This window comes from Camellia sinensis, chromosome 12 (genome assembly GCF_055761805.1).
Source record: "Camellia sinensis isolate YWXY chromosome 12, ASM5576180v1, whole genome shotgun sequence".
NCBI classification, from domain to species: Eukaryota; Viridiplantae; Streptophyta; class Magnoliopsida; order Ericales; family Theaceae; genus Camellia; species Camellia sinensis.
The window spans coordinates 111,269,570-111,413,748 of record NC_138972.1 but is presented as its reverse complement, the minus strand read 5'-3'; the positions used below and the strand labels follow the sequence as shown (position 1 = coordinate 111,413,748).

At 36.0% G+C, this 144,179-nt stretch overlaps 6 protein-coding genes across 12 annotated transcripts in view; 4 read left to right on the top strand and 2 right to left on the bottom strand.

Annotated features, from left to right (window-relative positions):
- Positions 1–5,122, bottom strand: part of LOC114290699 (endo-1,3;1,4-beta-D-glucanase) — a 5,142-nt gene extending 20 nt beyond the window's left edge. The window contains exons 1-8 of one of the 5 annotated variants that reach the window (XM_082899579.1): positions 4,810–5,122; positions 4,642–4,698; positions 3,992–4,013; positions 3,124–3,445; positions 2,278–2,368; positions 2,047–2,136; positions 889–989; positions 1–361 (exon numbers count right to left, since the gene is read on the bottom strand). The exon at positions 1–361 is cut by the window's left edge and continues 20 nt beyond it. In XM_082899579.1, coding sequence (XP_082755705.1) covers positions 203–361; positions 889–989; positions 2,047–2,136; positions 2,278–2,368; positions 3,124–3,445; positions 3,992–4,013; positions 4,642–4,698; positions 4,810–4,963 — 996 coding nt within the window. In that variant the 5' untranslated portion in view covers positions 4,964–5,122 and the 3' untranslated portion in view covers positions 1–202. The remainder of the gene's footprint in view (positions 362–888; positions 990–2,046; positions 2,137–2,277; positions 2,369–3,123; positions 3,446–3,991; positions 4,014–4,641; positions 4,699–4,809) is intronic. The other 4 variants (XM_082899581.1, XM_028234641.2, XM_082899580.1 and 1 more) reach the window with 4 other exon arrangements.
- Positions 5,123–24,693: 19,571 nt separating this feature from the next.
- Positions 24,694–38,459, top strand: LOC114290697 (uncharacterized). Its single transcript, XM_028234640.2, has 7 exons — positions 24,694–24,891; positions 30,618–30,769; positions 30,876–31,009; positions 31,177–31,400; positions 31,515–31,721; positions 37,259–37,339; positions 37,884–38,459. The coding sequence occupies exons 1-7, from the start codon at positions 24,845–24,847 to the stop codon at positions 38,155–38,157; spliced, it is 1,119 nt and encodes a 372-aa protein (XP_028090441.2). The 5' UTR covers positions 24,694–24,844; the 3' UTR covers positions 38,158–38,459.
- Positions 38,460–49,922: 11,463 nt separating this feature from the next.
- On the top strand, positions 49,923–76,580 carry LOC114290696 (mediator of RNA polymerase II transcription subunit 33B). Its single transcript, XM_028234639.2, has 12 exons — positions 49,923–50,395; positions 59,687–59,797; positions 68,507–68,854; positions 69,056–69,372; positions 69,477–69,568; positions 70,184–70,544; positions 71,602–71,812; positions 72,534–72,648; positions 72,783–72,944; positions 73,364–74,027; positions 74,567–74,773; positions 75,152–76,580. Exons 1-12 carry the CDS (start codon positions 50,121–50,123, stop codon positions 76,270–76,272), a joined length of 3,984 nt encoding a protein of 1,327 aa, XP_028090440.1. The 5' UTR covers positions 49,923–50,120; the 3' UTR covers positions 76,273–76,580.
- A 1,164-nt stretch (positions 76,581–77,744) lies between these two features.
- DBE1 (debranching enzyme 1) lies at positions 77,745–82,472 on the bottom strand. The gene is made up of 2 exons (XM_028234637.2): positions 82,148–82,472; positions 77,745–80,687 (listed from the first exon to the last, which is right to left on the bottom strand). The coding sequence occupies exon 2, from the start codon at positions 80,597–80,599 to the stop codon at positions 78,002–78,004; it is 2,598 nt and encodes an 865-aa protein (XP_028090438.2). The 5' UTR covers positions 80,600–80,687; positions 82,148–82,472; the 3' UTR covers positions 77,745–78,001.
- A 9,658-nt stretch (positions 82,473–92,130) lies between these two features.
- On the top strand, positions 92,131–107,594 carry LOC114290694 (protein HUA2-LIKE 2). 3 transcript variants are annotated; one of them, XM_028234635.2, is made up of 13 exons: positions 92,131–92,660; positions 92,951–93,027; positions 93,678–93,784; positions 100,543–102,552; positions 102,719–103,187; positions 104,422–104,530; positions 104,871–104,983; positions 105,063–105,250; positions 105,478–105,943; positions 106,075–106,522; positions 106,619–106,792; positions 106,962–107,014; positions 107,106–107,594. In XM_028234635.2, exons 4-12 carry the CDS (start codon positions 100,721–100,723, stop codon positions 106,985–106,987), a joined length of 3,825 nt encoding a protein of 1,274 aa, XP_028090436.2. In that variant the 5' UTR covers positions 92,131–92,660; positions 92,951–93,027; positions 93,678–93,784; positions 100,543–100,720; the 3' UTR covers positions 106,988–107,014; positions 107,106–107,594. The 3 variants fall into 3 exon arrangements, with proteins under 3 accessions (XP_028090436.2, XP_028090435.2, XP_082755703.1); XM_028234634.2 differs by having other exon boundaries at positions 92,143–92,660; positions 93,678–93,790; XM_082899577.1 differs by lacking the exon at positions 93,678–93,784 and having other exon boundaries at positions 92,176–92,660; positions 106,962–107,015.
- On the top strand, positions 106,997–118,359 carry LOC114309123 (putative glutathione peroxidase 5). Its single transcript, XM_082897173.1, has 8 exons — positions 106,997–107,014; positions 107,106–107,189; positions 107,641–107,757; positions 115,357–115,433; positions 115,576–115,637; positions 116,393–116,511; positions 117,658–117,837; positions 117,938–118,359. The coding sequence occupies exons 1-8, from the start codon at positions 106,997–106,999 to the stop codon at positions 117,968–117,970; spliced, it is 690 nt and encodes a 229-aa protein (XP_082753299.1). The 3' UTR covers positions 117,971–118,359.
- Positions 118,360–144,179: the final 25,820 nt, after the last annotated feature.

Below are 144,179 nucleotides of genomic sequence, written 5' to 3'. Positions count from 1 at the left end.
GAATTATTCGTTATGTTGAGTGAAATAAGTCTACATACATATGAGTATATCTCATTTGCATTCAGGATACAACCACACTGACTTTAAAGGCACACGGAAAACATCTTTCAAACTAGAAGCCTACATGAGTTTGTTCTCACATTCCAGACTCATTATTACTACTAGTAATAATAGTACGATAATTGGATACCTGAGCGGGCAACTATAAGGATCCTTTTCTTTGTTTGACATACTCAATAAACCAATCTAACATATTTTGATGGGCTTCTTCTGCAAATTTGACAGCCTTTTCATCATCGACTTTGTACCTGACTGTCCATCCATGTGCAACACCGGGAAAGATCTTCACATAACCATTTATCTGTAGAACAACCATTAATCGGTCTCCAAAATTTGGGACTTTTTTGGGTGAATACAAAATTTGGGACTCATCAATAGTAATCAGGGAAAAACAGCTAACAAATCAACAAATTGGGTCCAAAAATATTTCGTGACAAATTTCACAATGTAAATAATGCAGTTTTGGGGGGCAGGGATTGGTGCTTGTTTATAAAAAAAAATAAAAAGCAGAAGGGAAATCAAATTTAAAAAAAAAATAAATTGAAACAACAAGTGGTTGTAATCACTTCTTAAGTGGGAAGTTCAAAAATAAAATAAAATGAATTAGTTGAAACATGGAGTTAATGGTGCATGAATTTTCATATTTACCCATATAACAAGGTCATTTAAATGATCAAAACATAATAGTCTTTGAAAAATAAAAGTCCACACAACTTCAAGAACACCAAATTGTGTTCTCACTTCATATATTAGTATAGATAATTCACAGACAAAGGTGATGGCTAACTAGAGCCGGCACCAAGTACTCAAAATTTGGGGACCTCATACCTCACGTTTAGATGATAAAACTTCCTCAAACTGTTTGAGAAGCTCCGGTGGAGAGATTTTGTCAATCTCAGCTCCCAATATAGCAATTGGAACCTTCAGTTCTGAAAAACAAATGACGATTTGCATTTGTTAAATCAATCAAGTAGATGTGATGAATTATAGACTTATTATCTCTCTTAAACCAGACATTTGAACAATTGGCTGGTTCAGAAAACCCAATTAATAGTGTTTCAGGACAACAGATTAGAGGTTATTTAGGTTGACTCTGAAAGTATATGCAATTTTGGAGTACTAGTGTGGTTTTCTTATGAACTTCACTGAAGAGGAAGCCATGTAAGAATAAAAAACGTAGTTTCCAATTTCCCGTAATAAGCCTAATGGAGAATCCAATGAAGTGGCATCACAGATTCACATGTAAATTATAATCTAGAGGGCATGAAAGAGAAGTGCCTATCTGAATTTTGTTATATATGTACTGAGTGGCATTGTCTGAATTCAATTACTTCGTGTATGCCACTTCCACCCTTAGCCCACCGATTTTGCTTCTGATACAATTAATTGACAAGTTTTTGTCATATTTTTTAACTTTAAGTAGCTAACTAATGACCCTACATATGGCCTAAAGGCCCTTTACTTCATCCTGAATAGATCTTCGAATTGGAGTCAAAATATTATTGAATCATCAGAACTACTTTGATATCTTCTATCCATAGAGTCTTTGTGAATCCCTATAACTTTTGTTCTTCCATTTCTTTGTTCCGAACCGTTCTTTGAATTCTTTGATCTTTTCGTGATTTTATCTTTTTATTCATTCAACTTACAGTCACAAACGAGACAGAAGGATTCCTATTGGAATCTCCATCAAAATTCACAATGGAGCAAATTAGATATATCTTTGGTTCATATATCTAACTAGTCAAGTCAATAACTAATATCACATATACATGTCTTTTTTCCATAACGTAAACCAACTATTTATTCCTATCAAAATCTGAACCAAGCAATTTGATGTAAATCCTAATCCCACTGATAGAAACCCCAGCATCTAATCTCTAAAATAAGGCAACGCATGTACTAATCAAGAAAATAAAAAATATGACAAACTAAGGAAAGGCACACTAAGCTTCTAGCAAAAGAGTATGTCGTGGAAGTAGGTACCCTTAATATCATCCACAGTGACGAGGGAAGGGTGTAACAGTACCGCAGCTTGAAGGTAATCAGACTTTGATAGTTCCACGACCACCTTGGCTGATAACATATCAAGAAGTCAGAATGAAGGTTCACTGTATTAATTGGTAATTTCGATGTATTCACAAAGGGTCGAGCCAAAAGTGCTCGATAATATGAAATATTCTAGCTATTAGAGAGGCTAGTAAAAGCAAAACTCACCACCCCAGCAAAATCCTGCAGCTCCAATCGCAGAGATTCCTTTATTTTTCAGAGCTGCAATGACTGGTTTTGCATCTTCAAATCCTTTATCCTGAGAGGAACAATGAACAAAATGATCATCGTAACTTTTAGCATATTTGTGTGACCATATATTGCTGAAAAATGATTTGATTGCATAATCATATAAAGGGGAATACTAACTTTTTTTACATTAATTAAAATATATGAAAATATATAAGAGAGTGTACGGGAATACATTACATGTATTTTGGAATCCTAAGGCTCTGTTTGGTGGATGTGGACGTAAAATACGTATATGTATTTTACATTAATTATTCAAGGAGAATAACTCAAATTTAGTTTTTGTAATTTACCTATGAATTTCAAGATTGAATTAAATAGCTTTATTATGATGGATTTGAAATAACTACACATAATAAAAGTAGTTATTTGAAATCATGCTAAGAATTCTCTTCTAACAACAAGGATCTTACTAAAGTACATCTCTTTTACCTCAACTTATCTTTTATATTTTCTCTCTCGACCTATCATAGTTAATTCACCAATATTTTTAATCTCAAATCCCTTGATTTGAAATTCACCACCATCCAAATGGAGCCTAACCTTTTTGACATTATTCGATTCTTAACAAACAACCAGGCCCAGTGGGCAGTCATTAGCAATGATCCTTATATAAATGCAATAAATCGAGCCATGACAATGAAACAGCAAGAGAGACAGAGAGGGGGGCCACAATTTTCATTCAACTGTCAATAGTAAGATCAGTGAAAAATTTAATAAAAGCTATGACATTTCCACTTTAATTGCATAAAGTCAGGGACAAACTGTTCCATGAGATTGTATCCAGACTGGCAGAGGCTTCTCAGTGTTCTCTGGTTTATAGGGATCTCCGTAAAAAAAGTCTGGAACCACCACATAGAACCCAGCAGCTGCAACCTTGTCAGCAAGCTTCCTTCGAATCAATAGTTGACAAAATCTGATTTTAGTCTTAGAAACAAATATCCAAAATGCATATAAATCTATCAAACTTAGTGCACAGAAGTAACAATTTTGTGTCGTAATCCTGATGTTTGGAAATAAACAACAACGTAAAAGGCAACCACAGTAGCAGCAGCAACAATGACAATAATGCTGAAAAGCAGAATCACTGCAAAAAAAACAAATACTACATTTATTCTTCTTTCTGGTTTTGTTCTACGAGTAATGCTAAGATCAAAAAGTAAGAAAATTTATTGGTAAAGATAACAAAAGTAGCCTAAATCAATAATGGGTGCATGGAGCACAGTCATGCTCAAAGATCAGGCGTGACTCGTGGAAGAAATTGGCAGTACTTTAGCTATTTTTCAATTGAAAATTCTGAATCAGTCCATTACAGCTTAATAGAAAAAATGATAAATATAGCAAAGCTTGAAAACATAAATGTGCATCTCGTATTCTGGAATGAGCCTGACAAACAGCCGTTCTTATGTCCAAACAACACGATGGCGTAGAACCAAAAGACAAAAATGACACAAGAACCACGACTAGGGTTTATGGAAATAAAATCCTATTCCTAATAATTCATATATTCTTCATTTTATTGTCATCCAATACCTTTCCAATCCCCATCACACGAGTTGGATAAATGAGGAAATCATGTGTTCTATGTCATCAATATAAATTCCGAAGGTAAATGGTTGATAAGAAGACATACCTAAGGTTCGGTGCTTCATAACCTGCAAAAAACAAGTCAATAACTGTAAGCAAATACGCAACAAAACAATAAAAATAAAATAAAATGCTAGAAAGTATAAATGATTTACTGGAACATATTTTTATGTATAATATAATCCATGTTTATCTTAGATGCTAGTTGGATTTTAAAAAAAGGCTGGAATTTGTCCAGTATGAATATATGTAACAAGTCCATAAAGAGATGCACTCGGATATGGCTTCTTTTTCAGCTTAAATTTTGCAATTTCTTCAATTTATGTACCTCGGAATATCAATAACATATCTCTTTTGCTGATTCAATCATCCATCATATTAGGGAAAACCTTAATGTAAGTTCCATAACTTTCTTGAGAGACTGTTTGAGAAACAAAGTACAAATACAGTCATAGTGGTCTCAGTCAAATATATATAATATTAGTTTATAAATAGTATCAGATTTTAAAATTAAAAAATATAGTATATAAGCACTGACAAAACATTTGTAGAAAAGAGTAAAAACTCTTTAAAGGAATATAATGGAATCACTGCCATAAATAGGTAAATATATCACTACTTAGTAAAGGGGATTCCTGTAAAATTTTGCCCAAATTTGGTTTGGGTGATTTCACACAAGCAAGTAAATAAAAACACCTTCAAGCACCAAATAATAGTTGTTGTGACTGCGAGGATGAGGATGATTCCCAAAATCTACTTAGCAAAACCCAAATTGGGCAAAACCCATATGAAAAAAATGAACAAAAGTGAGATTGAAACACAGGAATTATGGATTGGAAGAGGAATGGAGAAGTGGGTGATTACCAAAAACGTCTGAAATTAGAAGGATTGCAAAGTTGGAGTCTGGTGAACCAGTAGCGTAGACCTTGAGGCCTGCAAGTTCCACAAGGGACCCTGATCCTCCGCAGCTTGCACTCAGGGCTGCTGGTGGGTTCTCGCAGCACTGAGACCCAGACATTTCTTTCTTTTTCTTCTAGAACACACACACACACACACACACACACGGAGAGTATGAGAGTGAAAGAGTTCCCAAAATGTGGAATGCTTTGCAAATTACATACGAAACATTTGTTCTTACTTGATATTTGTTTATGATTTCAAAAATTATAAATAACTCATTTTATAAATTCTGTTAGAATTTCCCACATTACCTTCACCTACTCCACTACACACTCCACTTCACCTAACCCACTATCACCTCCACTACACCTACTACCACATTTTCTTCTATATATAGATTGTATAGGAATTGTAATTAATGCATCTTGTAATCTATCAATCAAGACATCAATCAATAATACATAAATTGTTACATGGTATCAGAGCAAGGTTAAGAATTTAATATTTTTTCGCTTCACCGGCGGGCGGCAACCTCGCCTTGGCCGCCCGCCGGACCTCAACCTAGTCCGCTAGAATTGTCTACTACATACCTACCTCCTCATCATATCTTCATAACATCTCATTCTCTCTCGGCATCATAGTAGCCGTGATACTGCTCATACTTCTGGACAGCGGAGAGAACATCGTCTTTCTCGATCTTTCCGCCGACGCCGGTGGCGAGATCCAAGGCTCCGGCTTTCGACATCACTCTCCCCAAATAGTCCATAGCAGCTTCTCCACCGGAAAGATACTCCTAACAGCAGCGGAAAAAAGGTGTTTCCCTCAGCCAAACAAGGCTCAATAGCTGTGGTCCTCATCAAAATACGTGTAATTGCTACTCCTGAACTTGGTTTCCCTATCCTTGCTAACAAGCTTCTCAAATGCTTCCGGGCCATGTTCTTCTATGTACTTCTCAGCAGCAGTTAGAATGTCATCTGGCTTACTGAAGATGTCCTTCTTCCTTGGGACATACTAGACGTTAACAGTCTGCTGTGGGTTAAGAAAGAAAGGCCTCAAATAATGCTCATAAACATATGCAGCACCACTGATACTCTTTATGATGGTGGATATTTCAATGCCATTACAACACAGCACCTTGAAATTTATTTTATTTTATTTTCTTATCTCTCTTTCTGACCATTACAACACAGCACCAGCACACTTGTTCCCACCTTTCATCATGGTCTCCACTTTCTTTTTCTTTTTTTATATTTATTTTAATCCATCTTTTTTGAAAACAAAACCAATATCACTTTTTTTAATTCCTTAATTTATTTTAATAACATGAGTGGCCTCTCTTTTCCACCATCTCCCTCTTTTTCTACACAATATTTTTGTACCACCGCCCACTCCATGATTTCCATATTAATATTATTATTATTATTATTATTATTATTATTATTATTTTCACAAAAAAAAAAAAAAAAAAAAAAAATTCATTCCAGTTGATTTTTCTGCCTTACCACACCTACCATTCGAGTTTGCCAAACACACTTATTTTATTCATGTCAGGATCAACCCCGATCATAATTTTACACGAGAAAAAAAAAAAAAAAAAAAAAAAAAAAAAAAAAAACCACCATAACACACCCAACACCCACAGTGGGATTTTTCTTCTCTACTCTGCTGCAGATCTCTTCTTCTTTCCTCCGTCCTGGGCGGCCCTTGACGGTGCTGCCTCCGTGTTTCCTACGCCGCCGAGCACGTTCACTCCTCCATACTCCTCCACTGCAGCATACGGCGGACCTCCAAATCGGAACATCACAGTGGCCTTCCGCTTCAGCTCCTTATTTTCTGCTTTCAGCACACTTATCTCTGCTCGCGCATCCTTATACATGCGTTGGAGCAGAGCCAGCTGGGAATTTAAATGCTGCACCTCATTTGTCCTACTCTGCAGCCGGTTCGACAAATTTGTGACCGCCGTCATGGTTTCCACGCATGACTTCAGAGTATACTGATTAGCCTCAATATCAGTTTGCACCGCCATTTTTTGCTCCACCGACCGCATCGGAAAGTTCAATGGAGCAAAACCAGAGGTGTTTGGTTGAGGTTCACAGGCCACCGCACCAGTTATCTCTCTTGTTGACTCGTTGAGGTCGGGAAAGAGAGTGAGCAGACCACGGGAAGAAGAGGCTATGTTCTGGGTAGCTGAACGGGAAGAAGAAGCCATGTTTTTGGGTTGCTCAGTGTTTCAGAGAAGGGTTGGTTACAGAATGTTACAGAGAACGAAGAGGTTTCAACTGGTTTGTTATGCTTCCAAGCCTCAGACTTCGCTTTGGTTTATAAAGACAGAGACGACGAGGCCGACACGCGCTCTGTCAATCACGTGCATCGCCGCGTGTCAGGCGCCCCTTTTGATGGCTCGACGCTTTCTGTCGGGCACGTCTTTTGATGAAGTGGGCGCGCCTTTTGATGGCACGCCTTTTGATGGCACATCTTTTTATGAATTGGGCACGCCTTTTGATGGCACGCCTTTTTATGGATTGGGCACACCTTTTGAGGGTGCGACTTTTTAAGGGTCCGACAAGACTCTGTAAACTGTCCCGACATTGATTCCGGTTAGCTCCTTCATGGGTCCGACAAGACTCGGTAAACTGTCCCGACATTGATTCCGGTTAGCTCCTTCATGGGTCCGACAAGACTCTGTAAACTATCCCGACATTGATTCCGGTTAGCTCCTTTATGGGTCCGACAAGACTCTGTAAACTGTCCCGACATTGATTCCGGTTAGTTTCTACAAGGGTCCAGCAAGACTCCGTAAACTGTCACAACAACTGTCACAGCATTATCTGCTACAACGGTCCGACATGACCCCATAAACTGTCTTCTACATCGGTCTGACACCGCCATCCAGTGTCCTCTACACCGTTATGACACCACCATACAGTGTCCTCTACAACGTTATGACACCCCATACAGTGTCTTCACCAACGGTCTGACACGACATACAGTGTCTCCTATCCTTTTTTATTTTTATGTATTTTCTTGTTTTATTACTCTCTCCAAACTCAAGTTGGTTAGTTTCTCTCCTCCTTGAGTTTGCGGGGGGCTGTTAGAATTTCCCACATTACCTTCACCTACTCCACTACACACTCCACTTCACCTACCTCCACTACACACTCCACTTCACCTAACCCACTATCACCTCCACTACACCTACTACCACATTTTCTTCTATATATAGATTGTATAGGAATTGTAATTAATGCATCTTGTAATCTATCAATCAAGACATCAATCAATAATACATAAATTGTTACAAATTCTTTATTGGGATTTTTATTGATGGATTCATTTTAGGGTTGTTCTAACCTATTAGGTCTACAAATGATTAATATAGTCTGATTAATCCCGTGTATTTATCTTTTTATTGTATGAGATCCTTTCTCCTCATTTTATTATTTTTAATGAACTATTATACCTTTATATATATTGTGGATATACATAACAGATATAGACGTTCCCTTGTTCTTTGTTAATTCTGTTTTGGTAGGTTGTCGTATTCACGCTTTTCGTTATGATTCTGATTCAGTTGGATACATTTCAATTTTGCTGACTCATTTGAAGGTTGGTGTGTGCTGGGGTTACATTGGGGTTACATTGTTGTTGTTGTGGCTCGTTCAAATGGTGTTTGGCTGTGACATTGTTTGGAGTATAACTGGTTCAAATCAGTCATTTTCGAGGAAGATGATGAGTGCAGGATTCAATGATCAATGTTAGTATCATTTTGATGTTAAATGCATATTCAGTTTATGTTTTGATTTATGTGATGAATTAGATGATATGGTGTTTGAAGTGCGTAGATCAGATGCTCTGTTTTTTTTATTCATATGCATTTTGCATGGCTCTGCAATGGGGAAGTAATTCGGATTAAGTGAACAATGTGGATGTTCACATCTTATTGGTAATGATGATGGTGATATTTTGAGTTTGGATTTAGCAGTATAAAATGTACATATAGGCATATACATTGTGTATGAATGTATATTCGTTTTATGTTATGTTTTGATGTATGTGGTAATGCAAGTGTTTTTTTGATGAGTTTTTTATGCTTGCTCAATGTGGATGTTCACATCTTATTAATATGAGGTTATGGAGGGTTGTATGCATATTGTGTACTATGACATCATTCTTGTGGTGTGATTTTGAACTTGTAAAATGTTTTATGTTGGGCAAGGATAATGGTGGTAATTTTCATTATGGATTTAGTAGTGAAACTGTACACATAGGCATGTAGTTTATATAATGTGAATGTTCATATAATATTGATTATTATATGTATTGTTGTTCGTATGGTTGTTACGTGGTTGTTGAGTTTTGTTTTGTTTTGTTTTGTTTTGTTTTGTTTTTACAAGAGATTGATACCTCTATGATGTTGGTGTGAACATATGGTTGTAGTTCAATTGTAATAAATGCGGTTCGCGCATTGTGTTATTCGCGCTTGGTAGAGTGTTTGTGTGAGAAATTGGACGAGTTGTCTGCTTGTTCTGTTTCATTGTTCTGTCGATTACCTGGGATTAAAAAGTGTGATTTTGACAACAACGAAGAATTTCAGAACATGTTATTGCTTGCCAAATCAATAGGGATACACCATGTAGAGGTTGTCGTTGATTTGAAAAGTGATATTGGTCAGTCGAGTAGCTCTGGGTCGCTGCGTGTGGGAGATAAGGAAAAAATTGATGCACTTCGGAGATTTTGCCACCAGAAGGAGAAGGTCTTATTGTCAACCCCTTGGGCAAATGGTATTACATATGTGGGACAACGCTCTGTAGGAGGTGCACAAAAATTTCGTGATGTTTTATGTAAGTATGCAATCCAATACGGATTTCAGTTTACGTATGTCGAGAACAATACAACAAGGGTTATTGTGGTATGTGCAATACGCGAGGAGAGAGAAGGCTATACATTATAGAACATAATGAGCAAATGGTTTTTTCTACATCAAAAGGTTCAGTGATGTGCATAATTATGGTACGGATGTCTGAACATCGAAGAATCCGAGAGTTAGTTCTGATTTGGTGTCGAGAACTATATTAGAAATTGTGAGGGACAAGCCGTTGACTCAGCCGTATGAGGTGGTGACTATTTTGAAGAGAGGTTATGGGCTAGATGTGAGTTACCACGTGGTATGGTTGGGCGTGGTGAAAGCAAAGGTTGTTATTCATGGAGATCACTCATTATCATTTGACCAGTTGCAGTGGTATTCGGATGCTGTGATGCGTTACAATCCGGGGATTATGTCAATATTGACTATGACGCGAGTAGTCAACAGTTTTGTCGTTTCTTTGTATAATTCGCTGCGTGTATTTCTGGGTACAATTCTTGTCGGTCTTTATTATTCCTTGATGGAACATTCCTCAAAGGAAAGTACAAAGGTCAGTTACTTGCGGCAATAGCAAAAGATGGAAACAATGGTTGGTATTTTTTTAGCTGTGTATCTATGTAAATATTCACATTGAGCGGCATAGTGTAGATATATGACTGATAATTGCACAATGTGAACATTCACATGCCCTTTTTACTTTATAGTGTTTTTGTACACTACTTGTGTTCATATTCACATTGGAATATTGTGATCAGTTGTTTAATAGTGTTGTGTTGTAGGTCTATTCCATGTTGCATTTGTGATTATTGATTCAAAGACCACAACCAATTGGTCATGGTTCTTGCACGAACTTAGGAAGTTTGTTGATGGTAAGCATCAAATTACTTTTATTTCGTACCGTAATCTTGGTCTGTTAGAAGCGATGCCGAAGGTGTTCTCATTTGCTCATAAAGGTTATTACTTACAACACTTGAAGAACAATTTAAGAGACTGGATGAAGGGAATTGATAATGGATTTAGGGACCACCTGGTTAGTAGTTTGGGTGACTGTGCTTACGAGCCAACTGTGGTAGGGTTCCATGAAAAGCTTGAGAAATAAAAAAATGAGGGTAAGCAATGAGCACATAATTTTTTTAAGGAGTTGGCACCTAAGCACTGGGCGAATTCATACTTCAGGTAATAGTAGTTCTCTAATGTATTCAATTTGTCAAGTTTAGAATGGTAGCAATGTGGAATTTTAGTTATGTTTTGTGGCGATGTGAAATTTCATATTCAGTTTTGAAGAAAATAAATTTAGTATTGTACAATGTTTGTGATGTTGTGCAGAGGCATGCGTTATGGGGAGACACTACAGGAAATTACATTTTCTGCTACTAACGTTTTGGTCGCGAAAAGTACCAGATTTGGTCGCTAAAATCTTTTCACAGCCAAAATGTGTTGGTTGCAAGTTGGTCACTAAAGCCTCGTCACAGATAGTTTTCTGCGACCAAAGTTATAGTTGGTCGCTAAAAGAGACCATTGGCGACCAAATAATTGGTCGCGGAAAGTCCAATTCATATTAGCCAAAAGGTAACTTTTAGTGACCAAAGTTATAATTGGTCACCAAAAGTCAGCGCCTTCACCCAAAGAAAAATATTCTTTTGCGCTGCCTGGAAATTAAACTCTTGACCAAGGAGTCACTCTCCATGCGCCCAATCCACTCTGCCAATAACATGTTTGTTGTTCACATTTGGCAAAGAAAATATATAACCCATAAAATTTGCTTTATATATTATTTCATAAAACCTTCAATGCCTAAACAGAAAATTGAATGTATTTACAGTAGTACCCTTCTTTTTTTTTTTTAATCCCACCATAACTTTTCACGACCAAATTTGTAGTTGGTCACCAATAATTAAGTCATTCGCGACCAACTTATTTTTTTGTCGCCAAAAGGTGATCTTCCGCGACCAAATTTGTACTTGGTTACCAATAGTTAAGTCATTCGCAGCCAACTTAATTTTTTGGTCGCCAAAAGACGACCTTCTGCGACCAAATTTGTATTTGGTCGCCAAAATTTAGCTATTAGCCACCAAAAAATTGTGGGTCGCGAAAATATACCCATCAGCGACCAAAAAAATTTTGTCGTTGAAAGTAGACTATTTGCGACCAACTCAAAATAGGTGGTCGCCAAAAGTGTTTTTTCTTGTAATGAGATGGCATCCAATGTGACAGAGTCATTTAATGATTGGATTAAAGAAGCACGCAATCTTCCTATCACTCGGATGATGGACACAATTCGTATTCAGTTGTTGCAGCAAATGTCTGCGCGGCGTGACCAAGCAAACAAGTGGAATGAGCTTATTTGTCCTATATTCGAAACAATGCTTCTTGATTCACTCAACGACAGCAGGTCTTGGCAAGTTAGCAAAGCCAATGAGGATGTGTTTGAGGTTCATTCGATACCATCTGTTACAATTGATATTGCAAGGCGTACGTGTTCTTGCTTCAATTGGCAAATCAATGAATTCCCATATAATCATGTTGTTATTGCTATTCTGTCACGACCCAAACCTGCCCCTGTAGGTTTAGCACCGTAACCGGCCAGTAATCCGTGGATTACCAAAGGCCTCTGAACAGATTAACAAATAATAAGGGGCTGCGAAAGCAATAATACAAAATAGACAAGGTCCAATGAGCTGTGATAACGTACATGGGACGGAACATTTTAAAACTTATATATAGATATATAAACATGCCAGTCCAGATACACAATATTTACAGAATATTTACAGAAGTGAACTTCTCAAGATCTAACTTTACAAACAGTTACAGAGACTAGCATGAAAAGAAAAACAGCCTTGGAATTAAACTTCGATCGGAACCTCCTCATGAGGCACAAGGGTTGGCTGACAAAACGGTACAGAGGGCCATTAACTCTGGCCCTGGTCATGTGCTGGCTCACCTACATACACAATATAAACTATGAGCGAAAGCCCAGTGAATAATAACAGAGTAAAGGGGTTATATAAATGATGTCTAGCACAAGTTAGAATCCAGCATTTAAATTAGAGCATAATCAGACTTTAAAACAGAAACAGATTCATATACACTTTCATATTCAGATTTTGCATAAAATCATACGTGGTACACCCATTAGCTATCAGAACAGATTGGTCAAGAGACCCACATACATAGTTGGTACCAACGACCACAAAGGTCCATAAATTGCGTGCAAGTAGCTATGGTATTGTTGCCCCCAGGCAAGGGCCACGTGCAGATTGGCCGCGGTATTGTTACCCCTGGGCGAGGGCCACGTGAACTAAGGGTGCCATAAATACTTTTCAGAAAATTGGACATTCATTTATTATTAGTAAGATAGCATTTTAGAAAACAGATTATACCATACCAGTTAGAAAATACTTAGGTTAAACATAACTTTACAGAGTTATTACTCACAGTGGGCTTGGAGACAGACAAACAGCAGCAAATCGATCAGACAGGACGTGGCATGTGACCTACACGACACATAACAGATAAACACTTGAAACACACGTTCTAATTGTACAAAACTTATTTCATTAGCTCTTAGTGTGTTTCTAATTTCTTACCCTCACTATATAGTCTAAAACATGGCCTAGGAATGCCTATGATGGAATGAGGATGCAAAGATGCGCTTTAAAACACTTTTCAGAATTTTGCTGAAACAGGGGTCTCGCTCGAGCGTGGCCTTCTACGCTCGAGCGGACATGCAGACAAAAAGAATCTGCTCGAGCATGTATTACTCCGCTCGAGTGGACTGCAAGCTACAGTAAAAGTACTAGATGCAAGAAATTCACGCTCGATGGGCGCTCGATACCCGCTCGAGCGTGAGATACAAGTTCTCACTTGAGCGTGCATTACCCCGCTCAAGCGGCCTGTAAATGCAGGCAAAGTACTGGATACACGAAATTTCCGCTCGAGCGTCATTTTCCCCACTCAAGCGTACTGCATGAACTCAGTATGTATGCTCGAGCAGGGAGTTTTTCCGCTTGAGCGTGAGTCCAAAATCTGGAATTTCCATATTTGAACCTCAAGCTCAAAACTCAACTATAATGCATCAAATTCGATCATTTTGGGCTAATTTTCTGGAAAACACTTGTAAACTCATAATATGACATGTTTCAAAGATTAATTTGAGAAATCAAAGCTCAAAGGTAGTTCAATTAAACACAATTTTCAAATAAACTTCAAGAACATGAAGAATATGTAACATGCATGAATTTAATCAACCTCAAGGCTTCCAATTCATGCTCCTAAGAGCCAATTCTTTAAAAAAAACAAGATGAAATCATGGACTTCAACCAAAATGTAAACATGCATGCAAGAATTTCCATGAAAACAACTTAAAACTTCAAGATATGCACATGCATGCGTGATTTAGCTCTAAATTCAACATTTTAAGCCACAACTAGACTTCTATCACTAATATCACCATGGACCATGCTAGAACAACTCAGATACATAAGTGAGAGGATGAGTCTCCTACCTTAAGTCTTGAATTATAGGTGAGGAAGCTCAATTTTTGCAAATCTTCTACCAATTCCTCAAGTCTCTAAGCCAAATCTCAATGGAAGGTAAGTTTTCTCTTCTCTCACTCTTTCCTACGTTTTTTGGTCACAAAAAAATGGCTGAGGAAATGTTATGAAGTGTATGCAATTGAGTTCTAAGCAATGGTACCTAAATGGCCCACTAATGGCAATGTTGTAAATAATTGAACTAATGTAATTTAATGTTATCTAATCTAATTCGATCGCTCCAAACCAAATTTTAATTAAACCTACCATAAAATTCAATAAATCCTAACTAGCACATAAATTAAGTCGATTTTTGATTCGGACGCCAATAAGGCTTTCAATTCGCAATTTAAAGTCAAAGACATGAACAGATCATTTTATCGCAAACAGATAGAAACACATAAATAATGCAATACACATGCAAATAAATCCCAAATCCTTCCTAAATTACTAGTAAGCATAATTAATCATGAATTAGCATTAATCAGAGGTCGGGGTCATTACATATTCAAAAGAGCCGCTACAATCTCAATGATTGTGTGGAACATTACTTTCGTGTAGAGACGTATCATGCAGCCTATTCAGATGCCATATTCCCTATACCGTTGGTGGAAAAGTCACATTTTGATCCCACGAACTTCACAACACACCCATCAATTGTGAAAATACCACCCGATATGCCAAAATAGAATAGAATCCCATCAAGGGGTGAGACACTGAAGCAAATAAGGTGCAGAAGATGTAATAAGTTGGAAAGCCACAATTGAAAATCATGCAAAGAGTCGATATAGGGTGTACATTTTTCATTTCAATATTTTGTTTTACATGAGATTCTTATATTGATTTTTGAAATAAGATTGTATTGTGTAGGCAAACATTATGTTGCAATAAGATTACGTTGTGTTGGCAAACTTAGTATTTGATTTGTATTTTGTTTTTAAATAGCAAACTGATACGTTGTTAGTGTTTTAATGATGAATACATGATGTGAACATTCACACTTCTGTAAAATAATCACATTATGTGAATACTCGCATATTGGTTGAACTTTTTACATTATTGTTGTCAATGTTGACATGAATATAAACTGAGATGTAAACTCTCACATGCATACAGATTGACATGGTGTGAATATTCACAGCTGTTGTGAATAATAACAAATGTGAATATTTATACTCGTGTATGTCCTCCGTAATGATGTCATGTAGACAATGTGAACATTCCTGCACAAAATATGTGTATTATAGAACAATCTGGTTCAACTAAGTATATAAATTAACATAACAACACCAAATGTAGATAAAAATGCACAAGTGGCATATTGGAACATTAATAGATGTTGTATCGCTGATTTACAATCAATTGTTGTTTGTCAAAATATCAAAACAATTGATATTAACATTCACATTGAGTGTTAGTTAGTTTGTAAGTAGACACCCCCCACCTATAGGTTTTAATGACGCGCTGTTTTCTTATAATTCAAAAAATTGTGTACTAATAAGTCTCGTAGTCTACACCATTCAGAACTAGTGAGGCTGCCAACAATTTATTCATGGTATATGTGCGCTCGTATGATGTAACATACGGCAGGCCCGTAGTCCCTATAAATTTAAAATGGTTGTGATTAGTACTTGACATGTATGTTTGCATAATGGTTATGGAGGATTTATATAAAATGTTGTAAAGCTTATGAGGTGTCGCCCTACCAAGGACAAACATCAACTGATATGATTGGTTGTGACGAATCTTGGCCTGTGAACTGAGTCCATAGCGGTAATGCCTTGCCAATAACGTGCACAACGTTCTCGATGTGCTCCCTCTGTGTAGGGAATTTCACATTAGGCACCAACGAACATATGTGTGTGTGTGTTTATTTTAGAATTTAACACATGACAACAATTCATATTTGTGTACAATAAAAGCCACTTACAACTTCTTGTGCTTGGTCGACATGCGGGTCATGTTTGCCGAGCCTTAGTCGCAATGAGTTATAATGTTTCCACAAATTGTCTTTAGCATCATACACAACAATCGTCCAGTAGAAGTCATGGTGCAACGGGAATAATAGGTATCTCTCTTCTTGGTAGTTTTTCACATGTGCATCAATGTGTTTAATTCTTTTACAATGAGGGCACTCTTGTATCACTTTCTGCACACATTGGACAAATAATTAATGGACTGTGAAGTTTCATATTTACATTAGTAAAAATGAAATGTTAGAGCTTTTACCGAACACATGCTCATGAAGATGAATGAGGCTTTATCTAAAGTTAGGTTGACCACCTCTTGTTGTTTATGTAATAGTTTGGCATATGCATCTATCAGCTACACAAACATAAGGTTGTATTATATTATTTGTGGTGGGTGAACGATGTGTGTGTGTGTATGTATGTATGTGTCTGTGTGTATATGCATGAACAGTTAATCATTTTGGTAATGGCATACATTGCTGTGTATCGATTCCTCCTTGATAAGGTACACGATGTCATCAAAATACACGTATGTAGACTTCGAGTCTCCTGTCATCAAAATACCTGTGCATTTTTAGTAAACCCATGTAAATATTAACATTGCACGTAATTGAACAAATCAAATCAATAAGCACATATGTGAATATTCACAATTATGGAATGTGAATATTCATATTAGATGTCCATACGGTCACTTACTCATCGCCCCCACTCTTTTGTAAAGTTTGGACCTCTTGCTTGTCTTGTTTGGACATCATGCTCCAGACTTTGAACTTATTGGTCAATGTCAATAATTTTTTTTGGGTGCTTCACCAGTGGATGTTTGTCAACATCTTCAACTATGTAGACTATACGGGGCTGGTTTGGACATCATGCTCTGTTTTTTGGCCAAGTAAGTTTGGGTATTGGAAGTCAGGCAAGCGATTCTCTTTTCGATATTTCTCCTTGATACGCTTTACCCTAGAAGGTGGGCTGAGATAGTGTTGCATTGGGATGGAGGGTTACTTTTGCGCCTCGGTCTGTGTGACAATGTGGACTTACTGATCATCGTAAAGGTCCTGAATAACTGTTTTCTCGCATTCTAAGTCGATGACCAGCTACATTAAGCGCTTAATTTCTGCTTCATTCTGCTACATGCACTTTTTTATTTATGTGTTTATGTTGGGTGAGCTTGACTGGTTGAACAGTTTATCTTCAAGATCAGCTATCACTCTTGCCCTTAACTCCCATAAGAATTCAAGGTGTTTGTATTTTGCTTCCCACTGCCTTATAATGTCCCAAGCCTCCCGATTTTCTTTGACAAACATACTGATGGTGTCGGGTTGGTTTGTGATTGCTGTGACAATAGCTCTCTCATCGGATGGGCTGCTAAAGGGAATGTGAATGTTCTCATTACTGTCATTTATGTCAACTCCCTCATCAGGAAATTCAGAATTGCTGCCACTATGTTGTTCTTTCTTAATGTTAGAGAGGTCGGAAGATGTGATGGTTGGTTCATGACATTCGGGCTCCACCTTCAATGTTGTACGCCTGAACTTTTAGAATTCTGTTGGGGTTGCAAAGAGTTCACCGACGTTAACCTGAAATGAAAAAGTTATGTTAGTTAACGTACATATTTGGGTGGCGTCATGATGTGAATGTTTTGAACAATAGTTGAAGGTTATACCTCATTAAAGCCAATATCAGCTAAAGAAGTGGATTTTATCTTGTTCTGTAAAGCAATCAGGTCCCACTTGACACGACGAGGAATAACATTGAGCTTGTGGGGTTGTAGGATGGTTGTGTGTTCACACAACCAGTACATCAACAAAACAACAAAGACATATGTTATTTAGCCTTTGTAGAGCAATATCAACAGATGTGAATATTCATAACAGTGGCACAGTTGTGAATATTCACAGCAGTAGAGCATAAATGGATATGAACATTCATATTAGTGGTACAGATGTGAACATTCACAATAGTGAAGCAGAAATGAATATGAACATTCACACCATTGAGACAGATGTGAATGTTCACATTTGGCAGAGATGGGCAAAAGTCAAGAAGATGTGAATGTTATTATTTGAGAACATGGGTACTTACTATCAATAACATGACATAGCCAGTGACTTTTGCCCATTTTTTTGTCGTTTTGGGAAAATGGAGGATGTCAGCATTGTTATAATTTGTTTGGTCCAATCATATTCTTGCATACTTTCCAATAGAACCATATGTGCGTAGTAGCCCCATCCTATTGTCTTGCTGTTTGTTGAGAAAAAAAATTTCTAGCAAGCATACATGTAGACTAGTTAAGCGACTTCTTCGTTGTCATCTTTCTTTTTGCCTTTCAATGCCTCGGTCAAAAGGGTGCGTATCCATTTTGAAATTAACCGGTTGACATTTTTGCACCTTATAATGCCAGTCTTTGGTTTCGCACCATATGATATGTCCATTGGTTTGGTGCCACAGTCCACACCAAAAATCAGCTTAATGTCGCTGTCGTATATGTTCATATTCTTTTCTACAATGTAGAAGGCATTTTTTGAAGCCTTGTACATTTATAGGACATGCATAATAACATCATTGTACTTCATACATTTGTCAAAGTCGATCTCGCCGTTTCTCAATGCATCTAATAAATACCAGAAAGGTGTTTGTCACAGGCAGCCGAGCTGTACTTGTGTGAATTTGGTGCTTTTCATTAATTTCACCAGTTCGGTCATGTTGGATCTATAGTTGACACGCCGCATGTCAACATTGTTGCTAGTATTTGCATATGGGCTTTCTTCATTGACATGATACTCGTCTCTTTTTCGCTTTGAGGTTTTCTTCTATGCAATATTTGCAAAATAGAGCATAAAAAAATTAAGATAATGCTCATGTGATTAACATAGTGGCACAGATGTGAACATTCACAGCATTGGCATAAATATGAATGTTCACGGTTGTGTGCATGGGTGTGAATGTCCACAATTTTGTGCATGGATGTGAATATCCACATCTGTCAAAGGATGTAGATATTCACTGTGCCAGCAAAAAACACAATGTGCATAGTGTGTATATAAAAATCAATGTATGTTTATAATTATGCTGTGAACATTCACAGTTCTAATTTGGATGACAATGCACACACTTACTACAATCATGCAATGCTAATTTTATAGTACAATCTCAAAATTAAAATACAATTTCAAACATGGGATAACAAAAGTGATATTTTTCCTCTAAACACAGTGGTGAATGTTCACAAAGTGTCTAATTAATTTACACATGCAATGAATGTTCACAACATAATTATTTATCACAACAACATCTGATACAAGGAATTTTCATGTGAATGTTCACTACGGTTAATAATAACAATTTGATTGACCAAACATTTTTAATCCATATGAATGTTCACAGCTTTTAACAACAACAATAATAACATCTAAAACAATTTGATGACACAAACATTTTTCAATTCATGTGAATGTTCACATCTGTCAACAATAACAACTGAACCAATTTACTTGGCACAATATTTTTCAATCCATATGAATGTTCATATCTTTCAACAACAAACAAGGGAGACAAAAACTGAAACAACAACAACTGAAACAATTTGCTTGCCTAACAATTTTCAATTTCATGTGAATGTTCACATCTTTCAACAACAACAACTGAAACAATTTGCTTTGCCCAACATTCTTTCAATCCATTTGAATGTTTACAGATTTGAACACAACATAAACGGCAACTGTAATGTTTTGGGTGAAAAAAACCCATATAATTGGGGATTAGGGTTGAGGGGTTCAGATTAACGATTGGGGCATGAACAATAACAATATGAAGATCCATATATTGTATGAATAGAAATAGGGGATATTTGTGAAAGTTCACAACGTTGTTTGTTGAAGAAGAGATTTAGGGTTTACATACAAGAATGATTAGAGTACTTATGTTTTTCTGCCTATTTTGACGATTAAATTGTCACAAATGGTCGTCGAAGGTGATTTTGATGAAAATGGAACTTACGGATGTTCAACAATGGTGATTTGCACGATTTCGACGACCGACGACGTAGGGATGACGAAGAAGACGATGAGACGGTGCGACGATGTGATGATAAGAGTCTTCTGGGCTTCGAGACGATATGAAATACGATTTTGGATTTTTGGAATGGTGGAGATACTGTGCATGATTTTCTGCAAGAAGAAAATGGAAGAGAGGGACAGTAATTTGATTCAAAGGATAGGTACGTGTTTGTTTGAGGGTTTTTCGGTCTTTTAGTATGAAATGTGACCTAATGGAATATTACAAAACACTATGGGTCTTATGGAATAGGATTCTTAGATAGTGGATTTACTAAAAAAGCTCACTTTTTTATTTAATAAAATTAACTAAAAAATAAAATTCATGGTTATTCTTCTATACAATAATAAAATTACTTAAATTATTAATAAAAATATATTTTTAGCATTATTAAAATTATTAATTAATTTAATTATTTAGCAATAAAATATATCATTTGTTATAAAATTAATAAACTTTAAAGAGCGAAAATATAATTTTCTAAATTACAGTAGTCATTCATATTTTAAATAAATTTCAGAAACTGTATTTGTAATTTATCATTTTATCTTATGGCATGGTTAATATATTATAATTTTATTTTAATTTACAAAAAAATTAAAAATGTAAACATAAATATGTTTGGTGCTTATTTTATTTGGGATAATTAGTCTAAGATCCCTCTCCCATTTTTAGTAATGGAAGAGATTCACAATATTATTTTATGCTGTTTAAGGTCCCTCAACTCCACACCCATGTATCACAGAGAAATTTGATATATCTCACGGCTTCAAACCCTCACATCTCTCTCTCTTTCTCTTTCTTTCTCTCTCTCTCTCTCTTAGACTCACGCCTCATCTCTTCTCTCTCCTTGCTGCTCTTCTCTTTTTCCTTCTTGTCGATCTCAACGACGAGATCACCTTCGCCTTCTCTATTGATCTTTACCAGATTTATCTCTATCTACAGTTCAAAACCCTAGATCTCTCTCTCATTTCCTAGATTTATGTCTCTCATCTTCGGCTTTTCACCACTATCGCCATCTCCATCATCGCCTCAGATTAGGGAAAAATTCATGTAAATGCGTGCAATTTGAATGTGGAATTGTTGATTTTGTAAACGGAGATCGAATTTATTTATTAATGGCTTCGTTGATTGTTGAATCGTTCTGAATTGGATGTTCTAGGTTATAAGTATCTAATGGACTTGATCTGGACCAACAATGGCGTCCCAAGCCTTTGTCATTTCATGTGCGCGCTTTACTTCGCTTTTGGTTTCATCGCCGCCAAGTTCTTCCTCGACTGATTCATTTTTCGTGTAAGATTTTTTTCTTTCTATTTATGCTGCCTTCACCATTATCTCTTTATTATCTTCTATTTTAATTTTGAAAATTGAAGATTTTCTTCAATGTAGCTATCTATGAAGTCCCTTTTCTGCATTTTAATCTCTTGAAATGTAGATTGAATTGTAGACATCAATTATTTCTTTGGATTCAAGCCAGAGAAAATTCAAATTTCTCTGAGTTCAAATCAAAGAAAATTGAACAACACAGAGAAAATTACCCAGATAAATTGAAATTTCGCTGAGTTCAAACTAGATTCAATGCTTTGAATTTTCTCTAGTTTGAACGCAAAGAAATTCTTTGGGAAGTCCATAATTTCTCTAGAGATAATTTCTCTAATTGAAATTTCTATGGATCAATATTAAGGGACCTTAGACATCATAAAAATATTGAATGTCCTATATGTTATAAAATCTTAATATCAGGGACCCAAAAAAAACCCCGCCATTAATCGCCACCATCAACCACCTTCAATTACCACTTCCCATCAACGACAACCATCTTTAGTTATTATCTCTTATCGAAAATCACATTCAACTACGACTTTCATTCGTTTATCACCATTTTCAATCGTCAATAATCACCTTCAATTGGCTATTGGGAAAAAAAATAAAATTTAATCGCCTTTAGTCACTACTGGAAACGATTGACAAGTATTTCCAATTACTACTGAACAAAATTACCTTTATACTCACATCTTTTTTCTTTTTTTTTTACCCAAAACCTTATTTTCTTGCTCTTCCCAACAACACTTACCTATCTTCAACCATCCAAGCACCATAGACGGCCACCTCTCCTTCTAGCCACTTTTAACCGTAATCTCAACATTTTATTTTTTCAGTTTCTTATCTTCAACCACCATTAAAAGCCACTAACGCTGCCCCTACATCCAACCACCGTTATTCCTACACCATCTTTCATTACTTCCATTGCCTTTTTCCTTCACCTCCAACCACCATCAACAAGCACTCTCACCCATATTATGGCCTTGTTTGGCAAGGGCTATTTTAGCCTATTTTAGGTTAAAATTCACAAAAATACAAAATAGGATAAAATAGCTAATAAGACAAAATGCCACATCAAATTCATAATCATTTCACTTTTTTTCTCGCAAATATCAAAAAAAAAAAAATCCAACAATCTTCCCAACACACAAAAATTTTAACCTACTAAAATAGTCAAATATTAAAATAACCAACTTCCCAAACAAGGCCTATATTTCCCTTGCCACCTCCCAACCCTCCCCTACTTCCAGCCATTTTCTAGAATCATTTCCCACCATCGACATCCACTCCCTAAAGCTTGTTACCCTAAATTGTTCATCAAATTTTATTATTTCATCAATTGTTTATTAAATTAAAATTATTATTTTTTTCATCAAATTAAAAACTCGTCAAAATTAAATTTGATAAAAAATAAAATATTTGAGATAAATTTTTCCCTATCCAATTTAATGAACAATGAAATTTGCAATAAGAGGATTTTTTTTTTAAAAATTTATTTATGAAAATGTGATGAAAAGATTGAAATAGTTTATTTGAAATCATTTTTCTTTTTATATATACTTAAATTTAAAATCAAAGTAGATTAAAATTAAGAAGTAGGGAAGGATTAGAAAAAAAATTATAAAAATATGTGGGAGTGCAAGTGAAATGTTTAAGAAATGCAAGTGTGATTTACACTTCTCCATATTTATGTAAAAAGAAAAAAAGAAAAAAGATCAACCCACTGATGTAATTCGATTTTTTTATTAATACTCTAAAAAATTTTTTTAGAGAATTGGCCTATTTTTCAAACTATTTAGAAATCTAACATGCTTTTTGAAATCACATTTTAAAAATATGATTTTGAAAAATTGTAATTTTACCTTGGAATCGCATGTTGAAAATACAATTTCAAAAAGTGAAGTTCATGTCATCATAAATTGCATTTTCAATATGCGATTTTAAGGTAAAATTACATGTTAAAAATACAGTTTCAATTTAAAGTTGCATTTTCAAAATGTGATTTTAAAAAGCAGGTTAGCTTATCAAATAATTTGAAAAATGAGTTAATTCTCTAAATTATTATTATTTTTAAATATTTAAAAAAAAACACGATGTAATTCCCCCTTGGAAATATTTTTGTCCAAATAAATAAATAAATCTATACTATATATTAAGCAAAAGGGAGTTTAACCCCAAGTCTTGTGAGAGCTCCAATCTCCTAATATAAATTTCTTGATTTTTTGATTTAAAAAAAAAACTTTAGCATTTATTAACTTCTCCCAACTCTCAAGTCTTACCCTCATAATAACACTTTAATGCATTAAGAACAAGTATAAAAAAAAATTATTTGAAATCCAACATATGAATTCCTTGAAAGTCCCAACGCATATGATTATTATCCCTCATAATAACACTTTAATACATTAAGAACAAGTATAAAAAAAATTCTTAAAAAATCTAACACATATGATTATTATCAAAATATTAAACTTTAATATAATATAATAAAAAAAAACATTTAATTCCTTGAAAAGCCTAACACATATGATTATTATCAAAATATTAAACTTTAATATAATATAAAAAAGGAAAAAAATAAGATATTTTAAAAAAAAGAAGAAAACATTTAAAAATTGCAATTCAAAAAAAAAACCTTAACATTTATTAATTTCTCCCAATCCCCAAGTCTTACACTTATAATAACACTTTAATGCATTAAGAACAAATATAAAAAAATTCTTTGAAATCCAACACATAAATTCCTTAAAAAGTCTCAACACATATGATTATTATTTATCATAATAACACTTTAATGTATTAAGAATAAGCATAAAAAAAATTATTGAAAAGTCCAACACATATGATTATTATCAAATATTAACTTTAATATAATATAATAAAAAAAGACATTTAATTACTTAAAAAATCTAACACATATGATTATTATCAAAATATTGAACTTTAATATAATACAAAAAAAGAAAAAAAGAAGATATTTAAAAAAAAAAGATATTTAAAAATTACAATTCACATATACAGATAATTATAAACACAATTCGTGCATAGTACGGGTGATATGTCAGTAAATAAATAAATAAATAAATAAATGTGAGGATGACACAACCCACAGAGCAATAAAGGGTTTTAGCTTTCATACGTTTCAATTCAACGAAACCCACACAGCACTAAACCCTAATTCCTCATTCTCAGTCATCACATATATACATTCATATTCATTTTTGCTCCACCATTTCCAGCTCCATCATTGCATGGATTCCTCAGCAGAAGACCCTCCTCCTAAAACCCTAACAACAAGGTCACTCCTCTCTCTCTGTCTCCTTGCATTCCTTGTTTACATATTTTCAGAGAGAATTTGTTTGGTTGCTTCGAAAATGTTAACGATGTGTTTGGATTTGTGGACTCACAAAAGGGAAAAAGGACCCGAGAAACCCATTCCACTGACTTAAAAACTAAAATGCAACTATTTCACTACCTTGATTGAGTTTGTTTGCGTATTTTCCTTCCCTTTTTGGCCCTTTTTTTGTTTTTTTTTTGTTTTGTTTTTTCCATTCATTTTCTCAGCAACCAAACAAAGGATAATTTGTGGATCTTCTAATTCAGTATGAATGTTTTGCTTCCGGAATTCAGTTTCCATTGTGTTGCCTCTTGCTCTACTACCTATTTTTGGTTGGTGTAGCATTAGTCTGTCCACAGTTTTTTATTTGGTCCATTTTTTGGGGTTTGAATATCGATGCAAATGTGAGAGATCATGTTGTACTGTCTGTATATGATCCATAACAAGCGGTTGACACATGTGATGCATGAGTGATTGAAGTTAGAAAAAATAAATGATAAAGAAATTCATATCAATAATACGCGAGTGTTGCTCAAATGGTAAGAGCTTTCTTTCCTAAATCCTAAATTCAAGGTTAAAGTTTCAAGTCTCGTGCACGTCTCTATATAACCTTTTTTTTTATTATTTTTTTTAAATAGAGAAATGAGGGACACGCGGTATAAGGAGAAGTAAGCAAAGGCTTGGACACCTAGTCCAGCCTTTATTTAATATAATAGTATAGATAGTATAGATGTCTTGGTGTCTAATATACATGTCTTGTCCGGAATAATCATGTTTGGGTTGCACATTTTTAATAGCATTCCAAGAAAGAGGGGGGCACGTGGCACAAAGGGATTAAAAGAAAAGAATTACAGTGGTTAAGAGTACATGCATCAATCACGAGAACATGGGCCGATGAGCAATTATTGGGTGTTATTTTTTTATCGTATATCATTTATTGTAGATGTTCCTTCTTGTAGTATCTTTAGTTTTTAACAACTCTGTCAGTCTCTTTATCTTTAATTTTTCATATGTTAATTTAGTTGCCTTTCCATACCCAATTTATTGTTATTGTTAGTGTCGTTTGAACCGCCCCCACCATAACCTCAGAATCTTCTGCAATCCCAAAAATCGAAGGGAACAACTGCTCTAAAGAAGTATCCCCACACCACCTATCACGTCAGAAACGGATTCTATCTCCTAACCCTACCTTCAGCTGAATCCTTTGCCAAAACTCCTCCTAGCCTAACCCAACCCAATTCCTTTCCAGACACCACAACCGTGAGGCTATCCCACCTTACCCGAACACCACCCCTCTCTTTCCAAACCAAACTTTGCCACAACCACCTTCCTCCATAAATGCTTCCTTCCCCCCCTCCCCCCCTCAAAACGCCACAACCACTTACCCAGTAATGCTCCGCCTAACCTCCAAACCCCCATTCTCCTTAGAACGACAAACTCGATCCCAAGCCACCAAATGAGAATAAGAACCCTCCCCCTCATCTCCCTATAAAAAATCCCGTTGCATCTTCTCAATCCTCTTCGCAATTGCCATCGGAATCACATGAACCGACATAAAATAAGTTGGGATACTCGACAAGACACTCTTGACCAAAGTAACCCTCCTTTAGATAAATATTGACGCTTCCACCGTGCCAACCGCCGTTGCACACGCTCCACCACCCTATCCAACACCCCAAGGGCCTTCCCAAAGGTAGACTAAGATACGAGACTGGCAGAGACGCCACCTTGCACCCCAAAATCTTTGCCAAAACAGGAATGCGAGCCACCTTACCTACTGGAATTAATTCAGACTTTGAGAGATTAACCCAAAGACCAGACACGGCCTCAAAACACAGTAACACACATCGAAGATGTCCAATCTGACCAGCGTCCACAGCACAAAATACAAGAGCATCATCTGCATAAAAAAGATAGGATACGACCAAATAAGTAGGTCCAGAACCCACCTTAAAACCTTGCAAAGCAACCGCCCCAAAGCCTCCATAACCAGAAGAAACAATAGCGGGGGCAAGGGATCACCCTGCCGTAGGCCATTATACGTAGGGAAAAAACCTGCTAGAGAACCATTGACCAACACAGACATCTGTATAGTAGATATGCAAAAATGTATCTACCGCCTCCATGTAGCCCCAAAACCCATCCTCTCTAGTATATATAATAGAAACTTCCAACTAATATTTTCATATGTCTTCTCAATATCTAGTTTGCAAATAATCCCCGCATTCCTCTGCCTCAACCTCGAGTCCACACATTCATTGGCCACCAAAACCACATCCAGAATGTGCCTCCCACCCACAAAGGCATTTTGAGACTCAGACACCACCCCCCCAACACCCCTCGAAGGCGATTCGTCAAAACCTTGGCCAACAACTTATGCACACTACCCAAAAGATTGATAGGTTGAAAGTCCCTAATATCCTCCGTCCCACCTTTCTTGGGAATCAACACAATAAAAGTGGCATTCAAGCTCCTCTCAAACTGTCCCGTCCAATGAAACTGCTCAAACATAGCCATCACATCCTCCTTCACCACTCCTCAACAGTGCTAGAGAAAAGCAATGGAAAAACCGTTAGGCTCAGGCGCCTTATCCCCAGGCATACTCCGCAGTGCCTCAAATACCTCTTCTTCTGTAAATGCCCTCTCCAACAAAGGACACTCCGCCTCTGGAATAACATCAAACGAAACCACATCCAGCGTCGGCCTCCAAACTCCCCCATCATACTGAAATAAATACTCATAAAACCCACTATGGCCCCCGTAATCTCCTCCATAGATGATAACTCCACCCTTTTCACCCGCAATCTCCCTATCTTATTCACACGCCGATGCGCATTTGCCATACGGTGAAAGAAGCTCGTGTTCCAAACCCATCCTTCAACCACAGACATCTAGATTTCTGGCGAAAACTAATCTCCTCCATATGAGCTACCTTTCCAAATTCCTTTTGAGCCGCATCCCGACAAGCCATATCCTCCTCAAACAAAGTGCCCTTGTCCTCTTTCTCATCCAGTTCCTACAAAACTGTTAAAATGTTCGCCTTCTGAGCTTGCAACCACCCAAACACCACCCTATTCCACTGTTTCAAATCCGACTTGAGAAGCTTCAATTTCTGGGAACGACAACTAGGATTCCCAAGCACAGTATAACTTCCCCACCACCCCCTCACTTACTCCCCAAAGCCTTCAAACAAAAGCCACATTCTCAAATCGAAATGGCGATGGTCCCCTTCTGATCCCCCCACTGTCCAATAAAACTAGCCAATGATCTGATAAAGGATGAGGCAACTTTAGTTGAGTCACCTGTGAAAAATGCCCCTCTCAATCTCCAATCACTAGAAACCTATCAATACAGGACATCGCCCTGCCCCCAGACCAAGTATAACCACCCCCCTAAAGCGGCAAGTCCACCAATTCCATCTTATCAATAAACGAAGAAAAAGCACACATAGATCTTGATACTGAGGTCACCCCCTGCTTCTCCTCCATGCACTGCACCACATTGAAGTCACCACCCACACACCATGGAACCCTCTAGCGAAAAGTAATACACTGGAGCTCTTCCCAAAACGTAGCCCATTCTGACCATCCAACAGGGCCATAAAGCTCAGTGAAGGCCTAACGATAATCATCTGCAACACAACGAAACAAACAAGATAGCGAAAAAGTCACCACCTTCACATCCTCCTGCTCTATCACCCATCGGTCCCAACACAGAAGGACACCGCCTGCCACCCCCAATGCTGGTAAGAAAGTCTAATCCACAAAGCGCGCCCCCCCTCCCCCCAAAAAAAAAAAAAAGAAAAAAAAAAGAAGCTCCCTAACGGTCTCCTCTCTAATGCACTCCATCTTTGTTTATTGAAGACACACTACATCCGCCCTGGCACTTCTCAACAGAGATCGAACCAAGACCCTTTTCCCCCTATCATTCAATCCACGCACATTCTATGACAAGATTTTTAACTGCATGGCAACAATAATTGAGTTCCACAATCCTTTCTACCTCCCCTCCCCTCCTTGGGACAAGGCATGCACATTGTACACAACTAAATGAATAAAGAACAGATGTTGTAGCTCAAAATAATGAATTACCCTATTAAAATCATCAGAGTATACTTATACGCAACAATATATTGATTCCTTAGCGGTGATTGAAGTGCTGGCATTCATGGACCAAATTTGGTCCGAGAGGAGGAACTTTGACTTCTAATCAAGAAGATTGAGTGTAGTGTAAGAGACCCAACATTGGCTCTTTTCTTGCATTGGATACCATGACTTTACAATTTTCCCATATGATGATATAAGGAAATATGACAATTCAAGATAGGAAAAAATTCTAGAACACATGATGAAATGTGTTGGGATTAACTTGCAATTAAAACAAGATAGTGGAGTTGTTGGGTTTCTTATACGGGTTGCAAGCTGGGGGTGCAGGGGAGGATTTTATGGTTTGGGGCTGTCCAGGCTCTAAGGGGCTTTTTTCTATGTCTTCGTATTATGATGCGGTTGTTCATGTTGATGTGGTTTTGTTTCCTTAGAAATGTGTCTGGGTGTCGGGTACGCCATCCAAGGTAACTTTCTTTGTGTGGACGGTGACCTTAGGACGTATTCTAATGATTGATAATTTGATTCGCCGTGGGCATATACTGGTGAATTGGTGTTGTTTGTGTTGTGGTGATGCTGAGTCGGTGGACCATTTATTCATTCATTGCCCATTTACATCTCGGCTTTGGATGCTTATTGTGGCAACTTTTGCTTTGGTATGGTTTGGGTGCAGCCAGGTTCGGTGTTGGCAGGTCTTATAAAGTTGGGCTAGGAGGAGGGTTGGAAGGAGATGTCGAAAGACATGGATGATTGTTTCTCACTGTTTAATGTGACTTATTTGGTTGGAGTGTAACAGGCGTGTCTTCCAAGGGGTGTCTCATTTGATTTCTTGGCTGGAGAGGCGGCTGTTTATGGTGTTATATAATTGGGTTACGGGGTTGGTTGATCCAGATGTTTTAGCTAATGTAGATTTTGTGGAGGATATTTGATAGCTTAGCATTTTTTTTTCCCTTGGGGGTTTGAATTTTGTATTTTTTGCATCATCTTGATGCTTTTCTAATAAATTTGCCTATTTATCCACAAAAAAAAAAAAAAAAATGTGCATGCCTTGTCCCATATAGTAAGAGTGTTGCTGTTGAATTTAATAGACTAAAAGGTGTACAAAGTAATTAGACAAGGAACAACATAATGCCATAGACTCACATTGAAGATAAAAATTGTTCATCAGACTCTCTCAATCTATAGCAAGATATATTGTCCATTGCAGATGCCTTTTTTTCATATATTTTTATAAATGGAACATAGATCACAAGTTTTCATGTTTCTGTTGCCTTATTGTTTGATGTATTGCTATTGATTGTCTCACTGAATATTGATTAGTATTTGCTCAGGTTTTAGATTAGTGATATTAGGTCTACTGAGTAACTCACATACTTCAAGATTTCTACTAAATTTGAGCTAATATTATTTCCTATATCGTAGCATGCTCGTATAATCTGATATGGTAACATGTTGTACCATTACATATTCTTGCAATCTTCTCACTACATTTATCAAATTTTTTTATTCCAGATATATCATTTACTACACTAATCTATCCTTCTTGTTTCTTGAGTAATAACTAACGATTTTGTTTGTTTACAGGCACAAGTGCACAGCATGCTTCAAGCAGTATAAGAAAAAGGAGCATCTTGTTGGACACATGAGGGCCTCATATCACTCAGTTCATCAGCCTAAGTGCGGGGTTTGTCAAAAGCATTGCAAAACCTTTGAATCGTTGAGAGAGCATCTTACTGGTGATTTTTTTATTTTTTCCCATAGTTAATGTAATCCGTATATTATCCATTGATAAATTTATTGTCTTGGTTCTTGTCGTTTTACAATTCCTCTCTAATTGTTTAGGTCCATTGTCCAAAGCAAATTGTTCAAGGATCTTTGCTGACAAAGGTTGCAGCCTTTGCATGAAAATTTTTGACAGCCCAGCTAGCCTTAGTGAACACAAAGAACTGTGTCGACTGCCTGCCCCCGTTCCTCTTGCAAGTTGATCAGATAATTTTTTAAGTATTATATATGCAAATGGAGGAATCTCTAATGAACTATCATGTTTGCCCACAGGGAAAAACAGAAAACCATGATAGCTACATTTGTTAAACATTTGTGTAGGTTTTTCTTATTATGGAGTATTTTTATTTGTCTGATGCAGGCAACACTGATAATGCCCTGTACAGAACCTCAAGTTGATAGGCCATTCCCAAACAATGGAGCCCACAACAGAGGTCTTGAAGCAGTTGCTATAGATTGTGAAATGGTTGGTGGTGGAAGTGATGGGACACTTGACCTTTGTGCGAGGGTATGCCTGATTGATGAAGATGAGAAATTGATTTTCCATACATATGTGGAACCTCAAATTCCTGTCACTGATTACAGGTATCTATGTACTGTTATTGCTCGTTCGTCCCTGGATATTTTAAAAGACAGCTGTGGAAGGATTTGCTTATCAGTTTGATGCTTACATATATTTACTTTTTTTCCTTTGTCCAGATATGAAATTACTGGTATAGGAGAAGAGCATCTAAGGGATGCCATGCCGCTCAAGGAAGTGCAAGCAAGACTCTTGGAAATCTTGTACAATGGAGAGTCCATTGGAAGAGTACGGTTGGATGGTGGAAAAGCTAGGCTTCTTGTGGGTCATGACATAGAGCATGATCTGGATTGCTTAAAAATGAATTATCCTGATCACTTGCATAGGTAATCTTTTTCCTGATGATGCTGTATTCCAATTAGAAAAATATAATGAAAATGACCTACGAAAGTAATAGATATGTGATGAAAATTATGGTTGTTATTATGGAGAACACTATATTGATTCTCCAGATGTGACCTACACACTGTGTTCATCCATTTGTTACAGTTCAGCTAACACACTTCTATTTTCTAAACATAATATATCTTCAAAATTATGATCACCGTACTATATATAGGGGTTGGTTGGGGGAATAAAGTCATTGTTTTTTGTACTTTGCATAGCATTTAAGAAGTATATTTTTCTCTGATGGACTTTAGTCTTTTTTTGCCTCCATAGCGCTTACACTGATGCATCTTTTGTGTATCATATACGTATGTATGATACACCAAAAAACATTTGAAATTTGATTGAGATTATCAGCAGATTTGAGAAAGTAAAAAAATAAGGAGAGATAAATAGGCTGTGGTTGAGTCATTATTCTTTCTCATTTTTTATTACAACTACCTTTTTCTTTTTTCTATTCCCTATTACTTCTGTATAGAATCGGTAAAGGCCCTACTCTATTCCTTCCCAAGGTCAGGAACAAGGTAAGGAAGTGGTGACAACTAACCAGGATGCAGCTTTTGGTATGAAAAACTATGAGGCCGATAATCTCAGTCAGATCATGAGGGGTATAAATTAAAAATTATGATGGGATACTGCAGTCTTTGTTACTACAAGAATCTATCCTTTCTAACCTTTTTCTCCTACTATGGCAAACCGTACTCCTCAATCCAACTTCTTAAACCAATGTTTATTATCTTCTGATAATTCTCGATAATGTTATTCTTAATCTTATTGAAAGTCTCTTTTGATCTTGCTACCAAAAAAACCCTGTCTATTCCTTGGAACCCTTTGACTTTTGTTTACTACTAATTCGCGTTATCATTACTTCCTATATATTTTTTAACCTTGTTTGGTAGGAACCTTGCGCACATTTAGATTCATAAACAGTAGTGTTTGGTAATTTGTTTATTTAATTTAATGATTTTCGGTTTGTATTTCACATGTAGTACCAAATTATACACTAGTACCCTTTATGTAATAGAATAATAGACCTTAAACATGTTTAATTATTTACTTATTAGGTTTTCAAACACTTCATGTTTCCAAATTTTTGAGTGGTTTCTCTTATGTTTCCAAAATGTTTCCAAGAAGTTTCCATTTCCAAACTAACCGAAACAACACGTGAAAACTGTAAAAAATAATGTATAGAGAAAGAGAGAGAATAAATTGTATGTATTATTATTGATTGATATATTGATTTCTATTACAATGATTCATGATTCCTATATATAGAAGAGGGTGAGTGTGTAGTAGGTAAGGAGTAGGTGAAGTGGAGGTGGTAGTGGTGTAGTGGGTTAGGTTTAGTGGAGTAGGTGAGGTGGTAGTGGTGTAGTGGGTTAGGTTTAGTGGAGTAGGTGAGGTGGTAGTGGTGTAGTGGGTTAGGTTTAGTGGAGTAGGTTTAAGTGGGTGAAGTAGGTGGAGAGTAGGTGGATTTTAACAGCCCCCCGCAAACTCAAGGGGGATAGGAACTAACCAACTTGAGTTTGGAGAGAGTAACAAAACAAGAAAATACATAAAAATAAAAGAGGATAAGAGACACTGTATGGTCGTGTCAGACCATTGGTGAAGACACTGGATGGTGGTGTCATAACGTTGTAGAGGACACTGTATGGGGGTGTCATAACCATGTAGAGGACACTGTATGGTGGTGTCATAACGGTGTAGAGGACACTGGATGGCGGTGTCAGACCGATGTAGAAGACAGTTTATGGGGTCATGTCGGACCGTTGTAGCAGACAGTTTACGGGGTCATGTCGGACCGTTGTAGTAGACACTGTGTGGTCGTGTCAGACCGTTGTAGAAGACAGTTTATGGGGTCATGTCGGACCGTTGTAGCAGGACAGTTTACGGGGTCTTGCTGGACCCTTGTAGAAACTAACCGAAATCAATGTCGGGACAGTTTACAGAGTCTTGTCGGACCCATGAAGGAGCTAACCGGAATCAATGTCGGGACAGTTTACAGAGTCTTGTCGGACCCTTGTAAAAACTAACCGGAATCAATGTCGGGACAGTTTACAGAGTCTTGTCGGACCCTTGAAAAAGCTAACCGGTATCAAATGTCGGGACAGTTTATAGAGTCTTGTCGGACCCCTGTAGAAACTAACCGGAATCTATGTCGGGACAGTTTACAGAGTCTTGTCGGACCCATAAAGGAGCTAACCGAAATTAATGTCGGGACAGTTTATAGGGTCATGTCGGACCGTTGTAGAAGTTGCATCCTCAAAAGGTGTGCCCAATTTTGTCAAAAGGCGTGCCATCAAAAGGCGTGCCCAATTCATCAAAAGGTGTGCCAGACATGATGGCGAGGCACGTGGGCACCTTGGCTTGCGCGCCCGTTTTGTCGTCTGGTGGCAAGAGGCACGCGATACGCGTGGCTGCCTCGCTATTTAACCAAGGTTGATGCTGAGGCTGAGGCAGACAAAAAAACTTCTGAAAATCCTCTGAAAACAACTCTTCCTTTGCTGAGAAAGAAACTCTGTAATACTCTGTAACCAACCCGTCTCTGAAACACTCAGCAACATGGCCTCTTCTTCCCGTCCAGCTACCCAGAACATGGCCTCCTCTTCCCGTGGTCTGCTCACGCTCTTTCCAGAACTGAACGAGTCCACAAGAGAAATAATTGGTGCGGTGGCCAGTGAACCTCAACCAAACACCTCTGGTTTTGCTCCGTTGAACTTTCCGATGCGGTCGGTGGAGCAAAAAATGGCGGTGCAGTCGGATGTGGAGGCCAATCAGTATACCTTGAAGTCATGTGTGGAAACCATGACTGCGGTTACAAATTTGTCGAACCGGCTGCAGAGTAGGACAAATGAGGTGCAGCAGTTAAACGCCCAACTGGCTCTGCTCCAACGCATGTATAAGGATGCGCGAGCAGAGATAAGTGTGCTAAAGGCGGAAAACAAGGAGCTGAAGCGGAAGGCCAGTTTTATGTTCCGATTTGGAGGGCCGCCATATGCTGCAGTGGAGGAGCAGAGAGTAGTGATCATGCCCAGTGGAGTGGGAAACACGGAGGCAAGACCGGCAAGGGCCGCCCAAGATGGTGGCAAGAAGAAAAGACCGGCAGAATAGGCGAGAAGAAAAATCCCACTGTTCCGATTTGTGTTGGTTGTGTTTTGTTTTGTTTTGTGTTTTTTTTATTTTTATTTTTTTTATTTTTTTTTATTTTTTTTTTTATGGTGTAAAATGCTGATCGGGGTTGATCCCCGGCATGAAGAAATGACAAGTTTGTAAAATGTTGTTGTTGTTTTTTTTTTTTTTTTTTTTTTTTTTTTTTTTTTTTGGGAGTGTTTTGTTGAAAAAATAAAAATAAAATGAAAGAAAACAAGGGAGAAAGAAAATAGATAAAAAATATTTATAGATGGATTATATGAAAAACATCAGTGCGATTGTTTCAAAATAAAGTGGGGTATTTAAAAAAGAGGAAAAGTGACTTGGAAAAAATAAATAAAAATAAGTGATTTTTGAAATCAAATGGAGGAGAGAGAGGGACAAACCCATGTGATAAAGTGGAGAGAGAGTCGGTGAGTGGGGTGCAAAAGGTGAAGGAGAAATGATGGATTGAAAATGGTTTGGGTCAAAAGTGGACACTGTTAGTGGGGAACATGAGTGCATTGATTATTTGATATAATAATAATAATAATAAAAATAAAAAGTTAGAACAGTTGGAGAGAATGAGTGGAGTATGGTAAGGGTTTTATCCAAAGCCAAAATTCCTGCAGCGAATCACTTCGCAAATCCTAGCATGAGCTTTTTCTCTTTCCAGGCTTATTCATGAATTTCCTGGTGATTTCAAGAGCCTCTGGTGGCATTGTGGCAGAGAACACCCCAACCTGGATTTTGGGTGGCAGCAACTGAGAACACCCCAACCTGGATTTTGGGTGGCAGCAACTGGAAAATATCATAGATCTGATTTTTAAAAAACCTCGTGACAGCATTTCATCAGCTTCATCCAAGACAAACATTTTGATGTAAACAGGGCGAAGTGATTGTCTCCGCAACATGTCAAACACACGACCAGGAGTACCAACAACAACATGAACCCCACTGGAGAGAATGCGCTGATCTTCGCGCACACTAGTCCCTCCAACACAAGCATGAACCTTCACACTTTGCTGGGCAAGTTCAAGAGTGGGTGGAAGAACCAAAGCTTGGCACTCAACCAAGCTATAATCTAGCTGCTGCAGAATTCCAGAGCAGAATGTTACAGTGTTTCCAGTTCCAGACTGTCTCGTCATATGAGGTGAAGAATTCTTCTCCATCAGCCTCACACATGACTACAGTTGCACAAATCTTTGTTGATTTTATCAGCGGAATAGGTTGAGGTCCGGCGGGCGGCTAAGGTGAGGTTGCCGCCCGCCGGGGAAGCGAAAATACTAGGTTTTAAACCAGCTCTGATACCATGTAAAAAATAATGTATAGAGAAAGAGAGAGAATAAATTGTATGTATTATTATTGATTGATATATTGATTTCTATTACAATGATTCATGATTCCTATATATAGAAGAGGGTGAGTGTGTAGTAGGTAAGGAGTAGGTGAAGTGGAGGTGGTAGTGGTGTAGTGGGTTAGGTTTAGTGGAGTAGGTGAGGTGGTAGTGGTGTAGTGGGTTAGGTTTAGTGGAGTAGGTGAGGTGGTAGTGGTGTAGTGGGTTAGGTTTAGTGGAGTAGGTTTAAGTGGGTGAAGTAGGTGGAGAGTAGGTGGATTTTAACAAAAACAAAATTTTAATCCTTGAATGTCATGATTTTATTTTATTTTTAAATGTTTATGAATCCATTCTGTGGATATATATGTGAACTGAAATGCTGCATAAAACAATATGGGCTCTCCCCCTCACATAGTGGCATCCATGTACACCTTGATTTGCATAGAGAATGTGGATGGAGTCATTATAGTGTAGAAGTTAATATTGTTTGTTTGCCTTGTTGGCTATCTTTTTGTTCCACCCTTTCTCAAATTGGCCTTCCTTGTTGGATAGCTGAAGTGTTGGGTTATCTTTTTGGTAATACCATTTCTTATTTTACGTTTGGAAAATGCTTGATACCCCTAAACATCACCTCAATGACATGGGCAATTGCATGTTAGTTGTTGATTTGTTTAGAAATCAACCAACTACCACTCAACTCCATGCCACGTCAGTGTAGGTAAATTTAGGGTTGATGTTTTAGAGGTTTCTAGCATTACTCTTTTACTTTTAAACCATTACTTTGTGAAATTATTTTTTGTTCTGCCCAATATTGAATAGAGTAATTTTCATTGTAGTGGCATTTAACACTGATTTAAAATTATTATTTCCTTGATCGTAGTAATCTTGCCTTCCTCAATTGTAGAGTTGAGTGAGAAGAACAAAATTTTTGAAACTTTGCTTTCTACTTGCTGCTTATTGAGTTTAGAATTCCCATTTTTGTTGCTTACAGTTATTTCTCTCTCCATGCAGGGATACAGCAAAATATCGTCCATATTTGAAAACAAATCTGGTCAGCCACTCACTCAAGTACCTCACCCGGACATATCTAGGGCAAGTTAATTGACTTTCTGGTTGCTTTATTGCTTCTTGTCTAAGATTTTTTATGTTGCTTGGTCATGCAAATCCTATTTTCAGTTTTGTTGGTCCCATTTGATATAGGCTTAGTATTTTTTTGTTTTTGTTTTTGCAAAACAAGTGCGTGCATTTCCAAACTAAATTTCTGTTACATGATCTGATAAGAACCTGTAGATTTGGGACGACTTGTTTTTGCAAAACAAGTGCGTGCATTTCCCTACAGTTTATTCCAAACCTTTCTGTTTATCTATTTTCAACGTTGTTGGGACGACTTGATTGTTTACGAACTGACTCTGTTTGCAGAAGTTGATAAATATCATATTTCTTCTTCTTCTAGAATTTTAGAACCTACCATTTTCTAGTTAACAAAAAAGAGGAGAGAAAAAATTTTAAAAAAATTTGTGGTGGTGATCTCTATTGCTCAACCTTGCATAATAAAATCAAATAATATAATAGCTTGTGAAGCTATTTTTGCTATTAATTTTCCAGTTTGATTATCAAAAAGTTTCTGGCTTTGCAGGTATGATATCCAGTCAGGGGTACACGATCCATTTGTAGATTGTGTCTCTGCAATGAGGTTGTACAAGAGGATGCGAGCTCAGGATCATCATGTTGTCGAAGCGGGGTTGGGAACTTCTTTTGCAGCTCAACATGTGCAAAATTCGAGTACCAACGTTTTTGATTCTTGGAAATCCAAGGAACTTGAGAGTATGACCCCAGATGAACTTTTTCAAATTTCAAAACCAAACTATAAGTGTTGGTGTTTGGATTCAAGGCAAGAATTGCATGTTTGATGGCCAAAATTCCTGTCATCTGTAAATTCTTTGTTTTTTTTTCCGTCTTCAGAGCATGGTGATGTTGGTTTCTCTCTTTAGATTTTTCATGGGAGCTGGATGCTAATATTGTTAGAAATGGCCTTTTGAGTTGGAAGGTTTCCGTAAATGGAGTTTTAAAATTTAAGGGTTAGTCATTAGCGGTTGTTTCATTTGGTCGCTATGGTTTCAAAATACAGAAACAGCTTTTTTGCATGTTGGAGTGAAGAGCCTTATGTACTAGTTTTTATTTTTCGTTTTAAATTAAAATATCTTCTAAGTTCTATTGAGGTTTGAAAAAATGCACTAAGCTTTACTAGTTTGATATAATTATACTATAATTTCTTAAGATTTTAATTTAAATCATATTTGCTCTCTTTTTATGTATCAATCCTTAGTTGTAGGATTTTGCTAACAAGTGCTTAAGAGGCATAAAAAAGAGAGGTGTTATTAGCACCTCATGAATTATTTTGGAACTCTCATTTCTTTGAGCCCTCACTTATAAATTTTGAAACTCTGAAAATTTCTTTTTTCACTTCAAATAATACCAAAATTATTATTGTGAAAACATTACCCCTCTTTCAAAAAATCCTAACAAAATTCACCAAGAAGAAAAATAGTCAATGTGATTACTGTTTTTATTGTCTTATCCATCATTGTCACAGTTGATATGTTCTCTCTCTCTGTCTCTCGCGCTCTCTCTATATATACATACATAATTTCTTATTTTTCTTGCAGGAAAAGAATTATAATAATTGGTTTGATTGGTTTTGTTGGTAGAAATTATAAAATTGTGAATTCAGCAGAGAATTACACATCAATATTATCAAAATTATGTGACGAAGGAATAACTTTTGAACTTGGAGTTGAGCTACTTCTGATAACTTCTGCAAGTATTACAAATTTTGACCATTTAATGCGTTAATAAATTTTTATGTTCGGACCTGCATTCTTGAACATTATTTATTTGTTTGGGAATGCTTTTTCGAACAAATAAGTAATGTTCGGGCCTGTATTCCAAAACTTAAAAAAATGAAAACTTCTGTAAACGTTAACAATTTTGACCATTCAATGTGTTAGGAAATTTTCATGGTCAAACTTGTATTCCCGAACATTACTTATTTGTTCGGGAATAATTCCCGAACAAATAAGTAATGTTCGGCCCTATATTCCCGAACTTGAAAATATAAGGGTGTGTTTGGTTAAGTTTTGGGGAGATAGTTTTTTTTTTTTTTTTTTTTTTTTAAATTTGGGAAAAGAGTTTAGAATTTTTTTTTGTTTGTTTAGTTGTATATTTTGGAAATTGTTTTGCGGTGTGAGAGTTTAGGAAGATTTGTGTGAGAGAAAAAGTGATTGACAAAGAGAGAGGAGAGATAAAAAGTGATTGATTGATGAGTAGGAAATAGAAAGTGATTTTGGAATTTTTTTTTCCAAAATCACTAAACTAAACAAAACTAAATTTTAGAAAATTTTTCTCCAAAACTTGTTTCTCAAAAACGAACCAAACAAGGCCGAAAACTTTTGCAAGCGTTAACAATTTTGACCGTTCAATGTGTTAAGAAATTTTCATGTACGAATCTGCATTCTCGAACATTACTTATTTGTTCAGGCACGTCATCCCGAACAAATAAGTAATGTTCGGGCCTGTATTTTCAACCTTGACAAATGAAAACTTCTGCGAGCGTTTATAATTTTAACCATTCAAAGTGTTAACAATTTTTCATGTTCGAACCCGCATTCCTGAACAAATAAGCTATGTTGTCGCCGAAGGGTTTTGAGGGTAGGTATGTTTTGAAGGTAGGATTTGGAAAAGATGGATGGGTGGTGATGGAGATGGGTACTCTCATAAATCCTAATTTATGATGTAGTGGGTGTATAGGATGGGTGGTGATGGAGATGGGTACTCTCATAAATCCTAATTTATGATGTAGTGGGTGTATAGGTTTTATTGTGAGATGGGGTGTCTCAAAATTAATGATATCTTTTTTAATAATTTTATTTGAGGTTATTATTGCAATAAAAAAATTTAAAAATTAGAAGGTTTAAAATAATTTATAGAGTGGTAATAGCAACACATAAAAAATAATTAAAAAAACAAAATTCAAAACACTTTTTATTTATTTTAAACTATTTTTTAAGCTTTTCACCATTTTAATAACACTTTTTATACATTTCATTATATTAAATTTATAATATTTGTTGGGTTTTTTTTTAATTTTTAACTTCAAGAATATTATATTAAATTTATAATATTTGTTGGTTTTTTTTTTAAATTTTTAACTTCAAGAATGATTAATGTAATTAATCCATACTTTTACTATTATTATTATTATTTATTTAAGCCTTGTTTAAAATTTAAATTCAAAAATTACTAAATTTTTTATTTTATTTTTACGCGTCTTTTTATAATCCATTTTTAAAAACCCTATTTTTTAATGATATTTCGGAGGAGATATGATAGGTGATGTTTGCTTATTTAAAACATCCAGTTGAAATAGATGGACAGACCATGATTATTAAACAATTACCATTTCGTTTCAAAATATTAGTTTGTTATTTTATTTTTTATTATTTTAAAATAAAAATAAAATAATATAAATTTACTATTTTGTGTTTTTTTTTAATTTATTAATAACATAAAAATTTTAATTATGATAATTGATATTTTCAAAAAAATACTATCAAAAGATAATTTTAAAAAATTAACATTTTTAAAATACAATAATTGTATTATAAAAAAAAGTTAGATTCTCTAAAAAAAAATCATTATTTTGAGACGGAAGTAATATATATTGGCATTGTTGGAAAGTTAGTTATTTTAATAAATTATTTTAATTTTTGACTATTTTAATAAATAAAAATAGTTGTGTTTGAAAAGAGAGTTAAATTTTGTTATAGTTAAATGTGATATTTATGAAAAAAAAATTAAAAAATTATAAATTTAATATGACATTTTATTTTATTGACTATTTTAATCTATTTTAACTTATTTTATTTCTTTATAAATTTTAATATAAAAAAAAAAATCTAAATTCAACTTGCCAAACACTCCCATCGTGTGTGGACCTAAACGGACTACTTTTTCTGCGTGACGGCATCGATCATCAATATTTTTCGTACTTTGCCATGGCCCACATGATTTTACCTACAAACGTCCTTTGACCAAGCAAACATTTTCTCATCTATGGAAATAATATATACCATTCAATTTTTTGTGTTTGATTTTTTTTTTTTAATAGATGGTTGTGCTGGATTTGAAATTTCAACTAGGAAAATTCTACGATACATGTTTGAAAAAAATATGGATCGTACGACTCGCTATACTTTGGTTATAATTTGATGTTTCAAAAAAATATGGATCATATGGCCCGATATAATTTGATTATAACTTATTATGGTGATATTAATTATGACTTAAGCCTTGTTTTGTATATATTTAAAAAGTTAAAAAGTCATTATTCTATTTAATTCATATTATCTTATTTAAATCACATCATTTCTCTACCACATCACTTCAAACTCAATCCATACTCAACTCATATTTCATAAAAAATTAAAAAGTGCACTTATTTAGAACATGCCAGACCACTCCTTAATTATGATTCATTTTAGTTATTATTTTGATTATGATTCAATAAATTTTTAAAGTTGTTTTGAGTGCCCTAAATAAGTGCATTTTTTTTACTTTTTTGACTAAAAAATTTAGGAAAAAAATATGATTGTTTGGATTAACTTTTTACAAACAAAATTGTGTTTGATTTGGGGATAAGGGGGGACTATTTACTGTGCGGATTGTAATCCAAAGGAAGCATCTAATCCGCCGTTTGTTTTTTTTTGGTTCGCCGGACATGGAGTCTGGCCGGACTCCTTATCCCCCATATGGGGGACTATTGTGTCTGGGGGGTGTGGGACAATTTTGGGGGAACAATCCACGGTTGGGATTAGGTGGTAAAATGACTATTTTGACCTTCTACTATTTAATTATGTATTATATTTAGTAAAATTCAATAAAATTTAAATGTTTTAATTTAAAAATAAAATATTTTTATTTAACTTTTTATTGATGTTTTATTTATTTAATTTTTTATAGATATTTTGTTGATGTTTTATTTTAAAATTTTGTTTATATTTTATTTAATTTCATTATTTAAATTTTAATAAATGTTTTATTTAATTTTCATTGTTTAATTATTATTATTTAAAAATAAAATTATTTAAAATTTTAATTAAAAAATAACATATATTTTTATTGATATTTTATTTATTTAATTTTTTAAAAATAAATTTATTTAATTGCGTAAAAAATAAAATAAAATAACTTTTTATTTAATCTAGATAAAAATAATTAAAATATTAAAGATATGTTTAATATTGCTATTATTTAATAAACTATTGAAAAATGGTAAAATAGTCTTTTGATCATTTATTCTATCTAGTCCATCCAACCAAACGCTGGATTCACTAAAAATAGTCATTTTCAGACATCTAATCCCATAAAAAAAACACAGGATACATATCCAATCCAATCCAACCATATAGTCCGGGGGATTCACAGTCCCATGACTCAAATTTGATGGATTTTAATCCCTCCTTATCCAGCCTGTCCAATCAAACACAATTAAGGCCTTGTTTGGGAAGCAGTCCATTTAGTAAAAAAGTCAAAAAGTTAGTAAAAAAATCAAAAAGTTATTAAAAAAAAAACAAAAAGCCATCAACCCATATCAAAAAGTCAAAGACTCTCTTTTCTCTTTACTTTTTGCACAACTTTTTCGTAAAAAGCCAAAAAGTCATAAAAAACATATTAGTTTTTTTTAGCTCATATTTTAGTCAAATAGTCAAAAAGTTAATAAATTAGCCTGTTCCCAAACGAGGCCTAAAAAATTATATAAATTAGTGTGTAGGAGAAGATAAGGAAAGTAGGCAGTACGACCGTACCGTTTGGGCAGAGTGAATTGATGATAAGAAATGGTTGCCTACTCTTCAAGTATTACATTAGAAGGTATTGTTCGGCCCGTAGGGGCCATCATGGGTCCCATCTTGATAATCTGAACCGTTCAATGTGTAGAACTCCTCGAGTAATATATGCCTGTAAAAAAACACGTTGATCGGATATCGATAGTTATCTGATCGAATTAGTTTTTTTTCAACCGTTAACTATAACACCATCCATTTTTTATACAAAACAGATTTGATCATATAGTTAGCGATATCTGATCAACATGATTTTTTACAAACATATAGTACTCGAGAAGTTCTACAAATTGAACGGTTCAAATTATCAAAACAAGGCCCGTGACGGGCTTCCATGGGCTGAACAACACCGTGTTGTTTGTGCACCCGGCCTGTATAATTTTTTCAAAAAACACAACTATGTGTCTGTGGGACGTCAGAGTTGTTTGTTTTGTTGTTTGTGTAAAATTAATTTTTTTATTTTTTTTTTGTAAATAGTGATAATTTTTTAACTTTTTTAGTAACTTTTTAATTTTTTTTTTTAATTTTTTTTTTTAAGTATCCCAAATCAGACCTTTGATTATGACTCATTTTAATTACAACTAAAATTATTTAGTTATGACATTTATAATATCAACCTAACAAATTGTCATAACTTGTATATATTTTGGGGTGCATACTCAACACGTAATTATGCATAATAAAATAAAATAAATAAATAAAACATGTGAATGAATTAAGTTTTACAATATTTGGCCCTTTTAAAAAAAAAAAAAAATGTGTGTCGTGTTTCAAAACTTTTTAAACCAAATTAGTAAGAACTTAGCTACTTAGCACTCGGCTAACATGGTAGGAAGTATTTATGGTTAATTATACTTACTATTTTTGTATTTTTATTAAAAAATTTTTACTTTAGTTTCTCTATTTTCAATTGTGAAGCCACCTTTTTATTTTCTATTTTTACTTGACATTAACAAGGTTGATAGATCCTGTCGTGTGAGCTATATAAGTGATAATTTTCTTATCTGATTAAGATCGTCACACTTTAATTTTATAAAAATTAAGAGTATAATAGCATTTATAAGTACTTTAAAAAAGAATAAATTACATTGACACTCCTGAAATTTATGTTTATTACAGTTTCTCCTCATCTTTTGGAAATTACATCCCCCTCTCTGAGATTTAAAGTTTCATTACAGATTGATCCCTCTAGCAATTTAATTTTTTTGAATACCAATTTTGTCCTTACTGGGTAAATTACATTGACACCACTCGCATTTTAGAAATTACAATCCCTTCCTCAAGGTTTAAAATAACATTAGCAATTGCCCCCTCGATTGCTATTAGTTGAAAAAAAAATTATTTGAAAAAAAAATTAATTAGAAAAACAATTGTTAGTCAAATTTTTAAATTTTTGTTTAAAAACCAACGTAAGATAAAAATTACACTGATACCCCTTAAGTTTTGTGTTTATTACACTTGAAAGATAAAAATTATATAAAAACAATAATTATTTTTCATTTTTTATTTCTTAAGCAAATTAATTTTTAATTTTTTAAAAAAATTTCTAAAAATCAAACCATACATAGCCTAAGAATCTTTTGATAAGTTATTTCTTACGTTGGTAACTTATTTAATTATTTGTTAATTTTACGACATTTTTACCATCTGAGGCCTGTTTGGTAACCATTTCGTTTTCAGTTTTCAATTTATATTTACAAAAAATTTTAAAAGCTGTCATAAGAACTTATTTGATGTTTTTTTTGGTTTATAAATGGTTGTCTCAGTTTGTAAATTTGAGAAAAAAACATAAATTCAAAAAATGAGTTTGCGTTGGTTTTTAAACAGAAATTTAAAATTTTGACTAACAAATTTTTTTAAAATTAAATTCTTTTTCCAAATATTTTTTTTAATTAATTTTTTTCAACTAATACTAACCAGCCTATGTTTGGCAAGTTGGTTTTCAAGTTTTTTTGGCTATTTTAGTCACAAAAAACAAAATAGACTATTTTAGCCATAACAAACAAAACATCACATCCAACCTATAATCATTACATTATTCTCTCACAAAAAAAGTCAAAAAAGCCAAAAAGCCAAAAAGCCCTTCCCAAACCAAGCTTTTTAGCCCAGGCTAAAATAGCCAAAAAAGCCAAAAAGCCAAAAAGCCAACCTACTTCCCAAACCAAGCCCCAAGGGGGTAATTAGTAATGCTACTTTAAACTTCGGGGAGGGAATTGTAATTTCTAAAATTTGAGGAGTGTCAATGTAATTTACCCAGTGAGGGCAAAATTGGTATTTAAAAAAATTAAATTGTTGAAGGGAGCAATTTATAATAAAATTTTAAACCTCATGGAGAGAATGTAAATTTCAAAAGGTGAGGAGGGAACTATAATAAACATAAATCTTTGAAGGTGTTAATGTAATTTACCCTTAAAAAAAATCTCAACTATGCAAAAAAATATTCAAATATCAATCTACAAAGACTCACTCTAGAAGATTTGGATTATTCATCAGAATCTTACTGTGATATATCCGTTTTTATTTCCGTTATCCACATTATTGATAAATGAATAGAATAATATTATAACTTGACTTGAAAACATAATATGTTGATTGTCACAATTGAAAATTGAGAGGCTAAATTAAGATTTTGATAAAAATATATAGAGTCTGATTACATTCCCTTAATTGAGGCCTCTCAATTCTATTCCAATAACGTGGCTAAAACCCATGCGAAACTCACGTTTGACATAGGCTAAAATGAGGTTTTTTAGTTAAAGTAGTCATAAAAAATTAAAACAAACTAAAAAGTTAATAGGATAAAATATCATATCTAAATAATAATTATTTCATTTTTTTATTTCACGAAAGTTAAAAAAGTCAAAAAAACCAACCTAAATCGACTTTTTTGCCTAGACTAAAATAACTAAAAATCAAAAAATCAACTCACATCTCAAACAAAGCCGAAGTAGTTTCACACCCCCTCTCATATTTCCTAATTCCATATTATTGATGGTGAAATTATAAATACTAAATTAGGGAATGAATCATTTTATAATTATATAATGCCAAGTATAATAAACTAAAATATTTATTTCAAATGTGATTTATGTCACATATGGTACAACGGAAAAGAAAAACAGACAAAGGAAAATAAAAAGAACAAACAGACCCGAGCAACAGTTGGAGAACACAGGGCCTGGGATAGCCCCGTATTTGCTATCACTAACCCTCTAATTTCATCGAAAACCTCCTTCCAACTTGACAAGACCACCCTCAACTTCACAGCTTCACGGTTATAGTTGAAAGTGAAAAAATCAAAAGTATAGATACTTAGGTAGCATTTGATAAAGTTACGTGTTTTTTTTTTTTTTTTTTTTTTTTTTTTTTTATGTTTATAAAATTTTATAAATTGATTTTTGTTTATTTTTAGAAAAATATAAATTACAAACGTGTTTGGCTTGAATAAAATATTTAAATTTTTTTAAAAACATTAATTAAAAAATATGTTTGTTTAGGCCTAAAATATTTGTATATTTTTTTTTATTATTTATGACAATGGGATCACACGCATTATAATTGAAAAAAAAAATTAATTTGGGAAAAAAATTAATTGGGAAAAAATTATTTGAAAAAAAAAATGTTAATCAAAATTTTAAATTTCTCTTTAAAAACCAACGTAAACTCATTTTTTGAGTTTATGCTTTTTCCTCAAATTTATAAACTGAGACGCTCATTTATAAATCAAAAAAATTATCAAACAAGTTTTTATGACAATTTTTAAAATTTTTATAAATATAAACTGAAAATTAAAAACAGAATAGTTACCAAACATACACTTAATAATTAACTCAAACATTTATTCTTTGATGTGATACATGCCACGCCAAACATGAAGGATGAAATGAATTGCGAATCCTATTCTTTCCCGTTCACATAGTCAAGCGGATTGGATTATGTTATTTAGGTTTTTGAGAGTTATCACAAATTCTATTTCGATATTTTGGACCATTGAATGTATAAAATTCGTCAAGTATTTTATTTTTATAAAAAATCATGTTGATCAGATATCAATAACTACTTGATTTAATTATATTTCTATCAACAAATATTTTTTAAATCATATTTACTGTTTACAGCAATATAATTTGATAAAGTGTCTATTGATATTCGATTAACGTGATTTTTTTATAAAAATTAAGTAGCCGATGATTTTTACACATCGAATAATTCAAAATATTAAAAAATAATTGTGATAAATCCTAACAAATCCAACAACATCTTTAATCCGTTCTCAAACTAAAGAGGAACCTGTCCCAAAGAATTGTATTCTTTCACGGATAATGTTATATCAGCAACAGCAAGTTTATTTATTAGTGTATGATTGGTCATTGTAGAGTATATAATCCTGGGGAAACACTATGGTACACCTCTTCTAAATATACGTATCATATGTATTTTATAATTATAAAATAAAATAAAATAATTTTATATTTTTAAATTATAATTAAAAAAATATAACTAAAAAATTCATAAATTAAAATTAAAATAATATCATAATTAATTTTTTTTATCATGACTAAAGAATAAAATAAAATAATTAAAAAATATATGATTCACTATTTTCAAGAGTGCATATGTTAGAATTTCCATCATCTTGAACCGATATCAACAATTATATATTTATTTAATTAGTGCATGATTGATAGATTATAATAGTGATTAATATGCTTGCGCATTGTTTCCATAATTCAAAATTATTTCAACAATAGCAATCGTTCTCATTGATTTCATAATTTTTTAAAATAATTATTGAATTTTGAATTTATATTTGTTGGCTTTTAGCCAAATTTTTAAATATTTTAATTAATTTTTAAGAAAAATGACATTATTAAAAAAATAAGAATTTAAACCTTAAGTGGTTAGCTTAGTGGGTATAATTGAGTGTGCGAGTGTGCTCTCTTGATATCTCAAGTTTAATTCTTACTGTGTGCTATCAACATTTGCGTGTTCGATCGACGCGAAGGGAGCGTTTTTGTATGAATCTTGGAATTAGTCGAGATATGCAGGGATGAAAGAAAAATCAATAAAACTGATTTGACCGATAGAAATCGATCGAAATCTTAATTTTTTGTCTGTTTTTCATAACATATGGTCTGTTTAAATTTTGAAACTTTTTATACTGATCCAAACCGAATCGACAGGATATTATATTTAAAAATTTTATATTATAATTTATTGAATATTATATGAGAAACAAATAATATAATACACTTGTGTGATAAAAATTATGAAGAAAAATATTTACAGAGCAATTTTCATATATTTTCTTCAATTATTTTCAATGTAAAATTCTATAGTCTACTATAAGACCTTTTAAAATTTCATGTAAATTTATCTTCTATATCAAACCGACAAAACTGATAAAATTGTAGCATACGGTCTGTATTGGTTTCTCAATCATAAAAAACGAAAAAATCGGTTCGGTACTAAATATACTTTCAATACCAACCGAATTGAACCATTTATACCCTTAGAGGTTTGCGTAAATTAATCCAGACATTTAATCATAATTTTTTTATTTTATTTTTAAGTATTAATTTGACAAGCAAAATGATATTTTGCTTAATAATCAACGTGTTTGGTTTTAATTTTCTAAATTTAGTTTTCTTGGAAATTCAGTTTTTTTATTTTTCGTATAATTTTTTTTAGTGAATATTTTTAAAATTTTAAGTAATTTTTTTACTTTTTTAGATATACCTTATTTAGATGTATCTAAATAGTAAAATATTTGTGAAAAATATTTTTAAAAATTAATAAATACCCATAACTATGAAAAATGTACTGAATTTTTATATTTTTGGTATTTAGTGAATTTTTAAAATTTTTATATTATACTTTTTAAATGTGTTTAAAATTTTTAAAATATTATTGAAAATATTAAAAAAAATCAATAAAAACAAAAAAAAAATGAAAAACAAAAAAATTTGAATAATAAATTTTAAAAACTAAAATCAGACAGAGCGAATATAATTTATTCATTTTGCGCGTGCATGTGAGTGGAAGATTCCGACGACACAGTTCAAGGGAGATTGGCAAAACGCTACGGCGACTGCGACTAGTGCCATCTTTTTCATTCTCAAAATCTTATCAAATCCTTACCCATTACTCAATTAATTAATAATTAATTCACATTATTGCTTTTAATAACTTATATTATCTTTTAAATATATTCAAAATCAAAATAAAATATGGTTCCAATATATACCCCCACCTTTTGCAAGAATTTTTTATTTTATTTTTAGATTAGACTGTCTCCCGTATGTAATTGGACATAATTGTCTAGCTTGGCTCAATAAATTTAATTTTTAAGTTCATTTTAGACTTGGTTTGGGAAGTGGGTTAGCTTTTTAGCTTTTTGACTTTTTTAGCTATTTTAGTCATGGACTAAAAAGCTTAGTTTGGGAAGGATTTTTTGGTTTTTTAACTTTTTTTGTGAGAGAAAGTGTAATAATTATGAGTTAGATGTGATGTTTTATTTATTGTGACTAAAATAATCTATTTTATTTTTTATGGTTAAAATAACAAAAAAAAACTTCAAATCTTGCTTCCCAAACAGTGCCTTAATAATTTAAATCGTTCGTATTTAACAATTCATTAAATATATAATTTTTACAAAAAAATTAAATTAATGAAATAATATAAATTACGTGTTCAAATCAATTTTATATAAATCATTAATCTTCTCCTCGTCAATTTTATTTCCTATAAAACTAATACAAACATATACTGTAATTAATGTTACTCAATTAACTTAATTTTTTTCATAAATAATAACGAGGCCTCCAGCCTGATGGGGAGGACTCTGTGTTTTTTTTTTTTTTGAGTCAAAAAGCAGAGACACTGGAAAAAGGTGAGCCCGTCCTCTCAAATCCCTCTCTCTCTCTCTCTCTGAGAATGAAAGATTCGTAGAAATCTGATCGGAGATTGTTGCGATGGCGGTGATCGTAGAGAAGAGTGTATGGGACGGTGTTTTGGAACTGACGAAGTCGGCTCAGGACAAGGGCAGCGATCCCTCGAATTGGGCGATTCAGCTCTCCACCATCCTTAACTCCGCCGGAGTTTCCATGCCCTCCACCGACCTCGCCAGCTTTCTCGTTTCTCACATTTGTTGGGACAATAACGCTCCGATTACCTGGAAGTTTCTCGACAAGGCCTTGACCATGAAAATCGTGCCTCCGATGCTCGTTCTCGCTCTTCTTTCTACTAGGTATTCGTTCTTATTTTCTCTTTATCAGTTAATTTATATCTAATGATTTCTATTTATATACACATTCTTCTTTGATTTTTGAAGGAATGACATACACTAGTTTTGTTGTCCAATTAATTTGGTTTTATCTAGGAAAAAAAAACTTTCCAAAAAAAAAAAGCTAACAGCTAATTTGGTGTAAAAAACCTACTAACAAAAAATCATAATTTTCGTTTGGTTTTATCTTTTTTGAGGTGGAAATAATTAAAAAATATATATTTTTTTGCGTGTGTTTATTTTTGTCAGATTAATTTTTTTTTTTTTATTTTCAAAAAGATTTGGAAAACAGATTGAAAATGAAACCAAACAGAGATATTTGAACCTTTTTGTTGTTGTTGTCGTCGTCGTCGTCTTTAACATGTGTTACATGGAATCATCTACTATTAATGCTATTTTAGATCTGTTCAGAGAGAAAGGGAAAGGAAGAGGAAATGGAAATAAAACTACTTGGTACTTATTATTATTTTTATGGGTGACCTGTCACGCCCTTACCCAATTAGGGTTTGGTATTTGACAACGGCACACACATGGGGGCTTAGCCCCACTAGTGTGCAAGGCTTTTGGGAAGGTATGTGCTCAATCTCATTTTCACAATAATCAAGACAATTAAGAGAAAATATGAACATATATATATATATTTTTTTATAACTTAGTGTCCAGCTCAATGGACTGACTAATCTGAGGACTAATCTCACCGTCCATTAGTGGGGGCTAATTAAAGCCGGGACAAAGTCCGGTATGGACTGCCTTAATCCTGAGACCATGGAGGGAGTACACACCCTCAAGCCCAGGCCTTGACCACTAAGCCAACCCCTTGGGATAACTAAAGTCTCAAACAACAGTTCATAAATTCAAATTAGGTGAGTGAGTGTAATATGCCAGATCATTCTATATTTAAAGTTCACAATTATCAAAAAAATTCATTTGTCACCATCGAAATAAATTAGAGTTCTCCAGTTTCATAATAACTAATTTCTCGACAAGGTAATTCAAATTAAAGTTTACTCTTAGCACTCCACCTTGAGAATAACTCCCGCAACTACTATTTCTATTCATCTGTAAAATAGAAGATGAAATTGGCTGCACAGCTCTGTCAGTAACTATCTACAACCACAACTAGTCATATCAACTATAGAAAGAGATTTCAATATGTAAGGTTTAATGGTGGAGATTTTTTATTTTATTTTATTTTATCGGCAACACCATGAATTTTATTGAAGAAAAGAAAATAAAATACAATAAAGGACAAGGAGTCGTCAAAGATCAAACATGAAGAACTGAAGTCACATCAAACAAAACTAAACAAAGATAAGAAACTATGTGTCACAAACGGCCATCCAATCTCTAGTGACCAAAAAATGCAGAGCGCCTTTAAATGGAGGGGACATAGATGGCCAAAAAGATGGCAAACTACGAACTTTATCCCACGTAGAATCCAAGTCCCCAAATTTGTCTTCAAAATTCCTTGCTTTTCTTTCCAGTCAAATGACGCAAAAAAATTGCATATACCACGCTAAGCCACAACGCTTTTGCCCTTTTCTTGCCACTAAAACCCCATAAATCAATTCCTAATAAAAAAATACCTAGAAATCAATTAAAAGCATGTGAATACTGGACATGGGAGCCACCCACAATAACTCTACCAAAAGAAAGAGATGGTGCCACAAACTCAACGCGATGGACAATGTAAGAAAAGGTGATTCAAAGATTCCTCATCTCTCTTACACATGATGCTCCATTGATGACAAAGACAATGATTGGGCCATCTTTTTTGAAAGGTATTGTTAGTCATAATACTCCCATGAGCCAACGACCACATAATAGAAATTTAATTTTGAGAGGCATAAACAATTTCCCCATTTTTTTTAGTGAGGGAGAAAGAAGGCACACTCGGTTTATCAATAATTTTGTCAACAAATGACTTACATGTAAATTCTCCTGAAGGATGAATGATCCAACCTGGTTAAGAAAATAGTAGTGATTTTTATAAACCGTTCTGAAAGAAGTAATTATTCGTTCAAGAGTTAAACATTTTGATCATAACCACATATAAGAAATTCATGCACTTATGTTGTCATTTTATGTAAAAAACAATCTAAATAAAACTAGTTTGATAACCATACAAGTTAAAGCTTTAGGGATTTGTTGTATGATAACTCAATAAACATGATAATTTTATGGTGGCTGGCTAGTTGATTCGATAAATTCAATTAATTCGATAATCCAATCAATTCAATACTCAATGGTTTGATACACACAGTCAAAACCACATTTAACTTTGTGGCCGAAGCCCAAAATAAATTACTTTTTGTGGACATATTTATCCCCATTTGTTTGCTCTTGATAAAATAAATGAATGTGCTATGAGCTTATATAAACTTTTCAATAGCAATGAAACAAGAATTCACAATAAATTTCAATTCTCGTACTTGATCCATATTAATATGAAACACATGAGAGTAACATGGCATCCATAAACACGGGCAACTATGTTACAATGACTGCGGTACAACTATCAGAAGCAGGTGCATTTTGGAGGTTGGACCCATACATATACTTGGAAAAAAAAGGTGGGGTTATATATATATATATATATTTTGATAACTCAGTATCTAGCTCATTGGATCGACTAATTTGGAGAACCAATCTCACTGCCTATTAGCGGGGGACCCAATTAAAGCCGGGGTATAGGCTCGTATGGACTAGCTCTAAGAAATTGTTTGTACCTAGGAAGCTTCGAACCTAAGATCTTCGAGGGAGTACACCCTGGGGCTCCAGGCCTTGACCACTAGGCCAACCCCTTGGGATTTATATTTTTATATATTTAATCCACTATGTGAGATAAAATGGTATTATAGGTAACATATAGTGTCCAAAGATTATTTTACTCATTTTATAGAAATTATACAACAATATATACATAAAATAATAACTCCAAGGGATTGACCGAGCAGTGAAGACTTGGGGATAAGATTCAAGGTCTCGAGTTTGAGTCTCCCAAGGGGCCATTGGAGGTTTGCTCGGTTATCTACTCCAGGGCTTCTAGGGATTAGTTCTTGGTTGTCCAAATGCAAGTTAACTCGGGTCCAATTGGACTGCGCTAGGCTAGGCAGGAGATACCTTGGATTATCCACACACACACAATTTTATTTTATTTTATATATATATACATATAATAATAGTGTGAAAATAAATATATAAGAATTATTTGATGAGAAGTATTGGATGTATATCTCACACCCTTGTTCAAGCGTTGGGTCCGATACGGGTGTTTGATTTATCTTGAAGAGTCCATATAACACAAAAGGTCAATATCATTTATTCGATGTTCTTATTATTCCTTTTTATTTTTTCTAAAGATGTTTTCATGCGAAGCATTTGATTAAAATACTACAGAAGTCCAAATCCGAGAGGCCAATGAGAAAAGAAAGTGTTTCCACTATGGCAAGATAGGACATCGGAAGAAGAAAGAAAGAGTTTCTTGCTTACTTTAGAGATAAGACTTTAGAAGGTTATTCGATATGTTCTTTACATAAACTAAATTGCTAGGTAATTCTGCGTAGAGATACAAATGACCGAGTAAAGGAAAAGTCACTGTAAGAAATAATGTATAGAGAAAGAGAGAATAAATTGTATGTATTATTATTGATTGATGTAATGTTATATCAATTACAATGATTCATGATTCCTATATATAGAAGAGGGTGAGTGTGTAGTAGGTAAGGAGTAGGTGAAGTGGAGGTGGTAGTGGTGTAGTGGGTTAGGTTTAGTGGAGTAGGTGAGGTGGTAGTGGTGTAGTGGGTTAGGTTTAGTGGAGTAGGTGAGGTGGTAGTGGTGGTAGGTTTATGGTAAATTCTAACAGCCCCCCGCAAACTCAAGGGGGATAGGAACTAACCAACTTGAGTTTGGAGAGAGTAACAAAACAAGAAAATACATAAAAATAAAAGAGGATAAGAGACACTGTATGGTCGTGTCAGACCATTGGTGAAGACACTGGATGGTGTCATAACGTTGTAGAGGACACTGTATGGGGGTGTCATAACGGTGTAGAGGACACTGGATGGCGGTGTCAGACCGATGTAGAAGACAGTTTATGGGGTCATGTCGGACCGTTGTAGCAGATAATGCTGTGACAGTTGTTGTGACAGTTTACGGAGTCTTGCTGGACCCTTGTAGAAACTAACCGGAATCAATGTCGGGACAGTTTACAGAGTCTTGTCGGACCCATAAAGGAGCTAACCGGAATCAATGTCGGGACAGTTTACAGAGTCTTGTCGGACCCATAAAGGAGCTAACCGGAATCAATGTCGGGACAGTTTACAGAGTCTTGTCGGACCCATGAAGGAGCTAACCGGAATCAATGTCGGGACAGTTTACAGAGTCTTGTCGGACCCTTAAAAAGTCGCACCCTCAAAAGGTGTGCCCAATCCATAAAAAGGCGTGCCATCAAAAAGCGTGCCCAATTCATAAAAAGATGTGCCATCAAAAGGCGTGCCATCAAAAGGCGCGCCCACTTCATCAAAAGACGTGCCCGACAGGAAGCGTCGAGCCATCAAAAGGGGCGCCTGACACGCGGCGATGCACGTGATTGACAGAGCGCGTGTCGGCCTCGTCGTCTCTGTCTTTATAAACCAAAGCGAAGTCTGAGGCTTGGAAGCATAACAAACCAGTTGAAACCTCTTCGTTCTCTGTAACATTCTGTAACCAACCCTTCTCTGAAACACTCAGCAACCCAAAAACATGGCTTCTTCTTCCCGTTCAGCTACCCAGAACATAGCCTCTTCTTCCCGTGGTCTGCTCACTCTCTTTCCCGACCTCAACGAGTCAACAAGAGAGATAACTGGTGCGGTGGCCTGTGAACCTCAACCAAACACCTCTGGTTTTGCTCCGTTGAACTTTCCGATGCGGTCGGTGGAGCAAAAAATGGCAGTGCAAACGGATATTGAAGCTAATCAGTATACATTGAAGTCCTGTGTTGAAACTATGACTGCGGTGACAAACTTGTCGAACCGGCTGCAGAGTAGGGCAAATGAGGTGCAGCAGTTAAACTCCCAGCTGGCTCTGCTCCAACGCATGTATAAGGATGCGCGAGCAGAGATAAGTGTGCTAAAGGCGGAAAATAAGGAGCTGAAGCGGAAGGCCACCGTTATGTTCCGATTTGGAGGTCCGCCATATGCTGTAGTGGAGGAGCAGGGTGGAGTGATCGTGCCCAGTGGAGTGGGAAACACGGAGGCAACACCGTCAAGGGCCGCCCAGGACGGAGGCAAGAAGAAAAGACCGGCGGAATAGGCGAAAAAGTGAGATCGGTGGGTGGCCGTCTGCAGAAAAGAAAACAAATCTTGTGGTTGTTTTTTTTTTTTTTTTTTTTTTTTTGGGTGTAAAATGGTGATCGGGGTGAGCCCCAACATGAATAAAATAAGGGAAGGTTTGGTGTGCAAATTTGTATTGTTTTTTTTTTTTTTTTTTTTTTTTATAAATATATATATATATATTCTATATATTCTAGTGGGATGAATGATGAGTTGTATGAAACGATGGGAACAAGTCCATGTGGGTTAGGGAATGACGATGATAATGTGTTGTGGGTGGTGGAAAAAGTAAAGTGAGAGAGAGACACACTGTAACATATTAACATAGTTTATCTTAGGTTTACCGGCACATTCCTTTTCTGAAGATATGCATTCCAGCTCAAACCACTTCAAATAATTCACAAATCTCATCATCACCTCACGTGATAAGAAGACAAATTTGCAGCTGTAACGCTGCCCAACGTGGGTGAACAGTTGGTTGATAAAAGTCCTTTGGTGAAGTGATGGCGAATCATCCTCACTCTTGAGCCCCTCCATTACACCAACTTTGGTACCGTTTACCTTGGAAGGGGCTTGTGCATTGGCCTTAACCTGCAAACCCCCAGTGGCAGCAGATTTTGATTTAATCCCTCGTGCATCCACATTTGCTGGAGGTCCTCCAAGCTTGCTGGATGTCTTGGCACCAGAATCGGGTGGAGGAGATGCAACTGGAAAAAATGCAGAAGTAGCGGCGGTAGCAACCATTATGAAAAATCTATCACCAAGCTGAGAAGAATCTGGAAGAGCACGGTAGAAAACGTCAGAAATTGGATGTTTTGGTGGCAGATTCGAAGCTGTCTGAGTGCGGAAAAGCAGTTGAGAATTGCGTGATTAGTGACGGTCGTTTGGTGGAGAACGGTGAATCAGAGACAACGTCTGCGAAACAGTGTGCATCTCCGACTTCAAATGTGACAAACGAGCCTGAGGTGGCTCAGAAATGCCCTAAGTTAGGCATGACTTCTGTGCGTGGAAGGAGGAGAGATATGGAAGACGCTGTGGCCATTCACCCCTTGCTTTGCCGCCGGAGTAGTCAGAATCCGGCGGATTTGCACTTTTTCGGCGTTTACGACGGCCACGGTTGCTCACATGTGGCGATGAAGTGCAAAGATCGATTGCACGAGATAGTGAGAGACGAGCTCGAAAGCCACGAAGAAGATTCGTGGAAGAAAATGATGGAGCGAAGTTTCTCTTCTTGCAGAGTTACGGCTGTGGAGAGTGGAAGGTATGTGTAGAAAATTCCAGCGGGCAGCAAAGGCAAAGGTGTCGGCCGGCTGCCCGCCGGTGAGAAAGAAATACAGGCTTAAATCTTATCGCTCTGATACCATGTAAGAAATAATGTATAGAGAAAGAGAGAATAAATTGTATGTATTATTATTGATTGATGTAATGTTATATCAATTACAATGATTCATGATTCCTATATATAGAAGAGGGTGAGTGTGTAGTAGGTAAGGAGTAGGTGAAGTGGAGGTGGTAGTGGTGTAGTGGGTTAGGTTTAGTGGAGTAGGTGAGGTGGTAGTGGTGTAGTGGGTTAGGTTTAGTGGAGTAGGTGAGGTGGTAGTGGTGGTAGGTTTATGGTAAATTCTAACAGTCACCCTATGCGTGTGAAATGGAACAAGTGTTGCTACATTAGATTGTTATTTGACATTTATGTGACAGTTGTAGTTAGGAACATTGTTTTTATCTCTTCATTATGCAATGGAAGATTTGATTAGTATTTGAGAAAGTCATTGGCTCCTTAGGCCTCGTTTGGGAATAGGCTAATTTAGTAACTCTTTGGCTATTTGGCTAAAATATGAGCTAAAAAAAATTAGTATGTTTGGGCTGACTTTTTAACTTTTTACGAAAAGATGTGCAAAAAGTAAAGAGAAAAGAGAATCTTTGACTTTTTGGTATGGATGGTTGGTTTTTTGGCTAATTTAGTAATTTTTTGACTTTTTGGCTAAAATGGAAGGTTCCCAAACGAGGCCTTACTATTAAACGCTTGCTTAATTAATTCTAGCATATTATTTGTTAAACTTGAATGTCAATATTAATCGTATTTGGGCATGGTGTGAATTCATGAATACCCAAAAGACTTCAAAATGATGAAAGTTCTTCTTACTTGTGACCATAATTGTCAAACTGGGGATTTGAATTGTGAATTGAAATGGCCTTATATCAAACATGAATTGGATTGAATCATGAATTGTATAGATTCGGTCACTTTTTCTAAATTACGTAGAAAAATATATTTGCAGACTTAAATATTAAATATTTAGACTTAAATCAATGAAAATTTGTTTTGAATGTTGAGCACGCGGTCTAATAGGTAAGAATTTAACACCGTTCCCTTGTAAGATCACCAACTTACCTTTCCCCTTTGGATATTACTTATCAATCATTCTTAATATAGAAAGAAATAAAGACAAACACTCGCCTCAAAGGGGGTTAAGAAACCTAAATCTCCAAACCTTTTAAAAAATATTACTTGATGCCTTAAAAAAAATGCATTTTATAAATGTAAGCAAGAAGGTTCGTCTCTCTCTCTCTCTCTCTCTCTCTCTCTCTCTCGGGTTTGTGCCTTTGAGGGTAATTAGGAGGGAGAAAGTGAAAGAATGTCATATAGTAACCTGAAATGCTGTAAAAAAGTTGTGTGATTCATTTTCTGACCATAAAAAATCAGAAAAAGAGGCTAAAAATCAATTTTGGTGAATTGATCAATTCACGATTCACCGATTTGGTTCATCAATTCACCAATTCAGCATTGATTGATAGCTATTTGTGATTCATGCGACTTGTTTCTATCGATTACCTATTGAATTGAATCGTACGATTCTAATATCAGAGCATGTGACAACTTAGACCTGGTCATATATGTGGGAATAGGATTTATAAGTTGGTTAAGGATAGACAATTAGTGTATTGGTTATAGAACCCTTTTTGACTTGTGAATCTTCTCTAGTGAGTAGGACCAAGCCACCTTTTGTTGGACATGGCGAAAGAGCTGTTGATCTATTAAGATTGATACACAGTGATGTATGCTGCCCATTGAATTCAGTTTGTAAGTCTGAAGTATTTGAAAAGTTGAATGAATTCTAAAATGAAGTAGAGAATTAGATCGGCAAAAGTATCAAAGATCTTCTATCAGATCGGATAGATGAATATTTGAACACTGAATTCCTAGATCATCTAAAAGAGAGTGATATTATATCTCGGTGATTGGTGTGTCCAAAAGGAGGAACTGATTATTGGATATGGTTTGATCAATGATGAGTTACCAGTGGTTCTCATCCGCCTATCAGGTGTGAGTGGGCTTGGCAGGTCCGGTATTCTGCACAAAGAATTTCAAATTGAGATGGTTGTGATGCTGACTTCCGACGCTCATAACTTCCATTCTGGTCAGTGGTCACCAATTTTTGGAGTATGTTGCCTTAATGTGTGTCATATATGGTAAGACTCTAAATTACCATGGTGCCTTGATATATAATTAGGTAGGACATGAATTGCAATGCTACTACTATTTGTATATCAAAATTATTTGGACGTCATACCATCTCACCAATCGTATGAAAAGCACAACCATGAGTTATATGATTCACTCGTGTAGATCTACTCGGCATGTATTCACCGAGGGTTGATGTTAAATCGAGAACCGGTCATCAATTACATCCAGACCTTGTTGGATTATAATGTGATCTGCAAAGCTGACCCAAAGTTTGGGATTGAAGTCTGGGTTCTGGTTCTTGTTCTTTTTCTGTTTGGGTCCAACTTGGTATGTCAACTAAGAGTTCACTTGTTTCTGTTTAACCTTGGAGTTTGTAGAGAATTAGTTCATATTTGCATTTCCCCTATAGTGCTTTCCACAAAGAATGAAATTGCTTTGCATATTGCCTATGATTGACAATTTCTTTGCTTGTTACAGGGTAATTCCAAGTCGACGGTCCCATCCTGCGGCTTACAGACTTTATTTGGAGCTCCTTAAGAGACATGCTTTTTCACTTGCATTTCAAATTAATTGTCCAAATTATGAAAAGTAAGTTCAATTTGAGTGTTGAATTTTAGTTTATTTGTTTCTGTTGACATTTACATCTCAAATTTTGTTTCAATTTTTTGTTCTTTATTTTACTATTTTCTGGAAGAACCTATTCATTGTGAGCAAGCACTGCTTAGCAGTAACTTTTAAATGATCTTGTGCATTATGTTGTATCTATAATCGCCATGAAGGCCTTATTGAATTGTATTATGGTTGGATTTGATCTTTTGCCATCCATTTCAGTTGTAACAAAGTCCAAGTGTGGAATGCTTTCTAAATATTGTATCACATTAAGTAATTCGAGATGATATTAAAAGGGCGTAGCAAAGGCATGTAGTCTGTCAGTATTTGAGAATCATCATATCCGAATCACCTACCTTTCTAAGGTGTTTTGTGCTTCCAGGAATTGTTGTAGAAAGCTAAGGGAGTGGAAGAACATAAAAACATTCCAGAATAACTTGCATTGGGCTGGAAGTTTGGGTGAGAATGAATTAGAGGGGACTGTTTGGACAATGGAACATCTGGGTGGGGTTATGGAGATTTTCCTTTTGAGTCCTGACTTGGGCCCAGTCTGCTGTTAGATTTGAATAGTAATGAAGGAGATAAACCATGCTGGGTAAGATGAAAAGCATGGTGTCCATACAGGAGCATGTGAAAAGATTGTGGAGTGAGTAGCTTGAACATTATGAAATTTTTTTTGAATAGATATTATGCGAAATGAGATGGAGATAGAAGAGAAGGAGATGTCATAAAGGCCTAGGGAGAAGATAGGATTGGATATTAAACAAAAAAAGAAAGATTAAACCAAGGTTCTGAAAAGCGGTTGCGGTCGCCGTAACGATGGCGGTGGCACGGTTGCGGTTGCGGAGTGTAAAGGCCGTAACGTAACGGTTGCGGTAACCGGAACCGTGAATTTTTTATTTTTTGCACAATTTGAAAAAAACTTATCGATACGCATATTTTTTTCCATGATCATATTTATTGGATTTAAAATAAATATTGATCAACTTTTGTAAATTTTTAAGTATGATCCAATATATTTCATATTTTTAAATCACTATAAACTGAGTTTTTTACATTTTATTTTAATAATTAATGACTTTATATTATACAAAAAATCAATCACTATTATATATAAGATAAACAATGACAAAAGTAAGAGAATAAATAAAAGCCGAATTATATATATATATATATATATATTTTAACCAAACAACCAAATAGATAATGACCACACTTATTATAATTATTATTATTATTTTTTTTTCAAATAATATATAGATAGACACATTTATTTTTTTTTCAAATAATATATAGATAGACACACACAAACAAAATGGTTGAGTGATAGCAGTTGAATAGAATAGCATAGGTCTTACAGTTTCAACAAATCAATAACATGTTCTTCATCTTCCCTCTTCTCTCTCTCTCTATCTCTTACTGCTCCATCTTTTCTCTTTATCTTCTCTCTTCTCCCTATCCCTCTTCCCCCATTTTCAGTTTTTTTTTTTGTGTGTTTTTTCGAAGAAGCAGTTTGAAACCGTTACGTAACGGTGCATAATAGGCTGTTACAGCTGTTACGGCTGTTACGGCACCGTTACGATTGCTACGGCAGTCGCTACGGCCAACACACCTGTGAATCTCAATCACACTGCAAAAGCGGCCGTAACGGGTGGCGGTAACTACCACAACCGTTACGTAACGGTTGCGGCCGCTTTTTAAAACCTTGGATTAAACAAACAAGAGGGAATTGCATATCATGCATTAAATGCACTTAGTTGCAAGAAACAGGGGCAAGGATGATTTTGGTGTGAGAATATTATGTTACTTATGGAAATATTAAATTGATTGTATTTCCTTATTAGTCGATTGATTGTGTAGATTGACAGTATTTCCTATTTCAGATTAGGGTTAGGATTGCTAGTTATATTGGCTGTAAGCTTTGTATTAAATACAATGGAATATACAGAAAACATTTCGAAATCTTATGTGGTATCAGAGCCGTGTATGAAACCCTAGCGTTGTTGATTGTTGGTTCTTGCCGGAATTAGGCTCATCTAGCATTGGAATCATTGTACCTCAGCCTTTGGTTGGTCCATCTGATTCGCGCATTTGGGTCGCACCTCTTTATCGCATGTGTGACTTGCGTGAGTGACCCATTTGGTTTGAACCTCTTCGTCACTCCTCTGACTCACGTGGGTGACCCATCGTGATTAACTCTGCTTCTCTGGTTCTCTGTGTTGGAACTTCTAGTTCTCTGGAAGCTCTGTTACTGGTTGTTTCGTCTCTCTCGTTCGACCCATTTGACTATTTCATCTGGATCAACTAGGTTGAAAGAACGAAGATTCAGTTGCGATGCTTCTCTGTAACGATTTCACTCTCTTCTTGGTTCTCTAATTTCGTGGGTCTCAATCTCTCTCTCTCTCTCTCTGAGGTTGGGTCTCGACTTCTCTGGTAGTTGACCCATTTGATATTAGTTTACTGATATGATACTTTAGACCCAAAACTCTTCTGGTTATTACATTGTGGTTTTGGATTTAGGGTTTATTACACTTGAACCCTTAGTTTTCTGGTTATTATGATGTCTCTGGTCTCTGATGAGTGTGCCTTCTGCCATCAGAGGGGCCATTGGAAGTATCACTATCCCAAGAAGGGACGTTTGCTTGCCTCTTTTTTTCAGCAGTCTCAGAACTAATTCTAGGCTCCTCCCACTACTTGTATTGCATCTGCTTCGGCTCCGGATCCTGACCTGGCTTCCTTGAGTGCTCAAATTAGTCAGCTTCAGCATATACTGTCTACCTCCCAACCATCCCCATCCGCCTCTATTGTCTCTTCTCTTCATTCAGATTTGTTTGGGTCTTCTTCAGATATTTCTTCGTCTGTTTGGAATTTTTTACTCTGATGTCTCTCATCATATGACTCCTTATCTCTCCTTACTTCAAATTGTACTACTCCTTCCTTTCCTATTACTGTTAATGCTGCTAATGGGTCTGGTATGTCTGTTTTATCTGTTGGGTCTGTCCTACCATCTGCTATGTTTGTTGTGTCTATTCCATCTATCCTTTATGTTCCTCAGTTATCTGTCAGTTTATTATCTATCAGTCAGCTTGATGCATCTGGTGTTGATGTTATCTTTTCTTCTTCTATCTGTTCTGTGTAGAATCGGATGTCTAAACAACAGATTGGGACCGACCATAAAGTTGGAGACCTCTATGTGGTGGAGAGCTTGCATCTGCCTATGGCAACCTCTCTGACTGTCTTTTCCTCTTTTCAGTTAGATTCTATGTCTAGTCCTTTCTACTTGTGGCATTCTAGATTAGGCATTTGTCTGCTGATCGCTCACGGTCTTTAGCTCAGTCTGGTATATTGGGTAAAGTTTCTCCTAGTAAACTTAGTGAATGTTAGGGGTGTAAACTTGCCAAAATGGCAGTCTTACCTTTTCATAAAATTACTTTTATATCTGATACACCATTTTCTTTAGTTCATACTGATGTTTAGGGCCCTTATCCTGTTCTCACCAAACAGGGTTTTGCATACTATGTGTCATTTGTTAATGACTACACCCGTTATACTTGGGTTTATCTTATGACTCATAAGTCTGACTTCTACCAGATATACCGTACTTTCTAGTCTATGGTTACTACACAGTTTGGGTCTACTATTAAATTGTTGCGGTCTGACTTAGGCGGGGAATACTTTAAAATTGAATTCTGTGAATATTTGGCCAAATTAGATACCATTCACCAAACTTCTTGTACTGATACACCTGCCCAAAATGGTCGAGCTGAACGTAAACACTGTCATCTCCTTGAGACAGCTAGGTGTCTCCTTTTCTCTTGCCTCCGTTCCGGCTCCGTTTTGGGGTGTTCTCAACCGTATGCCTACACTCCTTTCTGGTCGATCTCCTTATGAGGCTCTGTTTTCTCAACTTCCTAATTATTCCCTCTTTCGTGTATTTGGGTTTATTTGTTTTGTCCTTTTACCTCATAAAGATAGGACCAAACTTAGTGCCCGGTCTGTCCTATGTGTCTTTTTGGGTTATAGTCTTACTCAGAAAGGTTATCGTTGTTATGACTCTGTTTCCTGTCGCCTTTATATCTCCCTCCATATTGCCTTTCTCAAACGTCTACCTTACTTTCAGCTTCCTTCTCTCACCGCCCCAGTTTCCAAAGAGGATTTGGTTCATATTGATCCGTTTCCTTCTGAGGTTCGTCTGATGAGTACATTTCCATAGTCCCTTCTGAGGTTGTTCTATTTTCTCCTCCTGTTTCACCTCTAGCAGTTTCTCCTTCGATTTTTTCTCCTCTTCCGTTAGTTTATTCTTGTTGCAAGGCTCCTCCTCCACCGGTTGTCTTTGCCCTTGCTGCTTATCCTCCTGCTTTTGACGACTCTGATCGTGCTACACACCGATATCCTACTTTAGCGCGTCATCCTCCAAATAGATTGGGTTGGTCTAATATTTATTTTTTTGCTTCTTATTGTACTTTTTTGTCTGCTATTCATTCTTTTTCAGAACCTCAGTCTTATAAGGAGGCATGTCAGGATCCTCATTAGGTTCAAGCTATGGAGGATGAGTTGTCTGCTTTACAAAAAACTAGTACTTGAGAGTTGGTTCCTTTGCTTGTTGGTAAGAATCTGGTTGGTTGCAAATGGGTCTACAAAGTCAAGATTTATTCTGATGGTTCTCTTGAGCGCTACAAAGCTTGTCTGGTTGCCAAAGGTTTCTCACAGGAGTATGGTATTGATTTTGTGGAGACCTTTACTCCTGTTGCCAAGATGACTATTGTCCGTATTTTAATCTTTGTTGCTGCTGTTCATTCTTGGCCTTTTTATCAGGTGGACGTTAAGAACGCTTTTCTTAATGGCCATCTCACAGAGAAGGTTTACATGCGTCCTCCCTTTGGCCTTCACCATTCCTCTAGACAGATTTGTCGCCTTCGGCATGCTCTGTATGGTCTGAAGTAGTCTCATCGTGCTTGGTATGATCGCTTTCAGATTGTTGTTATTGTGCTTGGGTTTCATCCTTGTGCTTAGGACTCTGCTTTATTTCTTCTGCACACCTCTGTTGGATTTGTTGCCTTATTACTGTATATGGATGATATGATCGTCATTGGCTCTGACTTTTTTGTTATCTCTGAGATCAAGCGGCATCTTTTCTGCACCTTTGGAATGAAGGATCTGGGTACCTTACGATATTTTCTTGGTATTGAGGTAGCTTTTTGTTCCAAGGGCTATTTTCTATCTCAGGCCAAGTATACCAATGAGGTTATTCATCGTGCCGATCTTACTGACACTAAGATTTCTGATACCCCCATTGAGCTTAATGTGAAGCTCACAACTACTGATTGTGTTCTTCTAGATGATCCTACTTTATATTGAGAGCTCGTAGGTTGCTTAGTCTATCTGACGGTTATTCGCCTTGATCTTGCTTATGTTGTTTATGTGGTTAGTCAGTTCGTTTTTGTTCCTCGTTCTACCCATTGGGCTCTTTTGGTTCGGATTCTTCGCTATCTCTGGTGTACTATATTTTAGGGTTTACTGTTGTCTTCAACTTCCACTTTGGACTTGGTGGCTTATGCGGATTCGATTGGGCTGGTGATGTCATTGATCGCAAGTCCACTTCTAGCTTCTGCATGTTTCTTGGTGATTCCTTGATTTCTTGGAAGAGCAAGAAACAGACTGTTGTTACGGGTTCCACTGTCGAGGCTGAGTACCGTACTATGGCTCATGCCACTGCTGAGATTGTTTGGCTATATTGTCTCTTGACTGATTTGAGTGTGCCTCAGTCTTCTCCCACCTCCCTTTACTGTGACAACTGCATTGCTATTCAGATTACACATGACACTGTCTTTCATGAGCGGATGAAGCACATTGAGATTGATTGTTATTTTATTTACCAGCATCTGCAGTCTGGCTCCATTTTGCTTCCTTTCATCTCTTCGGTCTTGCAACTTGTTGATTTCTTTACGAAGACTCACACTATTGCTCGCTTTTAGTTTCTTCTTAACAAACTCTCAGTGTTTTTTGCTAAAACATCTTGAGTTTGAGTGGGAGTGTGAGAACATTATGTTACTTATGGAAATATTAGATTGATTGTGTAGATTGATTGTGTTTCGTTATTAGTCGATTGATTGTGTAGATTGACAGTATTTTCTATTTCAGATTAGGGTTAGGATTGCTATATATATTGGCTGTAAGCTTTGCATTAAATACAATTGAATATACATAAAACATTTAGAAATCTTACATCTGGAACAGAAACGTCATCCCCAGTGGTGATTCTTGCAACCAAGGAATGACATTTAAAGTATGTTCCTTTTTTTTTTCCCTACCCAACAAGGGTTTGATGATGTGAACCCTGGCATTGCTTCAACATAATGCAAAAACGTGCAGTCGGCCATAGTTAAAATCTCTGCTTGTTTTACCCAGCAAATTGTTGATGTAAATGCTTAGGGTTGCTTTATCTTTGTAGTTGATCTTAGTTTATTTTGAGATGGTGCTGTTCATTCAACTTGTTCATAATTCATGTGTTCCATGTTTAAGGAAAGAAAAGTGATGAGCTATTTCTTGCCAAGCAAACGTATATGTGTTGCAGAAAATATGATTTTCATGTCTTTAATTAAAGAATAGTATCAAAAGAAATATCAGTTGACATTCATGTAGTACATGGTCTTAAATGGGCTGTGTGATTGATCTGTGTATACTTGGTAAAAAAATGGATTAGAGCTCTGTTGTCAGGGAAGACTGCTACAACGGATTTTGAGTCTACCTGGAAAAATGACATGTAATAATCTAAAGGTTGGGCCTAATTTGTCTCAAATAGAAAACTCAGTGAAAGTCCGAATCATCTTTCTGTTGGCCCTGCTATCATCATGGAAGGCATCTCTTGTTACGCTGAAGGATTGAGTTTATTCTTTGTCATTTCTAATCAGTTGAGTCAGGTTAGGTTAGGGGCCAGGTTAACCTTTCAGACCATTACGCATTGGTTTTCATCTCATTTCCCCATGCCCGAAGGGCAGGCACACATTAGGACAAGTGGGGGACGGACTATAGGAAAATTATTGTTTTGACCTTTGATTTGACAAGTTTTTACCAGAAGGTGCTAATTTGCCTTCACTGATTTTGTCTCAAAGCGGTGGCAAGAATGGTATTTTATCCCTTATCATTGATTGCTTCTTCTCTTTTTCTGTTTATGCATTTAATAAATCAATTAAAAGAAACTTCATTGAACAGTTTTGCTGTATAATGGTTATTATATTTGACTTTTCCGTAAAATACAGTAATCAAATCATCGCAAGTAACGGTCAAAATTTTATCTTTCGTGTAATCGACAATGTTTGGTCAATTTGATTCAAGTTACTTTAACCGACAGTTATAAACTTTTTTAAAGTGGCAGTACTCATTTTTTTTCATTATTGCAGATTTTTGTGATTAAGATGATGACAAAATGATATGGTGTTCAAATCTTGTTTCTATAACATGTTTGTGTCAATTAAAAAATAACTGTAAATATGTTTACTACATAGCCATTCCTCCTTAACTATAGTAGGAACACGTTTTAAATGCTGGATTGGTTTCCATTTTTTTTAAGTGTTATTGTTTGGTTTCACTTTTCAGTATTCACTTTTCGGAAAATTGAAGTTTTTTATTTCCGTATTTTTTTTTTTCACTGAATTTTTTTGATATTTTAAGCAATTTAATAATTTTTTAGGTACACCTAATATAAATACACTTAAAAAGAATAATATTTGTGAAATATGTCTTTAAAAAATTTACTAAATACCAAAAATACAAAAATACAAAAAAAAAGTGCAAAAATTTAGTACATTTTCGTATTCTTGTGTATTTATTGATTTTTTAAAATATTTTTTTTATAAATATTTATTTTTTAGATACATAGAAGCAAGGTGTATCTAAAAAAATAAAAAAATTATTTAAAATTTAAAACATATTCACTAAAAACAAAAACATACGAAAAACAAAAAACTCAATTTCTAGAAAATTGAAACCAAACACAGTTGGTTTAGAACTCTCCATAGAATTGAACTTGGAGTATTTAATGGAGTTCAAAATAACTAATAATAGAACAATTTTAAGTTATTAAATGAATAAGGGTTTAGCACATTTTTATTATTAACTCAATTTGTAAATTTTAGTTCTAGCTAAGATTTTACCTCCACTGAACAAAAATCTTGGGTTCCTCCCCCCTCCCCCCCCTCTCGTTATCTGTCACCTGGACCAAAACAAATTCATGAGATACATCCTGCCTCCACCATCCAAAAGGAGAATACCTATTCTGCATGGGTAAAAATTTTATGGGGTAAATTTTTTTATTTTGGTTGCTTGAATATTGAGTAGTCACTTTCAAGAGAATTTGAATATTATTATTGTTTGTTCAGTTACGTGCACATAAAGCTCCAGCGCAACCTTACCACTGCTGAAGAAAATAAATATGTCAGGAATTCTGTCTAACATAATTAGACTGAAGGAACAATTTGTTTCATGGTAGAATGACTCTTTGATCATGTAATATACTCAGTAACTGACCCACCTGCACCATCTAATCAGTAGGGTCATCTTTGCTTGTTTTTAATAAATGACTTTCTTCAATTTTTCATCAGCTTTTTTTTTATCAACGGGGATTTCTTTAGTTCTAGATCAAGTGGTGGGAATATGAAATGATTAACATACTTACTATGGTTTTTGCAGGATCATGAGATCAATAGACGACGTTCTTCATCTTTCCCAGATATTTGCCATTCAGGCATCTGAACCTGGGCTACTTGTAGTTGAATTTATCTTTTCAATTGTATGGCAGTTACTTGATGCATCACTAGATGATGAAGGATTGCTGGAATTTACACCAGAAAAGAAGCCTAGGTGGCCAACTGGGACACAAGATATGGAAATTGACAGTCATGATAGCTTCAATGAGAATAGAATGGAACGCCATGAGGGAATGCACAAAATTAATACAGTAATGGCTGTTGAGATAATTGGAGAATTTTTCAAGAATAAAGTGACTTCTAAGATTCTTTACTTGGCACGTCGAAACATGTAAGAATTATATATATTCTTTTGTTCTTTTAAGCTTCTGGTGCTAATTTAAATTTGTCGTTACGTGAGTGAAAATGAAACAATTTCTTTGGTAGCTTTTGGACTACAGTCTGGTTAGTCTGAATTTTTGAGTGGATTTGCAGTAGCGATTGCATTATTGGGTGGAAGCTAATTCATGCTTTGTTCTCTTTCCCCTCTTAGGTCCTCACACTGGGGATGTGTCACTCAGCATGTGCAACTGCTTGCTTCAAACTCATCAGCATTGAGAAATTCAAAAGATATTACTCCTGAGGCTCTTCTGCAGTTAACTTCCGATAAACGTAGAGTTCTGTCCCGTGAATGCAAAACAAGCTTGCAGAACCAGTTTCATGCAGTAATATCTGGGTCACTTGTATCTTCAGCTGGTCAATGTCATGGCACTAGTCAATCTGCACTTTGGCTTCCTTTTGACCTGTTTCTGGAAGATACTATGGATGGATCACAAGTGACAGCTACGAGTGCTGTTGAAACTCTTACTGGTATAAGACATTTCTTGCACTTCATGTTCAAATTATGTGTTTGTAAGAAAGAAGATGCAACTTTAGTTCTCCCGAACTATATTGTTTGTATATTAGTGCTGCAGGTTTAGTGAAGGCTCTTCAGGCTGTCAATCAAACTACTTGGCATGATACATTTCTTGGCCTATGGATTGCCGCTCTACGACTTGTTCAGAGGGTGAGAACTCATGAAAACTTTATTCAAGCAATCCTTTTATTTAAGGTCAAATACTTTTGGACGATGGGATACACAAAACCTCCTAGGAACATTAGGGGCAAGTGTTTGCTTTTACTTCCCACTTCACTAAGAAGTTTGACAATATTTCAAATTTTAGCAAAACTGAGTAATTTGTTTTAGTTGTGACCTCTTAAGTATTCTTTCAGTTTAATTTGGCTTGGTCTTATTGATTTCATTGTGAGTTTAACTAGGATTGAAAAAATTTGATGAACCAAGACTAGTGCCTTGATAGTAGGCCGTCTATATATGGTATGAGGAATACTTCAAAACTGGAAAATTGGCATATGCCAAAGGATCTTGTCTACTTACTTCATATGTGTCTACTGAGATCGTGTGGGAGTTATAAATTAAACTGCATGTCATGAAAGATTCATGCAAGGATTGGCTTGAAATGATTCCGTTCTAATTTTTCTATATACTTGTGACTAGATTCTAGTCATGTGATGCCTGATTTAGATTTTCTGTTTTTCATAATGTGAGACTCATGCAATCCAAGTGTTTAGAAATTTGTGCTCACATTCCTTATTATTCCTCTCTTTTCTTGGTTCTTTTTAGGATAGGGATCCCAGTGAAGGTCCTGTACCTCGTCTAGATACGGGCTTGTGCATGTTATTGTCTATTACAATACTTGCAATTTTGAATATTATTGAGGAGGAGGAAACTGCCTTGATTAAAGAAGCTGAGTGTGGTGCCACCAGTCAAAGGAAAGAGAAACATGTTTCAGGAAAGCGTCGCAGGGATTTAATTTCCAGCCTACAGCAATTGAATGATTTTGAAAGTTTGTTGACTCCGCCTTTACCCGTAATTTCAGTAGCCAACCAGGCTGCTGCCAAAGCAATGATGTTTCTTTCAGGCATAACAGTTGGGAGTGGATACCTTGACGGGGTGAGCTTGAATGACATGCCAGTGAATTGTTGTGAGTTTCAATTATCCTTCATTATGACTTCCTGGAATTGAAGTTCTTAAAGTTTTGATACCATGTTAAGGTGTTAGGGAATGGATCCAACAATGTACATCAGGCTCTTAGAGCATCTCCAACGGCCTCCCTTAAACCCATTTTTTAGCTATCTTGGAGTGCTTCTCTTCAAAAATCAAGCTCCACTTCAAAAAAGCGTTCCAGCAGCTTTGGTTCCCTATTTTGGGGAATTTTTACAATAGCTCTCTAAATCCCCAAAACTATAAAAGCATTTTCTTAAAAAAAATTTACGACCATGTTAAATCAAGTAATTAGATTTTTACATTTTAAATTAAGAAGAAAGAATATTTAAATGGAATAGAGAAAGAATAGAGATCATTCTTAGATATGCTAGTTCAAAAAGTGGCCCTCTAGAGTAGAGAACTTGCTTTTTAGCTAAATTTGGAGAAAGAAAAGGGAGTGGTGTTGGAGTTGCTCTTACAAACTGATTCCATCCAACTCCTACGTGGGCCCTCTATGAGGGCAATCCTTGCATGTTGCTACATGAGATTTTCTCGTCATATAAGTCTCCTTGATTTAGAGCCTCTTAAACTTCTTTCATGCAATTGGACCTTACATTTATGGGTTTTCGAAAGGAATTGAATGGGCAATTAACTTTTTATAATTAATTGATAATGTTGGCTTTGCAAAGTGGTGTTGCTTTCACATCACTGTTGTTTTCCAACTTTTCATTTGGTGGTAGCACAAAACACAAAAATTAAAAAAGAAAAAGAAAAAAAGGATAGTTCCGTTTAGAATAATTTTTACTTGTTCTTGAATTCATTTTTCAATTTTCCATTCATTATTTTCTCAGTTCACTTCAGCTGCTTCTGTCTTAGAATATCACTATTTTATTTTACCTGCATATTCATCCGTTTTGTTTTTTCTTTGTTTTTGGCTCAACATGTGTGTGTGCCTAGCTGAAGCTTGGTTAAGCTATGTTTTCTATTTTCTATTGGGTGTGGATATTCATTTTCAATCTCTAGAAACTTCTAAGTAGTTTAAATTCACTTTGCAGCTGGAAACATGAGGCATCTGATTGTTGAGGCATGTATTGCCAGAAATCTTTTGGACACATCTGCGTATTTATGGCCTAGCTATGTAAAAGGCCGCAGCAACCAAATAACTCGTAGTGTTTCTGGTCAAATACCCGGTTGGTCATCATTGATGAAGGGGTCCCCTCTATCACCTCCAATGGTAAATGCGTTGGTTTCAACTCCAGCTTCAAGGTATGCTGACACTTGTAATTTCTAAAGATTTTTGACTTTTGACCTAGGTTTCTTTACCCTGGTTAACCTATCTCAGTACCCATTCTCAAAGAGACATTTCCTTTTGATTCCAATCCTGGAGGACCTTAAAATTCATTTGATTGGTTATCTGCACAATTATTTGATTGATGGAATTTTAGTTCAAGAAATTTTCCTGTCCATTAGGTCTATTTCTGCTGACTGGTCCAACAATCCCATTTCATTTCGGTTCCCAACTATATGTTAGTTCCACCTTAATAGTTCCATAGCAGGACGGTTCAGGAAAAAGATAATCCAATAAAGCCCTTTTCATGTAACTGGAGGTATTTTGGTTGGAACTGATGTCATGCAGAATCTTATTTTATGCACTTGTAGTTTCTATTTGTGGTGTGAGTGGCATATTACTAACTTCGTATTGCATTCATTTTTTGTCATGGTGAATTACCATCTGCGGAATAATGTACTATGTCCTATTCATATCTACATTTGCATTGAAAAGGGCATAGCACCATGTTCATGATGTGTTCATTTTGTTGAAAAAACCATAACATTTCCTTTTAAAAAAAGAAAAAGAAACTGTAGCCTGGTCTTCAGAAAAAACCTTTTCTTTGCTGAAGCCAAGTATATCAGATGCTGTTTTTTTTTCTTTGGATATTGACTAGTTGTATGGGAACTGAATTTTAGCTTTTGGATTTAATGAAAGCTTAGCAGAAATAGAGAAAATATATGAGATTGCTGTCAATGGTTCAGATGATGAGAAGATATCTGCTGCTACAATTCTCTGTGGGGCGTCCTTGATACGTGGTTGGAATATACAGGTAGTGTAATGAATACTGTTGTAATCATCCTGAAGTATCATGTTACAGTAGACTACTCAATCACCATCTTGTTTATTTGCAGTCACTTCTCTTTTCCCCTTTTATTTAAAGTGTATTTTTGTCTATGTTTGCAGGAACATACTGTTCTTTTGATTATAAAATTGCTGTCACCTCCAGTTCCTGCAAATTGTTCTGGGAATGAGAGCCATTTGATAGGCTATGCTCCATTTCTGAATGTTCTTCTTGTTGGAATATCATCTGCTGATTGTGTTCAGATTTTTTCCTTACATGGCGTGGTAGGTTGAACTTCATTAACCGTGATTTCTTCTGAATTTTTATCTAGGCTATTTGTTTAAAAGACTACATAATTTTTGAAGACCAGTAGTAGGTGATGTTTTTTTCCTCATAGTCAAGGTATGCAAAGAATTTAATAAAATACATTTTCCTTGTGTTTTTTTACGAATAGAGTAGGAAGTTTCATTCCTTACGATATGTGAAAGGAATTGGACAAAATTATTTGACAGTTGTGCACAAAAAGAAACTATACAAGAAATGTGCCTCTCATTTAAGGAGTGAAAAATTGATTACATGTACATTTTCTCATGGAAGTTATGAGATGTATCAAAGCCCAAAATGGAACCGAAAGCATAGAGATATGAAAGGAATTCTGCCTTCACTTCGGCATTGATCTGATGTTGTTTAATTGCCACTCCAGGTTCCTCAACTTGCCGGCACATTAATGCCCATCTGTGAGGTCTTTGGATCATGTGCACCCAAGGTCTCTTGCACTCTTGCAACAGGGGAAGAAATTTCTTCCCATGCTGTGTTCTCCAATGCATTTACTCTGCTGCTGAAGCTATGGAGGTTTGATCGTCCACCTCTTGAACATGTTAAAGGAGATGTTGCTCCTGTGGGATCCCAACTCACTCCAGAATACCTATTATTGGTGCGCAACTCACAGTTAGCATCATACACAATCACACCTAAGGATCAACATAAAAGCAAGAGACTGTCAAAATTTTCAAGTCCATATTCGACAGAACCATTATTCATGGATGCTTTTCCAAAATTAAAACGCTGGCACCGGAAGAATCAAGAATGCATTGCTTCAACCCTCTCTGGTCTTCTACAAGGCAGCTCTGTTCATCAGATTGTGGAAGGGCTCTTGAACATGATGTTCAGAAAAGTAAATAGAGGTGGTCATCCCACGACTTCTACGACTTCTGGAAGTAGTAACTCATCTGGGTCTGTGTCGGAAGATGCCTCCCTTCGACTTAAATTACCTGCTTGGGACATTCTTGAAGCTGTCCCCTTCGTGCTAGATGCTGCTTTGACAGCCTGTGCCCATGGAAGATTGTCTCCTCGTGAACTGGCGACGGGTTAGTCCAATTTATTATCTTGATTACATAACAATATTCTACTTGCGCGATCATTTTAATAATGTCAGTGTCATTTATAGGTCATAGGTCCAAGCTAGATCCCTCAGGTTCATTCTGGCCTTCATATGTATGCGTGACATGTTTTTTTTTTTTGGCCTTCAAATGTCTTCACCAGAAACATTGTAATGCATACAATAGATTGTAAACTGCTTTTTACAGTCTGCCAACAAAAAACTTTATACTCGTTCAAACTGCGAGAGGTATGGTTACTATGAATAAGATGCACACACACAAAAAGTTTTTTTTTGGCTTCGCCTTTTAGGGTCGATGAGTAGTACTACTCAGGCTAGCTGCCTGATGAGTATGCCTGCAACAGAGTCTGCTCACTGTAAAATAAAACTTTTTTTCCCTAGAAGTTTGTGTTGTTTAGCCTACTTTGTCTAACAAGTAATTTTCTGCTCTAACCTCATCCAACTTATGTGAGTTATACACTGGTGTTTACATGTTGCTAAAAATCTTATTGCCTGTTTCTGTCTCAGGTCTCAAAGATCTTGCTGATTTTCTTCCTGCATCCATGGCTACTATTGTAAGTTACTTTTCAGCTGAAGTAACTCGGGGTATTTGGAAGCCTGCTTCTATGAATGGTACTGATTGGCCAAGCCCTGCTGCAAATTTAGCCATCGTTGAGCAACAGATAAAAAAAATCTTAGCGTGCACTGGTGTTGATGTCCCAAGTCTGGCTGCAGGTATCATCTTGTAATAGTTACTATTTTTGACACCCTCAACCCTCAAAATATTTTTGGACGAAAAGAGAACAAAAACTTCAAACAGTTCTTTTCAATTAAATATTTTAGAGATTTTATATTTACACAGGAAAAATCACAGCTAGTTGAAGCTGGAAACATGGCTGCTTACATATACTGTAGAAAATTGGAATATATATATCGGTATCGGTGATATGGTCATAGATTGGCTGATATCGGACAATATCAACCTATCTATCAACGGTATCGGAACTCCAAAATCTGTTACGTAATGTGTGATACGTTATGTAACGGATGAGATTTGAAACCTTGCTTGTTCTTGTATTTATTGAATTAGAGGTAAAACTTGTTTTGTTGCAGGTGGAAGCTCTCCAGCTACGCTGCCTTTACCTTTGGCTGCCATTGTAAGCCTCACAATAACCTATAAATTAGACAGGACCACCGAACGTTTGCTATTTCTGATTGGCCCGGCTTTGGATACCCTTGCATCTAGTTGCCCTTGGCCGTGTTTGCCCATCATAGCCTCCTTGTGGGCTCAGAAAGTAAAACGTTGGAGCGACTTTCTTATTTTCTCTGCATCCCGTACTGTCTTCCACCACAATAGCGACACAGTAGATCAGCTCCTAAGACTCTGCTTCACATGCACACTTGGCCTAAATTCCACTCCCAGCTTGAGCAACGGTGGTGTGGGTGCCCTTCTAGGTCATGGATTTGGGTCTCATTTCTCCGGTGGGATTTCTCCGGTTGCCCCCGGAATACTCTACTTACGAGTTCACCGGTCTGTCAAAAACCTCATGTTCATGACAGAGGAAATCGTTTCCCTTCTAATGCGTTCTGTTAAAGATATTGCAAGTTGTGGGTTACCTACAGAGAAAATGGATAAGTTGAAGAAAGCAAAGTATGGGATGAGATATGGTCAGGTGTCACTCGCCGCAGCGATGGTGCGTGTCAAGCTTGCCGCTGCCCTAGGAGCTTCGTTAGTTTGGATAACCGGTGGATTAAGTTTGGTTCAATCTTTAATCAAGGAAACTTTGCCATCTTGGTTTATATCGGTTCATCAGACAGAGACCGATGGGGGGGAATCCAGTGGGATGGTTCCTATGCTAAGAGGTTGTGCTCTTGCATACTTTGCAGTGCTTTCGGGGGCATTTGCTTGGGGAGTGGACTCATCATCACCAGCATCTAAGTATCGGCGAATTGTTCTTGGGGCCCATTTAGAATTCCTAGCCAGCGCGCTCAATGGGAAAATATCACTCGGTTGTGATAGCGTGACGTGGCGGGCCTACGTGTCGGGGTTTGTGAGCTTGATGGTGGGATGTACACCGATGTGGATGCTCGAGGTGGATGTTGATGTATTGAACAGAGTGAGCAAAGGATTGGTAAAGTTGAATGAGGCAGAACTGGCTCTTGCACTGCTCGGCATTAGTGGCATCGGTGCAATGGGTGCAGCTGCTGAATTGATTATCAAAAATGAGTTATGAATTTTCTCAGACAATTTTTAAGCATGGAAAGTAGCATTTTTAAGGTACAAAATTTTGTATTGCATGAGGTTAGGGATATATAGACTTATGTTTAGTTATCAGTTAGGTCCCACTTAATTAAAGCACAGATCAAAAAGAGAAAAAGAATTGGTGTATGGTTTTTGGAGCCTCTGTGCTCTTTGTAAATACAGCTTTGCTTGAAACTGTTTTGTAAAGTGGAAATTGTGGAATAGATTAGGTGATTCTGTAACCTTTTTAAGTTGGCACTGAAATTTTAAACAGGGTCTTAGAAATCTGTTTATATAAAATGCTTTCGGCCTTGTTTTTTTTGTTTTTTAGAAAAAAATGAAAATTAATTTGATAAAAATAAATATTAAAAAAATATTTTTAAATTTAAAAAAAAATATTACTGGCCTTTGAAAAAATTAAATTATGTAAGAATGATAAATGTTTGTTATTATTTTTATTTCTTTCAGTAAATTAATTTTTACCTTGTTAAAAAAAAATTAAAATAAATTTCTGAAAACCAAATCATACATTATATTTGTTTGCACTTGTCAATCTCTCAAAGTTGGGATGAGCTGATGATGTATTTGGTAATTTGCACATTCAATATCCTTCAAGGTTGGGATTTGAAATGTATGTGTAATAAAATAGTGGGGGTGATGTAAAATAAGATGTTTGTATTTGGATATGATGTAAAAGTGAGATATTTGTATTTAAAGTATGTGAGATGTAATGTTTCTTTGTGATAATTAAAGGGTTGATTTGTATATGATTCACCCATGTGTGTCACATTTGTGCTTAGAAGGTCAATTGACTTGTGTTTTCTCTTGTGTGACTTACCTCCTTTGTGATTGGAAAAACTTATTAAATCTTAAGAGTATATTTCTTTTTTATAATCTTGGGCATGTGTGGAGGAACAATAACAAAAAGGGAATGTTTTTGCATATCTAGAGGTGTGGTTACAAGTGAAAAACAAGTATTTTTAACTCCATAGTTTAGGAAATTTCTATTAATGTTTGGTGCAATTTCTACTTTTAATTTTTATATGGTAGTTGATAAAAAAAATTCTGCAAGGTAGAAAACACTTAAATAAATTGAAGAAAAAAATTAATTATTTAAAAGTTAAAAGAGTAATTATTTATGCTTTTTGATTCATGACTTTTGATTGAGAAAAAATGGCGGAATAATGAATGTGTAAATCTCCTATTTTGAATAATGATTTGTTCAAATATGAAGATAAAATTCTTTATTTTTTGAATAATGATTTGTTCAATCATAATTTTAAAACACATCTTTAAATTTAGAAGTCATAATTTCATGAAACAGCCTTAGTTTGTGAAATAAATTTAAAGCTACTTTGAGTACTGGAAATTTTGATTCAAAACTGCCTGCATTTGGTAAAAATAAATGCTGCATGGTAGAAACAGAAACTACAACTATTTACATAATTGGAATGGAAAAACAACTTTCAAAGAAACAGAAAAGTGAAATTGATGGATATAATCATTACAATCAAGATATGCAAAAGCTCTTATTGAAAGAAGAATGAATAATTACATGGTCTTACTACACTTATTAGTACCCAACAGACATTCTTATTTGCCATACGCCCTGATCTTTATCAGAAGATTATATTATACAAGTATGCAACAACAAATACCTCAAGTGATGGTTTTCTTTTCTTTCTTCATTTCTTTTTTCCCGGAAAGCAAGGGAAAATGTTTCAACCACTTGGCCTCCTGGCTTCAAACAGAACACAACTGTGAGACTTCATCTCATAGGTGACTAATCCAGCCATCTGCTCAATGACAGGTTCACCATCTTCGGAAAAGAACCCAGGAAAAGGTAGGGCCGTGTCAACCAATCGTAGCCATGCCATCTCTGCCGGAGGTGGGGGCAAAATAACGCTCTCTGAGTGAACGGAAGCATTGAAAGCAACAAACAAGTCACCATTCAAACTGGAAAAAGAACCTGAGTCACTCTCCTCCTCGCCAACTTTCAATGTCATGGCTAAAAATCTACATGACGGGTCTTCCCATTTTGGCTGAGACTGGTCATTTCCATGCCAATCAATATTCTCTTCTCTCAAGAAACTCCTCTTCTGAAGAAGATCGCTTCGCCTCCTTCTCAGTGAACTCAAAAATGAAATGAATTTTGTTGTTTGAATCCCAAATCCAGTTTTTAAAGCATTCCAATCGAACGGTTTTCTGTCATCATATGCAGGGGAACCACCAGAAGACTGGCCACATTCATCGCCCATGTAAAGGACAGGAACACCCAATGAAACAAACAAGATGAAGAGAAAGTTCCGGATTTGTTTAAGACGCCTTTCTAGGACGGCAGTATTATTGGTAGGGCCCTCTTCCCCGCAATTCCAACTTAATTCTGAATCTAGCTCATCGCTGCTAAAGCTGACCAAATCCACAAGAGGAAGTCCAAAGTTTCTAGCAATGAAATTGAAAGAGAATGCCGGTCCTCTCCCTTTCAAAAACATATCCCCGCTCCCACAAAGCCTTGTTGCAAGGTTACTAATAAGCCCCTCAGCCCTCAAAAAATTTCTCACCTCGTCACAAAATTTCGTATTTATTTCTGCCCATCTCTTCCAATGAGGGAAAAGGGTTTCCTTCGGTGCCATGCCAAGTGGGTCCCAAGAATCCGCAATGATTTTGGCATTTGAGAGTAATGGGTCAAAAGCAATTGATTCAACCAAAGGAGGGCGAGACAGGAATTCGCCATGAAACCCTTTCAACAGTGATGAAGAATTGATGAAACAAAAGCCATCAATGCGAAACTCAACCACCCAATAACGAAGACTATCTAAAATCATCTGTTGGACGATAGGGAAATTACAATTCAAAGCATTTTCGGTTCCTATATCTTCATCTCCGCTGACACAATAATAGGATGAGTTATCGATTTCTCTCAATGCACTACCCTCAGCGGTGTGAGTGAAAACCACATCTAGAAGAACCTCTATACCATTGGCATGTAACATCTTCACCATCCCTTTCATTGACTTAATAGTGGCTAAAGCGTCATCGGAAGGTCCATATAGGTTCGCTGGTGAAAAGAAATGATACGGGAAATAAGGGCCTTTTTCCTCATCAAAAGGGAACACTGGTTCCAATAAGATAGCATTCACCCCAAGATCTTTGAAGTGTTGCAACTTCTCAGTGATGCCAGAGAAGGTCCCCCCAACATCATTGGGTAATCCACTGGACTTGTGCTTCGTAAAACGTGTCACGTTTACCCGATAAACCACTAGTTTCTCCATCGGTACACAAGGACGAACATCACCACTCCAATCGAAAGTAGGTTCCTTGATTAATTTCCCAAGACTTTTTACGAGCAAACCTGATCGAGCATTCCCAATGATCTTGGCATATGGATCCAAAAGAACTTGCTCAGTCTGAAATTTGTCGCTCTTGCATCGATAGCCATAGCTGACAAACGTCAGTGTACTGTCCCTGTCCATTGAGGCATGCCAAATGTCACCAGATCTATTGACATATGGATCCAGATCAACCTCTAATGCGGGTTGCTCTGCATTGGTTTCATCATACAGACACAGAATCACAACTTCCGCACTTCGTGAGAAAAGGGCAAAATTCATAGAACCATCAGCTGAAAATGAAAGACCCAAAGGAGCGGGATACCCTGAACCAAGACCAACCGGCACACAAAAATTTGTCTTCCTATGGCTTCTGATATCTGATCTTTTTGAATCACCATTTAGAGGAAACTTAAGCAGAAATGAGAGATAGAAGGGTGCTAAACTCCCTTCAAAATCCAACTCAATTGCAAACGTGCCTAGAGATTTTTGCACAAATGGGGTTTCAATGGTCCTCGATTTGGAATCTGGGGTTGAACTTTGAAAATCCAAAGGCATAAAATGTTTTGAGTTGGATCTGAATATACCCCAACTCATTACCGGATTATCCTCACTACTATGTAATTCCAAGGATGAAACTTCAACATACACGCTGTATTTGAGATTTTTATTTCTAACAAGTACCTTAACCTGATTGCCAATTTCTGTCCTAAATAGATAAGCAGAAGATCTTTCTTCATTTTTAACAACAGAAATGTGTGATATAGATGTAGCAAATACTTTCAATTTAGGATTCTGAAAAGATTCTTTCCTGGCAATTTTTTTAACGTCTCCGCGAACTAGGTTTCTTTGTGTGTCCATTTTCTTTAAGCTGTGTGCCACTCTTTTTCCATAAATACAATGGGTGGCAGCTATCAACTTGGATGATTCAGTGGCTCCACAGTTGACAAAATGGGAGTGTATTGTGAATGATAGTGGAATCATCGCCATGTGGCATTCCAGAAGGAGATTAACTCAGAAAGTAGGACAATAAACTTCAGGGCATTGCATGATTTCCTAGAGGATTCACAATGTCTTTCTGTTTCAGATAGATAGAATTAGTTTGCTGAAGAAATTATTTCCAAAGCAAATCATAAAATAATTATGCAAGTATATTCATGGGTCACAGAACGCTTCAGCCAATTTTGACTACAATAAATGGACCTCATGTTCAAATTCTGACCTAGCAGCCTTTGATTTAAAATTTATATGGTTGATATGAAGGGATGCTAATCAAGTAGGCTTGAGCTTTATAAAAGAATTGCAGAAAATAGATCTATTCTGGTTCAAGTGACATTCAAATAACACACAAGTTGGTAGTAAGCTATCAAGATATTTCTCTACGCATAATATAAATGAGATTTATAAGTATAACCCTCAGTGCACAAGGCTCCTGCCACTGTGGGGTTTGGATAGGGTCACCTGTGGGGTTTGGATAGGGTCACCTTACCCCGTATAAGGAGAGGCTGAAATCTGAGATGTACTCATTTCAAAGGATTGTCAAACAAACCAAATCAACTCATCCCATCTACACTACATGGATTAATTCAATTTCAATTTTCTTTCTTCTCCTTCTTCTTCTTCTTCTTCTTCTTCTTCTTCTTCTTTTAAATTTCAAATCAAGGATTTCACTCCCAGTAGGTGCATATTTATCAAACCAATAGACTAATTCATTCCCCCCCCCCCCCCCCCCCCAAAAAAAAAAAATAGTTCAACAACATTACATTTAAAACAAATACCCGTCAGAGAAAACCTAACAGAGTTTAAAGGCTTTAAACCGAATGACATCAAAAGTCAATCCAAATGAAGTTCACAGACAACAAAATTATGAAAGACCCACTTGAGGAAAGAAATAAAAAAACAAGAACAGAATACAAATTTCTAACAATACCCATCAGAGAAAACCAAATGAAATCAAAAGTCAATCCAAATGAAGTACACAGACATCAAAATTATGAAAGACCCACTAAAGAAAAAAGAAACAGAATACAAATTTCTCTTCTGAAGTACATTACACCCACAAATGCAATGCAACCAACAATCCAAGAAACATAAATCAACACAGTCAAATGAAAGATATACATCAAAATTATGTAAGACCCACTTGAGAAAAAAGAAACAGGATACAAATTTCTCTACTGAAGTACATTAGACCCACAAATGCAATGCAACCCACAATCCAAGAAACATAAATCAACACAGTCAAATGAGAGATATACATCAAAATTATGCAAGACCCACTTGAGAAAAAAGAAACAGAATACAAATTTCTCTTCTGAAGTACATTAGACCCACAAATGCAATGCAACCCACAATCCAAGAAACACAAATCAACACAGTCAAATGAGAGATATACATCAAAATTATGCAAGACCCACTTGAGAAAAAAGAAACAGAATACAAATTTCTCTTCTGAAGTACGTTAGACCCACAAATGCAGTGCAATCCAAAACCCAAGAAAAGTAGGTCAACACAGTCGATGAGAGAAATTGAACTTACTTCATTCATTAAAATTTCTCAGTTGCAATCGAGCTTGAACTTCCATGAGATGATTATTTGAGGGAATGAAACCAAGAAAATTCGCAGTAAACCAATCTGGGTATGAACCCAACACAATATACAGAAGCTGTACTCTTGAGAAGTGAGAAACTGAGCAATTCTTCTCTGAATTTTCTCTCAGCGTCTCTGTGTACCGCACAAAGATTCCTGATCGGGATTTGAAGCAGTGAGTGAGTGAGTGAGTGAGTGAGTGAGAGTGTTTTGTTGATCATGTTTCGGCGCTTCGTCAAATCCCCATGAGTAGCAACATCATGGCCGTTAACTCGCGTGGCATCTGGGTGCATGATTTGTTTTTATGATGCAGTGTGGCCCATTCGATCTGGCGGTGAGATTCGATTGGCAGAATTATGGACGGTCATGAATGTTTTCTGGGTAATTATCAAAGTCAATTTTTTTTTAAAAAAAAAACTTTTTTATGATAAAAAATTGTTATATCAAATATTTTATATAGATGTGAGATCAAATATTTTATATGGATGTGAGATCCTACCTTATGTGAGACATTTAGGGGTGGTTTGGAATGTTCTAAATAAGTGTATTTTTTGACTTTTTATAAAAAAAAATGTAGAAAAGTAGAGAAAGTGAGTAGAAAAATAGAGAGGAAATGCTGATAAATATTGATTGATGTGATCCAAATAAGTGTATGTATGCAAAAAAAAAAATATACTTTTTTAATGCATGCCAAACACCTACTTAGTAAAGCATTTGGTAGAAATTTTGATATCCCTAACATTATTCTTTTATGATACATACTTTTGTGGAGAAAAAAATATAATAATTTAATTTATTAATAAATTTATTATAAACACAATAAAATCATTTATTTTGGGGTGTTTTAAAAAGATGATTAAAAGTTGGCTTTTTTATTTTTTTAGCTTTTTTTTACTATTTTATTTGAAAGGTGATGTGACTCAAAATTGGTTAAAAATTGAGGTTGCGTTTGGTAGAGTTTTGTAATTATGATTTGAGAGTATGAATTGTATTTTGAGTTTGTGGGGTTTGAAATTATGATTTGAGTGTAGAAAATTTGTTTGGTAAAGAGTTTTGAAAATAGTTTTGAAAAGAGTTTTGATTTGAGTAAAAAATTATTGATGTGACATTTGATATTTGATACAAAAATTTACAACTTATAACTAAACATACAACTCAAAATTATTTTAAAGCACATAAAAAATTTTAAAAATTTCAGAAAATGTTTTTTTCGATTATATAAAAATTAGCATATAAATTGCAAAAAAAAAATCACTATTTCGGTCAACCGACCGGACGACCGGTCAGGCAAAATTTTCAAATTTTTTTTTTTAAAAGCGCGGCTGAGACAAAGCTCTCTGCAGAGTTTTGAAAACGTAATTCCAAAACTCTTACCAAACACCATACTTGAATCAAGGTGCATAATCATGATTTGAGAACACAACCAAACACAGCTTGATTTTTGACTTTTAACTCATGTTCCTAAATGACCCATTTGTAGAACGTTTCGTTTATTTTATCTAAAAAAAAATTAGATCGATATAATAATCGTAATATTTTTTATATTATTGTGTTTATTTTGAAAAAACTAAAAAAGATTGCCTCATGTCCTCATCCCGACTGGAGGAGTTGTTTGGGCTCGTAGATCCCATAGTCCTGTTTCGATGATATAAGTAATTTATTTTGTAAGACTTTTCATGTATATCATTTATGAAAAAAAAATTAAATCAATGTGATAATTATAACTTTTTTCATTTTATTGTGTTTGTCTTCAAAAAAAAAAAAAACACAATAAAATAAAAAAAATTACAATTATCAGATCAACTTAAATTTTTTCAACAACAATAAACACAAAGACTTTTACAAAATGAATAAATTCAAACGAATAATATTATGAATCATGAAAATAATATCATGAAATGTTTCATGAAAATTTTTCATTCTTTGATTATTGTATGGTGTTTTATTGTATTTGTAATTCAAGAATGAAGAACCTTTCATGATCATATTCGTAATATTTTTTTCATAATCTTTAATATTACTCAATTTCAAACATCAAAATAAGATTCATGATAAACCCCATGGATTCAAACAATATCCTCTAATTTAGATAATAGACTAAATGACAGGACTCAATCTAAATCTTTCACTTTAAATCAAAATACTCACAAATGTAATTTCTTTTAAGGCAAAGCAACCACAAATCCTTTTTTTTTTTTTTTTTCCAAACAATAGTATAAAAACTTCAAAATCAAGATATCATTCTCCATTAAGAATTCGTGTAAAATCCAAACTTAACCTCAATAATTGATTTCCAATGTTAGTTTGAAACAATATCTAATTTACAAAAGAATACAAAACAAAAAACAAAATAAAAATTCTACACATGGGTATTAATCTTCTCGTTTGTGAAGCATGATTGTTCAAGAATACCCACAAAAAATTTAAAATCCTTCAATCTATCATCCAACTTTCCATCACAACTTTTCAAGTATTGAATAGGTTTCTCCAAAAAGCTGCTCACAATCTCTCTACTCATCATCTCCATCACCATGCCATCTTCACAAGACATGTTTCCTCTCAATCTACCCTTCATCTTCTCCAACTCTATCTCTCTCATCCTCTCTGCAACTCTCTCCAACCTCTCCATCACCATCCTAACTTCTTTATTACCCAATCCTTCGCATTCATAGTTCATCTCTTTCGTGTGTTGATCTTTGAACAAAACTTGATTTTTTGTGACTATAGGGTTGATTAGTTGGAGAAGTTGATTGGGCCTTTGAGTTGTGCTTGGTTTGACTGCTATTGTTGTTGCTGTTGCTGATATAACATGGCTTTGTTTTCTCTCTACGACGGCGAATCTATGATGCAAAATGGGTACATGGGAATGTGATTTGATCAAAGATGGAAAAGGTGAAACCGCCATGAGAGATTGAGAGGAGAGTTTGATTTGATGAGAGGTTCTTGAAGAAAACAGAGAGGGTTGGCTGGTTTGTTTGATGTGTGTATAATGCTTGGAGCAATTGAGGGCATAGCGTATATATAGACAGGTTTAAAGACACGGTTTGACTCTCTCAAAATTTGGAAACTTTGGAATTTGACTTGGGTTAGGTCTCGTGTTGGCGGCGTGCGCATTAGGAAATTTCTTATAACAAGAGGATACGTAATTTATTTATGGGCAAATTACCTACCACCCCAAGGTTTGTCCAAAATATAAATTTAAAAAAATATTCCTTAATTTGACTCATAATATGACATGTTAGGTATTAATTTTTAATTTGTCACATATTTAATTATGCAGGACCTAATTCCTTTACCACATCATTATGAATAAATTTAGGAATCTAAATTTTGAGTCTCTAACATTCCTCAATATATAGATTACCCCATGTAATTTTAGGAAGGGACACTAACCAATAAAGCACATATACAAAGTTCAAAACTCATTTAATCCCAAAACAAAACACTTGCACCAATTAATCTTACATATTTTTAATTGTTACCAAAAATATCATTTTTTTATAAATTTAAAATCTCTTCTACATCCCATCATCGCTAGACTTCCATCAGACACTCATCGGAGACTCGTCGAAATGTTTAACATCATTGCGAAGTCGTCAGAAGTTCGTTGTAGTATCGCTGAAATGTTTTGAACGTCACTAGAAGTCGTCAGAATGTCCAGAATATTCGCTGGACATAAAGAATATCGTTGGAGATTCACCAAAATGTCCAGAATATTGTCCAAAAAAAGAATGAATAATATAACGGTTTTGGTTTAGATCCGACCCATTTAATACTCTTAGATCCGGGATTCAGTACTTTTAATTGTTGTTCATAGCCTTTGCCGTTTTGTTAGTAGTCGAGTTGAGTTGTTGGTCGTGTTTGAAATAAGTTGGGAGTTAATTTTTTAAAAGAGCTAATGTTTCTGTTTTCTACTTGTTCACTCGAGCGGTCTTTGAGATCTCCTAGTATTTTACAAGTCTACAAAAGTTATGAAAGTATGGTATCTTTGCTTGAGCAGTATCTCTTGCGCTCAAATAGTCTTCTTTAATTTGCAAAACTTCTGAGATGTGGTCATTGTGCGCTTGAGCAGTGTCACTTATTGTCTCTTGCGCTTGAGCGATGTTTTAGTCGCTCGAGCGGTTTGCGCGTATATCAGTTCGAGAAAATAGATTTTTTAATCACTTTTTTATTTCTCTCTGTTTAAAACCTCTCAAACCTTAATTTCTTCACTCTTACTCTCTAATTCTTACCTTAAAACCCCAAATATACCCTCACCCATTGATTTCTTCACCATAGCTCTTTGGAAAAAAAGGTAGAGCTCGTCGAAAGTTTCATTCTAATCAAAGAAAATCTTGTTTTTGGTTCCATCAAACTTCAACCATTGTTTTTTTCATCTTTTAGACTTGAGGTAGGGATTTCTTCCACCTTTCGTATGATTCTTAGCTTAGTTATTTGCACTTTGAAAAATGTTTAGTGATTTGAGAGTTTTGGGTTAAACCTAGGGTTTGATATTGAAAAGTAAAAGAGGGATTTTTCAAATAAATTCATAAGAAGAATTGTGGATGTGTGTATAATGTTGGATTGTGTTGGAAATTCTTTCTTCAAATGTGATTTTGAAAATAAAGAAAGTTTTGTTGAAAAATCATTGATGTTGGTTTATAAAGAAAAGGAAATAGTGTTGGATTTTGAAAGGATATGGAAAAGGATATCTGTTGATGATGAGAGTGGAGTTGGGTATTTATTATCACTTCTATTTTGAAATTTTTAGATTTTATCTATTATTGAAAAAATTATATGTTGAGTAGAAATACTTGTTTTGAGCTATTGGTGGAGGATAGCTTTGATTGTTGTAGAAATTATATAAGGATTAGGTTAAATTGAAACTAATTTCTCATACATCTTGCATCAAGCATTCCTTCATACTTCAACATTGAAAATGTATTATTTTTTAGAAAAATTAGCGTATACCTTGGTGAATCTGGTTAGAGGGTGTGGTTGTGGTTTATATTATTGGCATATGTGTCCTTGGTGAAACTCCAGAAACCTGCACGGTTAGGTGTCGATCCTTCCGGTTAGTACCGATAAAATAGCTTTGGTAGTGCTCGTATAGCCTACTAGCATACATGTACCTAGAGATTCCCAGTGTTTTGTATTTACTACCCTATTTTTTGATATAAAAGTGTATTTTCTTAAGTTGAAATATATTGATAAAGGCATTGTATTGTTTTGAGATGGAAAAGTATAATGTTTGACAAATGATATATATGTGCATTCACCTTATAACTTTGCTAAGTTCCATACATTGTGTTAAAGTATCTACTGGGCTTTAGCTCATTCTATGTGACAAACAACTTTTAGGTGCTGATGAAATGCCTTCACCACATAGCTTGGGAGAACTTGGAGCCAAGAGTTTCTTTTGTTTTTTTTTTGATGTAATTATTTTTGTACAAGCCTTAGGTTTTAACTACATTGAGTTGAACTCACTTTTGTTGTACCCAAGCATTGTCTTGGAAAGATGTAGTCATTAGGTCATTAATTTATCTGGATAACCTTTTATTTCAGTTCGGTCATATATGGCATATGCTATAGATTCTGGATATAGAGTTTACGAATGTATATTCGCATATGTCATCTTTTGTACCGTAAAAGAAGACAAGAGAAGGGTTATTATTTCGCATGTTACGTTTTCTTTTGATTATCATGAGATGTGTTGTTGTTATTATTTTGGGGGGTTACAAATAAATAGAGAAATTAGAGCGAAAAAACATAGCAAGATGTACTAAATAGTGATAAACTTAAGGAAAAAAAACAAAAACAACAACAACAACAACAACAACAACAAACAACAACAACAATAGGGAAAAAATATATATTATTTCTCAATTTTTATAGAGTATAAGCAAATAATCTCTAATATTGATAAAATTGAAAAGCAAGCTTTGAAACAGTAAATATATTATAGCTTAAAAGTATGATTCTATTAAACATTTATCCTTATTAATCAAATTGGAAAACATGTTATGAAATTATGAAATTTTACAGTTTTAAAGAATGTTATGAAATCGCAAAATTTTACAGTTCTAAAAAATGTTATAAAATTGCAAAATTTTGCAGTTTTAAAGCATGATTCATTTCAGTACCAAAAAAATGAAACTATCAAATTTTATAATTCTCATTGCCTGTAACTAAAACTAAAAAACAACTTCTTCAGAATTGGAAAAATTTTCCCATTAAAATAGGAAAATAAAAATGTGTAGTAGAGAAAATATAGAAATATTGAGAGATCGAACGAGAGAAACAGATATAGAGAGAAGATTGTACTCTAATAACTATTTTTTTTAGATCTAGTCGGATCTGGTGTAGATCAGATCTGAGTAGATCTACTTATCTTTTTCGCTAGAAACTCGTTTCCTTCGTCGTTGGTGAAGGTGAAGTGAGAAGTCGGTGGTTGCCGGTGAACCCCAAGCAATAATGGTTGTTGGTCGCCGATGACTATATATCAGAAAGAGGAAAAAAAGAAGTAAAGCGTAGTCTTCAATCGTTAGAAACCAGGAAGAGAAAGAGACAAATAAGAATGAATGCGCAGAGACAATCGAAGAAGAAAAATACATAGTAGACTTTTGAGAATATCCAGAAGGTTATGGGACTAAATAGACTTATCCTCTTTCAGATAAGACTTCTGAGTAATTTGCCCTTTTAAGAATTGCATTTCACTTTTCAAGATTTATAATTATATAACAAATGACCTCTTCCACTAGCCAACTTAACCTAACAATTTGTCTTGATATCAACAATAAAGTTACGGGACAATTACAAATACACGTTTTAAGATTTGTTTAAAATATATATAGCGTTTCTAGTTTAGACATTATCCATTTTGTATTCTGGACTCGGGATTCATAACCTTGTATGGTTATTCAAGTCTTTTTCCCCTTATTCTTTCTTAAACTTGGTTGCTGGAATGTAGTTGTTGTGTTTGGAACATGTTGGTTGCTTAATTTTCAAACCTTTGTTGTCCAGATTTTTGTTCCTCCGCTCGAGCGCCACTTTTTGCTCTCGAGTGTGCTTTACAAACTCTCAGTACTTTTGCAGGTCTGCAAAACTACTGGAAGAGTGTATTCTATGCTCGAGCGGCATTTCCTACGCTCGAGTGAGTATGCGCTTGAGCGGCTATTTTTGCACTTGAGCGATGTTCTTCTGTTTGCAAAACTATTGGATGTGTGTATTCTGCACTCGAGCGAACTGTGCATATATCAATTTGTAGCAACACATTTTTACATCACTTTTTCACATCTTTTACACCAAGACCCTAGATCGAGACTCTCTTTCTCTCTCTAAAACTCACATTCTTTCTACATTTTCACTTAGATCTTGTGATCTCTTTATCCGTGTGCCTTTGTTAAAAGGTAGAGCACCTCAAGGGCATCGTTTTGATCCAAATAGACTTTGGTTTTGGTATCTTTGGAGTTCTTCCTTTACTTTGCCTGTCTTCTCTCTTTGAGGTAGGGACTCTCTATACTCTTTATGAGTTTTAACTTGGTCACCTTCTTGATGTGTGAGCCACATTGGGTTGTGAAGAAATTTTAACAAACCTAGGGTTTGGAGTTTCAATTCCAAAGAGGGGTTTTATAATGGATGTCTTAGAAGTGGTTATGTGAATGGATATGACTTGGGGTTATGCTATAAATGGTTGATTTTTGGTGATTGTGGTAAGATTGGGAAAAAATTGTGTTTTGACCTAAAATGTTTAAGTAATTATTTTGCTTAAATAATGAAATTGGAAATGGAAATATGAAATTAGATAAATGGTTATATAAATGGTGAAGTTGGATGTGTATCGCCTCCCACCTATGGAAATTTGAATAATTTATCTATTAAGAGATTGTATATCTATTTAGAAGTATCTGTTTTGGACTATCAGTGGAGGATAGCTATGATTGTTGTAGAAATTTCATGAGGATTAGGTAAATTGAAACCAATCTTTTTTTAATTATCATTTAATATGATTGTGTTTAATAGATTGTATAAGTGTCATGTTTGGGAGGAGCAAGGGGATGCACTCCATGTTTGAGAGAAGAAAGGGGATGGACTCCATTGAATTAAGTTGGCCTGTATGTCCAGGATGAAAGTCCCGAAAACATTGTGTATACATGGGTGCCGATTCCCGTAGATAAAATTTCCGTAAAATAGCAAATTGAAGTGTTTATGCGTAATGGTTGTGTGGTAAGAAAACCACTAAGTTGTAATCTTAGTTGGGTTGTTTGGATAACAATTGATATGACTCATGAATTGAGGAGATATGAAATGACATGAAACGAATTTGATATAAAATGGATTGGGCTATCATACTTGGCATAATATGGATTTGGGAAGAAGAGTTGTAAATGATTTTATTTTAAGTATTGGCCATGTGCATCATGTTTATAACCTTGTTAAAGTTCATATATTGTGCTAGATTGTTTCTGCTGGGCTTTGGTTCACCTTATTTGAGAAAAATCATTTTCAAGTGCTGGTAATATGCTTCCGCCAAAGCAATAGTTTGGAGGGATTGGGAGCAAGAGCTTCTATTATGTTATATCTATTTTTATATAGTTAAGGGCTTTAAATTTTGTTGAGTTAGACTCACTTTTGTTGTAGCCAATAACTGTCTTGGAAATATGTAAGCCCATAGGGCATTTATTTTGTTGATCACTTAGTTTGGTGCCCCATGCTATAGATTCAGGGTAAAACTTATGGATGTGTAATGCATGTGCCTTTTTGTAAATGGACTTTGATTAATGAAAGTCTAATACTCTGTTATGTCATCTTGTATTAGTCTTTACGGTTGAATTATTGTATTATTTTTCGGAGGGTGACAACTTAGTATCAGAGAGTACCGGGTTTGAATACTTTGGATACGTGAGAAGTGGTTAGTACTACAATGGGTTTATCTCGTTTGACAAAGATGTTTATATGTTTGCAATGCTACGTGCTAACATGTTTATGTGATTATATAGGTATGTGATTTAAATTTCTAAGATGTTGATTGAGTCTACGGGTTTCTAGAAGTTCTATTAGAAAAGCACTTGATCATTGTTGCTTCTAATCAGAACTCTGGCAACGTCGCGGGACAGTCATTATTCGGAAATAAAATTCATATGTGTTTATGTGACTATGTGGAGTGAATTACTGTTGTTTACCACATTAGGACGTGAGTGAACTAGCTTCGTCACATTTGTAAATATGCTAATCTTCTTTGTTACCTTTATTAGGATGTTAGGATGTGGACGTGATGGTGGTAGGCGTGGTAGGCCTAGAAGGCATGAAGTGCCTTTACCGGATGAAATTCCGGCACAGGAAGAAGGATTGGTCAGGCTAATGTGGCCGAACCAGTTGGTCAACAGACCATGGGCGCCTTAGCCCGCGAAAGGGCTAGAGTATTGCGAGAGTCTATAGACATTCTCAGAGCTGATAATCAAGTTTAGGCTTAAGGAGCTGAGACATGGCTGTCTATCCTTCTATACCACAATAAAATTATCAAAATTGTTAATTGAAAACATTATAAAAAATGTTAATTGACTTAATAATTGATTAATGAAATGTATTATTTGTTATATGATTAAAAATTTTAAAAGACAAAATATAATTTTCAAAATAATAGGGGTGAATAGTATTTTAAACAAAACTCATTCACAATTTGCTTTAAAAAAAATTAACTAAAATATTAAAAATTCATTACTCATTACAGACGAAAACAATTCAAAGTTTTGAAAAACTAAAGAGTTTTTGACCCGGACTGCTTGCTCTTTTTTCTAGATTAATGGGCCTATATTGCCAGCCCAATTTATCGGCCCACATCTAGCTAATCGTCTATTGACATCTAAGCCCACCAGCGGTCACGGTCCAGGTAGTTCGGTAGGTCACGTGCTGTTTTGCGCAGTATAACTATAACCTAGATTCATCCGCATACAGCGCACGTTAACCTAACCACACTAGCGTAAATTAGCATCCACCCGTTAGAGTCGAACCCATATCTGTTTGTTCCGTATGGGAATGGAGCAACAAAACTCTCCAAACACTCCCTCTCTCTCTCTCTCTCTCTCTCTCTCTCTCTCAAACTAGGGTTTAGAATTTAGGGTTTTCAAAGAGGCGCAGTGATTGCAATCTAAATTTTCAATCTGTATGTGTTTTCAATGCCTGGAAATCCATTAATCGCATCATCGTTCTCTGCAAACCCTAGACATCCCGAAACTGCTTGCTTTCTCATCAGAGAGGCTTGCAATTTAGTCTCTGCTTCATCGATAAAACTCTTGATTTCGTTCTTGATCGTGTTCTTCAGAGAACTCATACCCTTAATTTGATTCATTTTTCAACTTCCCAAATGGCACCGAGTCGCAGAAAAGGCGGCGGCAGAGCGGCGGCGGCAGCTGCTCGCCGGCAGTGGAAAGTGGGTGATCTCGTCCTCGCCAAGGTTAAGGGCTTCCCAGCCTGGCCTGCAACGGTACTAATTGGATCCCATATTTTTCGAAATTGTTGTTGATGGATCTGATACTAAGATTGAGTCTTTATGAGTTTCATGAGTTACTTTGTTTTCAGAGTGTTGAATTCAAGAACAAGTTTTGGGTTTTTAATTTTTTGTTGTTTTCAGTTTTTGTAAGTTTGCATGTAGATGAGTAGACTTTAGCTACATAAAAGTATCAAACACTTGGGTATTGTTTGGTTCTCCAAAAGAATTAAAGAACAGAGAAGAAAATGCTCTAAATGATTAATAATTTTGGTTGCTGATGGCAGGTAAGTGACCCGGAGAAGTGGGGCTACTCGGCTGATTGGAAGAAAGTACATGTTTACTTCTTTGGAACCCAGCAAATGTGAGTAATTCAGCCCAGATCTCAATGCTTTTCTAACTATCTAGTGGAGTATTCTTTTGCATTATCTTAATGTCAAATAGTTTTTATTTTTTAATGGTGTATAACTTATGTGAATTTCTGTCTTCTTCATGACATAAACTTAGTGGCAGCAGTTGGTTTTATGATTGAATCATGTTCTCTGGGTGGTGTAGATGGTGGAAATGATATACATAGACTGTATCATGGCAGGGAAAGACATAGACTATAGTCTATTGTGATCGTAATCACTTGCTCTTTGTTTTTTTATAATTCATTTCTATTTATAGTATCTCTTTTCCTTTGCTTCTGACTTGTTATGGAACTTTTTGTTTTGGTGTGTTTACTTATTCAACTTCACGGTCACTACTTCAGCATAGGCATCGCAATCCTCACCTTCTTGCCTGTCATATTTCCATTTTTTGAATATATTTTTTGCTTATTCATTTAGTCATTTAGTAGAGGATGGTGTGGGTTTTAAGGGATGGGGTAACATGGAACATAATATGGTTATTAACTTCTAATGGGTTGATATACAAATTACTTTTTCTATCTTATTAATCATAGTTAATTACGATATTTCTTTATATGTCCTCCTATTATTTTTTCTTCTAGCACCTTTTTTGTTTTTGTAGCTTTTACAATGGAACCAAAAGAAAATGCATGGTTACTTGAAGTTTCATGGCTGAGGAGCATGGAGTGTATTATGGTGAAGTTCCAACTAATATCTGAAATCTAAAAGGTAAAGGTGAGTGCCATACTAAAGACTTGTAGATGTGGAATTGGTGAAGATCCATGGCCAACTAGTATCATTTGTTTGCTCCTAAACTATCCACGTATTTTTGGTCGAATGCAGGCTTAACAACTAATTAGTTATAACTAATGAGCCATTCCTCCACTTTCATTGATAAAAATGGAAGTTAGGATGGGGAGAAAACCCCAAAATGTTCAAGTAATCCAAATTACATGGAAAATGATTAGATGAGAGGCATGTAATGCAGTATATATCCATCTATATTATATTACGGATATAGAAATGACAAAATCTTCTGTGATTGAACCAAATATAGGTCTCCTATAAAAGTGAAAGAAGATAAGCAAGACATCAAAGAAGAGAAACCACCTCTTTACTCCTAAGAAGCATGACCACTTCTACGGAGGAGGCGTGACACAGGAGCATGTCATGTTATATCTGTGTTAGAAATGACACTTTGCGGAAGGAGTGTACAACACTTGTCAACGTATATTAATTTAAATTTATAATAGTGGACACTTTACAAACACTTCTTGGACACTTAAGCAACACTTTTTTGAACCCACTAAGCACAACCTATATAATGAATCTTTTCATAGTAACAATTGTTTTGCATTCTTTAAAATGCATTTTTTGATGTAAGTTTTGGTAGTTTTTTAATGTGTTCCACACATATCATGTTCTGCATTTTTTTTGAAAATCTTCGTGTTATGTTGTGTCATGTCGTGTTTGTGTTGATGTTACTTATCTTTGCTCTAATGTTGTAATTATAGCCTTATTTCTTGGACACATGTATTTGATTAGATTTTGATGTTTTTTTTGGCATGGTATGCATGCATTTTAATACCAAAAAAAGAAAAGATATGCATAGGAGCTCAATACAAAGCCATAAGAAGACATCAAAGCTAAAGAATGAAAACCTCTAGCTCCAAGAGTCAACAAACACCAAAAATAGAATCTAAAAGAAGGAAACGCTGACATCTCAAGAGCCTTGGTAAAATTAAAAGTTAAACCTCTCACAACCCAATAGGCTAGGTTAGCCTGTTGTTTCCACCTTGCCTTTGCTTAAAAGAGAAGTTAGTACTTAAGTGCCCTTGATCTAACTTGGTGGCATGAGTTGGAGAAGCTTTTCCATGAGCTATCTTTAAAATATTGATTCCCCCCCCCTCCCCCCCCTCCCTTTTTTTTCTTCCCTTCCCATTCCTTGAAGTGGAGAGATCTTTGCCCTTATCACCATTTTTAATCAAACCAAAGGATGAGCCAAGAATACCAAATATATTAGCACTCACGGGTGCAACTTGGTTGCATTTGGTCTCCTCAGTTGTACCTTGTTAGTTTTTTGCTTTTCTACCTACTATTGGATTAAATTACTATTCCAGGTACACATCCTTTTGTTAAATTTTTTTTTGGCCCCCAACCTTGAGTTTTGAAGAACTTATCTATTACAAGATTGTGATCAATAGTTCTTGAGGGCTAATTAGAGAAAGGTTCTATTTGTAGGGTTTGCTTGTCTTGGATTGTTGTAAGATAGAAATTAAAGAATTTAGTTTGATAATAGGGTTATTGGTTTGCTAGTGTAGGTAGTGGCTAGTGAGGTGGTTGGTTATACCCTTCTGGAAAGTGAAGGAAAAACGAGTTAAAGTAGCCTTAATGAAAGAGAGGATGGTAGTGGAGAGATATTCTTGTTATAGCAAGAGGAGCTAAAGGATGATGATCAACTTTGCATGGTTCACGTACATAAGTCTAGACCTACTATGTGGCATTGCAAGATCATTGCCACGTCACCTTTAGGAGGCTTGTCTTTGAAGCCTCACGTCACATGCTGATTTGTATTAGGTGACACATGGGCCAATCACTTGAGCTGGCCTTTTCAATGCTTTTCCTTGTCAATGGTTTTATCTATGCTAATCCCGCACTCTAGTGCGGTTCCTTGCCTGGCTTGCTTGGTTGCTAGGGTTGTTGATGGCTCCACCACTAAGTGAGGCCTCAACCTCAAAGACTTGTTACAGGTTACTTGCGCTACCTAGGTTGGGTTTGGACCACTAGAGGACTAGTGGATTGAAGTCTAGAGTTGCCAAGCTCCCCATCAGGGGAGATAAGGCGTGCTTGGACCAATCTTAGATAGAGAGGGGCCTTTATTCAAGAACACATGATACCTTGATGGTTGTATTATGCCTACCCTTGAGCCACAATGCCATGGACTAATAGAGATGTATCATGCCTACCAATTGTCTGCATAAGGTATGTCCCCCAAGGTTGCGTAGTTGATTGAGTTTCCCTTCATTTTGCTTAGCCAAGGGGGTTGTGCTACTTGTCCCTAGCTGGGCTAGCTCCCTTGGGTCACCATCCCGTATAAAGTGAACCTCCATGCATGCAAAGACTCATTGTACATCCTTTATTCTCTCCGTCATACTATTGTCATCCCAACCCTTCTCTTTCTCGGCTGCCTTTTCTTTGTTCTTTGTGTCCTCTCTCACGTCCAGTTGGCTCTAGTCATCTCAACGCTTGCCATTTTCGAAGCTCACTGCCAACTATCCACTTATAGAGGATGCTGGACCATTGGAGGCTAACTTACATATGAATAGGTGACCAACTCTACTCGGTTGGATAGAATTAAGGAATGATGCCTACCTTTGTGTCATAGGATTTTGACCTTCAGGCTTGTGTGATATCTTGAGGAATGTATCATGGTAACCTCAATGGATCCTTAACTTTAGCATCTAAGCTACAATCTTCTAGCGATCCTGAATGGTAGGTGCCTAGGCCTTGGTCCTAGCCTAGGGTAACAAATTGGTGGAAATGGTGATAGTGATTGTAAGTTGTGGGGGAATGCCATAACCGAGGGTGGAAATCACATGGGAGCCATGGACTAGTGTTGGGCTATGTCCCTACCGAGGTAGGGGTGTTCAATTAGAGATACCTCGGTTTGATTGTTTGAGTGGTACTCCTAGCCACACCTCGGGATGCCCTTTGGGAATTGAGGCATTGTGGTATTTGTCAAATTGTGAATCATATCATGAATCGTTATTAAAAAAAAAATAAAGTCAAAATATGGGAATATATGAATTTTTTTTTATTTTGGCACTTGTTATAAAATAGTTCTTATATAAGGACATGATGACATCGTCTAATTAGGAAGACATTGCTTTCATAGCAAGTGATGTGGATCCTATCTCATTACCAACCATAAAATTATTTAAAAATTATAGTATAATCTTTATTGACATTCAAGAAATAAACTTAGGAACCCTCTAGAAAGTACAATAATAAGAAATAATTAATTAGAATATTTTATTTTGAAACCTAAACCACTTTAAGCTATGTATAATCTTTTGTTCAAAAAATTCTTTTTTTAAGGGAAAAAAAGTTGTAGAATCATTAGGTTCAATTGACTAAAATAGTAATAGACTAAAAATTGCGGATGCGGATGCGGATGTGGACACGGACATGAGACATGGCGATTTCAAAAAAATAGGGACACGGACATAGTGGCGACACAATCAGAAAATATGTTTTCATATATTTTTATTTGCTATCTAGATTAATATTACATTTACAAATAATCAATATTAATAAAAACTAACTCTAATTTTATTTTTTTTAAAAAATACTTTTAAATTAACACCTACAGTTTATATATATATATTTTTTATGGATGATCTATTAAGTATTTAAATTTAAGAAAAAAATAATAAATATTCAACATTCATTAACAATACTAAATAAAATGGGAGAAAAGACAGCTTGGCATGTCCCTAGTGTGTCCCTGATGTGTCCCTGAAGTGTCCCCTGAAAATAAATTAATTAAGGTGATGCCATGTGGTGTGTCTCATATGTGTCCCTAAAGTGTCCACGTGTCCTCGGAGTGTCCGTATGTCTGACATGGATACAACGTTTGTTTTGAAGTGTCGGTGCTTCATAGGTAATAGATAATTCATGAGTGCAGGTTACCTTAGTCTTAATCATCTTACAAGATGTATTATGAGTTTTTGTTTCTAGGTAAAAGAATAGGTTAAAAAGGCCTGACTCGATATATTTGGATCCTATTAAAATTTGTTTGATCACCAAATAACAACAAATTATGCATAAATATTGTTTATTTTTGTACTAAACACTATTTTTACTATAAAAAAGAGGTAAAAAATGATCGGAATATGTCGGACACAATAGTTTCAAGAATTATAAGAATCCTAAAAAAAGAATTGAATCGTGAATCGATTGGGAATTGTGTGTTTCACTCTCAAATAGATTCACCTATAGATTTGTATTGATTTTGCATAAATTGCTAATCAAATTGTGAATCGTAAGATTTGGATAATAGAGCGTGGTAGAGGCTCATAAGACGGAGACATAGGACTACTGAGTGGGGGTGTCCGAGCGAGTACCTCAGGTTGGCATAGTAGTGTTTTGGGCTACTCCTTGGGGTTTCTCATGCTTCTACTTGTGGAATGCAACTAAGGTGCCAAGTGCTTTAGTGAACCAAGCTACTATATTTGGTGGTTAATATGCCCTTGCTTAGCCTAGGCACATAACCTGAAGAGACTATTTAGGAGGTATCATGGCATCTTGAGACCGGCTAATTGGAGACTATATTTCTCGAGTGGAGGATGATGTGGCGCTTGTTCGGCCTTGCATGTAGCTAGGGTGATCCAGATACCCACTACTAGGAGCCCAATTGAAGAGATTCTACCATTAAATAAATTGTCATCATCCAATCTGTTGGGATTATGGAAAACTCTTAATTTTCTATTCCACTTAAGATGCAGGTCATTTTGGCTTTATTTTTGCATGGTTGCCGACTTTTGCAAAGTTGATTGTCAAGATTTTCTTTTACACTTGTTGGGTTTTGAGAAGTTGACAATATGTATATGGGAAGACCTAAAAAATTGATCCTGTGAGAGTTCTCCCTCCAAACTAGGTGAGTTATATAAAAGCACGTAAGCCTATAGCTCAGCTTTCAACTACTATTTGAGATAAATAATAAATCTAAAACGTATCGACAGGAAATTGGTTGTCTAATGTGGTATTCCTTAATGTCCAAGACACAAGAATGCAGTCATATGTGTCTAGAAGGTGGGAGAATTTGGGTCAGATGTATTTTTGATGAGTGAGATTACTCTTAGATTTTATTTGTTGCACCTTTATTTTTCTTATATAAAAATTTTGAGGTCAAAGATTTTTCATGTCTGGTGATTTAAAAACAAGGGCGAGTACTTTTGAAATATTTGTGGGTGTTGCTTATAATGAAAATATAAAATTGATGAGCAAAAGTTGATTAACATTAAGCTTTGATATATATGTAATAATTGATGAGAAAAAAGTTGATTAATAAAGGCAAAGTTGATCGTTTGTTGAAATGAGAAGTTTGTATTGAGCAAATTTGAGTCAAATGACTATTAGTTAACAAAGATGATGAAGAGGATGATTAAGAAGAATAAACAACTGCTAGGTCTTCTGTTGTAGGAAATAAGCACCCAACAGCTATAATTCTCTTTCTGTGGCCTCTTCTTTGGGGAGGAGATTATGTGAGGTTGTAATGTTTCATCTTCTTCTTCTTCTATTTTTTTAAATTTTTTTTTTTTAAAGGTATAATATGTGCCTTACCATAGATTTCAGATGTGTTAGCCAGGCTAAACCTATCTGGGCTGGTGAGCTCATGAAATTGTCATAAACTGATTTGAACCTTTTTGGTTAGGCTCTTTACAAACACAAGTTGGGACTGAACACATTCTTTGAGTGACATATTTGAGACCAAACACCTGAACCCGGCAAGACCAGTTTGGGAGCATTTTGCTCCTCCCTAGGTTATCAATAATCATGTTGCCTCCAAGGTCATGATCCAGATGGAAAAGGAGGCCTTTAATAGGCAGTTCCATTCACCAGATGTCTTTGGAGGATAATAATGAGGCATTACCTCCTCACCCCTTTTGAAAAGATCTCATTACAAAGTTCCAATTGGCACTGCTTTTCTTGCTGTTGCGGGCTGGAATTGCTGGGTATTGCCTGTTTAGTACATATGTAATCTCTTCCTTCCTTTTCCTCTGTGGTGTAGTGTGTGATGAGGCTATGCATGGGAGATTGGTTTTACCTTTAGCAAAATTTATTTCAGGGCATGGGTGCTCTGCCCCAAACCCAACTAAATTGAATAAAAATTTATTCCTCTAAACATCCTGATTACATACCTTAAAGAGTCACTTTTTTAGAATGCCATTAGCTCTTAGTTTATTTTCTCTATTTTCACTTAGATCTTGCTGGTAGATGAAGGTTTTAGAATGGAAAATCCCTCCGGAGGTTGTCCCATGTAGATTCATGATGCCAATAGTTTCTTCGAGGCATCCAAAAGAATTTAGTATTTTTTTGCAATGGATGGAAAAGTGTGACTTCTATCTTAACTTTCATCTCTTTATTGCGTTCTGTTTCTTGGAATCCTTGTTGGTTTTTATAGGTTTGAGGTTGAATGTTGGTCTATTTTTGGTGACATAATGATATTACTCTTTTTTTCTTCTCTAAGGAGGCTAGTGCAAGAGAGCCTCGAATTGCTGGATTTATTGTGTCATATGTATTGTATTGTGCAGTATTGGTAATTGCACATTTTACCTCAATGTTGTTTCCTTTTCTATTCTGTGCTTGTTTTTCTTTCAATTGAGCTTGTTTGGGCGTAACTCTAGTTATCAAGTTTCTCTTAATTGTTTTATTTTAATTCCTATAATCTGGGTTCTTACTCCTCAAGGATACTTTTCTTGCAGAGCCTTCTGCAACCCTGCTGATGTTGAAGAATTTACGGAAGAGAAAAAAGAGTCTCTTCTAGCCAAACGCCATGGAAAAGGCGCTGATTTTGTCCGTGCAGTGCATGAGATTATTGAAAGCTATGAAAAGTTGAAGAAACAAGACCAAGTTGTTGTTAACTCTGGTGATGAAGTTACCATGACGAATGCTGGGGAATCAGTGGGCGATGTTGCATTAAAGGGTCAGATTGAGACTCCTGCAGTGATGCTGAATGAGTCAAGCCTCACAGTTGAAGGTGCTGTGCCTGTTACACAGGTAGATGTTTTGTATGATAGGGAGACATCATCTGAGGAGCCTATTGATAATCTGATAGTTGTGAAAAAAACTGTGGTAAATACATTCTCTGCAAAAGAAAGACTAGGAGTTGTACAACCACGAAGTTCTGCCTCACAGACAAGGGGGCCTTGTAGGTCTAGAAGTTCATCGAGGGTGAACATAAGTAGATTCCAAAAATTTATGTTGCCATCTGGTAATGGCAGCAAGGTTGCTGGGGATGTAGCTGCTATGATTTTGCAGGATGGCTATGTAAGAAGAAGTGAACGAATCAGGAAATCACCTGATGTATCTGAAGGGGATGACAGAGATTCACCTGCTTTTCTTTCAAATGTTAACATTGAGGAAAATAGTTCTGAAATTGCCACAGTTGACTCGAATACTTTCAATGTAACTGAAGGCAGCACCATAGATTCTGGTTGTGAACTTCTGCATCCCGAGTCTGTTGTTGTATGTTGTAAGAGAGAGGTTGAGTTGGCCCAAGTTCTTGATTTCCAAACAAAGAAGAAAAGGAAACCAAATAGAAAGCGAGTGATTAATGATGCTCCTGAGATTACTGGTAGACTAAATAACGAGGCAGGTTCAGAGATTGAATCACATATAAGTGGACATGTTTCACCAAATTCTCATGAAAAGTTTAATGAAATGTATTTCAAAGAAAATGGTGATGAGCACCTTCCATTAGTGAAAAGAGCAAGGGTTCGGATGGGTAGACCAGAGGAGCATGACAACTCCATACAATCAAAGGAGAGAGTATTAGAAGTGTCAAACAACTTTTCTGGGCAGGTTTCCACATCCTTAAATTGTGAAGAAGATGGTCCTGCTGATAAAAACTCGTTTATGGTGAGGGAGGGTACAGATAATTCATCACTGCAAAACAAATGCCCTCCGTCTTCAGTTGATATGCCTCAGCTATGGGAAGTAAAGAAAAATCAACAGTTTGGTTGCTCAGTGGATGGTGAAGCTGCTTTACCTCCATCTAAACGCCTTCATCGTGCCCTGGAAGCTATGTCAGCTAATGCTGCTGAAGATGGTCAAACTGAAGCACCATCAGCCATGAAGACATTAACTAATGAATGTTGTTTCCCCCCCACAACGGATTCCCAACACACATCTACACAAAACAAAGCATGGAATGGATTTCAATTGCTGAATCTAGAGTTTCTTTGTGGCAAAGCTTCTCAGGATGTCGCCTCTGACTACTCTATCAGTTCTGGCCCTGAAGTACCGAAGGAAAATGAAAAATCTTTTGTAGAAGTTGCAATTTGTGATGGACCTGCCAGAAGGTCCAGTAGCCCGGAACATGAGTTATGCAAAGATATACATGTGGATGATGCAGAACATTCTTCAGGTAAAACTACTGAAGTTGGTGTGGCCCAAAGTCCTAAACCTTTATCATGTGATCTTGAGAAAAAACATGCCTATCTTGAATGCAATCAAGGTTCACTGGCTCAGATGTCTCCTTCTAAGGATGAATGCATAAATGAAAATTCTGAGTTGAGCAACCATAAAGCTGAAAAACCTGTGAACGAACTTGATCCTTCAGAACATTCTGGGATGAGTTCAGATCCTGTTGAAATTGGTGAAGGTTCACCACAAAATGGTTCTACTTTTCTTCCATGCAGCACGGAGGGTAATTGTTCTGGAACTACTGAATTGTGGAAGCCCCGACATGTGAACAACCAAATTAATCAAATGTAAGCTTGTGTTCATATATATTTTGTTCTTATATGAGAGTCCTAGATGTTATAACTACAACTTATTTTCTCCCTGCATTTTTTATTTTGCTATAGCTTCTGTTGTGCCAATCTCTTCTGTCAGTTCTGTTTTTAACTTTGTGGGCTTTATGCTTATTGGTCTTAGGTGTGAGGCTGTAAAAGACATTAAACCATTGCAGAGGGATTCAAATGATATTCCAACTTCAACGTCTGTGGAGGTTATAGTAGCTGTTACCGTGGGTCCACCACACAGATCTTGTTCCAGTTCTATTTCTGATAATCATTTGGTTGATAAGGATGTGTCTGGTGTTCGGTCTTCATCTCCAACTGATGCGTTAGACTCCTCTGCACGCATGTCCCCACCCAGCACAATCTGCAACATGTCTAAATCAGATAGTAATAGCATTCTTGAAAGTAATGTCTGTTATAGCCCTGATGTTCAGTTGCAACATGCAAAATCCAAAAATGTGGGTAAATGGAGCAATAAAGCAGAAGCAACCGCTGTTCTGGGATCTTTTGAGGCTCTTCTTGGAACATTAAAAAGGACAAAGGAGAGCATTGGTCGAGCTACGCGCATTGCCATTGACTGTGCAAAGTTTGGTATTGCTGTTAAGGTATCTTTATAATTTTTAGTTTTGTAGATATTAGTTTTTACTCTATTCCTGATACACTGCTACTTGGTAAGTTGTCCTCTTAGGGGTTTAAATTTCTGTAGGGATGTGCTCTTTTTTCCTCGTACTGTTTTCAACTCCATCATTCATTTTTCTTTCGCTAACTTCAAGTTTGTGGTCCATTCTCCTATTTTGCATTTGATTTCTCCCCTTACAAAAGCATTGCCATTCTGTCTGATGTGTTTCTTTAAAACCGGCTGAAAAAGGGATGAAGAAGACAGAAAGTGATCCTGCAAATGTTTCTCCTCCTTACCACTCCTACTTTGTGGTCTTGGTTTTGTGATGTAATGAAATATCATGTTAAATATATTTCATCTAACCTTTACTCTCTAATGCCTCATTAGATGGATGCTTGCTGTATTCTTAATCTTTCAAAGTTTTTGATGAAATTGGTTGTACAACAATAGATGGTTTGTTCTTGCTTGGGGATTTTATGGGCGACCTCTATACCTACCATTTATTCTTATGATATAAATCACCAGAGAGAAAGTGGATTGATTCAAAAAATAAAAAATAATTGTGTCAAAAATAGTATGATAAACAGATGATTGAGAAAGGCTTGAAATACTTGGGTGGGAGGAAAGCTTTGAGAGGGAGGAAGAGAGAGGAGAGAATTGAATGAATATGTAAAGAAGTTGCATGAACAGAATTTTTCCCCCCTAAAATTCGTGTCGGACACCCGACACTTTGGACAAGGATGTGGAATGTGTCTGATACTTTACATCAAACACTTCCTATTATTTCTATTTGACACTAACATTATATTATTGTATATTTGGTATAAATTAATTGAGTTAGCTAGACCCTCCTAATGCATTTTTTCAAATATTATTTTACATCTCATGTCCTGTTGTATACCATGGTCAGGAATGTCATATTTGTAGTAGAAATTTTGTTGTTATGTTTGTATCTTATTATGTACGAACATGCATATCCATATATCTCGTTATAATAAATATTGATATACTTCTATCCAAGACATAAACAGTGCGGTTTCTTTTCCTACTCTATCCTTTTTCTGAAGCCCCCCCCCCTCTTTTTGGCATTACTGTGAACTTTACTTCTTGGTTTTGTGGAAAACCTTCTTTTTTAACCTCTTTGTAACTGTAAGTAGTTGCAATCGAGATTATATTGTTGCACTATATCTTTTTATTGATTATAAGTCTTTTAAATTCAGGTGGTGGAAATTCTTGCCCGTAATTTGGAAAGTGAATCAAGTTTACACAGAAGAGTTGACTTGTTTTTTCTTGTGGATTCTATTATGCAATGCTCCCGAGGCTTGAAAGGTAATGTATTTGTTATCATGCTATATGACCACTGAATCGAAACGTTCCTGGATGTCAAGTATATGTGAATGACATCTGGTGGCTAGCAATTTTTAATGTGGGGTTTTGGTGATACTGATGTGGTTTGGGTTTGACTTTTTATTGGCTCTTTGGTTTTTTTATGAGGTGAAAAAGGTAAATGTGTTTTGGAATGACTTTTTAGTTGTTTGGAAAAATGTGTATGACTGAGGTGTGTGACTTGCTTTTTTATTGCCTTTTTGGTTTTTTGCCTTTTGTGTGTCTTTTTTAGCCAAAAAGTCAACTTGAAAAACAACCCCTGAATTTTAATTTGAATTTCTAGGTGATATCAGTGATATGTATCCTTCAGCAATCCAAGCAGTGTTGCCACGTTTATTGTTGGCTGCTGCTCCTCCTGGAAGTAGTTCACGGGAAAATCGTAGGCAGTGTTTGAAGGCAAGCAACATGTTGAAGCTTACTGTTATTCCTTTTACTGCATTTGGTTTTGGCTTACCATTATTCTTTTTACTTATAGGTTTTGAAGCTTTGGTTGGCAAGAAGGATCCTTCCAGATTCCATTATTCGTCGCCATATTCGAGACCTTGAGTCCGTCAGTTGTTCTTCTTCTACTGGTGCATTTTCTCGGCGCCCCTTGCGAACAGAAAGGCCTTTTGATGATCCTATTAGGCAAATGGAGGGTATGCTTGTCGATGAATATGGAAGGTTTGAACTCTCTCTCTCTCTCTCTATATATATATATATATATTTTCTTAACAGAATTCTAGAAGGAAAATAAAAGAGTATGGAATTTGTCAATTTATTGAATCTCTTTCTTTCTTTCTTTTTCTTTTTCTTCTTTTCTTCTTCTTCTTCTTCTTTTTTTTTTTTTGTTTGTTTTGTGAATTATATATCTGCTTTATAAATTATTGAGTCCTGTCTTATTGTTTCAGCAATTCAAGTTTTCAGCTTCCGGGTTTTTGTATGCCCCCTATGCTGAAGGATGGAGATGAAGGAAGTGATTCTGACGACGGGAGTTTTGAAGCTGTTACTCCTGAGCATAATTCTGAAAACCATGAAGGGCAAGAAAGAATCCCCGTACAAGTGACAATTGAAAAGCATAGCCATATCTTAGAAGATGTTGATGGTGAGCTTGAAATGGAGGATGTTGCTCCTACTTGTGAGGCTGAAATGAGTTCCACCAGTAATGCTGGTATCAATATACAAACTCAGTTTGAAGGGCATTTTCCACTTTGCATTGCCCCACCCCTTCCTAGGGATGTGCCACCATTGTTTCCTCCTCTGCCATCATCTCCGCCACCACCGCCTCCACCTCCACCACCAGCCCTCCCTCCTCTGCCTCCCATACCAGATCCTATGCCAAATGGCCTCGATTCAAAGCTCTACATGGGTACACATGTGCGTCGCTGTTTTGTTCTTTTGCATTATATATATATTTTTATTTATGTAGTGTTAGTGTGGAAATTGTGTAGTTTGGCATGGAGTAACTTATTTTATTGTTTTGTTTTTGATTGGGCGTGCATTTGCAGAATATCAGAGCAAACTTACATCAGTCTATGGTTCAGCAGCCTGCTGCACCAAGAATCAACTTGATAAGGTCTGATGCAATCTGTTATCAGGCTCGTGATTGCAGAGATCTTCAGATGCAAACACAGATTCCTGATGCTTCTGGCTCTTGTTCCCATCCACCAATTCAACCTGTTAGTAGTGCTCAACAGACAGATGGTGCCACATTCAGTAATAAGGCTTATCATCTGCGGCCGCCACCCCAACCAGCACCATCAAATCAGTTCTCTTACGTTCAAGCAGATCAGCGAATGCAGACACTGAGGGAAGCCCAACCCCCTTCATACCCTAACAGACCCCATTTTGTGCAGAACACAGATTGTGGTAATTTTTACAGTGACCATGATAGAATGAAGTTGGACCCACATGAACTCAGGGACAGCTGGAGGTTTTCAGGGCCGTCGTTTTCTGGTTAGTTTTGTTAGTTGACTAATGAAATGATTTAGATATTGTCTTCACGTATCAAATCTTTCATTGGTGACATGATGTTTTCTTTTACTGCACCAGGTACAAGCTACTCTGACCCTGCTAGAGGGTCCTATCCGCCTGCTCCGTTCAGCAGCCCTCCATGTGAACCACCATTACCTAACCACAGGTGGGGTTTCTACAACCAGGCTATGAACCATAGAGAATTCTTACCTCACAGACCACCTGAAGGTCCGATCCCAGTGGCAATCAGAGGTTTGTGTTCTTTTTGCAACTTGTACCTACCATTCAGAAAATATTGACTTCTGCTATTACTCTTTATTACTTTGTTCATCTAGCTCAATGTTAATTTTGCCAAATTTTGCCAATCAAAAGAAAAAAAAGGTTTGCTAAATCACTCCTGCATTTCTTTTTGGTATTTCAGCTCCAGCTTATTGGCAACCGAGATGAGCCATCATTATGGAGCTAAAAGTGCTGGTACACTCTTTATTCTTTTACTATACATTTGGGTGTCCTTTCAATATGTTTTTACCTGCTTATTAATTACATTCTGGTTTATAATTGGTAGGTATCACCCGTTTTTGACCTGGGTCCTGCCGCTTGTTCAAAAGTTGAGATACTTCTCTGGTACAGATGTTTGCAAAATTTTGAGGTATAATCTTCAGAAAAAGGGTGTGGCACCGAAGAACTGCATGCTCGGTGTAATTGTATATATATAGTTTATCCTCCTATTTGTGAATGCAGATAGGAATGGTCCCCTCAGAGATTCAAGGGAGCAGTGACCCATATTTAGGCTTTCAACTTTTATGCATAAAATCTCACACTTTTAATTTGAAAATTTAGTCTAATTTATTTCTTTTGATTTCCTTTGTAGGATATTTTAACCTAGTTATGTGGGCAATTTGTTACGTCTTATCCTTTTCAACTTTCTTTTGCATTTCTAAGCCCTTATATACTGTGAAAAATTCTCATTTTGTGTGTGTTTTTGTTTTCTTTTTCGGGAGGAATTCTGTGTTTGTACATTGCAAGGAGTATTTAGCTTGAGCTGTTGGATCTAGTTATCGAAAGGGAATCAATATTATGTGGATTGGTTTATGTGACAGGACAGAAATGAGCTGGTTCTGTTGGATGTTGGGTATGAGATTGGACAAAACTTCAATATAATTGTTGTCATTATTGTGTTTTCATGTGGAGTAATGTTGACACCAGCAGCTGGTTCTGTTGGTTGTTATTTTTTATTTTTTTAAGGTCTGTGCATGAGGGAGCTTGATAGGTCGTGTTTGGCAATTTCTTGATATAAATCTGAGTTGTCTTATTATGCCAGCTTACTCCTTTGAGAACTCTTTAAGATCTACAGTAAAAGAAATGACATTTTACACTATAGGATTGATGAAAAGGAAAAAAAAAAAAGGTGAACGAGAAATTCCCCCCCCTGTTTACTTTTCTTTTCACTCTACTAATCTCCTGACAAATTTGAAAACCAGTCTAACATATTGACCTTTTCATTCTTCACCAAACAACATGGGATTAAGTAATTGGTGATTAGTTTGGAGTATGAAGACGTGGTGTTCTGGGAGTATTTAATAATTTCCCTCCTAAGTATTCACCAGCTAAGTCAAAATACTACTAATGTCAATCAAATAACATTATCAGGTGTCAGTATTTGCTTCTGTAACGTTTCAGATTTTATTATTCGGATACATTATTAAATTTCTTATAAACGTTCATTTCTAAATTATAATTACAAGAATTACATGAGTTTGATAGAATAAAAAAGGTTTTTTTCTGCATAATTACAATAATAGAAATGTTCTACACAAATGTTCACAATACATGTCTCAAAACTTACATAAAAGGGTACGCAATGTTCATATACAATAGAATGATGACATTCTTATTACGACATTCTAACAATTCATTTACAATTTACATAGTGAGAAGTCTTCATGAATCAGGACTTCATGATCTTCAATTCGTTGCACTAACTTCATTTTTGTAAAAATGGTTAAACAACATGGGATAAACACTAGGTTTAGTAGGGAATAGATATATATATGGCTAAACAACATGGGATAAACACTAGGTCCAGTAGGGATTTACAATGATTTCTGACAACAAGATCAATAGATATATGTGATCATGAAATGCTATCAGGTGATACATGCATAATTAATGTGTCCTTTGTATGGAAAATAGAAAAGTTTTTCATAAAATCTTACTTGCCATTTCATTGAAACCTACTTTATTAATTATTATCTTACAAAAATTCAGTCTAGTAATTCTTTTAAATCTCGTCACCTTAGATAAAAGGTTTTAAGTTTACTTATCATTTACTGCCTCTAGTTCTTCTTTCACATTCATTAATTCCCCAAAACACCAATCACTTACACGCCATAACACATTTCGCAGATGATAGTTATTCTGTTTGTTTCGTTTTCCATCTTGTCCCATTTACACGTTTTGCTTTCTAAATACGATTCTTCATCTCAACATAATCAACATAACACTAAACTCATGCAAAAGTCAACAAATTTCAAATAATTGAGTTACAAGAATTAACTCACTAAAAATGTATTCCACCTTATACACTTCAGCTTTTACATCTAATAATTTTCACAACCATGTAATGAAATTATCACAAGATTCTCAACAAATATCCACAGCCCAATAACCTGCTTCACCAAGCCATACCAACACAGTTTACCGGGCTCTACTTTAGAAGGAATGGTGGAACCTCTATCAAGTACCACGCTTCATCGGTGGTTAGCCAAAAAGAATGTAGAACCTTCATATAGCACAACAATCCACACGCTTTATCAGACATTATTCTGGGAGGAAGGTGGAATCTCTTTCAAGCATGCTTTCCTGGTCACGAGCAGGAAGGAAACAGATCATCTTTCCAAACTTTATTCCACAATTCATCATTTTAATTCAAAAACTAAATCATGTCCACAACACATAACAATTAAAGTAAAATCTATCTTTATGTAAGAACATAATTTGTTCTCCGCAATATTCCTATTTAGTTTCATACACATTACATAGTTTATTACACCCATTTCTTATTATCCATTTACTATACATGAATCTCATTGCTCAATAATCCTTCTCACCACATTCAATAATCAATGTTTAGACCCAATTCAACCAAACATCAACTCAATTTCAAGAATTTGAGGTTAATTGAAGAAAATCTCTTGTTTAATTAAAATTTTAAAATTAGGGTTTGAACAAAAATTAGGACTTTCCATTTTACAAGGTGTAATCATATTTCAATAGCTCAAAACTTCCATAATCAACTTAAAATCATAAGTGATCTCTCTTGAGTTAGAACCCTAATATCTCTCTACATGCATTTCAAGAAAAGCTCTTTCAACTTAAGATTTATGTAATAAAAACATACCACCCATCAATCTATTTAGGGGTGCAACTTAGGCGGGTTCGGTCAGGTTGAGAGGTTGTCTAAGCCCAGATCAAGTTGTGCTGAGACCTGTCCAGGCCTGAATTGTAACCCGAGGTTGCCTGCCCAAGCCCAACCTGAGTTAAGCCCAAATTGCCCGAATTATAAATAAATTTCAGTTTTTATTTATTATTATTATTATTGTTATTTTTCAGCTACATTATTAAATTATTAAAATTTGACTCTATTTACATTTTTTTTATTATAAAAAATCATTAATACCATCAAAACAAATAATTTATACAATGTAAGAGAGATGCCGCTATAGTGGTCCTTACAATTTATGAGTTAAAAAAAAAAAGAAGTAAGATTTTATGTTATTTGTATATATAATATATATTCAATATGATTTAATAATCTAAATTATTTTAATATCACGTAATGACTAATAATTTATATGTATATTTAATATTTTTATATATCTACATATGTATAATTCGGGTTTCGGGTTTCTCGTGTTGTTTGATGTCTTTGTCTAAGCCCGCCCAATTTAATTCGGGCTTCTAAATTTTTGCCCAAGTCCGTACCGAATTTGAAAATATTTTGTCTAAGCCCTAAAAAAATTCGGGCTAAGTTCGGGTTGCTCGGGTTGAGCCCGTCCAAGTTACACCCCTACTATTTATATGTCAATATTGAAGAGAATTAAGGAAATCCCTACCTCTAGCAAGAAGATGAAGAAATTCAGAAGATCAATTTCAACGAAAACACGATCTGCTTAGATTAATAGAAAGCCTTCGTCGTGCTCATCATTTTTGTACAAGGAACTAAGATGGGATTCTCACTCTAAGGAGATGAAATCTAGGGTTTAATGAGCTTGGAACTCAACAATGACAGAAAGAGAGTGAGAGGAGAGAAAAAATTCTAGAAAGAATAAAGAAAAGTGACCTAAAATGATTTTTTCAAGCACTGTTCTCGAACAGACTGCTCAAGCGAACATTTCATCGCTCAAGGGGTGAATGCAATCTCTTAGAAATTTTGCAGGTCTATAGTGAAAATACTAAGAGCCTCGTATATCCGCTCAAGCTACCACTTGACCGCTCAAGTGGCCACCCTAGACATAACTAGTCACACAACACAGTTCCTAAGGCACTCCCAACACATCAACCTTATTTTCATATGTAACCATTTAAGTAAATACTTTCACTTAGCCTCTTATATTTATATTTCATTTACTTAAGTTTACAATATAAATAAGGAAATGGCTCTCATTTAGATTCAAAGAAAAATACAAAAAAAAAAAAAAAAAAATCCAATTAAATAAAAAGTAATTCTCTCAGTTTTAATACAAAAAATAATTTTCCCATTGAAATTTAAAAGTTTGAAGTTGAAGTAAAATGATTAATACATCGTAGAAAAATTTCATAAAATCAAATTAAATTATTTAATGTATAAGGAACAATTACCTTTAAATATTATTTTTAAAATTGTAAATTTTGAAAAATCTAATTTTTACGCTAAATTAGCACAAGAAATTTTATAGTCTAAAAATACCTTTAAAAAAAAAAAAAACTAACTTACCTATTTTTAACAAAAAAAGAAAAAACTGGGGAACGAAAAAAGAAAAAGAAAATCACGGCGATGGATTGTTGTGGGCTTTGTGGTTGTTGCAGCGGCGGTGAATTTTCCAGAGCTTCAAGCAAAAATCAAACAAAGACAAATGATATTGAAAACACACAACTCTGTGTCTCAATCCCTCAAAAATCTATTCATGATTTCACCGTCAAGGTTCAATTTCTCATACCCTTCTCTTCATCTATCTTGTTTCTCTCTCTCTCTCTCTCTCTCTCTCTCTCTCTCTCTATCTATATATATGTATATATTTGTGAATTATGTTTGGATTCTTCTAGTAGGTTAATTTCACTTTTACCCCTAAATTATAATCATTTTTTATGTTTCATCTCTAAACTAATTTCACTTTTATCTCTAAATTATAGTTACTGTTGAATTTTGATTTGATAGGTAAAAGGTTATTTCAAAACAACAATGATTCATCCCACTAAAAACATCACTACTAATAGCACTAATGCATTAAAAAAGTAAAAAAAAAAAAAAAAAACATAATTCCAAGATCAAAACATCACATCATTAATGGCGGGACCCACTGCCACCTAATTAGTGGGAGCACTAATTAGTGCTCCCAAGCATTTTTCATTTCAAAATATGAATAGGGATGACAATGTGAGTTAATGGGGTGGATATTAATTCTCTATTTTTATTTTCTTATAATTATTTTTCCCCATTCGCTGTGGGTACTACCCTCTTCATTTCTTAATGGGTTTGGATATTCTCCAACCCAACTTGACTTTTTTATTTTTTATTTTTTTGATTTTAAGATTCACAACCAAAGCTAAATATACATTCAATTTTTTTTTTTTAATTTTTTTTTTAAGGTTCACACCTTGAACCTTTTTTTTTTTTTTTTTTTGTGGGTAAGATTCACAACCAAAGCTAAATATACATTAAATCTCTTTTTATTTTTTTTAAGGTTCACAACCATTTTTAAATTTTTTTTTTAAGATTCACAACCAAAGCTAAATATACATTCAATCTTATTTTATTTTATTTGGTTCAACAATAAAATCAAATACACATTAATTAACATTGTCACATTATTCTTATCAAATTTTATATATATCTAGAATTTTTAAAATTAATTTCGAAAAATTCAATCTTAACCAAAGCTAAATATATATTCAATTTTTATTTTATTTTATTTTATTTATTTATTTTTTTAAGATTCACAACCAAAGTTAAATATACATTCAATCTTATTTTATTTTATTTGACTCAACAACAAAATCAAATACACATTAATTAACATTATCACATTATTCTTGTCAAATTTTATGTATATTTAGATTTTTTTTAAATTTATTTAGAAAAATTCTATTCCTACAAAAAAAATTCCATCTTCTTTTTTAATTTTATGTATCTCATTTTCTTTTCTATTAATTGATTTTCGATGATCTGAAGGTGAGTTATTGCTCTCATTTCCATCTTTTTCTTCTTCTTTTTTTTAAAAAAAAAAAATTTATTTGCATTTATAGAATGAATTTCCTTATTTCAATATCTCTTGCAATTGTTTTATTGAATTTCTTTCTGATTTGATGGTAACCTTAGATTAAATTTTTCAATTTTCATCTTAACTAGTGATCACCTTAATTGAAATTTTGTACATTTTTGTCTTTAATTTTCATGTTTTGGTTATGATTAATTGCGCATTTTTGATCGATAGTCACAATCTTGTCACCGCTAGATTGTCGTCATCGCAAATCGCCGTTGCTGTAGTGAGAGGATGAGAGAGAGTGAGAATTAGAACTCTAATTGTCAACAGAGTAGGGATGACAATGGATAACTTACCATGTGGGTATCCATGGAGACCCAACCCAAATACTTGGGTTTTCCTTTTTTTCTTGTCCATCGGTTAGGGTAAGTGATGTTCTTTAAATCTTAACCGGGAATGGGTACCCACTAATTTTCCAATATTTTTTTTAGATACATCGAAAATAATTTCTCCCTATGTTTTCACTACTCTGTTGACAATTAGAGTTCTAATTCTCACTCTCTCATCCTCTCACTACAGCAATGGCGATTTGCGATGACGACAATCTGGCAGCGACAAGATTGTGACTATCGATAAAAAATGCGCAATTAATCATAACCAAAACATAGAAATTGAAGACAAAAATGTACAAAATTTTAATTAAGGTGATTGCTAGTTAAGATGAAAATTGAGAAATTCAATCTAAGGTTACCATCAAATCAGAGAGAAATCCAATAAAACAATTGCAGGAGATATTGAAACTAGAAAATTCATTCTATAAATGTAAATAAAAATTTTTAAAAGAAGAAGAAGAAGAAGAAGATGGAAACGAGAGTAATAACTCACCTTCAGATAATCGAAGATCAAATAATAGAGAGGAGAAGGAGATACATAAAATTAAAAAAAATAAAAATAAAAAAGAAGATGGAATTTTTTTGAAGGAATAAAATTTTTCTAAATAAATATAAAAAATTCTAGATATACATAAACTTTGACAAGAATAATGTGACAATGTTAGTTAATGTGTATTTAATTTTGTTGTTGAGCTAAATAAAATAAAATAAAATAAGATTGAATGTATATTTAGCTTTGGTTGTGAATCATTAAAATAAAAAAAAAAATTGGCTGTGAACCTTAAAAAAAAGAAAAAAGATTGAATGTATATTTAGCTTTTGGTTGTGAATCTTAAAAAAAAAAAAAAAAACATATGGAAAATTAGTGGGTACCCATCATTGACCCATCCCTTGTGGATATTTAAAGAATATCACTTATCCTACCCGACGGATAAGAAAAAAAGTATAAAACCCATGTATTTGTGTTAGATCTCCATGAATACCCATAGGGTAGGTTATTCATTGCCATCGCTAAATATGAACAACTTAATTTATACAACCAATTCCTCATTTAAAAAAAAAAAAATACTATTTTGAACAAACTACATTTTACAACTAATTTGATAGGCGCGCTGTTGCGTGATTAAATTGTTTAGGCTTTGAATAATTATTGATTTATACAATCATCTCAAATTAGATTACATGATTTTTTTTTTTTAAAAAAAAAACACAAACTAAAAGAAAGGTATTCAATAGTATCATTGCAATCCGTAGGCGCGAGTATGTAGGCCATACTTACCCTAACCCAAAGGAAGGAACAATTATTCTGTCTTTCATAAATTTTAATTAGACTGTGTCTCCTTTCAATTCTATTAGTTACTTTATAGTGGGTATGTAACCAATATAATTGCAAGGGCATACTACGTAGTATATGAGATAGATCTATATGATAATTTTTTCGAGGAAGGGACTTATCACCGGGATAAGAGAGGAATGTACCAAACCCCAACACCAAGGCAGAGTCATGATCGAAGTACAGCACAATTAGTTTCACCGTTTGAAAAACAGGCTGCTAGTTTCGCTCCCGGAGTCGAGCCAAGCTCACTTGTGTGGAAGGAAGGCACCTTTACACTCCACAACCCCCGATGGTGATTATATGAATTTAAATAAGAAATGTTAGGAATTGTATAGATAAAAATCATATAATAGGAATAAAATAGAAAATGGAAATTGCTAAATGTTGAAATTTTTGTAATTTTTTTTTTGAAAATAGTGAAAAAGAAGTTTTAAAATATGTGAAATGATTTATGAAATTAATAAGAAGTATCGTAGTTTTCACAACTTTATTTATTTTTGTCTCTTTTCTCGTGCCTTGGAGTATTTGTTAGCTGGAGCCTGGACCTATAAAAAAAAATCTGGAAGTTTGGAGTATGAAAGTAAAATTAATGCACTGTCATAAAGGTTGGATTTGTTGGGTGTGCAGGATAGCAAGGGTAAGGACGTGGATCTCAGCATCTACAAAGGAAAAGTTCTTCTTGTCGTCAATGTTGCTTCCAAATGGTTCATTCCCTGCTTTTTCTTGTTCCAATCTTGTTTCATTATTCTAATCAACATGTATTTTGTGTGAAATTGATATGGGTTTAATAATCATTGTTTTTCTTCTCTAATCTTGGTTATTAATGTGATTGTGTATGTGAATCAGTGGTTTTACAGATTCCAATTATATCCATTTGACTGAACTTTACAACACGTACAAGGATAAAGGTGAGGAATCTTTCGACTGGTCTTGTTGGGTCTTTCGTTGATTTTGCTTTTCTCAGTACAAATTTTATAATACTAACATGAATAGTCTCTATATTTTGTGTTACTTTTTGAGTAAACTAGATGGGTTTTGATAACAAGTGTAAGAGACATTTTTTGCAAACTAGAAGACTAAGCACACTACGTGTGCAATTGAAACTGTCAATGGATATCATGGTTGTGTGAGAATGAAGAGAGTACGTGTTTGTGTAGTGTGCGACAGATGATTTTACTCTTTAGTCTTTGCAATAACTATTAGGCAAAAGTGAATATCTGAAAAAACATATAGCATTGGTGTGGTTTTTGGAAATCAAATTGTGTGACAAAGATTTATAGCAAGTGAGTCGTGTGCTTTATATAATAGTATATATAGATAGTATAGATTTCAAAACACTTTTCACTGATTTCATTATGTTTTAAACATTTCAACTATTTTTAAAACCTTTTTTTACTCCATTCCCAAGGTAAACAAGTGCCACTGGCACTTTTTAGGATTTGCCAACTATGAATTACCCACATAAAGTTTTAACTTTGTTTAAATTGTTTTTGCATTTCAATCATTTCTATTTTCATTCAAATTCGGATATATATACCCATGTTTTAGTCCCCGTGTATTCTCCAATACTAATAAAAAATTAATCTTTCAGTTTATTTATATTATTTATTTCAGTTTATTGATTTATACACACATGTACCCATATTTTGTTGGTTGGTTTCAGCATTTGAGATCTTGGCCTTTCCATGCAATCAGTTCTTGCATCAAGAGCCTGGTACAAGTGCGGAGGCAGAGCTATTTGCATGTACAAGATACAAGGCGGAATATCCAATTTTCCACAAGGTAACCAGTGTCATAATATGTTCCAAGCTATTAGATTTAACAATTATTTGCTTGTCATAATTTAAGTTTGTCACTTTCATAAATATAATCTTAATTTTGGTTTGATATGAAATCACATTGTGAATGTTGAATTTGTTGATTGCCAATTGGAAGATTACTTTAATGGGATAAAATTAATGTTATGTTACTTTATTTTGAACTATTGTCTTTTATTTTCCTTCCTTTTTTGAGAAGCAAAATAATTTTATTTGAAAGGCTCTAAATATTGCAGCCCATGTACATGTGCTGTATATAGGGTGCAAATCCAAACTCTTCTCCAAACTCAAATCTCCTTAAAAATCAATGACAACCAGGAAGCTTCCTTTAAGGTGAAACTGAATTGGTATGTTGCAAATAATTCTTATTTCTAACTAATAACTATGTTCTTGGTGCTTATATAATTTCTACAAGGATGCCTTGGAATTAATTTTGTGCATTTGTAGCCAATGATGCAGTTTATATTGCATAGGTCGATACCAAATATTTTCTCTTGAATGTGAAGTGAAATGTTTGTGTGCTTTGGTAGTTTCCCTTTCACGTTCATGTGAAAAATACCATACTGATTGTTTTTAGTGCCTGGAAACCTTTAATTTCATTTGTTTTGAATGCATAATGATTGGATCTTGTGTAAAAGTCGAGAGTAAACTTCTTACTCTGCTACCAGCCGTTTGCATGGTGTCCTGTAATGTCAGTCCAGACGATTACCCAATCATAGTGTGGTAATCTTCTAATACAGTTATTCTTGAATGCCGTGTGAGAAGGTTTCAAGATTTTGTCTTTTCATCGAAGTCATTATCATTGTTAGATGGCATGACAAATGGATTGTTGTGGTAGGAAGCAATTGATGGTATAATATGAGTCTCCCTATTCTTCCCAAAAAAAATATCAGTGGAAATTACCCATGGCCTGTAGAAGTATGCTTAAAAAGCCACCCTCCTAGAATTAAAAGTTATTTGATCTTTTCGTTAAAAGCCTAGTCAATTTGAACTGAGATCTAAGCAACATTGCTTATAAATATTTCATCCAATTTTCCTATGTTGTTCAAATCAAAATTGTCCCAAATTTACTTTTTTAATAAAAATATGAACAACCGTCTTTGTTGTTTAGCTATGCGTTAATGGGCCACGTACAGCACCTATCTACAAATTTCTCAAAGCAAGTAAAGGAGCAGGTAGAAGTGGATTTCTTGGGCCTAGGATCAAATGGAACTTCACCAAGTTTTTAGTTGATAAGGAAGGTGAAGTCATCCGCCGCTATGGCACAACCACCTCTGTGTTTGCTATTGAGGTCTCTCTGTCTCTCCTGCATTTGTATGTTTATGTGTGTGTCTCCCATTATTTATTCTGTTAATACTGTTCTTGCCCTGCTTTTGGATTTTCTAATGCAGCCAGACATTCAGAAAGCATTGGGAGAGGTTTGATGGACTTTTTGTGTGTAGATTTGGTGTAAAATTGATTCAGCGGCGAACATAAATACAGCTGTACAAAGAAAGATATCGGTCTTGTATATGGGGTTAATTATCCCAAGTTTGTTCTCATTTCAAGTATTGCTTTTGCTAATACTGAAGATGTTACCAGTTTAAATTGTTTTTCTCTACTCTGTTAGATTACTGGCACAGGCTGTGATTTGTATACTTGAAGTTACTTACTGAAGTGTAACTAATTTTTTTAAAAATTTTTTTCATTGAAAATTGTTGTTTGTGGCTGTTCTTGTTTCACTGAAAATAGTAGCTTGTAGCTTTGATTGACCAAATCTGTGTGATTTTTTAAATTTTTTTTAAACAAAAAGACAATGGGGCCTATATTAAAAAATGAGATAAAAAAAATAAAATTATTTGCATTTTCCATAGTTAAAACTTACAAGCCTAATTTTGAGTCTGGGGATGCTGCTGCGCGGGGTGTGCAGCAGCATCTGCTGTGCGCAAAAATGGGTTTATTTCAGGGTCAATTTTGATAATTCGAACCGTTTACATTTTAGAATATATCAAGTAGAATATGTTTGTAAAAAAATCAAGTTAATTAGATATCGTTTACCTATTCATCCACTCATATTTGTATTCATTTTAATACTTTAAATCACAATTATTATTTATTTTTATAGATATAAATGTGAGTGGATGAACGGGTAAACGATATCCAATTAACTTGATTTTTTACAGGCATATTCTACTTGATGTATTCTAAAATGTGAACGGTTCGGATTATCAAAATGGGCCCCAAAATGAGCCCGTTTCAGCCGCACAGCAGATCTGCTGCGCAGCAGCTTCGGGTTCTGTCGCCGCCACTGCGGATGAGAGCAGAGTAATTACTGAGTGCCATTGGTGGCATTGATGTGGCGATGCTACAATTGCATCTGATTTTTGTGAGACTCATCAAAATTAAGGGTGGGAATGTGCTTGTGACATTTTCGGAAAATTTTAATTCAAATGTATCAAATTTTAAAGAATTTTTTTTTATCTTATCTCAAATATTTCTTTCATCAAATTTGATAAAAAAGAAATTCTCTCTAATGTTTATTTTTTAAAAAGTTTTCATTAAATTTAAATTTAATAAATTCTCAATTTGATTAAAAAAAATTATGATTATTCCTTGATTTAATAAACATTTAATGAAAGGATTAGAGATGATTTTTGAGTATTTTTTTCATCAAATTTAAATTTGATGAAAGAAAATAGGAAAGATAATCTCCAATCTTTTAATTAGTGTTCATCAAATCCTTTATCCAATTTAAATTTGATAATTTTTTTTAAAAATAAAGCATTGAAGATAATTTATTTTCATCAAATTTGATGAAATTTGGGATAAGAGGGAATTTTTTTAAAAAAGAATTGGGGGAAAATTACAAATATGCCCCTGGTTTTTTTTAAAAACGAATTGCCCATGTAGTTCAAGATATTATATTCCCACCCTTTTAAGTTTTTAATTTCATAATAAATGATCAATTTTATTAATAAATCATCAATTCAGTTAACAGCTCTTAATGACGTCAGAAATTTATTTTAATTAATAATTTAGGTAATTTTATTATTATGTAGGAGAGCAGTTAGGAATTTTATTTTTTTAATTAATTCTGTTAAATAAAAAAATCTGATAAGGGGTATTTGTATTTTTTTTTTAAATTACAGAGAACGATCCATATTTTAAGCAAACTTTATAAATGTATTTGTAATTTATCCAAAAAAATTGATGAAAAGATTGGAGTAGTTTACATTAAATCAAGCTTTTTACTCAAATTTGAAATCAAATTAAATGAAAAAATTGATAAAGAGTTGGAGATGATTAAGATGGAGAAGTTTTACACTATTATGGGAAAGAAATGGGCTTCCCTCTTGATATTGAAGTTGTTCGAACTCGTGAAAATCATTATGAGTTTTATTTTGATAATTTGAATCGTTCATTTTATAATTTTTTTTATATATTATTTACAAAAAAAGAGAGATTAAATTGATATAATAATTATAACTTATTTAATTTAATTTTAAAAAAATAAACGACCACTCGTTGCGGCTGAGGACATATAATAAATTATTAAACTACATTTTCAATTTTTATATGTTACTTCTATTTGTATAATATTAGTTTTATGAATTAGTGTCCACTTGTTGGGGCTGAGGGCATATAAATCAATTCCAATTTCGTTTCAGTAAAACCATCCTTATTCTCCTACTTGTCAGTTGAGGCAAGTTTGGCATTGCATTTCTCATTTCAAGGCAATTAATACTTTATTGTACAGATAAAGATCCAACGTCATAGTTTTTCTGCAATAATTTTGTTATATTTGTTATCAAAACAAAACACACAAATATAGTATATAATTCAATGGGTAGTAGCATTTAAAATTTAAACAAAATGAAATCAAAATACTATATATATAACAACATTTTCTTGTTATATATAGCTTCATTCTAAACCATTGAATTACTATTAGTTATTTAATTGTGTAAAAACCTATTGTAGATTCAGACATAATGCTCTTATATGTAATGCATTTACAAAAAGTTGGGTCATTTTATGTAAGAGAATTATATCTAATTGTGTGATCGATTTCGGTGTTTGTTTTTTTTAAAAAATTATTACCACTCGTTAGGGAACAGGCTATTTTAGTAACTTTTTGACTTTTTACGAAAAGATGTGCAGAAAAGTAGAGAGGTGATGTGACTAGTTTTAGCTAACTTTTTGACTTTTTGACTAAAATAGTCAGTCCCCAAACGAGAAGCTCTAGTCACACAAAGTGAATGAGTTTTTCTAAACTCTAAACTCTTCCTATATGTCAACTACTACATCAGACTGATCACTTGCATGTTTCATTCTCTTTTTTTTTTTTTTTTTTTTTTTTAATCAACCCACAAAAAGAAACCCACCTTTAGAAAAAAGGGAAGCATATGAATCACTACTACTATATAAACACAATCCAATTAAAACTAACTCAATAACCACAAGAATGGATTCAGTCAAGGTTCTAAAACTAACATTCTTCATAGCAATAATCTTTGTTTTCAATCATCCCAATGTGAAGTGCCAGTTACTTCGTCGCCCTTCTCAGCCTCTCTGCATCTCGCAGTTGGCACTAGCCAACCACGCTTGTTCCCTGGTGCCACACACGGGGGTACCCCCTCCCTCGCCTCCTTCACCGCCCTCTCCTTCACCGTCTGAGGAACATAGTCCCACACACGGACACAGACACAGACACAGGCATAGAGAATCGCCTATAGAACATGATTGTTGTCGGTGGTTGAAGGAGGTGGACACGGCGTGTGTTTGTGAGCTGCTGATTCGCTTGCCTACTTTCCTTTCCAGGCCGGTGCATGAGTACACTGTTGAGGTTGATGAAACTTGCAGTGTCACTTACGCGTGCGGAGGCCGGTTGAGGGCTTGAAATGTCACATTTTTCTCAATGTTGGGACTAAAATGTTTTGACGAGTTCTATAAGTTTATATATGTTTAGTTCAAGACCCAAAATTAGTAAATAAAGTCTTGTTTTTTTGTTTTTTTTTTAATAGGTAAATAAAGTCTTGTTTACAAGTTTGTATTATGAGTAGTCATCTACTTTCTCTATTGAACTTCAGGTGAAAAATGTAATATTATGCTTAGTTAATATATGTTCTTGTTAATTCACATTGAAGCTGTGTGCGCTTGGGAGTTGGAATGATAAAAAGTAGGGGTAATTACACCCAATTGGAAGTCAGAAAAAAAAAAACAAAAAAAAAAAAAAACAACATATTCATGAAAAATTTACAATTTTAATTATTAATATTTATAATTTTTTTTCAAAACTCTCTGATGTAATATTTCTCCTAAAAAAATATTAATATGCATGAATCTGTGCATATTTGTTCAGTTTTTCTCTACACAGATATTTTGAAAAAGTTTTTGCTTACACTGTCACCCAATATTTTTCTACCTCCCTACACCTTTAGGCTTTAGCATTGGTTTTAATGCTGTCGCAAAATTTCTTTTAAAAAATAGTAGGACAAAAATGGATTAAATTACACTTTGTCCTTTTTAAATTTTACTGTTTTCTTATTTTCACCTTTAAAATATATATATATTTTCCTCATTTCAATCCTTAACGTTTGTAATTATTTCTATTCAAAGGCTAACTTTCATCCACTTTTAAACGGAAAATGCCACATGGCATAAAATGGATAAATCACATTTTGTACTCTTAAATTTCACATTTTTTCATTTTGACCCTTAATGTTTGTAATTTTTCTTGATTTACTTCAAAAATCAATTTATGCTCAATTTTAAGACCCAAAATTCAAATCCCAAAGCCGAAACGTAAATTAAAATTCAAACTCCCTTTTCTTTCTTATATTCAAACAATAGTGCTGGAGACCCCTAGTGGGGGTGACCTCAGCACCCCTACCTCCACGTGGGGCTCTGTGATAGGAAGACAACAAAAAAAATAAAAATAAAAAAAATTTCAACCAATGAAAAAACAGTGGGATGGTGGGGGTCACCCCCACTGGGGGGCTCAGTCATTTTCCCATATTCAAATTCACCTCCAAACTTCCACTACTCATGTACACTCCTTTCAGCCCTAATCTCTATTATCCTTCTCTACCTCCATCACCCCTACCTTTGTCCCCTTTCTTCATTGTTCCACCCATGTATCACAACCATCATTCACATCCAAAGGTCTCAGTATTTGGTTGAGTTTTCATAATATGTTTTTTCGAAAAAAGAAGTTTGGAACAATGCTAGAGAGTAGAGACTTTATCCATGCCAATATCATATAGAATATTTGCTAATTCATTTGGGATCCCTATCATTTTTGAAAATTTTGTTTTGAAAGTAAATTAAAAAAAAATTAAAACACTAAATCCTAAAATTAGAAAAAAATATTAAAAATTTTAAAAAATAAATAAAGAACGATACACTTGAAAGGGAACAGGGCAATCATGTCTATTTATTTTTAAAGAGAAATTTAAGAACAGAACCGTTGTTCAGGGCACCATCACAGGTCTCTGTGTGTGCGTGTGTTTGGCTACTAAGAAATGACAAACAGAGGAAGAAAATAAAAATCAAAAGTAAAAATTTATCTAAATATTTAAAAGCTACAGTACGAGGATCTATTGACTCAGAACTTTCTGTACTTTGTTTGGGTGAATCTCTTCTGTACTTCTATTCTTACATTTTACTCAATATTAAAACAATGTATTAGGGTTTTGGTTTTCTGGCTTGTTCCCAGTTAATTCAATTGCTGCACAGGGGCACAGAGGCACAAGCATAATTTTTTGGGTTTCAATGGAAACCAGGTAGTTGCTCATTTGGGTATCTTTGATTGTGACAATTATGCTCAAAATTTGCTTTATTTGAACCTTAGGTCATGTGTTTGACATTTTGGATGAAATATGTATTTTGTTGTTTACTTGGTTAGACCTCGAAACTAGATTACTAGGGAATGTTTAAAGCAAGGATTTATGGTTTATGAATTGCACTTTTCTTCTCTTCATCTTGACATGGATTGAAATTTGAGAAACAATTACCAGTAGAAGAGACACACATGTACAGGAACTTTGAGTCTTTAGCATATTATTGACACCGCTTATGAATCCTCTTTGAACTTTGAGTTTTATTTTCATTAAACAGGTCTGAGTAGTGGTGGGCGTGGGTCAGTTGCGGTTACAAAACTTCCAATCCGTTATCCGTCCGTCAGGTTGGTCGATTGGAGAAAATCAATCCGCATCCGTCCACCAATTCGGCAGATGTGGATTGAGCGGATTGGCGAATTGGCGGATGGATGCAAATCAGTTTGGTGGTTTAAAATTTTATAAATTTTCAACATAATTCAACTTGTGCACTTTTTTTAAAAAAAAAAAAAATATTACAGTTTATGACTTAAAAAAAAAATTACAATCACTGCATGTCTCATCCACATATTACAATCACAGCATGCCTCATCCATATAAAGTATTATAATATGTGGTTCTTAAAATATAAAAACAATTCAAACTACCAAAATCATGAACACAACAATAGTAAAAATTGTATGCCTCTGTATTGTTACATCTATATCTGTTTTTGAAAACAAAGACCAACCATCATATATCATATATCATCTTTTTTATTTATTATTTTTAGAGTTAGATTTAAAAATCAAAAAATATAGATAAATAATGCATTTATTTTTTTCAATTCAAAAATATATTTAAGTTGAAAACTCTTTTTCTACAGAATATTTAAACTCTTTTTCAATTGAAAACACAAACAGAATATCTAAACAAATTGAAAACACAAAGTCTTACAAATTACTAGGGGTGTTCACGGTTTAGCGGTTCGGTTGCGGCCAAATGAATCTCAAATCCGCCATTCGTCCAAAACTAGGTGGATTGGAAAAAATCAATCCGCAACCGTCTGTTTGTCATCACGCATCCGTCCAAAATGAGACGAATCGGTTCGGTTCGGTCGGTTTGGGTGGATCGGTATATCCGCTGCTCACCCTTAGTTCTAAGTTAGGAGCAGAACTAGAATTTTCTTCATAAATCCAATTGGCAATATATAGTCAGGTTGAGATGACATTTGTCATTTAACCTAACCCAACATGAGCAATGCTACATTGCTTGAATTTTGGCTTGCCTCAATCGCCCGAATTTTGGTTTGTTGGTTGTCCGGCCAGTCATCTGGCAATAAGGTGATAGCCGCGGTCGACAAGGGTGATAATCACATTAGACAAGTATTGCATCGGTTGTCTGGTTGGTCATTTGGGCAATCAATCGAAATACACAAATTCAAGCGATTCAGGTAAACTCTAATTGAAGTTACCATTCATTTTTGAACCCAACATATTGAGGTGTTAGTCTTCTCTTTGTTAGCTTCTTTCTAATGTCGATTAATTTAATCAATTTATTTTTGGATTTTTCTAAGATTTGAAGAAAATATAAAAAAGTCCCACAAATTTACCGTAATTATATTGAACTCTCTTTAAGATTTTAATTCACATAATACTTGATGGGTGTTTGGGATTTGATTTTTGGTTTTTTAAGGAGCTAAAAAGGCTAATGTGTTTGGAAAATTGCTAAAAAAGTAATTTTTTTTTGTGAGTAAAAATGTTGATGTGCATTTGGCCTTTTTAAGTTAATGACAAACAATTTTAGTGATTTTTTAGCTTTTTTTAGCTAATGACAAAAAGCTGATTTTTTTGAATATTTTTAACAAAAAAGTTGGTTTTATATTATATATTTTTTGTTGTCGTCTATTTTAAGGCACCAAAAATTGCATGTATCATTATTTTTTCAGCATAACATTGAAACTGATTCTTAGCCCCGTTTATTTTCAGAGATAGAATGGAAGGGATTGATAGTGAGGGGATTGTTAGTGAAGGGATTAGTAAAATTGTGTTTGTTTTCATAGTGAAGGGATTAGTAAAATTGTGTTTGTTTTGTTAGTGAGGGGATTGTTAAATTATTTTTTTATATAAAATAATAAAACAAATAAAATTATGATTTTTACTTAACAAAAAAATACAAAAACATTAAACATTAATGTTTTAAAAAAAATACCCAAGAAGTAAAAAAAAATAAAAAATAAAACATAAAAAACAAAAAATAAAAAATAAAAATTTGCGTTGACCGGTTGACCAACCGGTTGACCGGCCGGACTTCCGGGCGGACGTCCCGTAACACCCAATCCGAACGGACTAGTTTGCTAATGTTGGGAAAAACTACTCACATTACATAATTTCACATTGCATATTGCAAAATTATGAGATGAACAAAACAAACCTTCAATCCTAGGAAAAATAACATGCTGAATAAAATACAGATAAAATATAAAATGGTTAAAGGAGGCAAACCGAAGTCTGTGTGATACCACAGTCTCCTTAAAATAGATTCGCCGCCTTACCGTTGGGTGCTGGAGGTACGCTGGCGTCTACTTCCCAGGATACGACGGTTTTTACCAGCTACAACAGAAGCACCTTCTGATTAGCTTAGCGAACGGACAACGGCAGCACTCTTTCTCAGGAAGAAAACTATAGGAGAAGTAGACTGACAGTGTATGGATGTCAAGGAAAAATTCTATATTTCTTTTCAAGGAATAGGGCCTCCTTTTATACACAATGGGGGAGAGAGGAGGAGCCTCTAGCCATCAAGATTGGCAACTAATGCTAGCAAAACTGCCCAATCAATTTTGTAAAACTGATGAGCCTTAAATGTGTGAGTTATATACACATTTATGAGGTAATTTCTTATTCAACCATTTTTCTCCAACAATCCCCCACATGAATAAAAATTGACCGAATATAGCAAACGCTCAACGTTTATCAACAAAGACTCGGAAAGAGAGAGAGCACATAGCTTAACCCTGCATCAGAAAAGGTAGCTGTTGGCCTTGAACCTTTCGTAGTGAAAGCCTATCGGATTTACTGGTTGACCAGTGAATGTGATGTCTTGAACTGTTCTGCCGTTTATGTAAACCGAGACAATAGACCTCACACAGGAGTTAGTCCAACCATTGTTCTTGTTCTCACTGGTGTGTCCGGTATGGCCCTGGAACACTAGCCTGGTTCAGTGAGTGTTTTTAAAGAATTCGACCTTGGCAATTCTTAAAGAAGCGGCCCCACTTCGCACTCACATAGGTGACCTAGATACGGTATTTCATTATACCACATCACTAAGGTCATTAAAAGCATTAGCTTAACCTTCCACCCCCATCGGGCATCACTGTATAAAGGAATGGGCAAGAGGATTTACCTCTTCAGTGACTCACCTGTTACACGAAGGTAGGTTGTCCCTTTGAACCTAGATCTTGGGATCTCCAGTCAACTAGGTTGGGTTTTCCGTTCCGGTAACCTTTATTAAAGGCCTTAACCCCATTCCTCTTGACAACTTTTCTACTAACTCTTGAGTTAACCCTTTGGTTAGCGGATCCGCAATGTTGTCCTTAGACTTGACATAGTCTAGAGAGACAACTCCATTTGAGAGTAGTTGTCGTATGGAATTATGTCTACGACGGATATGTCTAGACTTTCCATTATACATATTACTCTGTGCCCGACCAATCGCTGATTGGCTATCGTAATGAATACTGATAGCTGGCACAGGTTTCGGCCAACTTGGAATATCCTCAGCAAATTGGCGAAGCCATTTAGCTTCTTTAGTTACTTTATCTAAAGCAATAAACTCAGATTCCATCGTTAATCTCTAGATACACGTTTGCTTGGAAGATTTCCAAGACACGGCTGCCCATCTGAGGGTAAACACATAACCACTAGTGGATTTGGAATCTTTTATATCAGATATCCAATTTGTGTCACTATACCCTTCTAGTACCGCTGGGTATCTGGTATAATGCAGCTCATAATCCAGGGTGTAACGGATATACCCCAACACCCGCATAATGCCCTTCCAATGAGTAGCATTAGGATTACTCGTGTATCTACTCAGCCTACTAACAGCGTAGGCGATATCCGGCCTTGTACAACTCATCAGATACATCAAACTCCCAATGACACGAGAATATTCTAGTTGAGAGACACTCTCACCATTATTCTTGGTCAAATATAGACTTAAGTCTACCGGTGTCCTAAACATACTTGTATCTGACTTTCCAAATTTCTCAAGTATCTTATTAACATAATGAGCTTGAGAAAGTACAATACCACCAGATGTTCTGGTGATCTTAACACCCAGAATGACATCTGCAAGGCCCATATCCTTCATGTCAAACTTAGAGTTTAACAATCTTTTGGTAGCTTTAATCATTTCATCATTGCTACCAACAATAAGTATGTCATCAACGTATAGACACAAAATGACATAACCTTTGTCAGTGTCTTTAACATATACGCACTTATCATACTCATTGATTCGAAACCCATTTGACAACATAGCATTGTCAAACTTCTCATGCCATTGTTTGGGAGCTTGCTTCAAACCATACAATGACTTGACAAGCTTACAGACTTTCTTACTTTTTCCTGGAGCTGAAAACCCCTCGGGTTGCTCCATGTAGATTTCTTCATCTAAATCTCCATTTAAGAAAACTGTCTTTACATCCATCTGATGTATTTCTAAACCACGTAAAGCTGCTATTGCAATCACCATGTGAATAGATGTAATTCTTGTCACAGGTGAATACGTATCAAAGTAATCTAGGCCTTCTCGCTATCTGTATCCTTTGATAACTAGCCGAGCTTTATACTTGTCAATTGACCCATCCACTTTCATCTTTCTTCAAAAGATCCACTTACTCCCAAGGCCTTACTGCCTGGGGGTAGATCAACCAACTCCCAAGTATGGTTCTGTAAGATGGAGTCAATCTCACTCTTAATTGCTTCTTTCCATAAAGGACTTTCAGGTGAAGTCACAGCTTCATGGAACGTTCGAGGTTCTCCCTCTAACATATAAGTCAAGAAGTCTGGACCAAAAGACTTTGTGGTTCTAGCCCTTTTACTCCTTCTTGGCTCATCTACTTCATCAGCTTGATCATCTACTTGATCAGTTGTTTGATCAGCTGTTTGATCATCCATGTGATCATCTATGTGATCGTCTTTGTGATAATCTATTTATTTCATGGAACTCGGAACCCTGTCTTGGGGACGACAAGGAAATACATCTTCAAAGAAAGATGCACTTCTAGATTCCATGATAGTATTCTTGTGTATATCTGAAATATCAGACTTGCGCACAAGAAATCTATATGCACTACTATTTTATGCATAACCAATGAAAATACAGTCCACGGTTTAAGGTGAGAGCAGAGATATAAGATTTAAGGTGAGAGCAGAAATAGTCTGCCCCGTCTGAGGGTCCTGTACCAAACAATCAGAAGTAGAAAATGTGACAGTTAGACCAAGTTCACATAATTGACCAATGGAAATAAGGTTTAAGGTGAGAGCAGAGATATGATAAACTTGAGGTATAGATAAGGAAGAGGTGGAAACAGTACCAACATGACGGACAGACATGAGGGAACCATCAGCAGTATGAATAGAGAGAATATGAGGAGATGAGGAGAAGGAAGAAAAGATAGTAGAACTGGAGGTCATATGATTATAACAGGCAGAGTCAAAATACCAAGAAGAGTTACCGGGGATGACAGACAAAGCAGTAGGAGGAGGTGTACCAGAATGGGAGAGAAGTTGTTTGAGCATGGCCTCTACATCCGTCGGAGAAAAGCGAGGGTAGACGGAGCAAGTGGCTCAAAGAACCCCGCAGAGGCAGCAGCATCAGTGTGATGAGACTGATTCCCGAAAGCAGCAGCAGCAGTGTGATGAGACTGATTCCCAGAAGCAGCAGCAGCAGTGTGATGAGACTGATTCCCGGAACAATGAAAGCTTCCCCAGGAAGAGCCACTACGAGAGGAATGGCTATTGGAGGATGATCGGGATGGATTGCGAAAACAATCCTGTTGCAGATGACCAGGACCAAGTTTGTTGCAGTAGCGGCAGGATTTGACGGGGTAATTGACCAGGAGATGGGTTGAAGGAAGGCCTCGATTCTGACAATAGAGGCAAGTAGTGGTCCGCTAGGTAAATGATGGCCTGTACGGAGGAGTGGCAAGAACAGAGTCCATATGATGAGTTTGAAGAGTACCGAGACGAGTCTCCTCTGATTGCAACTCAGAAATGGCTTGTTCAAGAGTGGGCAATGGATGGCGATGAAGCAGAGAGGCACGTACGGGCTCAAAAGAGGAAGTAAGAGCCATAAGAAAGTGCACCAACCTTTGCTGGTTACGATAGATAGTAAATAAAACAGCATCTTCTTGGTTATACCAAGTTGGTTCTGAAAGAGCAAGCTGATCCCAAATAGAGTACATTTGAGAAAGGAAGTCATTAATGGACTGGGTGGATTCTTGGCGCATGCAGTGAAGTTGGTTCTGAAGTTGATATTGATGGGCAAGACCAGTAGTCTGGTATCGTTCTTTCAAAAAATCCCAGATGTTTTTTGCAGGAGTAGTTACAGAGTCAAGCTGAAAGCGACCAAACTGAAGACTGATAGAGGTAACAGAGGTATTACGAAACCAGGTAATGATTTGGTAATTCTTACTGTCCCATTCCTTAAGTCGGTCTTCATATGTAGTAGTAGCAGTGGAAATAGTAGTTTCAGCAGTGTCCTTTACTGGTTGGGTCACATCCCCAGTGATAATTCGCCAGAGCTTCTTTCCTTTGAGGAAGGAAGACATGGCTTAGGCCCACAGAACATAGTTGGAACCATTCAAAATAACGGAAATGGGATGGGAGGCATCATGACGATCCATAATACAGGTTGAATAGGGTTAAAGCAATAGGAATAGACTTGTAGGAGCAAAATTAGGTAAAACAGAGTGTACCAGTGAGTCCGGAAGGTTGAAAATAGCAAGGAAAGGTATGCTGGACAGAGATGATGTCAGCAATGATGTCAACGGCGCACGTTAGCAGAGTGCAGGGAGGAGTACGTTAGCAGGAAGACGGTGGCGCACGGTAGCGGACATGCGCAGGTGTGGCGCACGGTAGCTGTTTTGGCGCACGCGGGTGCACACTAGTGAAGCGGCACACGAGAGGCGTACAGTAGCAGATGTGACGTACGGGAGCGGTAGGGTTGACGTCAGCCGCAGACGTGTGGGCGCGTGTGGGCGCGTGGCGGAAGTGAGCAACAACAGATGGTGCGTGCAGGCGCGTGTGAGAGTGGTGGCGGAAGTGGTGACGCACAGAGGGCAAAGGCGGCGCGTGTGGACGTGTGGAAGGTTTTCTGAGGACGGGCTTGGTGCCATTGGAATCGTGGGGAAATTCCGAGCGGTTTGATGTAGTGCCACTGTGTACGGGACTAAACACCAAAATCGAAAATTGCCAGAAATGTAACACTGGGCTCTGATACCATGAAACAATAGTTTGAGAGAGTGAGAGAGGATAGAGAGAGAGAGAGAGAGAGAGACACTGAATGTTTGTCTGTAATTGTGTGTGCATGTTACAAAGAGAATGCACTCTCTTTATAGAGAGAATATGATACATTGGATGCCCACCGAAAGCATAAAGAATTTACAACATAAAAGATAAAGTGCTAAAGCTATAATGATGTGCTATAATGCTAAGCTATGATGCTATAACAGCTATTAACAATTATACACTAACATGAGCCTTGTTGTGGTTCTTTAAAAACTTGTGATTTTTGAGTTATTTGCTAAATGTGGTTCTGGGTTTTTGTTTTTATCGCCATTGGATGATTTATGCTTTTTTTTTTTTTTGCTGCTAAATTTGCGTGTTTGTGTTTTTATTGGTATGAAGATTGTTAATTTCCTAGAGCTTCTAACACTCACTACCAATGAATCTCCAAGAGTTAGCTGTATTTTGCAACCTAATTATGTACATTTGTGGTGCTTCAATTAGTTGTGTTGAAATATAAATATCTCCTGGAATTAACTATAGTTTGGTTTTTGATTTTTGTTTCTAAATTATACATTTGTGGTACTTCAGTTTGTCTTGTTGAAATAATTATCTCTGGGAATTAAAATGGGCAGTGTATTCATTTATGTGTTAGTTCCCAAGATAATACATTTTCAATCCAACTCTTGCTGATGTCTTAGTATTGATTTTTAACTTTCAGATTACCCTAACTTGTGAACGCACTTGTTTTAATCTGATATGGACTTGGCTAGAAAACCTCATTAGCTTGCAGTTGTCCCGATACATTTGTCTTTTTATAATTCTTGTAAAACCCAAGTTATGTGTAGAATAATTTTATGAGATAGATTAGTAATTAAATTAATTTATATGGGTTTTTAGTAATATCAAGGAATTAGTTATGAGATGGCATTATAATTTCTATAACTTAGATAGATAATTTTGCAATTGTGGAAAAACTAGGTTAAATAAGCTAACATGTTTTGCTTCAAGTCTTGGAGGAAAAAACGGAGGCCTGCCCGCCGGGGGGGGGGGGGGGGGGTTTGAAGGCTGCCGCAGGGTTTGAGAAAAAATTAAAAGAAAATAATATAAGGGAAGAAAACAAAGAGAAAAGATCCATAGAGAGGTAAGATTTATTTTATTTTATTTCTATCTATGAATTTAGTTTCAATATATCAATAGATGATTTGTATGGGCACATGTGATTAAATAACTATATTGATGTAGTCTATGTTGGGGGTGTCGATTTCGTTGGATTTTAGAGTGTATTTTGCATTCAGTTTGGGTGGTTTGTATTTTGAGATTGATATGTGTGGGGTTAATTGTGATGTGTTTGTGGGATACAAGATTGACCGCAAGCAATTACAAATTTATACATATATATAAACATCAATGGAATAATATAAGTTGAGAATTTCTGAAGTTGTGATGACTCTGTTTTGATGCTAAAGTGTGGGAGTTCCTGGTAGACTATTGGATTAATTTATTCTATTGTTGTTACAAAGAAATGGATGATGGGTGAAAATAATAATTGTTTATGTGGTGTAATATTTTATTAGATTTGTGAGATTGAGGTGGATCTTGGTAATTTGAGATTAGCTTGAGAAATATTATTTTAGTTGTTTGAGGTAAGTAATCCTCTATCTCGTTTGAAATTTTAAATATGTATTTATAGCCTTCATGTTCTTTTAAAATAAAATATGGGTCAAGTATAAAATAACATCGGATATTATTATGAAATTTATTTGAATATTTTGTGAAATTATTCTGAAAAGTGTATCAAACGTTTATTCTAAAAATATCGAATATTTTATTTAAAAGTTGTATATTGTTTGAATTCTGAACATCACTCTAGTCTGACTATGATTTGGACCCTAACTAGGGATTATTTATTGGCATAGAAACTAATTTCTTTTGGGGCTTCACCAGCGGCCTATGGGTGGCTCTGGGCCTTGTCACGGGGTAAGTGACCATAGTCACCAAGACTTGAGTTTTGTGAATCGAATCATTGAACCATTTGAGTATCGAACCATCGATTTGAAAAATGAAATTACTTTGAATTATCTCATTGTCTTTTCAATTAAAATGTATTGTTACATTGTTTATTTTCAGCTATGAAATCATCTTACAAAATAATTGTTCATTTATTGAATTGTAGCAAAAATATATTTATTGGTTATTGACTATTTTTTTTTTTATACTTGATCTGGCTAGCACTGATAGTTGCTTATTTGCTGGGCTGTCTAGTTTACTCTTATTTTTTATTAGATTCTAAGAAGTAGAGTTGCGCGGCTTTTTACTTGTGGGAGTGCCAAGAGTAAGACTATGATTTAAGTTACTTGGATTACTATTTTGGCAAGAGTAGTGGATTGTATTAGTAGACTTAGTGGACAATTTCATTTGATAAAGATTGTTTATTATTCATGAATTTTGGCAGTATGATAGTTAAATACTTGATTTGAGTATTTTATATTGTTGGTTTATTTGATTGGATTCTTAGCCTTGCATACTTACTTAGATGAGTGTGCGGCATTGTCACGGGGCTTGGGGCGTGACAGTTCTAATACAAATGGGCTTTGGGAAGGGACAGACATATATCTAATACATTTGGCCTCTTTCATATTGTTTTTCTTTAAAAAATAAATAAAAATCTCTGGATTTGTTATAATACTTCATCCCTTAGAGTGCCTCATGAGTTATTCTAATTTTTCATATCTTTTTTAAGGTTGTCCTCAAATTTATGATAGTGAAAACCAATACTAACTAAGACACAAGACATACATATGGGTTCCACCACTTAAGATAGGTCTCACTTAACATTGTATCTAGGTGGTTTGTTAGTTGGTACACTAGTTAGTATTCCTAACATTATTGGGAAGAAAAAAAGAAGAATGTTTTGTTTTGTCTCTCATTATAAGCCTTATGTGGACTTTTGACATTGAAAATGTCAATCAATTTTCCTTCATGTTGTTGATCCCACATGATGGAACACAAGACTTAGTTTGGTTTGGTTGCTTTTATTTCTTTTATAAGGTAGGATTTTGATTAGTTAGGCCAACATTTGTCAATTTTTCTACAGAGAAGGAAGCACCGCTTTTTGTCTTCTCATAAATGCTATATGTATGAAGGAGATAATAAAATTGTGAATCATAATCTTTTGAAGCTTGCACTTGAGCTTGTTGGGCTCCATACTTGTAAAATAAATTGATAGAGAGAGAAAAAATTGTATGTATTATGATTGTTTTGTTGAATATGTTTACAATGATTCCTATATATAGAAGAGTAGAATAGGTAGGTGTGTAGTAGGTGGAGTAGGTGGTAGTAGGTGGTAGTGGTAGGTGTGCAGTAGGTGGAGTAGGTGGTAGCAGGTGGTAGCGGTAGGTTTTAACAGCCCCCCGCAAACTCAAGGAGGAGAGACACAAATCAACTTGAGTTTGGAAAGAGTAACAAAATAAGAAAATAGACTAATACATAAAATAAAAGAGGATAGGAGACACTGTATGGTCGTGTCAGACCGTTGGTGAAGACTCTGTATGGTTGTGTCAGACCGTTGTAGGAGCTAACCGGAATCAATGTCGGGACAGTTTATGGGGTCATCCCGGACCGTGGGAAAAGCTAACCGGAATCAATGTCGGGACAGTTTATGGGGTCTTGTCGGACCCCTAAAAAGTTGCACCCTCAAAAGGTGTGCCCAATCTTTCACAAGGCGCGCCATCAAAAGGCGTGCCCAATCCATAAAAAGGTGTGCCGGACATTATGGCGATGCGCGTGACTACCTTGGCTTGCGCGCCCATGTTGTCGTCTAGTGCCGAGCGGCGCACGATGCGCGTGTCTGCCTGGGCTATTTAACCAAGACGGAGGCTGAGGCTGAGGCAGAGGCAGAGGCTGAGACAAAAACCTGCTAAAAACCTCTGAAAAACTCTTCGTTTTCTGAGAGAGATACTCTGTAACACTCTGTTGCCCAGAAAATGGCCTCTTCTTCCCGTGGTCTGCTCACTCTCTTTGCAGACCTCAACGAGTCTACAAGAGAGATAACTGGTGCGGTTGCCCTTGAACCCCAACCAAGCGCCTCTGGTTTTGCTCCGTTGAACTTTCCTATACGGTCTGTGGAGCAAAAAATGGCAGTGCAATCGGATATTGAGGCCAATCAGTATACATTGACGTCATGTGTAGAAACCATGACTGCGGTCACAAACTTGTCGCACCGGCTTCAAAGTAGGACAAATGAGGTGCAGCAGTTAAACGCCCAACTGGCTCTGCTCCAGCGCATGCATAAGGATGCGCGAGCAGAGATATGTGTGCTAAAAGCGGAAAACAAGGAGCCGAAGCGGAAGGCCACCGTTATGTTCCGATTTGGAGGTCCACCATATGCTGCAGTGGAGGAGCAGGGGGGAGTGAACGTGCTCGGCGGCGTGGGAAACACGGAGGCAACACCGTCAAGGGCCGTCCAGGACGGAGGCAAGAAGAAGAGACCGACGGCAGAGTAGAGAAGAAAAATCCCGTCTGTGGATGTGGTTGTTTTGTGTGTTTTGTTTTTTTTTTTTTTTGTTTTGTTTTGTTTTTTTTTTGGTGTTATTTTGTGTTGTTGGTTTGTTTAATAATAAAAATAAAATAAAATAAAAAATAGAAAAAAAAATATTTTTGGATGGGTAATTTGAGAAAGATCGGTGTGAGGTGGATGACGAAGGGAACATGGATGTTTCAAAATAAAGTGGGGGGTAGTGCCCCTGCAAAAGATATATTATTATAGAGTGGGTATTTGAAAGAGATTAAAAGTGGTTTGGAGAAAATAAAGAAAAATAAGTGATTTTGAAATCAAACGGAGGAGATTGGGGAAATAAGGAAAGTGGTTCACGTGGTTTTTCTTTTTGGAATGAAAAAGGGAAGATAAAATAAAATAAATAAAGGTAAAGTGGGGTGCAAAAGGTGAAAGAAAGGTGTTGGGGGCGGTGGTGTAATGTTCAAAAAGAAAAGATAAAAAATAAAATAACGGTTTAAAAAACCAGTGATGGTGTGTGAATCTGTGAGTTGATATTGCGTATTATAATATATTATAATGGTGTGGTGGGAACAAGCCTACGAGGTGACAGCTGGGACACCACATATTCAAAAGGCCGTGGAGTAGATGATTATCAGTGAAAATTCAAAAGTGGTGGAGACAGCATAATGCAATAAAGAATGTGATGATGAAGGGTGAGAGAGACATTGCATTTTGATATTCGAGAAGGAAGTAAGGAAGCCAACATGACTTCTTGAATCTGCAACTCTTTTGCATACATCACATCTGATTCTGAGGCAATCTCACTTCCATTTGCGTTGTAAAGCACATCTCCGAAGCGACGTGTGGAGCCCAACACCACCACCTCAGATTCCGGCGGTGCAACAGTATCGCTGCCGTCCTCGTCCTCCAGAGAGTTATGGGACGAGTCCTGTGTATCTGTTTGGCTATCCGAGCATGGAACCAAAGTCGAAAGACCGTCTCCCTCGGTGTGAGCAAGGGAGACGGGTGAGTGGGTGAGAATCATCGGTGGAAGCGTGGAAGCTCGCCGACGAGACAATTGGTGGTGATGGGTTGACTGGGTGAGTCAAGGACAGCGACTCGAAGGAGTTGGGCGTGATGGTGGTAAAGAAGAGTGAAGGTCTGCGTAGAAAATTCTAGCGGACTAGGTTGAGGTCCGGCGGGCGGCCAAGGCGAGGTTGCCGCCCGCCGGTGATGCGAAAAAATACTAAGTTCTTAACCTTGCTCTGATACCACTTGTTGGGATCTGGGATCCCGCCAAAGACCTTATAGAAATTATTCCATGCAGAGAAACGCACCCACACTCAAGGAGACACAATATTTAACGTGGTTCGGCCTCAATGCCTACGTCCACGGGAGAGTAGCCGGTTATCACTATAACAATGGAGATATTACAGAAAGATTACAGTAGAGGAGGAGCTCACACTCTCCTCACTCACCCGCTCACCCGTCTCCCTCGCTCACACCGAGGGAGACGGTCTCTCCGCCTCACATATCTCACTCTTTGTGGCTTGCTCTGCTCTCTCGCACTGTTCTCCTCTCACCCATCTTCATTTATACACTTCAGAATGGTGGATGAAGGGGATGGCCAGCACATGGCCAGCTTGTGCCAACTCCTTCTTCACATGGCTAAAGGTTCTTCTTGCGTTGGCTTCCTAACATGGCCAACTCATGTGTGTTGGCTTTGCATATTGCCAAGTCTTGCAGCACATGGAGAATCACCCCTCACATGGGGTGATGATATCCCACAAATCACCTCCTCAACCCATGTGAGGTGATCCACAACACACATTGCTGCTAATCTTGTCATGCCCAAATTCAACACAGTTTGCATCTCCTCACTGAGAGGCTGCATCCCTTCAAAGCTAGAGATAATACACCAGAGATACAAGAGGAGGAGGGAATCCTACATCCTCAACTCAACTCACACAACTCTCTGATTTGGAGAGAACCGCTGCTCCTATCTTCTACAGATCTCTTCCATGCTTCCTGTCTCGGATGTCTTCAGCATAGTCTGCATCTCCTCACTGAGATGCTTGCACCCCCTGAAGCTAGAGATAATACACCAGAGATATAAGAGGAGGAGGGAATCCTACATCCTCAACTCAACTCACACCACTCTCTGATTTGGAGAGAGCCTCTGCTCCTATCTCCCACAGATCTGCCATTTAATCAAGCCTGATCTCTTCTGGTCTTCAATAATCTATCTCGAGTTGTACTTGGTTGTCCATTCTGGTTAGAATCTACCCATTCTAACCTCTTCAGTGAATCCATAGCGTTCCACAATATCCGGCAACCTCCCTTCGAGTATTGAAGATGACAAACTCCCATGTTTTGACAATCTTTCCAAACCGTTCAGAATTTCATTATTCTGACCTCGCGGTTGCGTCCGGAGCGGTCCGTTTAGCTAGAACCAACCTTCGCTGCATTTCCGGGGACCTCACTGAAAACTATCTTCGAAAGCTGGGCCACACCACAATTTTTTGAAAATTCTGGGCCAAATTGCAATTTTTAGAAGTTCAGGGAATATTTCGTGTTCCAACAGAATATTCCGTCCGCTGCACCTGATGCCGTTCGTCTCTTTAATCTGCCTTATTTTTACAGAAACTCCGTCTCCAAAATCTGACCGTACGGATGTGTTCAGAATACTCCAAATAGTCGGAAACCACTATTGGATCACCAAAAACGGACTCCAAATGGCTTTAATCTAGCCAAAACATTTTGTACGCCTCAGATCTGCGGCTGTACCTTCGCCGCAAAGCACTGGATCCTTCCTCCTGCGGCTGCACCATTGCCGCGTAGCACTGGATCCCTCCCTGCCTCTGGTTGACGGGGCAGACACGTGGCATACCTTTGCTGACGTGTCACTGACAGTTGGCCACGTTCCGGTGACGTGGATGGCCACGTGGCGCTGACCTGGCTGCTGCGTGGCGATGACTTGGACCGCTTCGTGGACGGACATGTGGCATCCCTTTGCTGACGTGTCGCCACGTGTTGACGACGTGGCACGCTGACGCGGCCTGCGCGTGTTCCAGGAACGTGGGCGGACATGCGCTACCTGCCCACTCGTCTTCTTCCTTCGTCCGTGCGGTTTGGTTGCTTTTATTTCTTTTATAAGGTAGGATTTTGATTAGTTAGGCCAACATTTGTCAATTTTTCTAAAGAGAAGGAAGCACCGCTTTTTGTCTTCTCATAAATGCTATATGTATGAAGGAGATAATAAAATTGTGAATCATAATCTTTTGAAGCTTGCACTTGAGCTTGTTGGGCTCCATACTTGTAAAATAAATTGATAGAGAGAGAATAAATTGTATGTATTATGATTGTTTTGTTGAATATGTTTACAATGATTCCTATATATAGAAGAGTAGAGTAGGTAGGTGTGTAGTAGGTAGAGTAAGTGGTAGTAGGTGGTAGTGGCAGGTGTGTAGTAGGTGGAGTAGGTGGTAGTAGGTGGTAGTGGTAGGTTTTAACAGCCCCCCGCAAACTCAAGGAGGAGAGACACAAATCAACTTGAGTTTGGAAAGAGTAACAAAATAAGAAAATAGACTAATACATAAAATAAAAGAGGATAGGAGACACTGTGTGGTCGTGTCAGACCGTTGGTGAAGACACTGTATGGTTGTGTCAGACAGTCGTAGGAGCTAACCGGAATCAATGTCGGGACAGTTTATGAGGTCATGCCGGACCGTGGGAAAAGCTAACCGGAATCAATGTCGGGACAGTTTATGGGGTCATGCCGGATCGTGGGAAAAGCTAACCGAAATCAATGTCGGGACAGTTTATGGGGTCTTGTCGGACCCCTAAAAAGTCGCACCCTCAAAAGGTGTGCCCAATCTTTCAAAAGGCATGCCATCAAAAGGCTTGCCCAATCCATAAAAAGGTGTGTCGGACATTATGGCGATGCGTGTGACTACCTTGGCTTGCGCGCCCATGTTGTCGTCAAGCGCCGAGCGGCGCACGATGCGCGTGTCTGCCTGGGCTATTTAACCAAGACGGAGGCTGAGGCTGAGGCTGAGGCTGAGACAAAAACCTGCTAAAAACCTCTGAAAAACTCTTCGTTTTCTGAGAGAGATACTCTGTAACACTCTGTTGCCCAGAAAATGGCCTCTTCTTCCCGTGGTCTGCTCACTCTCTTTGCAGACCTCAACGAGTCTACAAGAGAGATAACTGGTGTGGTTGCCCTTGAACCCCAACCAAGCGCCTCTGGTTTTGCTCTGTTGAACTTTCCTATGCGGTCTGTGGAGCAAAAAATGGCAGTGCAATCGGATATTGAGGCCAATCAGTATACATTGAAGTCATGTGTGGAAACCATGACTGTGGTCACAAACTTGTCGCACCGGCTTCAAAGTAGGAAAAATGAGGTGCAGCAGTTAAACGCCCAACTGGCCCTGCTCCAGCGCATGTATAAGGATGCGCAAGCAGAGATATGTGTGCTAAAAGTGGAAAACAAGGAGCTGAAGCGGAAGGCCACTGTTATGTTCCGATTTGGAGGTCCACCATATGCTGCGGTGGAGGAGCAGGGGGGAGTGAACGTGCTCGGCGGCGTGGGAAACGCGGAAGCAACACCGTCCAGGGCCGTCCAGGACGGAGGCAAGAAGAAGAGACCGGCGGCAGAGTAGAGAAGAAAAATCCCGTCTGTGGATGTGGTTGTTTTGTGTGTTTTGTTTTTTGTTTTTTTTTGTTTTTTTGTTTTGTTTTGTTTTTTTTTTTTGGTGTTATTTTGTGTTGTTGGTTTGTTTAATAATAAAAATAAAATAAAATAAAAAATAGATAAAAAAATATTTTTGGATGGGTAATTTGAGAAAGATCGGTGTGAGGTGGATGACGAAGGAAACATGAATGTTTCAAAATAAAGTGGGGGGTAGTGCCCCTGCAAAAGATATATTATTATAAAGTGGGTATTTGAAAGAGATTAAAAGTGGTTTGGAGAAAATAAAGAAAAATAAGTGATTTTGAAATCAAACGGAGGAGATTGGGGAAATAAGGAAAGTGGTTGACGTGTTTTTTTTTTTAGAATGAAAAAGGGAAGATAAAATAAAATAAATAAAGGTGAAGTGGGGTGCAAAAGGTGAAGGAAAGGTGTTGGGGGCGGTGGTGTAATGTTCAAAAAGAAAAGATAAAAAATAAAATAACGGTTTAAAAAACCTGTGATGGTGTGTGAATCTGTGAGTTGATATTGCGTATTATAATATATTATAATGGTGTGGTGGGAACAAGCCCACGAGGTGACAGCTGGGACACCACATATTCAAAAGGCCGTGGAGTAGATGATTATCAGTGAAAATTCAAAAGTGGTGGAGACAGCATTATGCAATAAAGAATGTGATGATGAAGGGTGAGAGAGACATTGCATTTTGATATTCGAGAAGGAAGTAAGGAAGCCAACATGACTTCTTGAATCTTCAACTCTTCTGCATACATCACATCTGATTCTGAGGCAATCTCACTTCCATTTGCGTTGTAAAGCACATCTCCGAAGCGACGTGTGGAGCCCAACAGCACCACATCAGATTCCGGCGGTGCAACAGTATCGCTGCCGTCCTCGTCCTCCTGAGAGTTATGGGACGAGTCCTGTGTATCTGTTTGGCTATCCGAGCATCGAACCAAAGTCGAAACACCGTCTCTCTCGGTGTGAGCGAGGGAGACGGGTGAGTGGGTGAGAATTATCGGTGGAGGCGTGGAAGCTCGCCGACGAGACAATTGGTGGTGATGGGTTGACTGGGTGAGTCAAGGACAGCGACTCGAAGGAGTTGGGCGTGAAGGTGGTAAAGAAGAGTGAAGGTATGCGTAGAAAATTCTAGCGGACTAGGTTGAGGTCCGGCGGGCGGCCAAGGCGAGGTTGCCGCCCGCCGGTGAAGCGAAAAAATACTAAGTTCTTAACCTTACTCTGATACCGCTTGTTGGGATCTGGGATCCCGCCCAAGACCTTATAGAAATTATTCTATGCAGAAAAACACACCCACACTCAAGGAGACACAATATTTAACGTGGTTCGGCCTCAATGCCTACGTCCGCGGGAGAGTAGCCCGTTATCGCTATAACAATGGAGATATTACAGAAAGATTACAATAGAGGAGGAGCTCACACTCTCCTCACTCACCCACTCACCCGTCTCCCTCGCTCACACCGAGGGAGACGGTCTCTCCGCCTCACATATCTCACTCTCTGTGGCTTGCTCTGCTCTCTCTCACTGTTCTCCTCTCACCCATCTTCATTTATACACTTCAGAATGGTGGATGGAGGGGCTGGCCAGCACATGGCCAGCTTGTGCCAACTCCTTCTTCACATGGCTAAAGGTTCTTCTTGCGTTGGCTTCCTAACATGGCCAGCTCATGTGTGTTGGCTTTGCATATTGCCAAGTCTTGCAGCACATGGAGAATCACCCCTCACATGGGGTGATGATATCCCACAAATCACCTCCTCAACCCATGTGAGGTGATCCACAACACATATTGCTGCTAATCTTGTCACGCCCAAATTCAACACAGTTTGCATCTCCTTACTGAGACGCTGCATCCCTTGAAAGCTAGAGATAATACAGCAGAGATACAAGAGGAGGAGGGAATCCTACATCCTCAACTCAACTCACACCACTCTCTGATTTGGAGAGAACCGCTGCTCCTATCTCCTACAGATCTCTTCCACGCTACCTGTCTCAGATGTCTTCAGCATAGTCTGCATCTCCTCACTGAGATGCTTGCACCCCTGAAGCTAGAGATAATACACCAGAGATATAAGAGGAGGAGGGAATCCTACATCCTCAACTCAACTCACACCACTCTCTGATTTGGAGAGAGTCTCTGCTCCTATCTCCCACAGATCTGCCATTTAATCAAGCCTGATCTCTTCTGGTCTTCAATAATCTATCTCGAGTTGTACCTGGTTGTCCATTCTGGTTAGAATCTACCCATTCTAACCTCTTCAGTGAATCCACAGCGTTCCACAATATCCGGCAACCTCCCTTCGAGTATTGAAGATGACAAACTCCCATGTTTTGACAATCTTTCCAAACCGTTCAGAATTTCACTATTTCGACCTCGCGGTTGCGTCCGGAGCGGTCCGTTTAGCTAGAACCAACCTTCGCTGCATTTCCGGGGACCTCACTCAAAACTATCCCCGAAAGCTGGGCCACACCACAATTTTCTGAAAATTCTGGGCAAAATTGCAATTTTCAGAAGTTCAGGGAATATTTCGGGTTCCAACAGAATATTACGTCCGCTGCACCTGATGCCGTTCGTCTCTTTAATCTGCCTTCTTTTTACAAAAACACCGTCTCAAAAATCTGACCGTACGGATGTGTTCGGAATACTCCAAACAGTCGGAAACAACTATTGGATCACCAAAAACGGACTCCAAATGGCTTCGATCTAGCCAAAACATTTTGTACGCCTCAGATTTGCGGCTGTACCTTCGCCGCAAAGCACTGGATCCTTCCTCCTGCGGCTGCACCATTGCCGCGTAGCACTGGATCCCTCCCTGCCTCTGGTTGACGGGGCAGACACGTGGCATACCTTTGCTGACGTGTCACTGACAGTTGGCCACGTTTCGGTGACGTGGATGGCCACGTGGCGCTGACCTGGCTGCCGCGTGGCGATGACCTGGACCGCTTCGTGGACGGACATGTGGCATCCCTTTGCTGACGTGTCGCCACGTGTTGACGACGTGGCACGCTGACGCGGCCTGCGCGTGTTCCAGGAACGTGGGTGGACACGCGCTGCCTGCCCACTCGTCTTCTTCCTTCGTCCGCGCGGTTTGGTTGATTTTATTTCTTTTATAAGGTAGGATTTTGATTAGTTAGTCCAACATTTGTCAATTTTTCTAAAGAGAAGGAAGCACCGCTTTTTGTCTTCTCGTAAATGCTATATGTATGAAGGAGATAATAAAATTGTGAATCATAATCTTTTGAAGCTTGCACTTGAGCTTGTTGGGCTCTATACTTGTAAAATAAATTGATAGAGATAGAATAAATTGTATGTATTATGATTGTTTTGTTGAATATGTTTACAATGATTCCTATATATAGAAGAGTAGAGTAGGTAGGTGTGTAGTAGGTGGAGTAAGTGGTAGTAGGTGGTAGTGGCAGGTGTGTAGTAGGTGGAGTAGGTGGTAGTGGTAGGTTTTAACAGCCCCCCGCAAACTCAAGGAGGAGAGACACAAATCAACTTGAGTTTGGAAAGAGTAACAAAATAAGAAAAAAGACTAATACATAAAATAAAAGAGGATAGGAGACACTGTGTGGTCGTGTCAGACCGTTGGTGAAGACACTGTATGGTTATGTCAGACCGTTGTAGGAGCTAACCGGAATCAATGTCGGGACAGTTTATGGGGTCATGCCGGACCGTGGGAAAAGCTAACCGGAATCAATGTCGGGACAGTTTATGGGGTCTTGTCGGACCCCTAAAAAGTCGCACCCTCAAAAGGTGTGCCCAATCTTTCAAAAGGCGTGCCATCAAAAGGCGTGCCCAATCCATAAAAAGGTGTGCCGGACATTATGGCGATACGCGTGACTACCTTGGCTTGCGCGCCCATGTTGTCGTCTAACGCCGAGCGGCGCACGATGCGCGTGTCTGCCTGGGCTATTTAACCAAGACGGAGGCTGAGGCTGAGGCAGAGACTGAGACAAAAACCTGCTAAAAACCTCTGAAAAATTCTTCGTTTTCTGAGAGATACTCTGTAACACTCTGTTGCCCAGAAATTGGCCTCTTCTTCCTGTGGTCTGCTCACTCTCTTTCCAGACCTCAACGAGTCTACAAGAGAGAAAACTGGTGTGGTTGCCCTTGAACCC

Coding starts and splice junctions, on each gene's coding strand:
- LOC114290697 (XM_028234640.2), top strand. CDS start 24,845: ATGGATTCCTCAGCAGAAGACCCTCCTCCTAAAACCCTAACAACAAG. Junction 24,892..30,617: donor CCTAAAACCCTAACAACAAG/GTCACTCCTCTC, acceptor GTTTGTTTACAG/GCACAAGTGCACAGCATGCT. Junction 31,010..31,176: donor TGCCTGCCCCCGTTCCTCTT/GCAAGTTGATCA, acceptor TGTCTGATGCAG/GCAACACTGATAATGCCCTG.
- DBE1 (XM_028234637.2), bottom strand. CDS start 80,599: ATGGCGATGATTCCACTATCATTCACAATACACTCCCATTTTGTCAAC.
- LOC114309123 (XM_082897173.1), top strand. Junction 107,758..115,356: donor TGACACCAGCAGCTGGTTCT/GTTGGTTGTTAT, acceptor TTGGGTGTGCAG/GATAGCAAGGGTAAGGACGT. Junction 115,638..116,392: donor CAACACGTACAAGGATAAAG/GTGAGGAATCTT, acceptor GGTTGGTTTCAG/CATTTGAGATCTTGGCCTTT.
- LOC114290696 (XM_028234639.2), top strand. CDS start 50,121: ATGGCGGTGATCGTAGAGAAGAGTGTATGGGACGGTGTTTTGGAACTG. Junction 70,545..71,601: donor TGACATGCCAGTGAATTGTT/GTGAGTTTCAAT, acceptor TTCACTTTGCAG/CTGGAAACATGAGGCATCTG. Junction 72,649..72,782: donor TACGTGGTTGGAATATACAG/GTAGTGTAATGA, acceptor CTATGTTTGCAG/GAACATACTGTTCTTTTGAT.
- LOC114290694 (XM_082899577.1), top strand. CDS start 92,541: ATGGCACCGAGTCGCAGAAAAGGCGGCGGCAGAGCGGCGGCGGCAGCT. Junction 103,188..104,421: donor AGTTTGGTATTGCTGTTAAG/GTATCTTTATAA, acceptor TTTTAAATTCAG/GTGGTGGAAATTCTTGCCCG. Junction 106,523..106,618: donor TTCAGGGCCGTCGTTTTCTG/GTTAGTTTTGTT, acceptor TTACTGCACCAG/GTACAAGCTACTCTGACCCT.